Source organism: Molossus molossus, unplaced genomic scaffold (assembly GCF_014108415.1).
Source record: "Molossus molossus isolate mMolMol1 unplaced genomic scaffold, mMolMol1.p scaffold_m16_p_6, whole genome shotgun sequence".
NCBI lineage: Eukaryota > Metazoa > Chordata > Mammalia > Chiroptera > Molossidae > Molossus > Molossus molossus.
Window position 1 is genome coordinate 2611969 of NW_023425399.1, and position 142362 is coordinate 2754330.

The 142362-nt window shown below is 55.6% G+C and overlaps 1 protein-coding gene across 1 annotated transcript; it reads right to left on the reverse strand.

Annotated features, from left to right (window-relative positions):
• Positions 1 to 18489: 18489 nt before the first annotated feature.
• ZNF831 (zinc finger protein 831) lies at positions 18490 to 98117 on the reverse strand. Its single transcript, XM_036244649.1, has 7 exons — positions 97693 to 98117; positions 73910 to 77251; positions 73628 to 73754; positions 71315 to 71439; positions 59833 to 59984; positions 21145 to 21305; positions 18490 to 20828 (listed from the first exon to the last, which is right to left on the reverse strand). The coding sequence occupies exons 2-7, from the start codon at positions 77213 to 77215 to the stop codon at positions 20806 to 20808; spliced, it is 3894 nt and encodes a 1297-aa protein (XP_036100542.1). The 5' UTR covers positions 77216 to 77251; positions 97693 to 98117; the 3' UTR covers positions 18490 to 20805.
• Positions 98118 to 142362: the final 44245 nt, after the last annotated feature.

Below are 142362 nucleotides of genomic sequence, written 5' to 3' on the forward strand. Positions count from 1 at the left end.
ACAGAGATACCCGGGTTCGGTTCCCGCTAAGGGCATGTACCTCAGTTGCACTTTGTCCCCGGACCCGGTTGGGGTCATGTGGGTGGCAACCACTGGATGTGTCTCTCTCACGTTAATGTTTCTCTCTCTCTCTTCCTCCCTCTCTCCTCCTGCTCTGTCTGAAGATAAACGCAAAAATGTCCTTGGGTGAGGATAAAAAAAATAAAATAAAAAAAACCTTGCTAAGAAATGTGACCCTCAAAAAGGAGAAACATCTGTAACAAAAATGAATTAATTAATTAAATATAAAAAAAAAATGTGACCCTCTAAGGTAGGCCTAGTTTGATGGGTGAGGACAGTTGAAAATTGTGGTCTCCGAACCCGATTCTCATTCTAGCAACTTCTCAGACCCCGCTCTGCTGTGTCAGCGCCGACACCCCCAGGGCTCCCGAGAGCCAGCTCCCGGGAGATCGCAAAGGGACGTTTCCCTGCTTGGAAGAGTGAGCGACGCAAAGGCTCCGTCGGGGGAGAGGGGTGAGTCTGCGAGGTGTGGGTGCTGGGGGCTCGCCGTCACTGAACCCTCCGAGCCCTCCTGGCGCCCGGCACCGGAGGACTGATTGAGATGGATGTGCGAGACCTCCTCGTACCCCTGGACGTCTCGGATGTCTGAGGAGGGTGAAAAATGGTTCCAATTCGGTGGGGCCTGGGTGGCAGGAAACCATCCGCGTGACCTCTCACACCGTCAGCCCAGCAGACTCTCTGCCTCCCCAGAAGTCAAAGGCCCACAGCTGCTTCCAATCAGGGAAGGCCCCCCCCCCCCCCCCCCCCGCCGCTGCCGGCTCCTCCAACGGCTCCCGCACTCCGGGCAGGGGACACAACACGCACCGGCGGAGGTCCGGGACCCCTGTCCCCTTGCTCCTCTCCGCACGAAGCCTGTGGCTTTTCTGAGTCCTCGGCGGCCCCAGCGTCACCCACGGGGGTTCCCCAAAGGGACCCTTTCTCCCCGTGCTTTGGGCTGGCCCTGAACACCCCGTAACGTTCAGGTTATGAACTTCCAGGGCTGCACAAATCCGCGGTGTGGATTCTGCCTTCCCAGCGCCCATGCTCCCTCCCTCCCATAGCGACTGGGCGTGCTTCGTCCTCGAGGGTGGCTAGTCCCCAAGGTCCCTCGTCCAGGCTTGCTCGAATCCCATTCCCAGCAAATGATGGGCTCAGAGAAAGGGGACAGGAGCCAAGCGAATGTGACTTGAATCCTGTCACTAGCAAAGGAGCGTCCGGAGTCCTCTTGGACAAAAGAAAAGCCCCCTGGGATGTGCCTGGATGCTGGCGTGGCTTCCGGTCAGCACCTGCTGGGCAGGTCTCGCAAGATGCTCTGCCTCTTTTCCTCTCCAAAGGGCCCCTGTGGGCCAATTAATTATACGACCGCCCTTACCTATGACACCACCTTCGCACCAGGAGGTCACCATCGGCTCTTCCTACAGATTCTTCTCGCTCTTTCGGCCCAGGCTCCACCCCTAGGTATGGTTCTTCTTGCTTATTCTTACAGAAACGCAGGCGCCCTATAAACACGGTGACACGATTCCTTTCAGGATGGGGCCGCCCGTCCCCGCCATGCGTGTCAATCCGCTTCCTCTTTCTGACGCCGCAGAACAGTCATTGGCATCACGGTGTCCCTGCCACCGGCTGTTGGCAGGCACCCAGGCTGACCCCGCTCGGTCACAGGCTGCCTTACGCAGCGTGTTCACCCCATAGAAATGTCTTGCTGTCCACGTAAACACGTGTCTGTAGGACAAAGGTCTGGAGGAGGACAGGTGACTTGAAAGGGACAGTGTGCAATGTGCACGCCATTAATAGACCGCAGGGGCTCCCCACGGCTCACCTTGACCTTGGCCCCTGTGGCCGCCGCCTCCACGGGACTGGGGAGCAGGGACGTTCCTACCCCACTTTACAGAAGGGACGATGGCATCTCAGGAAAAGGAAGGGGTTTGCCCAAATCGTACGTTACAACGATACACAAAACAGGCAGGGCTTGGCTGCTGTCCTGCTGGCCCCTGCGGTCACCCTGGTCCCTGGCTCCCCGCGGCCGGTCACAGCCCCCTGCCTCCGGGACTGGGTGCCGTTTCCATGATAACCGATTCGAATTCAGGGCACTCGGTGTGGGGTCGGATGTGACGGCCTCTTCAGCTGGTTCGAATTATTATGAAATCGGGATTATGCTGATATTTTTCATGCCACACCCTGGAGGACAGTGATTATTTTTCCTTCCGTTCATTTGTTTTCTTTTTCTGTCGGCTTCAGCTCCTCAATCCTCCCGGTAGAACCTTCCGGATCGCCCCAGATTGCACCGGATGAAGGGCTTTTCTGCGGCCTAAGCCGGTCGGGGCGCGGGTGGGCCAGGCGCCTCCCAGGCAGAGGGGCGCTTCCAAGGTCTCCGCCCTTGAGGCTGTTCTGTTCCTAAACGTTCCCTTCCGCAGGGAAAACGCTTCCTCCACAGCCCGTGTCGGAACCTGCGTGGACTGCGTGGACTGCTTCACGGGCAGAAGGTGCGTGTGGCCAAAGGAAAGAGGTGTGCCTCCCTGATGCGCACACGCGTGAAAGACGCTCACACTCCCCCTCTCGCTCCCCCCCTGCAGCCTCCTCCAAAGACGTCCTAGGACGTGGGGCTGCTGAGCGGCAGGCCAGGTGACGAGGCTCCCGGGAGAGTGTGAGCTGGGCGCTATCCTGGGACACGCAGGCCCAGCTCAGGGCGGGGGTGGGGGGCTCCTGAGAGCCCAGTGAGGGGGCGAAGAGAGGACGGCCATCCCCCAACAAACCTTGTCAAGAGGGAGGTGCCAATGTAGTTAGCAAAGGCTTCAAGGATTTAACACACGGAAGAGGCTTACTTGGTGACCGTCACCCCACCCCAGGGTCAAGACTTGGCCCTTGAGGTGTCAGCAAGCTGGGACGTCCAGGAGAGTCCCCTATATGAACACACGAGACGTCCATGGTGCCAACAGCGGAGCCGAGGCGACCCGGACAGGGAGCAGCTGTCAGCAGATGGGGCCCCCACACCAAGCACCGTGTGCGAGTTAGAGGTGGCCTCATGGAACGGGTAGATTGTCACAACATAGCACTTAATAAAAAAATTAAGAACTAGGACCGGACATATAAGACCATCCATGTACATCGAATCACATGCCCACAACTTATCTCTGGGATGGGAGTCAGAGTAATGGTCACCTTGGGGGTGGGGGTGGAGTAACGGACTGAGGAGGGCATGAGAGTCTTCTGGGCACTGAAGGTCTCCTGTATCTTGATCCGGGTGGTGGCCATGAATATAGACGTATGTGAGGTCTACTGAGCAACATGCTTGAGATGTGTATGTAAATATGTATATGGTATATATCAACAACACAGATTTTTCAAAAATACAAACAAGATGATTAATACATTAGTACGGTGGTCAGTGGGGCTGGGGGAGAGGGAGTGGAGGAGGGTGGTACAAGAAGATGGATGGATGATGGAGATGGATGGATGATGGAGATGGATGGATGATGGAGATGGATGGATGATGGATAGATAATGCATGATGGATGGATGGATGGATGGATGGATGGATGGATGGATGGTGGAGAGATAGGTAAATGGATGGGTGATGGATGATGGATGATAATGGATGATGGATGGATGAATGGATAAATGGATGAATGGATGATGGAGAGATGGATAGATAATGGATGATGGATGGATAGATAAATGGAGGATGGATGGATGATGGATGGGTGGATGGATGAATATATGATTGATGGATGGGTGGATGGATGAATATACATGGATGGATGGATGGATAATGGATAGATGATGGATGGATGATAGAGAGGATGGATGGATAGATGGATGGATGGATGGACGGACACATGGATAGATAAAGAGAAAGATCAAGGGATAGATAGGTGGATGGATGGGAAAATTGAGAGATAAAGCTAACTGGTAAGAAGGAATATTACTGTTCTTGGCTCACCATGCTAGACACAGTCTAAGTTGCAGGCATCAGGAGCCGACTTCAGCTAGCTTAAGCATTGAGGGAATTAATCAGAAGGACATTGGTTCTCTCTCAGAACTGGCAACGATGTTGGGGAATTGGGCTCAGAGTGTGTGACTATCAAAATTGTCAAATGTAGGGTGACCAAACTTTCTGGTTTGCCCAGGACTGAGCAGGATCCTGGGACACTTGGTTTCCAGTGCTAAACCTGGGAAAGTCCCTGGTGAGCCAGGACAAACTGGTCACCCCGGCAATGGCTCCATCTAGTTAGGGTGGGAGAAGGGAGCCCACCGAGGCTCAGACTGGACCATCCCCCAAAGCCAAGCCTATACCTCTTGATTCTCGAAGGCCAGTTCTGAATCAGCTAGAGTTCGGAAATGCAATAAAATATGTTCTATATTGATGACTTTTCCCCCTAGGTACTTCTGATTAAATATAAAGAGCTTATCCATGATTTGGGGCATAGTGGTATTAGATAAAGTTGCGGGTTCGATTCCGGTCAAAGGCACGTACCTCGGTTGCAGTTCGGGCCCCAGCCCTGGTCAGGGTTGTGCGGGAGGCAAGCAGTCAAGGTGTCTCTCTCACATCGATGTTTCTCTCTCTCTCTCTCTCCCCCTCCCTCCCACTCTGTCTGAAAATAAATGGAAAAATATCCTCAGGTGAGGATCTAAAAAATAAATAAATAATAAATTGCAAAGCATTATGCAAATGTGAATAAGATATTATTGTCATCCTGGTTTGTGACGGTCCCTGGGGATACTGACCATTCCCCACGCAACAGAGATCGATGCTTTTCCCGTGCCGACTGATCATTTACTTACGCTGCTCAAACAGAAATCCCGGGCCGGTGTCCCACGAATGACCTGATTTCTCCGTGGATTCCTTTCTAAATCTCTTCCTTTCTGTTGAATGTACGGGGGTGACGCTGGCCAACAAAATGACGCAGGTCTAGGTGCGTAGTTCCATGTCCCGCGTGGAGTCCAAGGTGGCTGGTTTTTCTCTTTTTTTCCCCTCTCTCTTTTTTTTTTTTTTTATCCTCACTCGAGGACATTTTTCCATTTTTTTGTTCAGGTAGAGTGGGAGGGAGAGAGAGGAACAGAGAGAGAGAGAGAGAGAGAAACATCAATGCGAGAGAGACACATCGAGTGGCTCCCACCCCCACGACCGACCAGGGCCGGGGACAAACTGCAACCGACGTACGTGCCCTTAGTGGGAACCGAACCCGGGTCTCTCCGGACCGCAGGCCAACGCTCTAACCGCTGAGCCAAACCGTCCAGGGCTCCCCTCTCTTTTTTCTTTTAAATTAGCGAATGGGACCAGGCGACTTGCAAAGTCTTTGGAGAATTTTTGGCCAAAAGAGAGTAAATGGTCCATGAATTAAAAATAAAAAAATAAAAAAGGCCTGGCCAGTGTGGCCCAGTGGTTGAGTGTCGACCCCTGCACCAAGAGGTCGCCGGTTCGAGTTCCAGTCAGGGCACATGCCCAGGTTGTGGGCCAGATCCCCAGTGGGGGGCATGCAGGAGGCGGCCAATCGCTGTTTTCTCTTATCGATATTTCTCTCTCTCCCTATCCCTTCCTCTCTCTCTAAATTCAATAAAGGACAAACATTTTTAATAGTGTGAGAACTTCCTCTCTGCTCTTGGAAGAGCCCAGAGGCTCCTCAGCTGCAGGTCCTCGAATCAACTACGCACCTTGTTGGTCACAGTGAGGCACGCCCACTGACGTGACGTTCTCTCCCAGCCCCTCTCAGGTCCTGTTTGGTTGTGCAGAGTAAGGCCTCTGACGGCCAGGGGAGCTCCCCAGCTCTCCAGCCCATCGGACAGACAGACAGACAGACAGACAGACACTTCTTTCTCTGTGAGCAACTTCTAGTCCCTGGAGATGACCCAGAATGATCTGGGTGTGTAAAGAATGTTCAGACTCTTAACGGCTCGTTTCCAAATCCTCCAACCTGACTCCAGTGGGTTCTCCCACGCCACGCCTCCTGCACCCGTGTCTCTGCGCACTGAGATGAACCGGCCCTGGGAGGATGGGGCAGAGGGTGCCGCGGCCCTGCATGCTGTCCCAGCTGCTCACGTTTGCCGAAAGCGTGCTGGGGGGCGCCGCCCTGCTTTCCAGAAGGACAGGGTGATGTGGGGGCAGACAGCTGGGTTTACCTGCCAGGTGTTCTCTGTGTGGCCTCGGGCAAGTTCCTGAACCCTGCTGTGCCTCGTTCTCCCAATCTGTAAAACGGGAAGGAAAATAGTAGAAATAGTGCTTACCCTGGAGGGCTGTAGCGGAGACCGAATGACCTACCACAGTGGTGTGAGCTGGGATCAGTCCCCCAGATCCTTACAAGGGGGTTGACACCATTTCCACAATGACACGAAGATGCTGCTGGCCTTGACTCAGCTTCTCTTAGGAGCACACAGGGCGGTTCCCAGAGGTGCGAATCGAAATGCAAGCCCGGCCGGTGTGGCTCAGTGGTTGAGCGTCGACCCTGCATCAAGACGTCGCCGGTTCGATTCCCAGTCAGGGCGCATGCCCAGGTTGTGGGTCTGATCCCCAGTGGGGGGCGTGCAGGAGGCGGCCAGTCAGTGTTCTCTCTTGTCAATATTTCCATCTCCCTCTCTCTCTCCCTTCCTCTCTCTCTCAAATCAATGAAGTAAAAAATATTTTAAAAAACGGAATGCAAAGCCCTTCTTTTCATTAAATTCTTGGTTTGAAAAATACTGCTGTTTTTAATGAAAGTATATGCCATATGGGTTTATTATCACTGTTTTTAAATAAATTAATAAATAACGTGGAGTGTTTTCAGTGTTTGTTTATGATACGATAACTATTGGTCATTGTTTTGTAACAGGGATTCTGTAAGAAGAGCTCTTTGGGGCTCTCGATTATTTATTTATTTTTTTATCCGAGAACATTTTTCCATTTTTTGATCAGATAAAGTGAGAGGGAGAGAGAGAGAAAAACATCGACGTGAAAGGGACACATCGAGTGGCTGCCACCCACACGACCAACCAGGGCCGGGGACAAACCGCAACTGAGGTACGTGCCCTTAGCGGGAACTGAACCCAGGTCTCTCTGGACCGCAGGCCGACGCTCCAACCGCTGAGCCAAACCGGCCAGGGCTCTCGATCATTTTTAAGGGTAACAAGGAGTCTCAGACCAGAGACGCTGACCAGTGGACGTGCAGCACACTCATCTACACCCGGCAGGTGGTCTGCCTGTCCCCGTCGCACCGGAGAAACTGAGGCATGGGGAAGACTCGGCGGAGCCGGAGCCATTCAGAGCAGTCGCAGACTTGACCCCGGTGTGTCTGTTCCGCAGCCTGTGCTCTGAGCCAGACACGGACCTCCTCTCCTCCACCCTCCGCCCACACCTGTGTAGGGGGCGCCAGGGGCAGGCTGCTGCCGGATGGGTGAGCGCGAGCACTGGGGCTCACAGCGCAATTCACCATCTTTCACCATCTCACTAGCAGCCTGGGGCTAAACCCGCTCCCCCACGGAGGGGGGCCGAGCCTCTCTGTCCGGCTGTGTGGGCCACCAGACTCCCATTAGCGACTCAATACGCACATCGGCAAGCCCCGGGCGGGGGGGTTGGGGGGTGCTCTTCTCCACGAGAGCAGAGGACTTTCTCAATAAAGCAGCGGTTCTCGACCTTCCTGATGCCACAACCCTGTAACTCAGCTCCTCGTGCCATACAGTTATTTTCGTGGCTACTTCATAACTGTAATTTTGCTACTGTTATGTCTCAGGCGACCCCTGTGACAGGGTCGTTCCACCCCCAAAGGGGTCGCGACTCACAGGTTGAGAACCGCTGCAATAAAGGAAACATCATCCCTTCTTATAAATCAGCCCCATCAAAACCATTGTCTTTCACTTGAAGGCCAAAGGAAAGGTCTGGAAGACAGACGGAGGACACTCTTCCAGCCTTGGACGCTGAGCCTTCAGAGTCACTCAGGAAAGCCTTCCCGGGTGCTCGCCCTCACCTCCCCTGCGGAGGCCCAGACCCTTGAGAGCCCCTGAAGGAGATGCCTGTTGGAGGGGTCTGGATGCTCGCGGGCGGGGCTGGCGCGGACGGGGTGGGGCTGGCGTGGGCGGGGCTGGCGTGGGCGGGGCTCCCGGGGCTGGCGCATCGTGGCCCCTACACACTGAGGCATCGCTTCCCCCGGGGCCGGCCCCCAGCTCTCTCGAACTGCACTGTTTTATAGGGCGACATAACCTCCTCCCAGGTGCGTCTGCACAGGGGTGGCCGCGCTCCATCCCCACGAATTCTCTCCGGGAACCAGGCAGTCACTGGAAATCGATCCGCATGTAATTGAGATTTACATTTCCTCCCGCCCTGCAGGCAGCCCGGCGACCACCACGGTGACCACCGCGGCGACGCATGGTCTCCAGCTTCCGCGCCCCAGCTCCTAGGTTCAGGGCAAAAGTCACCTCGATTTCCACCTTGCTGTCCCCTGCTGCTCCAAGGCTTATTGTTTTATCCAATCTGTCAGTCGCATCCAACGATCGAGTTCTAAAATCCAAGTCCGACCTGCCGGGGATTTCCTCCGTCCACCCTCCCACAGGCTCCTTCTCCCCGACGAAATAGTGACAACACGTGCAGAGCAAGGCTCTGATCCTTTGTCCTGGCCTCCCTGCCTGACCCCAGGGCCACGGGTGTCTCCAAGCAGAAGACTCCCACTTCCTCAGCTCTCCGCTCACGTTGGTGGCAGATGTCTCCCACGGAGGGGCCACAGCCTCACTCTCGTGGCTGCTTGTGAAATTTGAGCTGTCGCGGCTCGGGGGCTTGGCAATGATTTCCAGCCGCCTCCTTACCCCACCCCTGGGCAGCCTGGCGCTTTGGGTCGACCACTCGGGACAAGGCAGGGACCAGGACAGCGGGGACAACAAACCCACCTTGGTCATCAGGGGCTCCACGCCGCCTGCCTGTGAGCCAAGGGGTCGAAGGTGCCCAGCGTCCCTCATGTGCAACCACTGCCTTGGTCAGAGGCCAGTATGCGCCGTCCGGTCCCAGGCGCCCAGCCCTCGAGGGTCACCGTCTGACACTTGGAAGACAGCACCCACTGAAGTGTTTTCCCCCGACGTGGTCCTCGTCGCATTGGGCCATTTTTACGAGTACCAAATAAAAGACAACGTGTTCACACTGACCCCGGAATTGGCTCTCTAACTGGATGATCTGTATGGAGGGGAGAACTCGGCTACTAGTTGAAAAGTTAAGCGTCTAGACGTTCCATCTGTGCCAAATAAGGGCTGAGGTTGCGGAAGAACAGAAAGCCGCCGGGTTGGGGAGGGGTTCCGAGCTCGTCCTGCGCAGAACCTCACATCGGCTGGGCCACAAGCTAAAGAACCGGCTTGTCTTTCCAACGCTTCTGCACCGTCCTCTCCGAATGAAGGAGGGAAAGAAGGAGAGAGTCTGCCTCTGACTCTAACCGTCTGGCATTTTCTCAGGTCCCGAATCATTTCTTTTTTTTTTTTTTTTATCCTCACCCAAGGACATTTTTCCATTTTTTGTTCAGGTAGAGTGGGAGGGAGAGAGAGGAACAGAGAGAGAGAGAGAAACATCGATGTGAAGGGACACATCGAGTGGCTGCCACCCACACAACTGACCAGGGCCGGGGACAAACTGCAACCGAGGTACGTGCCCTTAGCAGGAACCGAACCCGGGTCTCCCAGGACCACAGGCCGACACTCTAACCGCTGAGCCAAACCGGCCAGGGCCCGAATCATTTCAAGTGTTTTCTTACAGAGCCGGAGGAGAACCTCTTCCTCACGAGCCCCGTGAGACAGGACATCGACGTCAGGCACGGGGAACCTTCCGGATGCTACAGTGACTTCTTTCTTCCACCGTTTCGTCCAGACCAATGCAAGACCTGGAAGGCCATTGGAGCCGTCTCCTCCTTCATCGAGAGTTATGGACCGCAGTTCTGAGATCGTGGGGCTGGCCCACACTCTAAGTGCATTTTATAGCTTAGAGGGGTCCACACGGGTGAGCGCTGGTGGAAATGGCAGTGGTCAGGTTGGGGCGAGGCTGAGACCCTGCAGGCGTCTGCGTGGGGTTTGCCCAGCTCTGCCAGGCTCCCCCTCCAGCCACGGGGACGGACGCTACTTTATCTTAGGCTCCGCCCACCCTCAGGAACCATGCAAACCTGGCAGGCGGTGTGTGCATTTACCTTTTAAGCCAGTTTCCAGTTTCCTGGTCCCAAGAGAACCATCTTCCTGGATCCCCAGGTGCAGTATGGATCTCTTGGTCCTGCTGTGTAGGACAGGAGCACAGTCTAACTCTGCCCACAGAACCCGCAGGATCTGGCCTTGCGGTGCCGAGGCACACACCCCGCGCAACCCCACCATACGGGGGCCACGCCCCTTGGCCTCTCATGTCCTCCAATCCAGGCTCCCGCCCCTGGGGACACCTGTTTCTCTCTGACCCTTCTGAAGTCAGACTCAAGATTCCCTGATTCTACTGGTTCCCCCAATGATTTTCCCTTTTCTGCCTCATAGGGTCCCTTGTCACCATTTATCAGATTGTAAGTAAACAATGGGTACTATCTGGCAGATGGCAGATGCTCGATAAATAATGGTTGGATGGAGGAAGGAGGAAAGAGGGAGGGAGGGAGGGAGGAAGGGAGGGAGGGGGGGCGGGGGGCCCCCAGTGGAGCCTGGGGGTAGTGCAGTCTGTGAAGCACCTCCTAGCTCCTGCAAGAGGAGGGCTGGGCCCCAGCTGCTGGGAGTGTTGTTGGCAGGCAGCCTTGACCATTGTCCCTGCGGGATGGGCCTCCGCTGCCCGGCTCCTCCTCCAAGGCAAGCCCCTTCTCCAGCACATCCCTTGGGTTGGCCCGTGCTGACATTGTCCTCACTAAGTCTCCACCTCTCCCTCTCCCTGTTCTTCTTCCACAGGTGTGGACCCCAAGGGCCGCCCCAACAAACCGCTCACACACTGCGCTGCATTCCAGAGCCAGCCTCCGGGGGACGCCAACCAGAAGCTCTCATCGACCCCCGTCCCCCAAAGCCCTCTCTCTGCAAACGGATGCTCCCCACGCCCAGGGTGAACCAGCCCCTATAACTCGGGTTCCCAGGAGGGAAAACTCAGGTTCTAAGTCGGAGCGTAACAGTTGGGGCCAAAACCTTAGAAGAAACGGTCTTTCTGGAACCTCTGCTGGAATGAGCAATGGGACATCTAGAAGTTTCTTGTGCGTGATTGAAAGTCGTTGTTGAAGCAGGAAAAGTCACAGAAGAAAGTACAGCCCGGGGCCTGGGGTTAGCTCCGTACCCAGGAAACGTTTGCCGAAACAATGGCAGCTGCTTCTTCTCCCCTTGCCCACTTTCTCTCCCCCTGAGAATTTAAACCAGGGAAGGATAATGAGACTGTGCTTAGCACGAAGGGACAGCTACGTGCGATGTATTTTTCCATGACTTCCTTTGTGCAGGAGGTTTTTAAATTAATTGATTCTCTGTCTGCATCAGGTTGTCTTATAATTGAAGATGTGAAGTGTTTGTCTTCCAGAGCCTTTCTGGTGATGTCTCTCTGGCTGTTCACATCTCCTTTGTCTGCGCTTGTGATCCCTGCAAATTGCCCGCGGAACGGAAAGTCGAGCGCGTCAATTATGAGACCACATGGACCCCGCTCACAGCTGTTGGAGTCTAAATGTCTTAGGAGACAAGTTTCCTCTTTGCAAGACAAACACAACCCAACCTTGATGAACTAAGACATTCGGGGGCTGGGATAGTCTGGATGATTTCGTTTTTGGGGTAATCTCCCCAGTTAACTGGAAATCCATTGCTTGTTTCGAGCCCCTGACGCAGAAAACCCTCACACAATGCATTGTTCCCCTTGGCACTCGTCATAAGAAAAGCGGAACATGATGACAAATTTCGGAGACAGAACGCGGCCGTGTCGTGGCAAGAATGTTGTCTCCTTGTGGACTGGATGCTTCTTCGTGGGGCTGTCCTGGGCACCGCACAATGTCGAGTGACATCTGGCCTCTGCCTACAAGAGCACCCTTCACCCGGGCTGTACAATCAAAACTGTCTTCATACATTGTCCAAGGCCCCCTGGGAGGTAACGCACCCCCCCCTCACCCCCCATTATGAGAACCACGGCCTGGAAGGGTGACCTCAACCTTTCCTGAGAAAAATAATTCAGGATTGAAAGCATCGAGGCATCCGATTGGATGGTCCTCTGGAGGAGATGGGTCTGAAGAAGCGCCCACCTGGCTTTCTTGGCCACTGTGGGACCCAAGAGGCCCTCATGTGGGGTGCCTGGGAATGAGCGTGTTAGTGCAGGAGGACTCAGGTCCCCGTGCTAGGGCGGGGCAAGCGCTGATGGGTGCTCATTACAGCTGCCAAGAGAGGAAGGAATGTGCACGCAGAACCGTAGTGAGACACCCCCGCACCGTCTGCTTCGTGGACAGGAGCTCAGGTCCCTGGCTGAAGCGGAGGAGAAGGATCTTAACGTGCGGGATGACGTCTCCTTCACTGGTTCCAGCAAAAGGCAGGTTTATTTTCACCCCCTGTTTGAATGAGGGGTCTCTCCCACGTGCCCTAAGCTTTCTTGGCTCTTGGTGCCCTCCGATATCATATTCTTTACACCTTTGTTTGCCCGGTTGCTTCATGACTCGACACTCCCTCCCCCCACGTAAAAGTGCCAGGAACCCTGGAGGTCTTTTTCCCTCCTGTGTCTCCACGGGCCTGCGACACCCTTCAGCACTCAGTAAACACCGGCGAACGGGCGGAACGGCGAGCAACGGAAAGTCGTCGCTAAATTCTGAAACCGGTGGACAGACCCTGCTCTCGATGTCTTGGCTCCTCTTGGGTGCTGAGGTGGACTCCATGAGGACAGGGACTGGCCACACTCATCGGAGACTCGTTCCTTCCTCTCCCTACTCCCAGCGGGCCACTTCCGTCCTTTAGTTAGCAAATGTGAGCTCACGCCCGCGGCGCCAGGCACCGGTCCAGGTGCCAAACCACCAAGGGGAGGACACTGCAGGCCCTGCCTCCAAGCAGACCCTTTTCGGGTCATATCTGTGGCTGTCTCATTGCCTGGATCACTGGCCCCACGCCACCCAGTTCTGTACTTTAACAAGAAGAGAACTTTTCGAGCAGGTCTTCCATGCCTGCCATGTGTGGGTGCATACGTGCATGTGTGGGGGGGGGGAGCGGTCCTTAGAGTAGACATGTTTCATGGGAACACCACTAAAGAGAAGAAATAAGCTTGCCTGTTAGGCCTTTCATTTACAATGGAGTCATGAGGCCTCATTTCTGCCGAGTTATACCCCATTTCACACAATGCACACGCAGAAGGCAACCAGATCGGATCTCCAACACACACAAGCCCCAATTCCCTGTAGGAACCCATTCACGTATGCACTGATGCAGGAAAACAGCCCACCTCCTTCTGGGCCGACATCACAGGGACTCCTGCCAGGACGCTCCGTGATCGGGGGTTGAATTTGCCGTGGCAGAAGCGGAGGGAGACAGAGCAGGTGTTTGTCACAGCTGGAGACAAAGGTCTCACACCACAGAGCAAGTCCCTCTGGGTTCACGGCTCAGAGACCAACAGGCTGTCACCAAGCGGCAGACGGCAGAGTGGCCCTTCGCGGTTGTTAGTAGTCAAATCCATTTGCTGCACATTCAGACGGGTGGAAGCTGGCCTTTCAGTAGACTTCACGGTACTGCTTGTGGCTGAACACGGATCCCTAAAGTTTCCTGTATGTCATTTTGTACGCACCAACCAGCCAACAAAACACCGGAACAGAAAAGTCGATGTTTATGCCACGAGACATTCTACGATTATTCCCTGAGCCTAAAACATGCAACAGTCCTTTGACTTGGAATGTTATTAACTCACCTGTGATGTTTGAATGAGGACATGTGTCTGATAACCCTAAAACCCTACTTCTAGTCACCAGTTCTACTGCTTCACAGAAAAAATGGGGAGAGAGAGGGCTGTGCTTAAGGAAGTTAAAGTAACTAGAGAAACTAACAAGGCGTATACCTTTTAATTTCACTCCAAGTCTCCCCAAGGGCGGGGATGTACTACAGGTAGTTCATAGGTGATGTTTGGCTGGAACCTGGATTTACAATTCTTAATAGTTTTATTTTATTTCAATGCACACCAGGAAATACACATGGGCACTAAATTAAGGCTGACATTTCACAGATATTATTTAGGGAAATACAGTGATACCTCGGTTCTCGAACATAATTCGTTCCAGGAGGACGGTCGAGAACCAAATTGTTCAAGAACCGAAGCAATGAAACCCAATAGGAAATAATGGAAACTGGATTAATTCGTTCCAAGCCCCAGAAAATGCCTATTTACTGGCCTAATTTGTATATAATATGTAGAAAAACATAAGTCTCAACAAGAAATGAAAGTGTACAGTATGTCTAAGGGTTAAATTCAGTGTAAAGCGTGACCCTCTCCACAAAGCGTGACTCTCTCTCTGCTCTCACACTGATGACGCCAGCAGGGCGCGCTGGGCCGAATGAACGCCATTCGGCTCAACTCGGCTCATCTCAGAAGTTCGAGTTCCAAATATTTGTTCGGATTCCAAGACAAAAGTTTCTCGAATCTCCTGGTCGAATACCGATTTGGTCGAAATCCGAGGCGTTCGAGAACCGAGGTATCACTGTAATAGCTTCTTTAAGACTGAGATGATTTAAATAAAAGTATTAAGCAAATAATAGACCCGCAGGTGGACATCGAATGGCAAAAAGACATTACACTGGTTCTGAAACGGCTGAAGTTTGGGAATAATGGATTAATTTATTCCCGTTAGAGTCTGATGAGGTAGCAAAAACATGATTAAGAGCCATGAATTTGTGTATTTGTTTCATGTTCCCATTTCTACTTTCTCTCCCCAACAGATTGGGTCTCCATGGACTTCAAGAGGCTTCAAGAGGTATAGACAGAGCAGAATATTGTGCTGGTATGTAAAACAAGTCTGCTTATCTTTACAAAGAGTACCTGAGTTCTCTTCGTTAGGAGATACTGTTTTGAATTAAGGATGCGTTTCTCTGTTAATGAATACTATTAAATAGCCAGAACTCTAAGGGGGAAAGTTCTGGAATATTGCACTGTAGATAGTGCCCTCATGTGGCTTCAGGGTTTAGCTACATTTCCAAGTTATGAACCCTCCAACATGGCAGACCGTGGCAAACGAGACATGTGGGAGAAGGACACAGTGAAGACGATGTGACCGATGGCTATCTCCGAGCCCTTGGTTCAGCGGGATGCGTCACCAGCATGGCAGGCAGCACACCAAGTGCTTGGGAAGGATCAGACGTCCACCCCGTACAGGATATCGCTCGTGGTGTGTTCGGTTGAAATGTTAACAAATCACACAGGACATTTTCCGTTTCCGTTTTATTTTTATCAAAACAAAATAATTTAGCCATATAAAGAAGGAAATAAGTTTCAACCTGCAAGAAGCCGATCGCTTCCCTGGTTATGAACAATCGATAGGTAGTAAGTGCCGAACAGTTACTGCACAGGGGAGGTTGAGTCCTCCTCTCGGGCTCCTCTCGGGCTCTGAGGGACAGAGACGGACTGTTTTCCCTGGCCCCTTCTGTCCCACGGTGAGCGTATGCGCAAAGGTTCCTGTACCTCTTCAGATCGAATGATACATGTTCCCACAAAAGTACAAAGCACAGGTAAAGAGAACGGTGCAGCCCTGGCCAGTTTGGCTCGGCGGTGACAGCGTTGGCCTGTGGACCAAAGAGCTGTGGGTTTGATTCCGATCAAGGGCACATACCTCGATTCGGTTCCCTGGCCCTGGATGTTAGTACAGGGCCTGTCATGTGGGAGGCAACCGATAGATGTGTCTCTCTCACATCAATGTTTCGCTCTCTCTCCCTCCCTCCCTCCCTATCTGAAAATTAATAGAAAAAAATCTCTTCGAGGGAGGATTTTTTTAAAAAATGGTGCAGGGAACAAACCTGGCACCCAGTATCCTCTGGGCCCTGACATCGTGCTGAGTGAGTTCTGAAAGATCGGGACGAGCATCGGTGCTCAAGCGTGGCACAGTGTAGTGTTTCCAAAGCCGGAGCACCTCCCTCACAAGAACTACGGGAATCACTGAAATGAGCAAAAACACACACGCCCTTTGCTGCAGTGGTGGGAGTGTGGCCCCAGCCAGACAGGCGTCTTCGCCTCCTCGAATTAAAGTAGGTCTGTGGAGGTGCATGGCCTCCCACACCAGTGACCGTGATGGTTTCCCTGACTATGAAAAGCTCCCACACCAGGACAATTTTGTGCAAAATGCAAATACCTGTGCTGGGGGTGGGGAATGAAGACTGTGGTCATTCCAAGGAACGAAAGGTCAAGGGGAGACCGTGATAGGAGGCGGCAGACCATTCAGCTTCATGCCAAGAGCCGGGTCGCCAGCGTCTCTGCAAGCCTACCCCTCCCGGCGGAGTATCCGAGGGGGCACTGGCTCACCTCGCCCTCACATACCCACCATGCTATGAGCAGGGTTTTGATTCAAATCCAGAGGCACCTGCCCCCGTCTTTGTGTGTACTCCTTGGCAAATGAACCATAGGTTCTGCCGGGTTGTGAGCGAAACGGATGTGGGCTTCATCCAGAATCTCAAAGGTTCCACCTAACAGGATGGATGAGTTGTACTCCATCATGCCTCCAGCTGTCCATCCGAAACCACGTGACTTTGAGAGTCCCTTAACAGGATAGGTTGCCAAGGGGGACATGGGACCTCTTTGCCACTTGCATCTCTAACGGGAGATCCGGACAAGCTTGGGTCCAATGGGAGCATTCAACCCGGTGGTGAGTCCTGAGCATCGTGGGTCATGGTACGACTTTGCCCCAAGAAAACCGCCAAGGATTCAGGGTGCCCCTTGTCATCTTTCACGCAGCACCCCTGGGTGTCTTCTGTGGACGACGTTGAAACACCAGTGGTTCAGACACTAAGTTACAATAAATTAATAGCATGGAGGCGGGGGGTGATCTTAAAGTCTGCTTGGCCCTGTTCTAAGATAGATTAGTTCTCCTTCAGCCAGCGCATGTCACTCACTTGCAGAGTATAAAACTGTAGCAGTGATCAGTCGCTAATTCTGAAATTTTATTTTTAGTAACACAAACTGGGTTATATAGGTCACGGAGGTTATCCTTAAAAAAAAAAAAAATACCTCTAGAAATGCATTCTACTTTAAGAAAACCCATTGGAAATTAAGATTTATAAAAATCAGAGACTGCTGCTTCATAAAAGTATTCTTCACGTCAAAAAAATAATAATAATCTTTAGGATGATTTTCAATAGCCAACTCCTCTAGGGTCATTCAAAATACGTTTTGGGGTTGGTTGGTTGGTTTGAAGACACTGGAAGAAAGCTTTGCACAAATTCCTGTTGCTATAGAGTTAGGTACCCTTTACTTTTCATCAGTCACCTGCTAAGTGACCAGCTGAGATCGGATGCTTTGTCAACCTGCTTGCCTTGTAAGAGAGACACAGGGAGTTGGAGGTGAACTTGACGTTCTGCTATATTTAATCTAGTTGGCATGTGGTCGCCAACAGTGGTGGGGACTAGCCACTGAGGACAATGACTTGCTACCTTAAGCGTGGTGGACCAGATGGCCACTCGGCAGCCACCCAGGAGCAAAGGATCTGGGGGATCACTTTCTCCCCCTGATCAGCGCCTCCCAAGACAAGGTGGCCGGTTCCGCCTACAGACGTGTTGTGTCCCACTCACTCAGTCGTGTTCTGCTTTTGCCTTTAACTTCTGAATTATGAACCAACACTGATAAACTGGGTGAGCGCACCCCCAAATCTGGAACCCTAGGGAAAAATAGGTAGCACCCTTCTGAGCTCGCATTCTTCGTGGAAACAGCTGGTGTAGAACCCCTGCCCCTGGAGACCACCCCAAGTCCACCAAGACCTCCCGTGGGAAGAAGAGGGTGACTCACGCATCCCTCCCGAGGACGGACCCGGACACACGTTCCGCTCGCCTCGCCCAACTTTCTCATTCTCCGTCGGAGAAACTGAGGCACAGAGAGAGGAGGTGCCTTCACCAGGATCTTCCAGTGGCTCAGGGCAGTGTCCAGCCTTGACTCTTCCCCTCTTCGCCCTAAGACCGCTTTCCCAGGCGGCCTCTCCCCCGGGTAGCACAGGCCACGGCAGAGAATTGCTGCGTCACTTTTGTTTGGTTCAGAAAGCACAGGAAGTAAGTACCTGACGTCCTCTCCCCTCCCTTCTCACATTGGCCTCGGCCGGCCGGAAGCCACGTGGGGGTCAGGAGCTCCCAGGAGGTGACCGCAAGCACTGCTGGGTGGACAGGGGAAGCGGCCCCGCATTCAGGTGTTCCATCAGGCCCCCGATAGCCCGGCCGGTGGGGCTCAGTGGCTGAGCGTCGACCCTGCACCAAGAGGTCTCCGGTTCAATTCCCGGTCAGGGCACATGCCCAGGTTGTGGGCCCGATCCCCAGTGGGGGGCGTGCAGGAGGCGGCCAGTTGATGTTCTTTCTCATTGATGTTTCTATCTCTCTCTCCTCTCTAAAATCAATAAATAAAAATTATTTTTTTAAAAAGAACCCCATCCCTGGAAAACCCACATGAAGTTCCTTGAAACGGGCCCATCCTCAGTACCGGGAGTGTCGAAGCGCGTGCCCCGGGAGAGAGGTGCCGTCGCTGCCTTGGACGTGCAAGATGACACGGGGACATCGTTACAACAAATTGAAGCCAAAAGAGCTGAGCTATAAATTTCGGGTTGTACAAAACCATACCAAAAACAAGTATAAAACGTTATCGAAATGCAGCACTGTATGTCCGTAAGTCCTTCCTCCCCCACGTACGGAGAAGGGCAGGAAGGCGGGCGTCCGGGGCTGAGCACTGAGTTGGGGGACGTATCCCAGCTATTTTGTTCTGCGCCGGGTGCACTGGCTTGGAATACGCCGGATTTTCTTTTTCCCTGTGCTGTTCTGACTGGCACAATACAGAGGCTGATTCAATTTGACAGCAAAGTAACACCAAGCCCCCCAAATAAAATTACTGAGATGTACAACAGCGTCAAAACCCCAATTAGTTTTGTATCCTTGAAGCTCTGGGAGGGAACCGAAAGACCCCCATCACGACGAGCAGGCATCGGTTGAAGCTGCAGAGATTACTAAGATGTAACCCTCTAATTGAAATTGCTCAGAGCACACCATGACAGAGAGAACGGAGGGAAATAAGTGAATTTCCCCCCTCCCAATAATGACTCATTCCAGAGTGTTCTGTTAACTTTCCGCGTGACGTTCCTTCGCCAGGGTTGGGGAGAACAAGTTTCAGAGGTCTCGGCAGCAGGAGCGCCAGCCACAAGACGCGCGTGTGTCAGGGAATCACACGCACGCGTCGGCGGTGTGGGCGACACCGACTGATCAGCAGCGTCTCACCGGATCACGCGCACTTGGAAGGATATTTACAGCTTCGGCGAAGGAGGAGGGTCCTTCTGACCAAACTTCAGCTTTTGAATGACTCTGAAGTGCGTCTCCAGAATAAACAGGAGTAACGTGGTGCCCCGTTCATGCCCCGTCCCCCAGTTAACCTGCGGGTGCTCAGCCTCAGTTTACCGACGAGGATGTTGGCTGCCTGGACTCTATGGGGTGCACTTGTCGATAACACGTGGCTGTCGTGGTTGATGCCACGTTAGGGGGAGCAGAGGATGCCCTGGGAGGCAGCCACCGCCGCTGTGTCGCGCATTCTTAGATTTTGCTGCACACCCCCCTTTGCCCCGCCTGGCACCCCATGAACACCAGCGGGGTGGGCCCAGGGGAGCTGGGGAAGGCTGAGGCTGAGCCCCGGGTTTGGATTTGTGGGGGATGTCTTGGAAAAAACCCGAACGGCTTTCCCAACCCTTCGGTGCTTCGTGGCCAGAGCTGGGGGGTCCTGCCGGCCTGGCAGTGTCTCCCGGGGGGGCCTCGCCAGTCTGAGCGGAGACGGCCCCTGGCGCCGGGCGTCAGATCTCTATCACCAGCCGGTCTTCGTCGTCACTGCTGGTGTCGCTGAACTCCACTCGGGTTTGCTTCCTCATTCCTTCCAAACTCCTCCTCTTCGTGGCTTTCGCCGGGGCTTCTGGGACTTCCATGGGCTGCCCCAGCTCAGAGGGGACCGCACCTCGGGGGTATAGCTCAGGGGTAGAGCCTTTGGCTGCAGAGGGGACCGCGCCGTCCTTCAGAGCCACTGATCCAGATTCTTGACATTCCTCACGGTCCTTTCCCAGGGGAGGGCAGGGGACAGGGACTTGCCCACACCCCTGTGGCCCCCCGGGAGGGAAAGGTGACTTGGGCATCCCTTCCTCTTGGGGAGAACTAGCTGGACCTGGTCCCGAAGCTGGTATTTCAAGATGAGCTTTTCTAGGTGACCTCAGTGGGACCGAACCTGGGGGTCTTTGCCCAAGGGAAGGTTTCCCTGGCGACGGTGACGGTGACGTGCCTTGGGCTATGGCTACAGCTTTTCTGTCCAGGGAGCTCTGGGTCTGAGGCCCCCCTGCAACTCTGCCGTGGTCTTGGGGCTCTGCGCCCGGAGTTCCCAGGGCTGTGGGACCTCCTCCCGCCCCCAGGGAAGGACCCACGGCAGACACGGACATAGCGACGTCATGGCCAGGAGACCGTCCTTTGGATTCCGAGGATGACGGTTCTCGAGCATTCGAGAGAGCACATGGTTTGGGATCTACTTGCCCCTGGAAGGGCAGCCGCTGAGTCTCGGGCAGCCCCACGCCGAGACCTTTGCCACACGACAGAGGGCTGTTGCTGGCCTCTTGTATGCAGTGGTCGGCGGGCAGAGACCATCCTGGCCCGACCACGGTGCTCTGAGGATGACCGTCGCCATGCTCACCGGCCGACGGAAGGAGACCCTGTAACAAAGCGCAAAGGAGAGTAATGGGGCGGGAGATGAATCGGAAGACCCTCATGGTCAGAAACACGTCCTCCCGAAAACAAGGTCCCGAGTCTTAAAGGTTCTCTACCGAGGGTGAACATCCACAGCACGTCTCCGTGGGTCCCCGTCAGTAACTAATCGGGGCGAGTCAGGGTCCCTGTCGACACAGTCGGCAGACAGGACTGCCATGCGTGTTACCCAGCCAGTCCCGAGCACACCAAACAGCAGCAGGGGAGGGGGGGCCGTAAATCTGGACAACGGAGAGGCGGAGACCACCCCGTCCCAGTCCCCACCTTCAGGGGCCACGCACGCCTTTCCCTGACCGTCCTGGGACTTGCGCCGGGACAGCTGCCCTCTGCCATTGGTCTTCGGTCCTCCTCCTCCTCCTCCTCGCCAGTCCCACAGCCGCGAGAAGCCGGGGTGGCACGCGGCGGCTCTCCTTGCAGACGTAGCCCTAAAAGCGGGGAAGCACATGTATACGCACCTGACGCCATAAAGTCAGCAAACAGTCACGTCCTAGCAGTTTACCTGCATCTGTGGGACCAGCCCTGAGCTCATGAGCCCTCCTCCCACACGGCGCCGATGGGAAGTCAGCTGACCTTGGACCCATCCCCAAGGTCAAACCTGCTAAGAGGAGGCAAGAAGGGGCAAAACCACTCCCGGAGGCAGAAAGATCCCTCAATTACACCTGTTTTTAAAAAGCTTCCTTGTGCCCTGGCCAGTTTGGCTCCGCGGTTAGAGCATCGGCCCGCGGACCACTGAGTTGCAGGTTCGATTCTGGTCAAGGGCACGCACCTCGGTTGCGGTTCGTCCCTGGCCCCGGTTGGGGTCGTGCGGAGAAGAAGGCAGGCTCGCCCCGCTGTGTCGGGACGTGCTCTCCATGCCCGAGCCTTGCTCGCCAACACGGTTTTCCCTGGCGCTAGTCCTGACTTGGGTTTTTTCTTTTGCTGAGTTTTTTTTTCCAATGGACTTATTACTAAAATTACCCTCCAATCTCTTTCCCAGTGGCCTAAGGTCTCCTTTTCCTAGAAAGAGCTCTCATGAAACGTGAAACTTTCTTTTTTTTTTTTCCTAAAGTTTTTCAAAAAAAAAATTTTTATTGAATGTATCGGGGTGACATTAGTTAATGAAATTAGGTACGTTGCAAGTGTACAATTCTATGATACGTTATCTGTACACTGGATTGTGTGTTCATTACCCACAGTCAAGGCCCCTTCCATCACCATGTGTCCCCACTTTACCCTCTTCCCCTGTGCCCCTCCCTTGGGTCATTGCCGCACAGGCCCCCCTGTGCCCCTCCCTTGGGTCATTGCCGCACAGGCGCCCCTGCGCCCCTCCCTCAGGTCATTGCCGCACAGGCCCCCCCTCTCCCGGCTCAATAAACTGCGTCTGGTGTCCCCCAGCCTCTTGTACCCACTCCAGGACCGAGTCCTGGCATCCTGCTGGGGGGCAGGAAGGGGCCCCACTGTGAGGAGCAGGGGTGGGTGGAGGTGTGGGCTCTCTCGTGCTCCGCCCCACCTGGCACCAGGAGTGCTGGTGTTTTGAGGTCCCCACTGTTACAGCAGGACCAGGCCCTCTTCGGCCACGTCGGTGGCTCTCGGCCCCTGGGGTGCGGTCCCCACAACTGTGGCCTCAGTTTCCCTGTCAGGGTTCCTGGGGGCCGGCACCTCACAAACACATTTCTGACGAAATCCTCTGACGAACTCCTCAGAGGAGAGTGGAGGTAAACGAAGGTGTTTCGTCCTCCATCGTGAACCAAAAGGACAGACCTGTTTGTTTGTTTGTTTGTTTGTTTCTTTCTTTTGTTTTGTTCATCTTCACCCGGGGAGGTTTTTCCATTGATTTTTAGAGAGAGGAGAGGGAGGGAGGGAGCGAGAGCAACGTCGATGTGAGAGAGACACATTGATGGGTTGCCTCTTGCACGACCCCAACCAGGTCCCAGCATCGAACCTGCAACCCGGGCACCTGGCCTTGACCGGGAGGGCATCCAACCTGCAACCCCGAGGTCCGTGGGCCATTGCCCCAACAGCGGAACTGGCATGGCCAGACCTACTTCTTCCATCTCAGGGAGCTTCCCAAACCAGCTCTGAGAACCCCCAGAAAAGTGCGGGGTCCGGGAACAATGCCTGTCCCTCCCCCCGTCTCCCAGGCACCTGTGTGTCGGGATGTCCAATGACAGAGCCAGGCCTTCGGCATCCGCCCACCGGCTCACACCCCCCGGTCCCTTCCGTGACCCCGACAGGACGCTTAGCCCTGAGCATGGAGACCCCCAGAGGTGCCCTCAGGAGCGCCTGTCCAGCGGCAGAGGACAGACCGAGCACCGGCAGACAGCTCGGGTTGGACGGGGGTCACGGAGGAAACAAACCTCAGACAGTAACGAAGAAGAAGAGGCTACGATGGAGACTGTGACAACAAACGGGAAGAGAGCACTACAGAGGGTCATGATCACAGTGCCACAGCAGAGCAACACCGCATCACAGAGAGGGGTGAGGGGGGTGACCGTTCCCTCGACAGAGAAGGCCTCTCCGAGAAGGTGACGCCTGAAGGGGACCCGAGGTCTGGAGGTTGAGGAGAACCCCACACAAAGCCATCCCAGACAAGGGAGGAGCAGGTGCCAGGGCCCTGGGGCGGGAGGAGCTTGGGGACTAGGGACCTCATGAGAAGCCATCATGGAAGGAGGGTGCTGAGCGGGGCAGGGCCCGAGGAAGGTGGGGAGCCCCGGGCTCAGACCTCACAGGGTGTGGGCAGGCGCTGGGGAAGGGTTTAGGTCTTGGTCAGTGGGAAGAAACTGCGTTTTCAGTGGGGTCCCACGCCTTCCGAAGACGCAGGCTGCTGCTATTCGGAGACCAGGTTTCCGGAAAGAGGGGTAGAGGCGGGGAAACCAGTCCCAAGGTTCCCGGGGTGGTCTGGGCCAGACGACATGGCCTGGCTGGGGCGGCGGAAGTCGAGTGAGTGAAAGCGGACGGGTCGAGGGCATTTCCACCGCCACCCTTGAAACATCACCAGAAGCTGGTGATGGTGATAAACGTGTCCACAGCCCCACGGTTTGCCAGACGCCTCTTCGCCTTCTAAGTGGATTGAGCTGAGCCCCCAGGGTGACAACACAACCAGACAATTCATTCAATTCCGCCGGGTAAAACCGATTAGGGTGGAGGAGAAAATCAGATCGGCCCGATGTCTCCTCGACAGGTTGTTTGGGTTCCTCAGCCCCACGGAAAGGTCACGCGCCCGTCGGGCCGATAGCTGCTGACTCACCGGGGGAAGCGGGGGAGCAGACTCGCCCACCCCAGCTGCCCCCAGCCTGCCGCCCCCGAGAACAGTGAGTTATCTGTGACGGTTGCGGGAGACAGTGCCCACACAACGTCCCTGCGGCGTGGTAAACAAATCTGGGTGATTGGAGAACGATGCCCACTTGCTTTTCGGAGAATGGCCCTTCCCGAGAAGCCGGTCTCGCCCCGGCCACACGTTCAGGCACCTGGGTTTGTGCAGCGCATAGGACCCTTCCCGCCTCTCAGAAGTCCCGGGTTCCTGCACCACGCCCCACCTTCAGGGTCCCAGTGTGCACGCCACGCGATCCCTCCCCGCCCCCCACCCAGCTCAGCGGCTGCCCTCCCTGATCAAAGCTGCGTTTTCAATAGTTTTGCTCAGGAATCATTGCCCAACCGCGTCTGGAGAGGAAGAGACTGCTCAACGCACAGTACCATGTTTCATCTGGAAAAGGCTTCGGCGGTTCTCACCCTGTGGGTCGCGACCCCTTGAGGGTCGAACGACCCTTTCACAGGGGTCGCCTAAGACGTAACAGTGGCAAAATTACAGTTACGAAGTAGCAACGAAAATAACTTGATGGTTGGGGGTCAGCACAACACGAGGAGCTGGATGAAAGGGTCGCGGCATCAGGAAGGTTGAGAACCGCTGGCCTAGAAGAAACTGACACAACTAGAAAGGGAACGGTCAAGAGACACCACTGAGGAGCTTCCGCCGTGGCTTAGACAAACCCGCTGCCCGCTGTCTAATTCTCGGGCCTGATTAACATGCTAATAGACAACATGACTCTAATATCATTCTCTGAAAATGTAAGTAATTCGATACATTCCTTTCAGTTACCCCAATACACCGAGAACCCCGTTGATCTGCAGGCCAGAGACCGAGTTACAAGGATAAACACGTGTCCACGCGATCGGCCCCGAAACACGTGGCACGTCTAATCTAAACAAGGACGCGGGCGTCATCTCCTATCAGCTGACGGGAGAGTAAATTGTTTAGAAGCATCCCTGACATGTAATTTGCAATTATTCAAGGAGAGGTGAGCAGAACTCCGCAAACCATGACTGTGTGGGCAGTGACTGGCTCGTGTATTCAAACGTTTGTCAAGCCCGTCTTTGTTCTGAACCCGTATTTTTTGGAGCCCGTATAACGGCACGTAAATACTTCTTGAGACCATGCTTGCTGAGGGCTCAGCACAGCCGATGCTCTGGGCTGAGACCTGTGCTGAGCGTGGCCACATGTTCGGGGCAAACAACACAGACACGCATGGAAGTTACAGTCCGATGGGGGAGAGGTTCAGTCCTCAAATCACTGCGCAAAAATGCCCGGCCGGTGTGGCTCAGTGGTTGACATCGACCCTGCACCAAGAGGTCGCCGGTGCAATTCCCGGTCAGGGCACATGCCCAGGTTGTGGGCCCATCCCCAGTGGGGGGCATGCAGGAGGGGGCCAGTCGATGTTCTCTCTCATCGATGCTTCTATCTCTCTCTCCTTCTCCCTTCCTCTCTCTCTAAAATCAATTTTAAAAAAAAACAACTAATTATTATTATTTAAAAAATAATAATAATTGCGCAAACATGTCACCGAGCAAATGTAGTAAATAAAAGGCAACGGGCACCCTGAGATGGTGACACTGGGCCGACCCCACCTGCGCCGACGGACGCATGTCCAACCACGCACACCGTGAACGCATCCCGACGGTGCCCCTGCTCGCTGGTTTTCTCTCTGACAGGCCGAATCATTCATCCGTGTCGTTATCCAAGCAGCATCTCTTCCGGTGTCTGCATGCCGGACATCCCACTGGCCGTCCGAAAGGGAATTCGTTGTTTCGACCGTCCCACCACCATTTGCGTTTCCAGAGCTTCTGCAGAAGAAAACGTTTGCCGGCAAAGGACGGAGGGAAGAGGCGTCATCCCTGTCCGGCGGGGGCTGGGGGTCACCGATTCCAATCAGGAGGTGATGGTCGGTGGGTGGCCTCCGGCATCAGTTCCACAGGCGGAGGGGGACTCGAGAGGGGACCCGAAAAATACGTCTACCGAGGACAGCTTCAGGTGGTTCTCCACGGTCCTAAGACTCTGCCTCCCAGTGATCGGACACACCTTTTATTCAGAAACCAGTCTTCCTCGTGGTTTTCGTCTCCTCTCTATTTTTTTGTTTGTTTTCTTGTTTATTTTTGTTTATTTATTTATTTTGTTATAGATGTTTCTCCTTTTTCCCCCATTGACAACCTCCTCCTCCTCCCTCCCTGCCCTGTCCCCAGCTTTGTTGTTCATGTCCACTGTTCATGCATATAAGTTCTGTGGCTTATCTCTCCCCTCCACCCCCTCTTCTGGGGGTTGTCAGTCTGTACCCCACTTCCATGTTTCTGGTTCTACCCTATTCCTCAGACTGTTATGTTCATTATAGTCCGTATATAAGGGAGATCATGTGGTATTTGTCTTTTTCTGCTTGGCTTGTTTCACTTACGATAATACTTTCCAGGTCCCTCCATGTCGTCTCAAAGGATAAGAGATCTTTCTTTCTTACAGCTGCGTAGTACTCCATTGTGTATATGTACCACAGCTTTTTTATCCACTCTTCTACTGATGGGCACTTGGGATGTTTCCAGATGTTAGCTATTGTAAATAGTGCTGCTATGAACATGGGGGTACCTATATTCTTTCTGTGGTGTTTCAGGCTTCTTAGGGTATATTCCTAGAAGTGGGGTCACTGCGTCAAACGGCAGCTCCATTTTTCACACTTGAGGTAGCACCATAGTTTCCCACAGTGGCTGCCCCAGTCTGTGTTCCTTCCTACCTCTTGGGTGGAAGGCGGCCAGGACAGCGCCCTCCCCACAGGGGCGCTCCCCGGCGCCACGCGGAGGGCAAAGCGGTGTCTGCCATGTTTCTGTAAGAGAAAGCTGTCACCGCGTTCAGAGGCACCGGCGTGACTTTCAAATACAGAGCAGAAGCGGGATGATGGATCCCGGGCGAGAAAAGGACGGGATCGAAGAGAGGGCACCGGAGGCCAGACCGAAGCAGCCGGTCCACGTGGGCGTCATCATCTGGACGGTGGTTCGACGACACCCGCCCGTGCAGGCCTCTTCCCTGGGACCTCACTGATCCACTTGCTCCGGTGTCTCATCTCCCTCGAGGTTTACACCCGAAAGGGAAGGAGAAATGACTCTGTTCCGGCGATTCCGGAGCTCTGAGACTCAGCGGACCGCTTCAGGGGAAGAATTAGCATTTCTCTGTTCATTCTAGTGAGACCGGATGGGGGAGTCATTAACCCCCGTGGGGCAGAGAGAAGCCCCTCCCGGCCCCCAGCTCTCGGGAGCCTTCCCGTGAGAAAGGGGCCGAGCTCAGGTGGCCGGCCCGGCGAGAGCGGAGAGGACTGAAGGACGCGGTGGACAGAGGTGGCAGCCACACACTGCGGGGTCCCCAGCCGCTGCAGGCAGCGCTCAGCAAGGCCCTTGTCCCTGTGTGACTCGGGAGGCCCTCGCTCGAGGACCCGCCATCACCGCCGTGTCCACCGTGCTGCTCCCGAGAGGAAAGTGTCCCTCACCTTCTCCTCTCTGATATTCCCTCCAAACCCGGTGAGCGGGGCTGATTTGGAACATTTCAGCAACTCGAACGCTTGGGCGCGTGCAGACTTCAACACGGTTCCTTCCCAAAGTGGAGCAGAGGCCTCTGGAACTAAGACAGCCTCGCAGAGGGCTCGGGAACACGCGTGGGCCAGTGAACCTCCAAATCCAGCCGGGAAGAGCGGTTTCGTGGGTGCGCCGATGCCAGTGGTCTCAGCCAAGGTGATGCCGGCAGACTGTTGGGGCATCCTGACTGGTGGGGAGGGATGCATCTTGGGGGGGGGGGGAACAGCAGGGACACTGCTCAGACCCTAAGTGCACAGGACCCGGGGCGGAGGTCAGAAGGGCTGTGGTTCAGAAACGCAGGTGACACCCAGAGCCCCAGCTCAGAGCTTTGAGGAGGAACGGCGCCAGGGCGGGGCTGCCAGGATCACAGGGCCAAGCTCAAGGCCCCCGCACTGGCCCCCGCGCCCCCCAACTGAGACTGTGACGGGCCCGGGCGCCAGGACCGTTGGCTTTTCTCCAGGAACTCGAACCTGCACTCCACCGAGGCCGAGAGTCACATGCACGGTTTATTTCAACAAGCGCGGTGTTGCTCGGAGGGCTCGGAGGGAAGACCAGAGAGAAACAACGACATGGGCTCCGAGACCCAGACGAGGGTGACGAGGCGGAGCCCGGCGCGGGCCCCGCGCTATCGGGAAGGACGCACCGCGGGGCAGGCTGCCACCGCCTCACCTCTTTGTCACCCAAGTCCAGTTCCTCAGGAAGAGAAAAGTTGACTCACAGAAGAAGGAGGAAAATGCAGTTTTCTATCTCTAACCAAATCTAAAGTATTTCTGTACCATCCTCGTGTTCCTTTTTTTTTTTTTCCCTGAAATTTCGCCTCTTCCGAGTAATCATGTCCCATCTCTTTTCTCAGAAACCACTTTCCCCGTGGCTCACATCATCCCTCTTCCTAATGAAAGGCAATCCGTTCGAGAACACTTCACTTACCATTTTCTCAAAAAAAAAAGAAAAAAAGATAAAATCGTATTGAGTGGGAAAGGATGCTTAAAACCTTTCGGTAAGTTGAAACCCTAATCACACTCTGACAATAAGAACGCCCTGGAAGAAAGACAGACAAATTGAGGGGAAGCAGAGAAGCTACAGAATGGGGGGGGGGGGGCGGAGGGGGTGCAGCCGCCGCCACAGAAATGGCTCTTGTTATTGGAATTATTTGGGGCCCCAATCGAATCGAGACAACCTGCCTTATGGAGCATTACTCTCCGTTCTCAACTCGAAATGGAAATTACAGACAAAAGAAGCTCAACCTCTGGAATATAATGGATGTGTTTAAGCAATTGCCTCGTCATGTCTTGGGACGTACATCCCCGAGAAGGAGGTGTTATCGCAGTAATTCTGTAAGCAATCTTATTTCACTAAGGACTCATTTCTCTAAGAACCTCTCCCCATCCATCCTGACAGTAAAGACACTCGGACGGAGCCATCCCCGCGGGCAGAGGCGCGGAGGGCACTGGAGGCTGGGGGTGACCCTGGAGTTCAGGCTGCCGCTGGGTGTCCCCGCGGGAAAACATCTCAGGTGGTTTGTCACAGAGAAGAGGGTGGGAGAAGTACCAGGGGACCCTCCGCAGCCCACCCGTCTCGACTCGCTCACGACAGACTCATAGTTTCCCGGCGAAAAAGAGAGGAAAAAACCTCTATCTACTTCATGTCGGGGGACGGCATCGGCCGCCTCGCCTGGGGCTGAGCGGTCCTGCCTCTGCAGCTCAGCCCGGCAGACCCTTTTGTCTCAGAAACACCTGTCCCGGAAGCTCTGTTGAATCCGCCGGTTCTTCGGGGACAGGCAGATGCTTTGATGATGCTGTCCCCGGGGGAATGTCTCCCTACGCCACGCTGGGGGGCGGGGGGCCAGAACCCAGGCGCCGCGTGTCAGCCGCTGAGAAGTGGAGTGGGACACGGACTTCAAAAGGAGAGACGCGCCGGTAAATGATCGGTGGGACGGGGAAGGAAGAGCGAGGCCTCCCTCGCCCTGGATCCAAATCCGGGCTTAGTGTTCATGATGAAAAGCTCGCTTCTCCCTCGCGGAGGGTGTGTACACGCAGCTGAAGAGAGGGGAATTAGGACATCATTACATGATGATTAGCATTGTGGTAAACGCCACGGGGGCAATGAGCTATGAATCATACCCCAGGTAATCGGGCTCTAGAGGTGGCTGTGACCAGCCTGAGGAATGTCACCTCACACACCAGCCAAGGAGATGACTAAGAAGCCCCAGCCCGGTTCTGCCGAGGACAGGTAGTTGAACGGCCCGTCCGAGGGGCAGGAAAACGCACTGGTCCAGGTCTACCTGCATAGCAGGGTAGTTCCCTCTCCTGGTGTAGTTTTCTGAGCGCTCGTCTCTTCTGAGCCATCAGATGTTTTTATATCAGAAACGCTTTTTCTTCCTGGTACCTCGTTTCTTCGCCATTTCTTCAATGAAAGGCGATCCACCCGAGGTTCCCCCTGTCGGAGGTTCCGACCCGCCCCCCACCCCGAAAAATACTCGGTGGAAAGCCATGTTTAAAAGTCCGTCCTTCAGCCCTAGCCAGTTTGGCTCAGCGGTTAGAGCGTCGGCCTGCGGTCCGCAGAGACCCGGGTTCGGTTCCCGCTAAGGGCACGTACTTCGGTTGCAGTTTGTCCCCGGCCCTGGTTGGTCGTGCCGGTGGCAGCCACTCGATGTGTCCCTTCACGTCGATGTTTCTCTCTCTCTATCTCTTCCTCTCTCTCCCTCCCACTCTATCTGTACAAAAAATGGAAAAATGTCCTCGGGTGAGGATAAAAATAAATAAATAAATAAAATAAAAGTCCGTCCTTCAGTTAAAAGTTTGTGCCGAGACCACGTCCCTAAAACATAGAGATGGAAGAGACGACGCCATTTAAAATCTGTGATGTCAGGACAGACATCAAGAGTATCTGTTTTCCATGCTTCTCACTGTTCAACGCGTCTGGAAAAGACTGTTTGTTTCTGGAAATATAGTGGAGGGCTTGGGACAGCTCTTGTTTCCTCCAGATTTGCATTCTCGCCCTGGCCGGTTTGGCTCAGAGGTTAGAGCGTCGGCCCGCAGACCAGAGTCCCGGGTTTGGTTCCCGCTAAGGGCGTGAACCTCAGTTGCGGTTTGTCCCCGGCCCTGGTTGGGGTCGTGTGGGTGGCAGCCAGTCCATGTGTCTCTCTCACATCGATGTTTCTCTCTCTCTCTCTTTCTCCCTGTCTCGCTCCTGTTCTATCTGAAGATAAATGCAAAAATGTCCTCGGGTGAAGATAAAAAGAAAAAAAGATTTGCATTCTTAAAAAGACGACCTTGATCCATTTCGATGATACTAGCTGGAAAGAAAGATCTTCCCTTTCCTCCTTCTTTAATCCTCATAAAGGGGAGTAAACTCATTTCAGACTGGAGACAGACACAAGAAAGAAAGCCGTCGTGTCAGCTGATCAGTCTCGGTTTCCCTCCGCCTTAGGAAAGGACACATCTGAGGCCAGGTCCTGCATCAAGGACGAATAAAACCTAATTTGACGAGAGAAAGAGGACGAGGGAACATTTGTCTGGTTTCATAACACCTTTCTTCTATCTCATGTGGTACTTGGGTGTTTTTTCTTACCTCAGAACACCTGCTGTTCCATTCTCTTGGCTGTTTTCTCATTTTTTATTTTTTGAGGCGCGCTGAATGCCTCTCCCACTCAGCTCTCTCCTCTAAGCAGCGTTATCGGAAGAACCTGTTCACGCTGTTATACCGGATTCACCAGCATCCCGTCAAACTACTCAGGAGCCGAGGTTCTGGTACAGACAAGGCCAAGAACAAAGGCCCCTCCACGTTCTCGTTAGAGGCTTCTCATGCCCGAATTTACTCCAGAATGTATGCTTCCTGGCTCGTGTCATAAACGGGGTTTTTCTTAATAACGAAAGAGACTCAACCAGGTGGAACATGCTGTAATCGGAAGACTTTCGACTCGGCTTCACGTCGCCCTGAAGATTTCCATCTCGAAGAAAAAGAACCCCTCAGTGCCTGCCACCCCGCAGCAGTTCAAGTCGTGGGGTGTTTTTTGTTTTGTGTTAGTTAGTTGTTAGTTAGTTAGTTGCTTGTTAGTTGTTAGTTTGTTAGTTGTTTGTTAGTTGTTAGTTTGTTGTTAGTTTGTTAGTTGTTAGTTAGTTGTTAGTTCGTTGTTAGTTTGTTAGTTGTTAGTTAGTTAGTTAGTTGCTAGTTAGTTAGTTAGTTAGTTGCTCGTTAGTTAGTTAGTTATTTTTGAGCAAAAGCCTCTCTGTGGTTTCTATGGATCCTGAGAGAAACTGAAGGAGCACGGCCATGACCACAGGAGGGGACAGAGGCTGTGCCCCGGCACCACGAAGCTTAGCTGCGCCCCGCGAGCTGAGGGGCGGGGCCAAGGGCAAAGGAATAATGGGAAGAGACGCACCAGCTTCTTCCAGAATTCCATGAGGACACGCTTTAGAAATTCTACCTTTCAAAGTCCTGCCTTCGGTGGCAGGACCCTCTGAGCGTCAGGGCCGCCTTAGCTTTGGCTTCCTCTCCGTTTAATCGGATTGGTCGTTGCCCCGGAAATCACGGGTAAGCCTACCGAACTGGTGACGAAACCTTACTTCTAAAAGTAAAGAAATGGACACATTGACGTCACTGAGAAAGTCCATGCTCGGAGGCATCTTCCCTGAAGGTTTCAGGTTGGCCACCCCGAGAAGGAGTCTGTTCGTCTGTTTTGGGGTCCCAGAGGTAGATAGACAAGGACATGCGGGGCCGGACAGAGGTGGGAAGGTGCCCCTTAGGGCTTCTCTGGAAAAATAATGTAATCGACGTCATGCACCCAGAAATCCCCCCGGGGAGGGGAGAGCGGACTGGGAGGTGGCTCCGCGGGGCGTCCCTTCCATGTTCTTGATGAAAGACGACAGCCAGGTCTACCTGCTCCCGTCTCGGGAAAGTTCTCCTGATAGAAGTCACGGGGCGGGTTTCTAGCGCGTGCAGGGACAAGTGAGGACTACGCCGAGGACAAACAAGGAAGTCCAAGAAAGAGAGGACAGAGACAGAAGAACTGAGCCTGAGCCCTGGTCCCTGAACACGTGTTCAGAAAATCTCCTTGGCTTCTGTTTAACATGCGTCATTACCAAATTCAAATCAGAAAAAAAAGTACGCAGCTCAAATGATCATGGAGTAAACTCACATCATGGTTCTAAAATAAAGTCGTTTGGCCGGACCGGTGTGGCTCAGTGGTTGAGCGTCGACCCTGCACCAAGAGGTCGCCGGTTCAATTCCCAGCCAGGGCACATGCCCAGGTTGTGGGCCTGATCCCCAGTGGGGGGCGTGCAGGAGGCGGCCAGTCGATGTTCTCTCTCATCCATGTTTTTGTATCTCTCTCCCTCTTCCTCCCTCTCTCTCTAAAAATCAATAAAGAAAATAATGATGATGATGATGAAGTCATTTGTACGTCTCTGTGAATGCCGACAGAAGGGAGCGAGAGGGCTGCGTGAACGGCCATCAGAGGGAGGCCTGGGCGCCGGTGAGTGGGCTCTGGGAGGGTCCCCACTTGCAGCCCCCGGAACGCCGAGGAAAACTCAGCGTGCAGAAAGCAGGAGCAGAGTGAGAAGCGGACCTGGAGCCCGAAGGATGTCCGTGGACGACACAGAACCACGGGGCCTGCCAGGGGGGCAAGTAATAGAGATGACGACGCCCCGAGGGCTTTCTCTCTCGGCAAGGAGTTTTCAACTTCTCTATGCAAAAGCAACCTTCAAAACGTCAGTTCTGAGGGTTATCAGTCTATGTCACGTCCAGTATTTCCCCCCGACAGAGCCGTCGTTCCCGCCGAATATCCCCGGTCCTGAGTTCACTGTGAGCGACTACCAAGCCTTCTGCATCCTCATGACCCTCGGGTGTCCACGCCAGCCCGATGCACACGGGAGAGGACAAGGAGACGGGACGAGCACGAGGCTCCGGGGTAGGAAGGTGCCCGGGGTACGTGGTCCCACCTATATCCAGCCGCCAGTGTGTTTCCTGAGCTCGGACGGTGCGGTGCTGAGAGGGCTTTACTGATGAAGAAACGGTCCCAGAGGACCTCTGCACCCCATCTCTCCTCTGCTCGGGGTTTCGGGTTTCAGATGAGAGGCCTCAGGCCTTGAGAAGCAAACATCTCATTGGAGCCAATCGGCCCAAAGAGAAAAGCGGGGGAGGGGCAAATGGACTGATCCCAGGGGAACTGAGGTTCAGGCACTCAGGTGGCCAGAACCAGCCTCCCACCCTCCTAGGAGGTAACCAGTGGAGAGTTTGACTGGTGAACACCCCAGAACCAACCCAGCCGACGAAGAGCCCCAGGCAGACTGGGCAGGTTGAGCAGGAATCTCAAACGGGTCAGGATTCGGAGGTGAAGTCGGATCTGAGAGGCAGTTCAGGGTACATTCCAAACACATGGGGACCCCAGAGAGGTCGATGCTGGAAGTGGGGGCCTGAGGGCCCTGGGGGGGTTGCCAGATTAAATGTGGACGCCCCGTTAAATGTGAATTTCAGTCCAACAGTGAACCATTTTCCACGCAAGTGTGTCTTCTGCAGTACTTGGGACATGCTTATGCTGAAAAAACATATTCACTGTTGATCTGAAATTCGAGTTTAACGGGGTGCTCTGCATTTTCATTTGCTGACTCCGACCAGCCTGCCTTGGCCTGTAGGGAGCGGGGAGCAGGCTGGGGACCGGCCATGCTCACCAAAGTCAGGCTGAAGACCTGGGCCGGGCAGCTCTCTCCTCCCTGGCTCCAGGCTCTGTCCCGTTAGTCCAGGGACAGCTGCGGGGTCTGCACTGCTCTGAGACGAGCAGTTATTATGAACAAAGGTATCTGCCGAGGAGGGCACCTCAATCACCCTGAGTGTGGAGATGGCCCCAACAGCCCTCGATGGAGAAATAACTTGGGGGGCTCCCCAAAACCCCAGGAGCCCAGTACCCAGGCAAAAGCTAAGAGGGGAGAAAGAAGCAGCAGTCAGAGCCCTCGTACCATGAGCACCACTGAGAAACACAACCTTCAGAAAGTCGAGTTTGAAAGCGTGTTAGTCTCCATGATCTCAGAACATTTCTCTCCCCACCGTGGACCAAGGGCATTCATTTTCTCCTCCGAATGGTCCCCTGGTCCACACCCTCCGGGAAGGGTGATCAGGGAGAGCTCATCGTTCTAAAGGGCTTTCTGGGGGGACCCTGTGCTGCCCTGCAACAGATACAGGGAGGGCGGCTGCAAGGAGCGGAGACGGCCGGGCGCAGACGGCCACGGCGCGGGTATCAGACAGCCACGGTGCGGGTATCAGACGGCCACGGCGCGGGTATCAGACGGCCACGGCGCGGGTATCAGACGGCCACGGCGCGGGTATCAGACGGCCACGGCGCGGGTATCAGACAGCCACGGCGCGGGTGTCACGTCCCGAGCGAGGAGCGGAGACAGCCGGGCACAGACGGCCACGGCACGGGTATCACGCAGGAAGCGCTGGGCCAGGTGCCACACGCCAGTAATTGCAGGGGGGGACATTTTCTAGATGAGAGTTTTTTTTGCTTATTCTCCTCTTTCAAGAAATTTAAAGCAGGGGGGGAGGAGAGAAGGAGAATAAACTCTTTTTTTCTTCCCTTTTTAAGCCAAGAGGGGAAAAGAAGAAGGCAGATTTGGGCTTTAATCAGTAAACTTGTCTGCGGCGTGTACCACAGAAGACAAGTGTCCATCAGAGTGATCTCTTTGACCTGGGGGCAAAGGGCTCATAAAAAATGACCCCCAATCCTGAAGGGATGGCTCCACCAACCAGGAGGATGACCTGTGTCCCTTCCCGTCTCTGCACCTGGAGGACAGAGCGGGTGTGTGGCCCCCGTGGCCAGCTGGCCGGGCCGGGACAGACGGACGCCCTCACTGTGCTGCCGGACTCACGGCACACAGGCAGAAAGAGGTCCGAGCAGGCATGGAAACGTCTTGCTCTGGAGGGGTCGACAGGCCAGAGGGAGGACGGGTTCACCAGGACTTCCAGTGGCCCAGGAGGCCACCGTTCCCAGCCGGACAGTGAGACCGACAGACCGCAGGCTGAAGAGACAGTAGCTTCTGACCTTCCGGTCAGTGCAAGAGTTTTAGCCCCACTATGCAAAAACAACTTTTCAAGATGCTATTTTTTAAAATGACTAGGTTTTCATCTCAGAAATATTTCTCCTCTGCATATGGGGACCGAAGCGCGACCTGCCCCGTGCCCGGCTGCAAAGGAACCGGAGGCAGTGTGCTCCTCACCCTGACGGTCCTCCGAGGGCGAGGCCTGCTGCCTGCCGGCCACTCGGGGAGAGGCGGTGGGAGGCGAGGAAACGGAAAGGAGCGAATCATAAAATGCAGAATAGGTTTCAGCGGAGGATGGACCCTCCGGTCCTTTATCTTCTATGGGCAGCATCTCTCCTCTGATTACAGGTTCTGGGTTTGCTTCCTCAGTGCGGGTTCTCAGGCCGTTCATATCAAATACTTTCCAGGAAAATAAAAGTAATTTACTTTTCCAATAATGTTTTGGTTCGGGTAAACACGGCGGTGAACTTGGTGTCGTGGAGCAGCCCTGGGTTATCTTTGATCCAGAAACACTAATTGCACCATGCATCATGGGAGAGGGCGGTCCGCGAGCGCAGGGGCCCGGAGAGCAGGGAAATGAAGGCAGGCGCTGGAGGCAGAGGGCAGAGGGCAGCGGACTTCCTGGGGGGGGGGGGGCCCTTCACAGTGGAGACCTTGACACACACCACCCTAGCCGGTGGTCAAGGTCAGCATCCGAAGCGCTGGACCTTCGATGTGATGTGATGAGACGGACACTTCACCTTTAGGATCTTGCTCCCAAACCCATCACCCCCATCGAATTGTGAGAAAGACGTCAGACAAAGCCCAGAGAGGAACACCCTACAAAATACCGGAGCAGGACGCCTTTAAACCGTCAACGTCACCAAAAACGAGGAAGATCTGAGAGACAGTCACAGCCCAGAGGAGCCTCAGGAGACATGATGAGCAAACGTCATGTGGTGTCACGGGTGGGATCCTGGACCAGGAAGAAGGTACTAGAAGGAAGCTAGGGAACCTTATCGCACTGTGGTGTTGAGATAATACACTGTATCCACAGTTCACGTGTCACTAAGTATAATGAATGCACTATTGGGAGATAGTAACAGGGAACCCTCTGTTACGACGTTTTTGTAAATCTGAAACTGTTTTAAAACAAAAGGTTTCTTTAATGGAATACTATGCAGCTGTAAAAAAGAAAGCTGTCTCACCCTTTGTGACAGCATGGATGGACCTGGAGAGTATTATGCTGAGTGAAATAAGCCCGTCAGAGAAAAACCAATATCAGATAATCTCACTTATAGGTGGAATCTAATGAACGTAATCAACTGACGAACAAAATAGGTCTAGAGGCGTGAATATATGGCACAGACTTACGTATCCCGGGATGGGGCGGGGCGAGACGGGAAGAGATTCACCAAAAATGTATATGAATATATGCATAACCAGTGGACACAGACAACAGTTCAGAGAAGGCCTAGGGTGGGACAGGGGCTGGGAGGAAGGGGGTTAAAGTTGGGGGGTCATAGGACATCTGTAATACTGTCAATAAGAAAAGAAGAGATGCCCGGCAGGTGTGGCTCAGTGGTTGAGCGTCAACCCTGCACCAAGAGGTCACTGGTTCGATTCCCGGTCAGGGCACATGCCCAGGTTGTGGGCCAGATCCCAGTGGGGGGCGTGCAGGAGGCGGCCAGTCGATGTTCTCTCTCATCGATGTTTCTCTCTCTCTCTCTCTCTCTCTCTGATTTCCTAAACATCAATAAAAGAAAACAATTTTTTTTAAAGAAGAGAAGCAACGTGCCAGGTGGTCTCTGAGGGGCCGTGCCCACCTGTTTCTCCTGGGCAGAGCTCTGTGGTGAAGGAGGTAGTCTTTCACTTTCCTTGCTGAGTGTCTCAAGACCTACACGACATCTCAAACCTGCTGAAGCCCACACGGTGGCCTCACTGCCTGTCGGGGCTGCGCATCTCCTTGGAGACATGACCTCGAGCCCTCTCCTGTGCTCGGTGGGCTGGGGAGCGGCAGGCAACGTGTTTTGTGCCTCGGATTGTAAAGAAAACCATCAAGGCTCACCTCCACGCAGGGGCCTCGTGACCTGTGGCAGAACCCCTCCCTGGGCCTCAGTGTCCCCATCTGTGCAATGGGAGAAGTCCGTGCCTCCGGCGGCCGTGTTGACAGAATAACGGGAGTTGACCCCACAAGCAGCACACTCGGATCTGAGCCCAGCGCTCTCGGAGTGCGGGGCCATTATGTCCGCAAGTGCCTTTGTCATCATGACATGCTCTTGTCCTCGTCACCTATGTGTGGTTTGTAGCCGGTCTCCCCTCAGCTAGAACAGCTGCACCATTGGGGCGGGGCGGGGGGCTGCTGTCTTGATCACCACCATTTCCCAGCACCCCCAAACACTAAGAAGCACGTAACAGGTGCTCCAGAAAGACCTGCTGCGTGAACTTCCTGAGTGAAATTAGTCTGACTCCTGACCACCCAGGGCTTGTCCACTCCGTTCCCCAAAATCATAAATAGGGTGCCCACCCCGAGATGCCCGCTGACGCAGCTGCAGCCCCCGGTTCGTCAGGGGCTGACTGCGTGTCCAGCAGGCCGGGCCCCAGGGTGCAGGCGGACCCCAGGAGCGTTCACGGCCGGACAGGCTGTTCGGAAGATCTCCCTCTCGGTTCATTCACAGCCGTGCCCCCCCGCCCCCACGGGGGAGATCAATAACGAGTTCACTCTGCTCCGCTCTTCTCGCTGATTATAATCATATCTAAAAACCCTGATCGTTTCTTTTAAACTCCATTTAATGTCAATTTGCATTCATCAAGGGTTTGTTTTTTCTTTAAAGGGGTAGTTCACGTCAAACGCCAAACATGAATTTCGAGAGGAACAGGCCCCATGGCTGAAGCGGAGGAGGGAAGAAATGGAGGGTGTCGGTACCTTCCAGCCGTCCCCGCAGGGCCTGAGCAGAGGGCAGCGGGCCATCTCCGCTCCTGTCAGCCTGTTCCAGACGCTGGTCTGCTCTCGGTCACACGTGATAGTGACTTTCTGTTACGGGGTGTGTAGGTGTATTCCTGGGCGACCAGTGGGGGTGCTGGGAAGGAACAGCGCGATGCCCATCTGTCAGTCATGACGGCCTTGTGCCTTGTTCCTTGTGAATGAGCGAGGTCCCTACTCCTGTACTGCGTGGCTCCCGTGTCACTGGGGAGCCCTCCTCGTGGCCATGACGACAGGACGGGCGAGAGCGGATGCAGACACCACCAGGTACCCCATCTTTTTATTTTTCTGTTTCTTTGTTGATTTTTAGACAGAGAAGAAGGGAGAGGGAGAGAGAGATCGAAGTATCAATGAGAGAGAACATCGACTGGCCGCCTCCTGCACGCCCCCCACTGGGGATCAAGCCCACAGCCTGGGCATGTGCCCTGACCGGGAATCGAACCGGCAACCTGTTGGTGCAGGGTCGATGCTCAACCACTGAGCCACACCAGCCAGGCAGGTGCCCCACCTTTAATGGTGTGGACAAAGGGGGAAACCCCATGCTCGTTTCACAATGGGGGGCAGAGAGCACGCCCAAGAGGTTTGTTCAATACGGAAGCAATTGGAAGTGGAGGAACTTCTAGAGAAATTCACACCCCCAATCCGGAAACATCGGCACATGTGTTTCGCACCCAGATTCTCCAAGTGGTAACAACTTGGCTTTCTGCATGTCAACGAACAAAACTAGTTTTTTCCTAACTCGAATTTCAAAGTTCTAGCTATAATTTTTTGTTGTCGTTGACTTGACTTTTTACTGTGACGGGGCGTTCAAGAAGGAATGAGATTGTAGCCCTCGCCAGGTAGCTCAGTTGGTAGAGCATCATCCCCACACGCCAAGGTGGCAGGTTCAGTCCCGGTCAGGGCCACACAAGAAGCAACCAGTAAATGTATCGATAAGTGGAACAACAAATCAGTGTCTCCCCCCACCCTCTCTAATCAATACATAAACATGTAAAAAGAAAAAAAGATTTTAGTACCACTTCAAGAGACTCATGGTCCGGGCACAGAGGGGCATCTTAGCCTGTGAATAGTACCTGGAAAATGGCATTACTGGTATGACTACGAACAGAAATTTTTTTTTTTTTTATTGATTTTAGAGAGAGAGGATGGGAGAGGGAGAGGGAGACAGAAACATCGATGAGAGAGAACATCAACTGGCCGCCTCCTGCATGCCCCTCACTGGGTATCGGGCCCACAACCTGGGCATGTGCCCTGACCAGGAATCAAACTGGCAACCTCTTGGTGCAGGGTCGACGCTCAACCACTGAGCTGCACTGGCTGGGCCAGAAATTTTTCTTCTGAAGGGAAAAAAATAGTGACAGTTCACCCTGTCTCTCTCTCCAGCCCATCCCCTCATTCTGATGTGTTTTCTTAGTGATCAGAACCAACTTTCCAGCCGGGGCATCACCGCACTGCTAAGAGCTGTATTTCCAGGTTTTCTGCAGCCAGGGTGCAGTCATGTGCCCGCCCCTGAACCTGGGCAGGCCCTGTGACTCTCCTGGGCCAATAGGATGCAGCAGAAGCGGCTGCGTGCTGGTTCCCAACCTAGGTCTCAAGAGTTCTGTGTGCCCTTCTCTCTCTTTGAACCCACGGGAGGCTGGGGGACATCTGCTTTATCACCCCATTCCCTGCTGGCTGCCAACCAACTTCCATGCATGTGAGTGAGGCCACCATACACCAGCCAGACCCCCCAATCTGCCAGCTGACCCCACAGACACAGCAGCAAACTGGCGAGACCAGCCAAACCTGGTTCACATCAGCAGAATCCCCAGCTGATCCAGAGACTGACGGGCAATGAGAAATACTCACTGTTGTAAACCACTGAGTTTGGGGCTGTTTTGTTACGCAGCAGTAGCTGACTTACAGCCCAGGTAAACATATGTTTGATACAAGTTAGCTAATACAATATAGCAGAGATACTTAGGGGCTCCCTTGATATAATACATAGGGATGTGCAAATACATATCTATGATGATTCATATGTAATTTTTGATTAAAGCTTTGTGGATTATTTGTTCAGAAATCAGAGGTAACATGGTGTACTTTGGGGCTCCCCATTATAACCAGTGAGGGCTGGAATGAGAAGCATACCATGTAACAACCGGGGTCTGGGGTCGACGTCTGCACTCAGAGCATCTGCGCATGTACAGCATCGCTCTGCCTTCTACACGTCTATGAAATGAGCATCCTTGTCGCTCTGGTATTTCTGTCAACAGTTTCAAGGAGATGACAGAGGACTCGGAACAGTGACTAGTCCGTGGTAAGCACCCCACTGATGTTGGCTAAGAGCATTCCTTACGAGACAATCTATTACATTCCATATTCTTACGAGATAATCTATTACACACAAATGATCACATCTTCCTTTTGGAATCCAGCAAGACCAGCTGGTCCCACCTCAGCTCCTCGTCTGATCACCCAGAAAAGAAGTTAGGCTAAGAACTGTGTGTGCCCAAGGAAAAAGAAAGGTTTTACCCTCAAAATTCATCCTTCAGAAAAGAAGCAGTTGCCTTATAACAAAACCCTTACCAACTCTCTCTCTTCGTCGGGAGCTCCCCCAATTACTTCATTCCGGATCACAAAACGCTGTTTAGAAAGACTCATTAGCCTGGACCGCCAATCAATGCCGGTTTGGGTCACTCTCGCTATTGCCTGACAAAATTGATTTTAAAAAGATGATGGGAAGGCGACCTTTGAAACAAATTTAGTCATTCTTCCTGGGCACTGGGGGCACAGTTATAAGCACCGAACATTGTAAACAAGTCTCTTGAAGTCTGCTTTTAAAAGCCAACTAGGACACGTTGATTTGGTGGAGGTGGCGAGCATCACCTAGCCGAGGAGTGAAAGCGACTGTCCTGACATTCTCTAAATGGGTTCTCGTGGCTGTGGGGAGAGCTCTATGATGGCATTGTGCTCGGCTTCTGAAAGTCCTAACTCTCAGCGAGCAGGGATGAAAGTGAAGAGGCCGGGCTCTGAAAGCCCTATTAGATGACTCAACGAGAGTCTCTGGCGGTGACAAAGACCCGTGTCAAAGACGCACGCACCGCTCACCTAGAATGGCTTCATGAAATGTGAGCAGAAACCAGCATCGCCCCGCTGGTATCTTACGTCACGTGTGATAGAAAGTGGCGGACGCCCCTCGGCGAAGAAACTGAGTCGTATACATCGCGAGGTGCCTCTGCCCGTCCCCCCGTGCGCTGTGTTTCAGCGCGGCCCCGAAGCCCCTTCCGTCTTTCCGTTGAGAAAACGGGGGCAGTCTTACATGGGGGTACATGGGATAAGCAGCTGCATTTCGTGGTTTACAGATCACCGCCGTCTTGGGGTTTTGTGTAAGTGATGTCGTGAAGGGGTGCTCTTGGAAGCAGCTTAAAGGGAGCGAGAGAAGGGAAGAATCAGACAAGAGTGCTTCACAGAGAGCCCGCGGGGGCTCTGGAGGAGAAACTGCATCGCAGAGTGTGCCCCGTCCGCCGGTCAGGGGCTGCGGTCCACCCCCGTGTCTGGGTGACAAGAGTGCTTCACAGAGAGCCCGCGGGGGCTCTGGAGGAGAAATTGCATCGCAGAGTGTGCCCCGTCCGCCGGTCAGGGGCTGCGGTCCACCCCCGTGTCTGGGTGACAAGAGTGCTTCACAGAGAGCCCGCGGGGGCTCTGGAGGAGAAACTGCATCGCAGAGTGTGCCCCGTCCGCCGGTCGGGGGCTGCGGTCCACCCCCGTGTCTGGGTGACAAGAGTGCTTCACAGAGAGCCCGCGGGGGCTCTGGAGGAGAAACTGCATCGCAGAGTGTGCCCCGTCCGCCGGTCGGGGGCTGCGGTCCACCCCCGTGTCTGGGTGCATGTTGGGAGCAAAGTGGATCCCTTCAGCGGAGGGCACCCTTTGAGAGAGGGGGACCGATGTGAGACATCAGCAGCTGTCACCCGTGACAGCCTGGACGCGGGCATGGGTGGGTCCCAGGCCTGAGGGGCGGGTGGGGGTCTGGGGAGGCACCAGTAGCATCCAGTGCAGCCGCTGACCAGCGAGCCCTGCAGGTAGGACGCACCTGGCTGCCTGGGCCACCTCTGTGAGCTCTATGCCTGCGGCCCTGTGACCTGGTCTTCCTTTGGGGCACATCCCTGCTCAGTATGGCTGGCATGTCATCCCCTCCTCTCATCTCCAGGAGGGGACAGGTTCTGCATGTCGGGTTGAACAGAAGGTTCAAGGCTGGGCATGTGACTCAAACCTCACTCAATTAGAGTCCATGCTGAGACTTCAATTAGAACCCTTTCTTCCTTCCACAATCCCAAAGTGGGTGGGAGGTAAGCGGGGGGCCGCTGGGACCACCACCCACCTGGGGATTCGGCCACCCAGAGGACAGCCATCTCCGACAGGAAGAAAGGTAAACAAAGGCCTGGTGACATCATCTGAATCCGCAGATCCAGCCTCGGCTTCTCATTACACGAGCAAACAAATTCCCTATTGTGCTTAAACCTTTTTGAGATGGATTTTGGTCCCTCACTACCAAGAACTGTGACTCATACCAAAACGTCCTCCTGCCTCTCAGAGACATTACTCATTTTCCTTGCACCCCAGAGAATAAGAGGGGTGGGCGCCATGGATACCTGCTGACCCCACCACCCTCCTCACCATATCAGGGTGGGATTAAGGGCTTATTTGACGCCACCTCAGGGGTGGAGGCGACAGACTTAACATTCAAACCTCGATTGTCTGCTCCACGGCCCTGGAAAATCGCTTCGTGTGTTTGCGTCTACGACACAATCATGACTTCGATGAAAGCAGCCTAGATGCGTTTCCAAAAGACATTGATTAATCTAGCTTCCATTCTCTTAAGCAAAATCCTAGAGAAATCATCATTTTCCTCCTTATCTAACTACACAGATGACTGCTTCGTGACTCCTCCAATTTATTGAGTGGCAAAACCGGAAGCGAAGAAGAAATATGCCCTGTGTCCTCAGAAGCACTTGAGAGTCTCGGGCCCTCAGGACCGAAGCAAGTCCTGCTAAGCCAGCTGTGGAAAACCCAAGGACAGATGGGGAAAGTAAACACAGAGCCAAACAAAATAAAAAAGAACCTTTTCCTCTTCGGGGAGTCATCCAGGGCAAACCAGGTTAAGTGGGTTTTCTCGGCCTGAATGAGAAATTACTCAAAACTCATTAAAATCGCACCCCATTTCTTAATTTAAAAAAAATAATAATATTTATGCCTTGACTCTATAATGAAATGCTAGTGCAATGAACCCAAATTAATTGAAATCAAACACGACAGGACACAACACAGAATTTAAAGGGCAAAGCAGACAGGGATGAATAAGTCAAAAGCGGAGGTTCCCCCCCTCTGCTGGGCAGAATTCCTCTCTACGGAGGGAAGGGGGGGAGCAACGTCCTGCAGGCCCAGAAGCAGTTCTAAAAGGAAAATAATTGCTTTCATATTAAAACATACAAACCCGATTTCTTTTGAACCACTAATGTGTGGATCTGTGAAAATCAATAACATATTGTGTGTGATCCACACGAATGAAGATAAATGACACCGCACTTCTCCCGGGCTCGGCCGCCTTCACTGTAATGCTTTTTGGAATCACTGTAGCATGTAATTTCTGTTCTTGTTTTCTCTGCTGAACTCGGAGAAGCTTGAAAGGTTTGAGGAGACAGTGGGAACTCGGTGAAATGTGCTTGATTTACCCTTCAGGAAACAATGTTGCAATGCACAGTAGATGCTCAGTAAGTAGCTGTGCAGGCCCAAGGCCGTCACCTGGACAAGCCCCCCTCCCAAGCCCCCCTCCCATGACTGGGCCCCGTGCCAAGAGCTGTCAGATTTATCCAGGCACCGGGGCAAGAAGATGGGTCTCATCTGACCATGTCTGGGGTCCAGACCAGTGTGTGTGTCAGTGTGTGTGTGTGTGTGTGTGCGCGCGCGCGCTTGAATATGCATTTATTGCTAGCATGTAAAAATGGAGAGGTTTTACTTAATGGAAAATTCTGGGTCTCTGGCTTCTCTGTCGAGGTGAATAACAATGAGCTGTGAGGCTCACTGTTCAATAGGCTGCTAAGCCCTGTTGCAGATTTTATATAAAATGATACAAACGATAACTCACAGCCCTACAGAATAGTTACTGTTATCACCACCCTCGGGTCACAGAGGGGCAAGTGGGGAATGGAGGCGCTCGGACTTGACCTGGTCGCTGTGCCCCGGGCAGGCTGTCGGAGCCTCGCCCCTCCGCATCTCCAGTCTGCACCTGCCTTTTAATATTTCTACGCGTGCTTTTTCCAAAGCCTGGCCAGGTCTGGAAGAGAACCGGTGTGTCTCCAAGTTGGGGAGGGGGATGGAAACAGCTCACATCCTAGGCCGGTTCACAAGTCCGGTTTCCTGGGCAAAGGCTGGGAGCCACCTGGGCACGGCCACCCGGGCCTCTGCCTCAGGTGCTTGGGGACAGGGAGCCCAAAAGGCCGTTCAGCCCCCTTCGGTCCATTCTTTCTTTTACCCCGTCTCCTTTCTTCTTGTCTCCTTCCCTCCTGTTCACGACTGGGCTTCTGCCCTCCCTCTTAGTAATCATTTCTATCCTTGCACATCTGGGGGGCATTTCTGTGAGGTCAATGAAACTGCAGGAAAAGCCAGGGTCGCCTGTGTGCTGAGACAATGGAGTCGCTTCATCAGCGGGGGTCCGGCCTATTTGAGAAAGTCCCAGGACTAGGGTCACAACCCGGCTCTGCCTCCTCTAGCTGCAGCCCAGAACTCCCGGGGACACAGAATAAATCCGGGCCCAGGGTCCCCGGTACTCAGAGCGGGTCCCCCGAGTGCACAGGTGCCCGTCCCTGCGGCGAAGCGAGGTGCAGTCGGTGCGCCCACACACCTGGGCGGCCGCAGGACCCCCAGCAGCACCCCGAGAGCGCGGGGCGGGCGGCGGCACGGCTGCTCGCAGACGGCCGCTAGGGGGCGCCCTTGAAGTGTGGAAGCCGATTTCTCTGCAAAATACAAACTGCTTCGTTTCTCCCGGTAATCAATTCACAAGGCTTGTTTTTTAACCCCCACCAGAGGTTAAAATAGTTTCAGAAAAAAGTTTTGGTAAATTCATGGCTAACTTTTGAGGTTATGTGAGGCTGTTGTCAAAAAAATAAAAAGAGAAGAAGAAAGGCAAAGAAAAAAACAACCTTTCTCTGGGCTGCAGAGTCACGGAGCCGGTGAGGGCGGGTGGGAGGGGGGTTCTGGGCTTTGTGTTCCTTCCAGAAGGGTCCATGCAGAGATGTGCTGCGGGGACCCCTCGGCGGGGGCGGGGGGCTGTGGGCTCGGCTCAGCCCGGCCCCCCCGCAGGCTGCCTGCAGTCTGAGGATTTTTCCATCCCTCTCCCTGCAGCCGGGCGCCCCCAGGCCAGGGGTTCTGCACCCCCCACAGGTAACTGGGGAGACAGCACAGGTCTAGTCCCTGAGAAGGGGTTAAAAATCACAAGAACTTGGTCGGATTGATCAGCAAAGGAGACAGGGAAACAAGAACAGTTAAGGGAGGGGGCGTCACGCATTAACTATGATTCAGAGACTCAAATGGCTGAATTCATTTTTCAATCTGCCTTTAGCTAGGGGGGAAAAATAAGGAAATTATAGAAAATTGAGAAACAAACATCTCCGAGAGTGCTTTGCACCCGGGGTGCTTAATGAACACTTAATAATTTCAAATGTTAGTACTTAGAAAAATGGCTTTTGTCCATTCCCGGAACACCAGGTGCCTCATTGCAGAGACGGAAAGCTGAAAATAATCATTAATGTCTATGTGGGGGGAGAGACACAAAACTGACTTTCTTCATGTCTCAGGAAGTTAGGGAAAAAGCAGCCAGAATTGTGGGAGTTCTAGCAAAGGAAAAGCTTTGGAATTCAACGTGCCCTGCCCCCCTCCGTGTCTGAACTGGGACAAGACTCCGTGTCGGGGGGGGGGCGGGGGGCGACATCCCCGTCCGAACCCCGTGGGGCCATATTGAAATCGAGATGGGGAGAAACATCGGGAGAGAACTTCCAAAGCAGTCCCAGGAAGCAGTGCCGGCGGGAGCAGATTCTCCACGGTCCCTGCCCACCCGAAGGGGGTGAAGGCCAAGGTGGACGCACTGATGGAGAGGTCGGCAGCGTGGACGCGAAGCTGCCTTTGCCAAGGGGGCCAGAGATGCGATGGGGCTGGACTGTGGCGGACCCTTCAGATCCTTCGTCTCTCTCCCCTCCCCTGGGGAGGGAAAGCAACATGCCATCCATGTGGCAGAAGTTCAAGCACCCCCAAACACCGCCCCCCCAGATACCGACAAGCTCCCCTTCTGAAATTCACTGTTCATGACTCATTCCTTTGGCTTGCAGATGTCTTCCCAGACCCGGGGTGCACATGTAGCTAACAGTCCCCAGCTGTCAGCCATGCTACCACCTCCCTAAACTTCATGTCTGAGAGAACTCTCCCAGTCCCAGGACCACGTTCCTACACCGGCTTCCCAGGGGATTCGAGGCCGGGTAAAGTAGCCGGTGTAGGTAAGCGCCTCTGAAACCTGCGGACTTAGAAACGGCGCCCCGCTCACAGGGGAGGATCGAGGAGAGAAGGGATGGTGCTGCCCAAGGGAAGTAGCAAGAGGAGAAGTCGGGGCTCAAAGGAGTTCTTCTGAACCCCAAAGCAAACTTTCTCCCCTGCGCCGCTCTTGACCTAACGGAGGCTGAAAAGGGCGGGGGGGGGGGGGGCACTTGGCTTTGCAGTCTGTTGTAAGAGGCGGCTGGGAAGGGAAGGTTTCTGGCATTACAAGGTTTCTGCAAAAATAAATGCAATGAAAACAGAACCGTGTTCTCAAATTCTAGCTCGACGTTGAAACTTAACCTCGCTCTGTTTAAAAGGGAGATTAGTCAACAGCTTGTCCCGCAGTCGTTGAAGACGTATTAGCATCAAAACAAGACTCTCCATGATGCAGGCAAGAGGCTTAACGGGGACCTGAGAAGGGAGAAGGGACCTGCTTTCTCATCAGGACCGAGGAGATCTTCGTGTTCCCTACCGGTCACGGAAAGTTAGTGCTTCTCGGGGCCGACCATGCTGACGCCATCCTGCCTCACCTCGCTGCTAACACCTCAGTTAGAATTAACCCTCGAGACGCCCCTGTCTCGAAAACCGGAAAGGCCTGGCCCCTCCCGAAACCAGGGGCCCGGTGGAGGTGGCAGGAGAGAGCCGGGGAGAGGGGCCCTGGACCGTGCGTCATTCTGTGCCCATCTGGAGACCTGCTGACCAAGCCCGAGGCTCCAGCAGGCTCCTGGCTCCCGCACCGCACGTAGAAAGTTCTAGGACAGGACTCGGGCTTCCTGTGGGCTGCGCTGCGGAGGGGTGCTCCCAGCCCCAAGATGAGGGGGGGTGCTGACAGCCCCTCGAAAGCCTCCATCTCAGTCTGGGATTGAAGGTATCCCCTTCTCTCTCTCTCTCGTCTTGAACGTTGACCATAAACACACATTTCTCTTTCAAATACCCATCCTTCAACTTCTCCTTAAATACGATCCTGCCTCCCACCTCCCCCTCGGTCTGCGCAGAAGTCAGAACTCGGGACGTGTCGCTCTTTTTCTACGGGAACGTGTCAGTGGTTGTCGAGGGAAGCGCTCAGCATTTTGGATAAATCAGTGAATAGTGGTTCAGCACTGTGCGTCTCCGTTTCCAACAGTTTAGTGAGTATGATAAAAATTCTGTATGATCCAAGGAGGGGAGAGGAGGATGAAGGAGGACAGTCTCCGGGCCTGTGCAGGGGGCCGGACAGAGGGGCCTTGGGGACGGTGTCGGAAGGGCAGGCCCCCCTCAGCGTGTCCCTGCTGTGCCAGCCCACCCTCCCTCTCCAGCCGGCCTTGTCAGGAAGCTTAATCATATCAGCGAGCTCACCGCGTTGCATTTGTAATGACTTGTTTACCAGCCTGTGCCGGCTCCCTCTGCCAGACTGGGCTCTCCCTAAGGACAAGGGCCGTGTCATGTTCTTATCTGCCTCTCGCTTCCTGCTCCCACACACTGCCTGGTGCAGGGCGCCCCGGTAACGCGCGCGGACCGCGGGCGGCGGGACTGCTCTGCTGCTCAGAGGTGTCTCGTTCACGCCTTCCCCGAGCTCCTCCAGACGAGGCCTCGTCCCGCCCTCCGCTTCTCCCCTCTCCAGGGCGCGAGGGCTCGCGGCTCACAGACGAGTGCATGTCATTAAGCCATGAGTCAGAGATGCTTGGGACATCTGTTTACCTGCGTTGCCCCCTCTTCCTTTAGGAAACCATCACTTCCTTACAGGCTGTGGCAGAGGTGGCCCGGCCTCCCTCCGTGTGAGGTGCAGGGCCTAGACCTGGCCACTCAAATCCCCGGCCATGGGTCCAGGACAGACGCACGGCCCCACCTGGCCAGTGAGATTCCGTCCGGGGACTTGGGTTATGAAAAGGGGTGAAGCCAACACAAGTGTGGGCAGATGGGCAGATACCAGGGCAGCCAGGGATGATGACCCCCAAGAAAGAGGAGCTTAGAGATGGAGAAACTGAGGCCCGGTAACATCGCGGCCACCTCTGGGCCCAGCCGAGCCTGAAGCCCTTGTCTCTGTCACGTGAGATAGTGATTTTTGTTTTGTTTTTTTTGGTCCAGGCCAATTACAATCGCGTGTCTTGTCCTCAGAGCCCGCAGGGTCCTTCCCAGGGCAGGCGTGCCGCTGAGATCTGTCCGGTAGCAACAGCCCAGTGCGATGGCCAGGGTGTCCGTCCGGGAGTGGAAGCTGACAGCCGGGGACGCGCTCCGTGTCCGCGTCAGCCCTGTGCGCTCCCCGTCATCCCGGAGTCTGGCTGACAATCGTACCTCTGGCTTCCCGGCCTCCACGGGAGCCTCACGTGTTATTGTCTGGCTCCCGGGCTCCCGGGCGGCCTGAGCTTCTGGGAGTTAGCCGAGTAACACTTTGGGCTCGGAAGCCTGCAAGTCAATTAATCTCGTCTGCAAGTCGCTAAGCGGGCCTAATGAATCGGCCGGCACAGAGGAAGCCCTGAGCCGCTGTCTTTGCAGTGACGGGCTCTCTGGGAGCCGGCAGACATCGTGCCTCGGCTGAGGAACAAATCTATTAATATTTGGAGAGAACATCAAATGTACCCAGTGGACTTCAAGTTTGGGCAAGAGAAACACTTCTCTGTGATTAAAATTAAAAAAAAAAATGTAAAGCCTTATCATCCGGCACTTTTTATCTCGGCTGGTCTGTCTGGGCAGTGGACCCCCAGTGGGATGCAGGGTCGGGTGGAGAGAGCCTCTCGTCCAAGGGCACTAAAAGAACCACTTTTTACCCATCTTCAGGATTTTTTTTAAGTGTAATAAGACCCAGGAAAGAATACTCTAATATGCTACCGATGAGAATGTACGTTGGGAGGCATTGCAGAAATACCCGTTTTAAAATGTGCAACCTGAGACTCAAAGACCCAGGTTCCTCACCTCAGGTCTCCCCTAGAGACACACTCTGCCTGGGCTGTGGGGTGCGGACAGTGGTCCGAGGACCAGGACGCAGCAGTGACATCCTGGAGGTGACCAGCTCCCCGTGCTGGGAGAGCAGCTGCAGACACCAGAGGATCCCCACCCGGAGACTGTCCCTGTTAAAGGCTGACGTAGGTCTGTGTGTATTGACGGAGAAACTATGAAATGAGGTTGAGTAAAAAAAGGTAAAGTGCACAGTGAAATGTGCAGCGTGGTACCGCTCATGTTACACACACACTCACACACACACACTCACATATGCACACATGCAACACTCACACATATGCACACAGTCACACATATGCACACACTCACACACGTGCATGCACGCTGACACACTCGCACACATGCTCACACTTACAACACGCTCGCACATATGCACACGCGCACATGCAGCACTCACACATATGCACATGTACATGCAACACATATGTACACACTCAAACAGGCACACATGCAACACTTGCATGCATGCACATATGTACATGCAACACATGTACATGCACACCCTCACATGCATGCACACGCAAACAAAAGCACACACGCAGAAATAATGTTCTAGCAGATGCATTTCAAACTTTAAACTGTCGTTTGATCTGCCGAGGGCACTGGGGATGAAGAGTTTTATTTAAGATGGGTACTGAGAAGGGGGTAGTGGTCAAAGAAACATTAACCTTATCTGTCTATTTTAATGTGTTAAAAGAAGTATCGCTCATGGTTACACGTGTATGAATTAGCGCTTTGTCCCTTTCCCAAGCCCCTCTCAAACACGGAGGTGCCTTCCCAGCTGTCTCCCAGCATCCACAGAATCCACTCCATCCACCCCAGGCCTTGCTCACTGCATCTGCAGTGGCCTTTCTCAGCCTACACGAATGGTTCCCCTGCCCTGCTCCCCTGCACTCAGACCCTTCAACGGGTCCCCATGGTCCTCAGGCGAAGATGAGCCCACGTCGGCACCATGGTCTGCAAAGCCCCGCAGATGTCCGGTCCCTTGCCACCCCTCCACCCAGACAGCACGGCCATGGTGGGCTCAGGCTCTCGCCAACAGCTCAGAAGCTTAGAAATGCAGTTTCCAGTGGCCTGGTCCCCATTCCCCCCGCCGCAGGGAGGCGGAGAAGGGGAGGTCTTGGGGAATCTTTGCAGAATATCACTTTGTGGCCCCTGCATCCGACTCTGCTGGGTGTAGAGTTTAGATCTGCAAAGGTCAAGGTGTTCCCGAAGGGCATAAAATACTGGATTGCACAACACAGGTCGCAGGGGTCCCGCAGACAGAGCTGTGGGCCCAGGGGGGTTCTCAGCCCCAAGCGGGGAGATCTGCAAGCTGAGGGGTCCGTGGCACTGAATGACACAGTGAGCAACCCATCTTCTGAAAGGAGAAAGTCTCGCCTGGGCACCCCTGTGTCCCTCACCCTCCCGACACTTCCAATGTCCTGGGGCAGAGGGAGTGTGCCGAGGGCCAGTACCTTCTGCCCACAGCAGATTCTAGCGAGATTCATTTACCGAAAAACACTGTTCCCGTGTTTTTATTTTGTAACGTTCTCTTAATGGCGCGTGATATTGGCTTTCTGTCTTCCCTGGCAATAAACCGTTTCTCTTTAACATAGATGTATGTACGGTTTTTGTAAAAAAATAAAACAAGCCCTGGCCGGTTTGGCTCAGCGGTTGGAGCGTCGGCCTGCGGTCCAGAGAGACCCGGGTTCGGTTCCCGCTAAGGGCATGTACTTCGGTTGCAGTTTGTCCCCGGCCCTGGTTGGTCGTGCGGGTGGCAGCACTCGATGTGTCCCTTTCACGTCGATGTTTCTCTCTCTCTCTCTTCCTCTCTCTCCCTCCCGCTCTATCTGAGCAAAAAATGGAAAAATGTCCTCGGGTGAGGATAAAAATAAATAAATAAAACAAATGCAGTAAAATGGACACAGTCACACTTCCCGTAAGCGAGGCTAAAGGATAACACAAGCAAGCGGTGGCGTTGGTGACGGCAGAGGCGGCCTCGTGGGTGGTGGCGCGGGAGTGACTTGAACTCGGGGTCACAGCGGTGGACCAGCAGACGTCCCCGCGGCCCTGGGCAGCTGGCTTCTCGGACAAGGAGACTCACTCACCGCACGTCTGTCCGAGGGACGCGCAGGGCACAGACCTCCTGAGCGGAAGCTGCCTTCTGAGTCAGGAACTGAAAGTTTTCTGGGACCTCACGGGGAGACGCAGCCCCGACCTCACCGGGGTCCTGCTCCGAGCCCCGCAGGCTGCAGGGAACGGCAGAGCGTCACCTCGGCGTCATGCTCATCCTTCAATAAACATCTCCCTCAATCAACAGGACTTCGGATGTGCCATGGGGCACAGGGCCGCCCTCTCCTCTCCAGGGTTCCAATTTCCGCCTGTGTTCCGGCGGCGCGTCCCAGCCTGCCCGGCCAGCGCCGGATAATTAACCTCCCCCGCACCAACGGTCCCCATTCAGCCCGCAGGCGCGCCCTGCGGAGACGGAACGTTTTCACGCATCCCGGCACCGAGTGGCCAGGACGGGTCTCGGTTCATGGACCGGGTCCTTTCAACACAAAGTATTTCAATAATAAAAAATTAAATAAAGGCGGATGTGTCATCGGCTAGAGAGGAAGAGATGTGCCTATAAACACAAAAACAGAACAAATCTAATTAGGAGGTCCTTCTTTGCAGCCCAGGGTCAATAACTGAGATATTAGGAGACCGGTAATAGGGCTGGATGCTGACAGGGTTTCAGCTCCCACTCGAAACGCAAGCGAAACTCGATGATCTTGTGTCCATCCCTCCTGCGCCCCGCGCTAGACAGAAAAGGATTCATTTCGGTGCAGTGACCTCATCAGGAGAAGTTCATCAGGAATTGTGTAACCACAACAAAAGGAAATCAAGAGAGGCTTTTGCTCTGGTGTGTGGATGTATCACCCACTTTGTACAGATGTGTGGGTTTTTCAATTGCTTCTTCTAATGAAAAAATAACACTTGAACAAGAACACATGTGCGTGTGCGCGCGCACACACACGCACACACACGCGTGTGCACACGCCCCCACAAGACTTCTCTTCTTAGGTGGGACCCTAACTTGGGAAGCAAACATAGCAGGGACCATTTTCATGGCCAGACGCGGTGAACTTCCCGTTCAGCGAGAAAACGTGGTCTTTGGCTGACCCGGACCAGCTGGCTCAAGTCGGCCTGGAGTAACCGCCAAGCGGAGACCTGCCCCCCCATTCCTACGTGGGCACCAGAAAGCCAGGTGTTCAGGTGAGATGAGAAACCACCCCCGCGGAGTCCTATCACACATTTCACCTAAACCCTGGCTTTGGAAACACACTGTCCCCAACACTACCCAGAAGACAGCTCCAATGTCTTACTTAATCCCCACCACAACCGACCGGCCCATTACCAGTACCACGACGGTTTTAGAGGTGTCTCGCTCAGAGCGAATGCTGCGCACCGAGCAGCAATGTGAGGACGCTTGGTCATTTCCACGCCCCTCCTCCGTGGGAGGCTGAGCTATTTCTCTTCGAAGCGGTTCCAGGGATGGTCTTCCTCCTTCCTTCAAACACATCGTGCGTGCGGATTTCTGCTGAGCCGTAGACACCAGCTCCGCGCTTGGGATTGCATGTGGAATGTTTGAAGGTCACTGTGACTGCAGGTGGTTTTGACCACCCAAGAGCTGGCCTTTGATCCCGTCAAATGCACATCTTCGGGCTGAAGCCACAGTCTTTATCTGTCTTCACAGAGTTTTCATCTGTAAGCCCAAGGGGGTATTTGATAGCTGATCTTTAAGGTTGGAGGTGGCAATGCCACAGAATTCCATTTATCAAGGGGTGGGGGGCGCTGAAAGTTTCTTCTACGAAGAGAGAGGAAGCTCTTTTACGCTGGCCTCCCCACCCCGGTGCCCACTGGGCTCCTCTGTACCAGCGCATCTCCAGAACATCACCACACCTGCCCGCTGCCCACCCCATCTTCATTCTCGGGGAAGAATTGGGCGCGGGTTTCGCCATCCCTTCAACTGCGGCTGAGCTCTGAGGAAGCTCATGGGAAGAGGCTGACTTCTGCTTATTCAGTTGTTCATTCAAAAATAAACACAAAAAACAGAAACGCTTACTGGGGACCTGCTACGGTGCCAGGACCTAGTGCAAAGGTGGAGGTACCCGGTCAACTGGGTAAACAGGTTCCCTTACGAATCAAAATCTTTGCCACTGGGGAGAGGCCACCAAAAGTGAATTCATTCACAACAGGGACCAAAGTGTTACAGTCAGTGCTGAAGAATTAAGGACTTTGAGAATCTATCTTGAGAAAACAAAAAAAAAGAAATCAAAAGCAATTCTCATCCGTTTTCTCTAGTTCATTCATCACCTGGTCTGATTCTGCCAATGAGCACCAATCAGCCCGGTGGGCACGTCCACCAGGTTCATGAAATGCTGTGTCTTCAGCATGATGTGTGGTCTCCTGGAGATCACTGTACTTTATATTGTGAGATTACCCTGAAGGGCAGGGATGGATGCTCACAGGAGAAGGAGAGAGAGAGAGACAGAGAGAGAAAGAGGCCAAATTTATCAGCAACTGATTAGGGGAGGTCCTTATCCCATAATGATCACTGTGCCTGAGCCAACCTCTGGGGTGTCCCATACGCTCATAGCAGCACTATTTACAATCGCTAAGATCTGGAAACAGACGAGTGGATAAAAAGCTGTGGTACATGTACACAATGGAGTACTATGCAGCTGTAAGAAAGAAAGATCTCTTAATCCTTTGAGACGACATGGAGGGACCTGGAGAGTATTATCCTAAGTGAAACAAGCCAAGCAGAGAAAGACAAGTATCAGATGATCTCACTTATTTGTGGAATATAATGAACAAAACAAGCCGATGAACAAAATAGACCCAGGGACATAAAAGTAGGGTACAGACTGACAAACCTCAGAAGAGGGGGTCTAGGGGGGCAGGGAAGAAGTAAACCACAGAACTTATATGCATGTAGGCATAACCATGGACATAGACAACAATGCTGGGGACGGGCTAGGGGGGATCAGGAGGAGGGTGTCAGTGAGGGAAAGAGGAGAAACATCTGCAACAAAAATAAATTAATAAAAAAACTAAAAATTAAAAAAAAAAATTTGGATTATAAGGTTTTGCCTCAGGTCGATGTTCGCTCTCCTTGGCACATTCCGTGTTTGGTATCTAAGAACTTCTCTTACCAATGAAGCAGCTGAGCTCAGCCCTGGCCCCGAAGCGTGGGGTGAGGGGCATCAGCCCTCATGCCCATCCACACCCCATTTCTCCTGGGGTGTCTGTTAAGTCAACTCTATTTGACGACTGAAAAGAAACTTCCTGTTCCCCCCTACCCCTCGCTGGAAACTTGGATGGGATGGGCGACTGAATTTAGATTTTTAACAGAAGTTCTCAGGAGAATCTCAGAGACTACTCCAATCACGATACAATGTTATCAGTTAGGTCTTAGTCCTTCATCGCTCCTCTGGCCTTCTTGCTGGTGCCTCCTCTGCCACGCCCTCTGCCACGCCCTGTGCCACGCCCTGTGCCACGCCCTCTGCTAGCTCGGATGGTCAGTTCGGAGCTATCAGAATAGTTTAAAAGAGAGGGAAATTAAGCATCCTTTCAAAAAATATTTTTCAATAGCATCCTCTCTCTCCTCTCTCAGCCTCATAAATTATTGACGGGAAGATTCTCCAAAAATAAAGAGGACTAAGAATCAGTTATAACATCTTATTTCAGCCCCTGGACATAAGTATTCCTGATCACTTATTCTTTAAATGTTTTACTGATTCTAGCTGGACTAGAAGGACCAGGGCCAAAGGTTTTCCCTATTTTTTTTATTGGAAAATCCTCCCCACCCCAAAGATCAATGTCAATGTCTTTGTTGGCTTTCATTATGTTCCCCCATGTTACAGCCTCTCAGGTCACCCCAACAGATCACCCTATCATTGTCCTGCCACAGAAAACAGGTCCAACCCCCCAAAAATAAAATACACACTTGTATACACACTCATGCATGCGCGCGCGCGCACGCATACACACGCACGGTGAGGTCAGCTCCCACACTCAGAAGCCAGCTCTGATCTCTCCACCCAGGACCCACCAGGTCAAAGGAGACGGGATGGTTGTTTGTAAGCGGTGGGCCAAGAAGCCCACCTTTCTGTTCCTTCGAAGTCCGAACACTCAACACTCCGAGACTCCCTCCTCCGCTGTGAAATACGAGCGTTGGCCAGCGTTGGCGATCAATCCCCGAACCCCTTTGATTTCCAGGCGGTATTGAGCTGCATGTACTCTCTCACCCCCCCAAGCGATGGCGTCCATCACGACCTGTCCACCCGGCTGGCTGGTGCCTGACACTTCAGTACGGAGCAGGGGTGATTAACATTCCCCGAGCCAGCCCCGGGCACATCCCCCAGCCGCACACCTGCCCTGTGGACGGACATCTCTGTTCTCCCCGGTCGGCCGAGGAAGCCCTTTGAACATGGGCACCAGTGACCTAACCCTCTGCTCGAATGATCAACATGAAAGTGGAGACATTTGTCACACTCCTGCTGGCACTGTGACACTGTTACCGACACCGGGGTGGGGGGGCGCAGTCCCAGGAAGCATGGGGGCTACGGATGGCCCTTCCTCTCCTAGCTCCACACTCAGACTCTGTCTCTGAATCTCGTTTTCCTGTCTGGGTCCAGTTTTAACCACCACTCAGTGGCCCCTGTTGCACGTGGGATTGGGGTACGAGAGCCGACGCGGGGATGAGAAGCGTGCAGAATGGAGTTTCTCCCCGCGTGGGGCAGCCTCAGATCTCACCGCAGCCACGTGGGGGGGCCGGGCCACTCGAGGTCGAGGAGAGCTTTGAAGGGGAAGGACGGTGAGATGACACCCCGAGGCTTCCCCACTGGCCGCTCTGGGTCCCCATAAGCACACAGGGCACGCAGGGAAGAGGCACCCACTTTCCCTGGAGGATGTGTGGAAGGGCGCCCCCTGTGGGGCAAGGCAGAGGAGCGGTGTCCTCACTTTGGGGTGGCACAGCCCCAGGCCCAAAGCTCAAGGCCAGGCAAGCCGGGTACAGCTGGACTTCAGCCCGTGGACACTCCCCAGAGCCATCCGGGAGGCTCTGCCCGCCCGGTGCCGCCTGCCACGGGGCCTTCTCCCGGAAGGAAGCCCATGTGCCCCATAGCCCAACACGCAGTGTCAGGATGGGGCCGCCGGCCTGCAGCCACCTGGACAGCGCCCCCCAGGGTGGAGCTCGGGCTGCGGCTGGTGGCTCAGCGGCTCCCTTTTCTCATCACCTCTTGCCTGAGGTTCAGGTACAACTTCCCCAGCAATGCTGCGCGTGAAAGAGCACAGACCACGTGCACTGTTCTCCACGCGCTGTCCACGCGCACACGGCCCTTCCCGCCGAGAAACACGCTCGGGCGTCACTTCCGTCAGTTCGCAGACGGGGAAAGTTGTAAAAGGGTTGCAGGGGTGGAGTCGTGGGCCCCCAAAAAGAGGTGTCCGAGATAATGGGCACGACCCATGGAACCTGTGACTGGGACCTTGGTAAAGGGCCTTGGCCGTGGCATTAAACAAAGGACCTCCAGGTAAGACGATCCCGGACTTAGGGTGGCTGAATCCGGTGACAAGTGTCCTTACAAAGACAGAGGGAGGTTCGACCCCCAGAAGCACAGGGGAGAGGCCGTGTGGAGACAGGAGTGGGGACCAGAGGGATGCGGCCACAAGCCAAGGAAGCCTGGAGCCACCAGGAGCTGGGGGAGGCAGGGAGGCTCCTCCCCGAGCGTCTTGGGAGGGCACGCGCGGCCCCCGAGCCCCAGGACCCCGAGAGAATGGCCTCTCATTGTTTTAAGCCACTCAGCTCGGGCCATCTCTCCAGCCGCCCTGGGCAGAGGGCACAGTGGGACCCAAGGAAGACCCGGTCCTCCGCGACCGGGAACACAGCAAACCGCGGGAGTTCAGTCCGCCCCCCCCCCGACTCCCCGTTCCCCCAGCCTTCGCTCACCACTCCCCAGCCAGGAAGCCTCTGCTCTAGCCTCCCTGCACCCGGACTTCCAGAAGCCCCCTTTCTCCCAAGAAGACCCTCCCGGGGCTCCTCCCTTAACACTGAACTCGTCCTGTGATGAACAACAGAGACCTCGTCGCCACATGTCCCCCACCCGTTTGGCCTACGACAGTCGGCACCCGCGTAAGCTCGTTGTGCTCAGTGGACAGCAACAGCCAACCCCGTCTGCTCTAGTCTGCAAAGCACGCGCCACACACGCTCGCTGGACCCTGCCACTGGCCGCGGGGTAGGCGGGACCGACGTCCACAGCCTAGCCATACAGACAGACGGACGGACCGAGGAGGAAGCTGACCGAGGAGACTCCACCCAGCCCGGGTATGGAGCACACGCTGTCCCCGTCCCGCTCGGGGGCAGAGCCAGACCCCGTGAGGATGCCCGGAGGAACGCAGCCCTGACCGGTGGGGCAACCGGCAGGCTCTGCGGGGTCGGTCGGGGCATCACCCAAACGCACCCAGGGAGCAGTCCGTTGGCTGCGTCTCTCTGAGAAGGAGGCGAGGAATGGGGCTCGGGAGGAAAGACCTAGACCATGAAGGAAGGGCAGGGCTGGGTTCCCTGATGGCATGTCTGCCTCCCCCACCCCCGCACCCCAGCCTCTCCCGCACAATCCGGACCTGCCGATTCCACAGACACAACGCGTTTCCTTCCGTAACCGGCCGCCCAACAGAGCAAACACCGTCCTTGACTTCAGTTCTCACTGAGAGATGAACCTTTGTCCTTGCCCACTGGAGAGGGCTTTAGGGGGTGGGGGTGGGGGTTGGAGGGGGGCAGGAAAGCACCCTCTGCATGGAGGGGGCACTGGAGCTACACAAAGGGGGGGGGGAGGTGTCCCCAGGGCGCACAACCTCAGCCACCAGATAGAGCCCAGGGTCGGCCCTGCAGCCACACAGGGATGGTAGATGGGACCCCGCAGCCTTTCACAGATGGTCTCCCCGTTCCCCAGCCAGCACCCTGCAAGCTGGCGGAGACCCGGCTCCTTACTGCTGGGGGGGGGGGGGGGATGGAGGTCCAGAGACGTTACGCATTTTGTGCCCAGTGAACACAGCTCACAACAGCCCGGGTTCCAGGAAGGGGTCTCCACCCGCTCGCCCGGTTTCCCAGCTTGAGGAGCGGGCCTCTCCCGGCCTCTCCCGCTTCCCGCGTGAGCATCGTCCCCCGAGCTCGTGGCACAGAACAGCTACTCACACGCCCACTTCACAGGCTCGGGCCGTCCACCGACCTGCTCTAGCCTCGCGGCGGGCCCGTGGGAAGGACCGAGTGGCTTTCTTCAAGGTGAGGGGAGAGCGGCGCACCCCGAGTTCTAGTCTGCAGGGGACCTGTGCCCAGTGCACGTGGCCAGTGCTCGAGGACATCTGTCTTCTCGTACTGGACCCTCAATCAGTATTCCCACCCAGCACCCTGCCCACGAAGTTAGGGTCACACCTACTGTCCCACCGATGGACATCTGTGTGACATCCTCGGCACCCCTGCGGGACTTTGGGCGCCTGAGGGCTAGGGTGGCTGTCTGCTGCTCACCCTGCACCCCCAGCAGTGGTGCCTCTTGGTGCCTCCACGGAGAGCGTTACCTGCCATGTCTGAGGAAGCCTGCCCGAGGGTCCTGCGTGGGTCCAGCCCCTCGAGCGGGGGAGGGCGGCGGTCTTTTCTCAGCACCCGGAGTGGCCTGCGTCGCCTGCTCCCTCGGAGCTGCAGACGACCTTGCTGGAAGCTCCCTCTGCACCTGTGGACAGAGACGCACAGTGACCAGTCTGGGCAGCGAGTGTCCGGAGCTCCCTCATACAGTGTCCCACGGCGGTGACGCTCAGACGGAAGCTCACGTCCCTGGGGCCTGGGAGCAGCCAGAGGCTTGGTCCCTGACTGGTGTGCCCGCTCTCAGGGACTCCTCGTCCCGCCTCTCCTCACTTTTCCTCCGTGACATGGGGACGTAACAGACCTAATCCGTGAGCTGTCGTGGGGACTAAACGAGACAGTGTTTACGAAGCGCGTCCCGTGCTGCGCAGCATGTGCTGTAACCACACGCGGGGCCGCATGGCGTTGACATGCTACACGGGCCATCTGACCGAGTGTCTGCGGTGGCGGAGGCGCTCTGACCCGCACAGACCCACCAGAGTGGCCACTCCCCACCACACTGTCCAGCGTCTGGGGTGTAGTTAGTGTGTCTGAGAAACTGAGTCTTACAGTTTATTTCATTTCAGTGAAGTTATAGAGCCACACGTGGCTCACGCGGGTCTAAAGGGTGTCCTTCGGAAGAGTGGGCCCACACACCTTCCGCGTCACCTGGGCTAACCTCCAGAGCCAAGCTCCGCCGTCCCGGTGTGAGGGCACCGCAGGGAAACAGAAGTCTCGAGCTTCTACCTATAGTTCTTTTCTTTGCTTTTTTGTTTGTTTTTGTTTGTTAATTCTTACCAGAGGATATTTTTCCATTGATTTTTCAGATGGAGTGGAAGGGACAGAAGGAGGGAGAGAGAGAGAGGGAGAGAGAGAGAAGCATCGATGTGAGAGCGACACCTGGATTGGTTGCTTCCCACAGGACCCCGGGGCCAGGGATCAGACCTACAACCCAGGTGCATGTCTTTGACCAGGAATCAAACTCAGGACCCTTTGGGTCGTGGGTCGGCGCTCTAACTGCTGAGCCAAACCGGCCAGGGCATATGCACAGTTATTTTCATCTAGACATTCTTGTCTATCGTGGCCTTTGTAATGTACGTGATTCCCTGGCGGAGAAAACATGTAGCACGTGTAAATGAACGTCTGTGCACGTGTTAGGGTGCAGGCTCAGCCCTTGTTACTGATGGGAAGGAGCAAGTCGACGCAGACCGGCGAGCCAGTGCAGTGCCCCCAGGCTGCAGGTGGAAGAACTGGGGTGCAGAGCAGCGCCAGGTGCCCTGAGACTCGCGGCAGGGGGCCAGTTGGGAGCTAGACTCTTGATCCAGGGGTTTGTGCAGGTCACCATCGGTGGTCAGCTCATGAACAGAACCTTCGCCCCACGTCCAGCTGCCTGGTCGAGCCACCAGAACCCTATTCCCACGACACTCTTCAGAGCCACGCGGACAGCAGGAAGGGAGGCGACCCACTGGGCCATGTTGCCTCCTCATTCGTCGGAGCATCCGTCCCCATCCACCCGCCGGTCCCCATCGCTGGGGAGCGGGCAGAACTTCAGGTCAGCTCTGCAGAGCGAATGCGGCGCCTCTCGGGGCCGATTTTGACGGCAGCAAGAGTAGAAAAGAGACCTCTGTTCATCTTCTCTGGCACCTGGGTTTTGGAGCCGGTCCACTCACAGGGCAGGTGGCCTCCCTGCCTTGGGCAGACGCTGTAGTCCCTGGGGCCTTGCTCTGTGAAGCGGTGGGTTCCTGCCTGTCAAGGCCCGTTTCCTGCTGGGCGTGGCCCAGGGGGTTCAAAGGGCAGAGAAGGAAGGAGGGCGTGGGGGTCAAGGGGAGAACGGTCTTCCCAGTGGTCAGGTCACCTCCGCCCCCAAGTCCTCGGGTGGCTGCGAGGAATCGAAGGCGCTAAGGGCTGCCCAGCTTGAGCCGCAGGGAGGTTTTCTGTCGCAAAAGGCAGCAGTGAGACACTTCACCCTGAAAACCCTCAGCCTGCCGGAGAGGCCGGCCCCTGAATTCACATCTCATTGGCTGGAGTCTGGGCCCTTTGCCCTCAGGGGGAGCCCAAGAGGGTCTTCGGCGTGGACGTCGACGCAAAATTTTGCTTGGGCACAGGCAGGGCCTGTGCCGTCCTCTCCTGGGTTCTCCCGGAACATTCTGGAACATTCTGGAGCGTGTTCCTGCAGCCCCTCCTGGAGCAGTGTCCCCCTGGGAATGAGCAGCCAGGGAGAGGTGGGGGCTTGGCGCCATCACCAGCCACGTGGGCCTCTTACGGTTGAACAGGTGCCGAGGCCTCTGCCTTCGCCAGGCTGCAGGAGTGCGGGTTACACCGGCCCACGCTCCGGCCCCCGGGGCGTTGCCCCTGCGGGTGGAGCAGTCTTGGCCGGGGAGGCCTGGGGGAATTCACCCCCCGCCCCGGGAAAAGCCCGGAGCCATCGGCTGACTGTCCCAGGCCTTGACAGCCAACTCCCTTCGCTTCTGAGCAGGACAATCGCTATGGAGCATGTCCCAGTCCAGGGCTCCCCCAGGTCAGGCAGAGCCGGACACCCAACAGCGTATCTTCACGTGGTCCCTCCCTGGCCCAGGTCGGCTGTCCTCACTCACCGGCCTCCTGAGAGCCCTCCCGCCATCAGTCCCTCGTACAAGGGTCCCCATCTCGGGCTCTGCTTCCAGTGACATCCTGTTCTGCCTCCTTCCCTCTGACTCCCCCCGCCCCACGCCCCGAGACAGCCATGGGGGTGCGGGACAGGCCCCTTCCCAGCACACCGCCGCCTATATACGCACCGCGCACGCGCGGCTTTGCACCGCGGAGACTCTCTCTCGCTTCGTTTGTGCTCAAGGCTGTGTTTAGAAGTCCGATCTGGATTTCTGGGTTTCTGTCTGCCTTGCTACTTTCAACGGGCCTGTATCGTGGTTTACGTTAAAAAACAAAAACAAAAGCCATGACCCGCCATGTACGGTCCAGGTTTTAAATGCAGCCCCCACGCTCGGCCTCGGCCGCCTGGGTCTCTCCGTGGGCCTCCCGTGAAGAGCTGCAGCGGGGGCGCCGACGCGAGACCAGCGTGTCCTTTGGGTTCCCAGACCTCATGGGAACACAGTCCGGAGAAAGCCTGTCGCCCAGGCCAGCTCCAGCGGGGACACTGACAGCGGGCTGGCCACGGGCCGGAGCTCAGGGACCCCAGTGCTGAGCGGAGTCCAGTGGGAAGCTCCCCAAAGCAGGGCAGGTGGTTGTCATGTGCCCTGATGCAGGCGGAAAGCCCTGACCACCTCCCCCTCAGCCCCTGCCCCCCCGGAGGGTCTCCTAGGTCCGCAGCCCCCCGCGCACATCCTCATCCCGGGGAAGAACGTGTTCACAGGGTCCCTGTCACTCTCCTTGGACGCCACGGAGAGCGACAAGCAAAGAGAAGTCCAGTGGGCATGTGGCGGGCCCTCGAGGTCCCCCGAGCGGAACCTGGGGCCACGCTGAGCACTCCTGGTGGCCTCAGGTCTCCGGGCTGGTGCCTCCACCTTCCTGCAGAAACCATGCTCTGTGACCAAGAGTGCGGCCTCATCAGACGGGTCAAGTGTGTCCAGCCACGTGCTCGGACGCAGGCCTCCTGAGAGACCGCGCTCGGGGAGGAAAAGCCGTGGGCCAAGAGAACGGGCACCGTGCCCGCGTCCCTCTCCTCCCTCCGTGGCGAAGGCGTGGCTCGGGGCGCAGGGGGGCCCTTCCCCCGACGGGCTCCATCACTGGGGGCTCGCGGGTCCTTTGCAGCGCGGCCGAGAACAAGCCTCAGTGTCTCGCGCTCCGTGCGGCGGGCTCCACGGTCACGATGAATCCAGTCCCCCGGTCCAGCGCTCGCCCGGGCGGCCCGGTCCCCGCACGACCCTGCCGCGTTCTCCCAGCTCCACTCTGAGGATGGAGCCTCCCTCCTTCCACCCGTGGACGTTCCTTCGGAACAGCCATTTCCACGGCGGTGGGGCGTTTGGGGTTGACAACAAAGAGAGGGTGACAGAACAGAGGCCCCGAAAAATTTCCCAGAGTAAGCGGGGAGATGAAATAGAGCAAGTGAGCAGAAGGGGATTATCTAGGATGTGCCGGCTCTTCGTGTACAGGCCCAGACAATGAACATAATAAATATTGCGGACTCCACAGGCCACGTGCAGGGTCTCACGCATATTCCTCATGCACACGTGAGAATGAAGATGCGTATATACACATAGCCTTTGAAAGGGCGGAGGCCGTGCCTGGCTCTCAGGGGGATACAGAAACGGGAAGAGCCAGATTTGACCCGTGCATCGTCTTTGCGTGAACAAAACTACATTGTTCCTTCCATCACACGGAGAGAACGTAAGGGGATGTATTTTTGTATTTTATGATTGAGAGAAAGGAAAGATGTCATAGACAAGGCCGAAAGCAATCGTTCTGAAGGAAAAGGTAGCCTCTTGCCTACATCGAAATGGCCCCTTCCTGACGACAGGAGGATCATGAACAAGGTTCGGAAACCAGACCCGGTTCCGACGGCAGTTCCCTGATCGGCTCCTGCCGCAGCCAGCCTCGCCCTGAGCACAACCCAAAGCGCAGCGAGAAACATAGACACGTTTAACATACCGAAAGATGTTGGTGTTCTGATTAGAAGGTAAGAGACACTTCAAAGTAAAAGCCCCAGTGAAAACGGAAACCGGAAAAGGTAAACGCCTTCTCTTTCTGAGGGTGTGAGGTGAGTGTGGTCTTTCGTGTTCGTGGTCTGCGGGGTGCAGGGCCCAGGACCCCAGCCCAGACTCCGTCGCAGGCGAGAGCCCTGTGGAAGAGTCTACCTCCACTCCTGCACCAAGCTGAGACCGCAGAGGGGCAAACCCTCAACACGAGGGTGCATCAGAGATGACACACCCTACCCGTCACCTGCCCTGGAACATGCACACGCCAACCTTCTCACGGGCTGGAGGGGGCACAAGTCTCTTCTGCCGATCGCATAACAATGGACAGTCTTCCCCTGGGTCTGCAGTTTGAATTCACACTACACGGGGACACGAAACCGAAAACCGAGAATTTTATTTAAAGTAAGTGACCAGAGGGTGCCCTCAGGTCCCTAGCAGAAGCGAAATATATCGTCACTGAAGAAACCCACCTCCAACCCAAGTCTCCAAGTTCCAAAAATCTCAGATCACCGTCAAAACTCTGAGAGCAAACGGGAAAGCAGTTCCCGTTGATGAGAGCCAGCCACAAAACTCAGCCGGCCAGGCCACGCCTCCAGGGCTCCCGTGCACACTGAGTGTGCTTGAGCAGACGGAAAATATGAGTAAACATGGAAAAGAACGGCCACACTCGGTGTTGGCGAGGCCGGGGAGAAGCTGGTGCCCTCTCCACAGCTGGTAGGAATGAAAAACGATACAACCACGTTGGAAAATAGTTTGCAACTTCTAAACAAACAAACAAACAAATCAATTATCCGTCTACCAGAAGATCCATCCATTCTACGCTTAGGTATGCACCCAAGAAAATCGGAAGTATATATCCATAGAAAGACACGTAGAGAAATATCTACGGTCGTTTTTCTTTGTAACAGCCCCAAACTGGAATAAACCAAAGGTCCACTGACAAGTGAATATGTAACCAAATTGTGATGTATCCCTCCCCCCACTTAGCAAGAAAAAGAATGAACTATTCATATATACGACAATGTGATGAACCTCAAAACAGTCATGCTGAGTGAGGACAAAAAGCCAGTCCCCACCCCCAAAGCGCATACTGTATGGCTCTATTTCTAGAAGATTCTAGAAGAAGTGAACTAAACTATAGTGAGAGAGAGCATACGAGCAGTTACCCGGAGGTGGGAGGTGCCAACTGGGCAGGGATAGAATCACAAAAGGACACATGGGCTCTTGGAGGACACACTTACTATCCTGATGGCGGTGTTGGTTTTACAGGTGTGCACAGTGTCAAAACTTACTAAACCGTATAATATTAAACTGCAATAACATAAAACTTTAAATATGCATGACAATGAAAGTCAATGTACCTCCACAGAGCATTCAAAAAACAGTAAGTCAGTGGATTAAGAAAATTAGTAACATTTTAATGATAGATCTGAACAAAGTATCGGGATGATAGGCCAGAGGGACAAAGTTACTGAAAATAGAGGCCGAGAGGCATGGAAGACCAAGAACATCGATGATATCTCAGCGTTCCAGAAAGAGAGGGCAGAAGCGACGTCGGAGAAAGGAGGCTTGAGAATTTTCTAAGTAGACATCAATCCATAAATCATAAAAGCCCAATGGATTCCCACTGGAAGAAATAAAAGTAACAATACCTCTCTACATCAAAGTAAAAGTAACACATACCTCTCTACATCAAAGTAAAAGTAACACATACCTCTCTACATCAAAGTAAAAGTAACACTACCTCTCTACATCAAAGTAAAAGTAACACTACCTCTCTACATCAAAGTAAAAGTAACACTACCTCTCTACATCAAAGTAAAAGTAACACCACCTCTCTACATCAAAGTAAAAGTAACACATACCTCTCTACATCAAAGTAAAAGTAACACTACCTCTCTACATCAAAGTAAAAGTAACACATACCTCTCTACATCAAAGTAAAAGTAACACTACCTCTCTACATCAAAGTAAAAGTAACACTACCTCTCTACATCAAAGTAAAAGTAACACTACCTCTCTACATCAAAGTAAAAGTAACACATACCTCTCTACATCAAAGTAAAAGTAACACATACCTCTCTACATCAAAGTAAAAGTAACACTACCTCTCTACATCAAAGTAAAAGTAACACTACCTCTCTACATCAAAGTAAAAGTAACACTACCTCTCTACATCAAAGTAAAAGTAACACTACCTCTCTACATCAAAGTAAAAGTAACACATACCTCTCTACATCAAAGTAAAAGTAACACTACCTCTCTACATCAAAGTAAAAGTAACACTACCTCTCTACATCAAAGTAAAAGTAACACTACCTCTCTACATCAAAGTAAAAGTAACACATACCTTTCTACATCAAAGTAAAAGTAACACATACCTCTCTACATCAAAGTAAAAGTAACACTACCTCTCTACATCAAAGTAAAAGTAACACATACCTTTCTACATCAAAGTAAAAGTAACACTACCTCTCTACATCAAAGTAAAAGTAACACTACCTCTCTACATCAAGTAAAAGTAACACTACCTCTCTACATCAAGTAAACGTAACACTACTCTCTACATCAAAGTAAAAGTAACACACAACCTCTCTACATCAAAGTAAAAGTAACACTACCTCTCTACATCAAAGTAAAAGTAACACATACCTCTCTACATCAAAGTAAAAGTAACACATACCTCTCTACATCAAAGTAAAAGTAACACTACCTCTCTACATCAAAGTAAAAGTAACACTACCTCTCTACATCAAAGTAAAAGTAACACATACCTCTCTACATCAAAGTAAAAGTAACATACCTCTCTACATCAAAGTAAAAGTAAACACATACCCTCTCTACATCAAAGTAAAAGTAACACTACCTCTCTACTCAAAGTAAAAGTACACATACCTCTCTACATCAAAGTAAAAGTAACACCTACCTCTCTACACAAAGTAAAAGTAACACATACCTCTCTACATCAAAGTAAAGTAACACATACCTCTCTACATCAAAGTAAAAGTAACACATACCTCTCTACATCAAAGTAAAAGTAACACTACCTCTCTACATCAAAGTAAAAGTAACACTACCTCTCTACATCAAAGTAAAAGTAACACTACCTCTCTACATCAAAGTAAAAGTAACACTACCTCTCTACATCAAAGTAAAAGTAACACATACCTCTCTACATCAAAGTAAGTGTGGAACACCAAAGGTTAAAAGGAGGTCTGAGAAGCAGCCAGAGATAAAAGACCTTCAGAGGACAGATAAGACTAACAGCTGACTTTCCCACCACAAGTAGAGAAGCCCAAAGACAACGCGATGACAGCTTCACATGCTGGAGAAGAGGCCAACCTAGGACTGGATACCCAGCAGAAATATTTCCCCCCAACAAGGATACTTTGGAAATAACTGTATTTTCAGACTGGTTTTAAAAAATGAGATTTTTCTTTTCTAAAGGAAATTCTCAAGAATATGTTTAGACAGAAGCAAGCAATCCCAGAAGGAAGGTCTGCTACATATAAAAGAATGAAGATGCAAGGTATCTGCAGTGAGGTGGTGAAATATCAATGAAAGGGCTCAGACAGACACACATCTGACTTGGAAAAAACATTTGCAATGTATATAACAGGCAAAGGAGGCAGGCAAATCTAGCATCGGCATAGAATCCTACAAAGTCTGTATGGGCAAAGCATTTAAAAATCTTCTAATAATCACCCTGTTGGTGTGGCTCACTGATTGAGCATCACCCATGCACCAAGAGGTCACTGGTTTGATTCCCAGCCAGGGCACATGCCCAGGTTGCAAGCTCGATCCCCGGTGGGGGGCGTGCAGAAGGCAGCCAATCGGTGTTGACATTTCTCTCTCATTGATGTTTCTCTCTCTCCCCCTCTTCTTTCCTCTGTCTCTAAAATCAATTAAAAATATATGTAAAAATAAACAAATACATCTTCTAATAATAACCATTCGTGAGATACGAGCAAGCGCCACCTCTCGCTCCTGCAGAGGAAATGTAGAACCACACGGCCGCTGTGCGGAGGGACTGTGTTATAACTTGCAAGGTTGAAAATGTGGTTATCTTATCATCCAGCAAGTCCACTTTTAGGTATACTTCTTAGAACACCTATTTCACTGTGCTTAAGGAAGTGTGTGTATGCATGCTCCTTGCAAATTAAGCCAAAAAATGTTAATAAAGGAAGTGTCTACAAATACGGGAACAGAAATTACAATGTATTATATTCATGGGATGGAACACTCTGTAACCATGAAAGTAATGGATCTGATCTGTATGTAACAACAAGGCCAGAAACACGATATTGAGTCTAACAGCCAGTCTGAAGAACAATAAATTAGTATGATATTTGCATACCTATTTTAAAGATGGAAATCAACATTATTATATATTATTAGTGGATACCTCAATTGGCGAAGTAGGAAAACATGGATTGAAACAATTAGTGCCAAATACAGAAAACCACGATTATCTTTTTTGTTTTATTTATTTTAGTTTGCATAACATATAATATATAAAGTAACAGTTTATGTATTTTATTTCTTAAAGGCTCAGAAGCAAATAAGACAACATGTTAATATTTGTTCATTCTGGATCATTACTCAGGAGTCTTGTTATATATTTCTTGAGCTTTCCTGTATTTTGTTTTTAAACAAGTGAAAAAGAGAACAGATACTCTGATGCACGAACCTCACTATTCTCTGTGAGCTAAGGCCTGGGGGGGATGCGTTTTCTGTAGGATGTTAAGACGACTGAAGCTAAATGGGAAGTGAATGAAAAGTAGGCTCTTTCATGAGAGGACACACAGGTTGGCAGATGATAAACACAGATGTGAGTGGGTAGATGCATCTATAAGCTGAGATATATATGCTACATACAATCATGTGTGTGCAGGTGGATGGATGGATGGATGGATGGATGGCGGATGGATGGATGGATGGATGGTGGATGGATAGATAGTGGATGGATGGATGGATGGATGGTGAATAGATGGATAGATGGATGGATTGTGGATGGATGGATGGATGGATGGAGGATAGATGAATGGGTGGTGGATGGATGGATGGATGAATGGTGGATAGATAGATGGATGGACGGATGGAGGGGGGATGGATGGATGGATGGTGGATAGATGGATGGATAGATGGATGGATGGATGGATAGATGGAGGGGGGATGGATGGATGGATGGATGGATGATGGATGGATGGATGGATGGCAGATGGATGGATGGATGGATGGATGGATGGATGGATGGCTGTTGATGGACACATGGATGGATAGATGGATGGTGAGTGGGTGGTGGATGATGGATGGGTGGGGTGGCAGGCAGAAGAATGGCATCCAGCCCCTAATCCCCAAAACTGTGACTGTGTTACCTTCCATGGCAAAAAGGACTTTGCAGTGTATTTGTGGGTACAGTAAGATGATGAGATTATTGGGGTGAGCCAATGTACCACCTCGTCTTTAAAAAGGAAAAAAGATTGGGTCAGAGATGACAGAACACGATTTGGAGCAGAACAAAGCATCACTCCCCCAGGATGCTCCAGGTCAGCAAACAGCCTCACCAGGGATGTTAGAAATGCCGACTCTCGGGCCCCACGACACACCCGCTGAATTCCACTCAGCATCACAAGAAAACTCCCGGAGACGGGTGCACATGCAGGCAGGGGACCTCTGGGGCAAACGGGCGCTGGACTAAGACATGTTGGCTCAAACCCAGGTCCCTGGGGAGGTCACCGGACCTCTGTGTGCCTCGGTTTCCTCCTGAGAAGGTGGAGAGCCAGGCAAGGTGCCAGGCACAGAGCAGCCTCCGCAGTGCTCGCCGGGACGCCCGGTCCTGATGGACGATTAGAACAGGGCAGGGGCCTCCGGAGAGGGTGTCCCCTCCAGCCACAGAGGGCGGAGCAGCTGTGGGGACAGCTGCCTGAAGCATATCTAGTCTTCGGACAAACACTGACGGCAGGGGCGGGGAGGCTGAGTATTCGGGAGGAGGGGCTGCTGGGGGCCGGGATGCAGCGGGAAGGCCGGAGGGTCTCAGGGAGCTGGGATCAAAGTCCTCTTAGAGAATGGAGAGGACCAGTGATGCAACACGCACTCACCCCATGCGGGAGAGGAGCGGGTTGCAGGGAAGGGGACAAAAAACAAAAACCGTTCACAGGGGGTCTAGAGACGGCAGAGGCTGGATAAAGAGTTTGCTTTATAACTTGTACGCCGCGGGCAGCCCGAAGGGTTATGAGCAAAGGAGCAAGACAATCAAAGAAGGATATTAAAACCCCCACCCTGTTGGTATGTTATGTGCATGCGCACATGGCGGAGAAAAGTCTGGAAGGGCGCACACCTAAATGTCAGCGCTGATGGTCTCTGGCGGAGAGATTACCGGGATGTTTTATTGTCTTCTCTCTGCTCATCTGCACCTTCTAATTTTTCTGCAAAGGACACGCATCGCTTGCATAATTAAAAAAGCAATAAAAGCTGTAAATAATTAACACGCTCTCTCTTCAGGACTTAAACTGGATGGATGTGTTTCCGACTCAGTTGTTTCGAATGGTTGCCGGATCCCCGGCCTTCGAAGGGCACCCGCAAAAACCACACGGCCTGTGGGGCTGAGCGGGTGGACGCACGGGGGACACGCTGAGTGAGTCCCCGGACCGGGAAACTCCAGGCCCTGGTTCTTAAACAGCGGCTTTCCCTCCAGGGCACGGGGACGCCTTCTGACCCTGGCTGAGGTTTTCCTGGGGGTTTCGTGAAACCGCGGTCTGTGGCTCCCAGCCAGGCGGGCGGCGGAAAGGCAGCAGCTGCCAGACACACCTACCTTCTCCGTGTGTTCTGCCTGCTGGTCCCTCGGAACGGCTTTCTCCGCCAGGGCGGTCCTCTCCTGCATCCTGGCTCGGACCCCGGGTCCCGGGACGTCATCCCTGGGGCTGTTGGGTAGGAGAGCTGAAAACACCAGGCATGTTGGCATCATTTGCTCAAAGCCCTCATGGTGGGAGCAACAGAGAAGGGCTCCCTCTCTGCAGACAGGATGCCTGTCTGGGGAAATCGAGGCTCGGAAATGCTGCATCGCCACATGGTCTAAGCATTCCTGGGAGGAACCTTCTGGAACCCTGCCTGGGCTGGATCCACAGAGGAAGGCGCAGATGTTCGGTGTTAACTGGAGGCCTAGGGGACAGCATGGCCTCCATCCCCAACTGCCCCTCCCCAGGGATCCCCACACTCAATACCTCCTTGCCTTTCAGAGGAGGGGGCGGAGCCAGGCCTTCGGTGCCCCTCCCGGGCCCCTCGCCTGCTATATTAACCCACCAGTCTCCAGCTGAAGAGGCTGCACCCGCCTGGGGGAACAGCCACCGGGCTCTGCACCCAGCCCCCGTCAGCACCCCTAGGTGAAATCCAGAGATACCCCACCCGACAGGGGGCTAGAATCACCAGGTGAGGACCCTCGGAGCACCCGGGGAGGACTAGGAAGGATCGTCGGAGCACCCGGGGAGGACTAGGGGGGACCCTCAGAGCACCCGGGGAGGACTAGGGGGGACCCTCGGAGCACCCGGGGAGGACTAGGGGGGACCCTCGGAGCACCCGGGGAGGACTGGGGGGGAACCCTCAGAGCACCCGGGGAGGACTAGGGGGGACCCTCAAAGCACCCGGGGAGGACTAGGGGGGACCCTCGGAGCACTCGGGGAGGACTAGGGGGGACCCTCAAAGCACCCGGGGAGGACTAGGGGGGACCCTCAGAGCACCCAGGGAGGACTAGGGGGGACCCTTGGAGCACCCGGAGAGGACTAGGGGGGACCCTCAGAGCACCCGGGGAGGACTAGGGGGGACCCTCGGAGCACCCGGAGAGGACTAGGGGGGACCCTCGGAGCACCTGGGGAGGACTAGGGGGGACCCTCGGAGCACCCGGGGAGGACTAGGGGGGACCCTCGGAGCACCTGGGGAGGACTAGGGGGGACCCTCAGAGCACCCGGGAGGACTAGGGGGGGACCCTCGGAGCACCCGGGGAGGACTAGGGGGGACCCTCAAAGCACCTGGGGAGGACTAGGGGGGACCCTCGGAGCACCCGGGGAGGACTAGGGGGGACCCTCAAAGCACCCGGGGAGGACTAGGGGGGACCCTCGGAGCACCCGGAGAGGACTAGGGGGGACCCTCGGAGCACCTGGGGAGGACTAGGGGGGACCCTCGGAGCACCCGGGGAGGACTAGGGGGGACCCTCGGAGCACCTGGGGAGGACTAGGGGGGACCCTCAGAGCACCCGGGAGGACTAGGGGGGGACCCTCGGAGCACCCGGGGAGGACTAGGGGGGACCCTCAAAGCACCTGGGGAGGACTAGGGGGGACCCTCGGAGCACCCGGGGAGGACTAGGGGGGACCCTCGGAGCACTCAGGGAGGACTAGGGGGGACCCTCAAAGCACCTGGGGAGGACTAGGGGGGACCCTTGGAGCACCTGGGAGGACTAGGGGGGACCCTCGGAGCACCTGGGAGGACTAGGAGGGACCCTCGGAGCACCCGGGGAGGACTAGGGGGGACCCTCGGAGCACCCGGGGAGGACTAGGGGGGACCCTCGGAGCACCCGGGGAGGACTAGGGGGGACCCTCGGAGCACTCTCGGGAACCTGGGAAAAAGCTGAATCTGATCATCGTAGGAATTATTTCTCCAGAATCCCTGGCACAATAACTCTTTCCTTTCAAGAGGCATTTTGTGTTGTTTGTGGGGGTTTGTTTTGGTTCCGGCCTTTCTGTGTTGGGCCAGGAGTCTGTCTCTCAGCACGAGTCTCTGCTTTGTGATCTGAGATGACTCCTGGGCCGCCTTGCGTGTCACTCTCTGCCTCTGCCACCAGGAAGCTCAGCTAAACTCCCGTGTCTAGTTAGGAAAAGTATCTCACCCAGTCTCGGGTGCACTAATTCTTCCTGTGACGTTTATTTGTTCACGGTTATTTTGTTTGTTGGACGTCGGGGCCGGTATTTTCTCCGGCCCCGGCTGGGGCGGCCCAGCGGCCCTGGGAACGGGCGGGTCGGCGTTCTAGGGGACAGCAGTGCCGCAGGGTTTGCTCCCGCCTCCGCCCATCACCGCACGTCCGGCCCGCCCGCGAAGCGAGCCCCTCAGCCCGGGCCCCGGGGCAAGGCTGCGTTACCTTCCACGGCCGTGCGTCCCCTCCTTCCGCCGGGCGGGTCCCAGTGCACTGTCCAGACGCGGCCTTGCTCACCCGCCAGGCGCCAGCACCCTCCAGGGCGCTGTCCCCGGGGCGGGGCAGGGGGACACTGCGGCCCAAGCAGCACCAGGTGAGCCGGGGCTCGGCCTTCAGCACGGGGAAGGGGCCCTGTGGCCCGAAGCCCCCAGGACTCTCGGAGTGGGCGCAGGAGCCCCGCGCGGGCCAGCCCAGGGCTGGGAGGGAGCCGCAGGGACTGTGCCCTGCCTGGGGCCCTGGGGGAGCGTCTTCGGGGGCATTCCCAGGAGGCCCTGCCACGTCCCTGTTGAGTGTCCAGGGATTCAGGCCACCCCCAGAGGGCCGGGCCCTGGTCCACGTGTTGTCCGCACAGAGGTGTCCAGTGTCACGGGTCCCACTCCTCTGGGAGTCACAAGTCCGGGTGAGCAGGACAGAGGCTGTGTCCCAGGGGGCCCCAGCACTGGAGCCCAGACACTCCCGGGCTGCTGGGGTGCCGGTGCCCAAGTCTCCTTTCTCGTCGCCGAGTACCCCCTTGCTCCTGACCCAGGGCCTGGACCAGCTGGGGTCCTCCCTGAAGTCGGCTCCACCTGAGGCCAGGCCTGCGGCGGGGCGGGGAGGCAGGAGGGTCCCCAGCGCTGACCCCACAGAGGAGGCCGGGTCCTCGGGCTGCCTGCTCCCACAGAGAGGGTCCTGGCTGGGCCCCGGCCCCTGGGCGCCAGGCGGTGGCGGGGCCTCTCCCTGAGGTAACCTGAGGAGGTACTTGGGGGGAAAGGCAGGGTCTGTCAGGGCCGGAGAAGCACCAGGAGCCACGGAGGGACCCCCGGGGGCCCTGGCTGCAGGACCAGGCACCGGCTCCTCTGTCCTGGGCCCCGCCAGCCTCAGGGCCCCGGGGGAAGCAGAGGCCTCCCAGGGCCTGGCCCGGCCCTGCTCTGTGCGGCCAGCACTCCCGGGCAGCACCCCCGGCCCGCCCCCGTTGTCACTGTCCTTGGCCCAGGATGGCGGGGAGGCAGCCTGTGCAGGGCCCCCTGGGGTCTGGCCTCCCGCACCCAGCAGCCCGGACTCTGGGCAGCACAGCGTCTTCCTCTCCCAGGGCAGCGTGTCCTCTCCAGGCTCGGGCTCCCCAGAGCCGCTGCTGGGCTCTCTCGGGACGGTCAGGGCCCGCTGACAGGGCTCCTTCGTGTCCCCAATGTCCCAGGCGCCTGCTTCCAGCCTGGGAGCCTCCAGGTCCCCCTCTTTGGGGGGACCAGGTGCGGGGGGCAGCTGACACCCCAACTCCAGCCTCCCATTTGGAGGAAGCACAGGGCTCTTGTGGCCCAAAGGCGGGGGTTCTCTGCCGCGGAGGGTGGGGGGTGAGGTGGGCCTGCTCACCCGGGGCTGGTCACTGCCTCCTGCTCCAGCCACCGTGTCCCTCTGTCCAGGGGACTCGGTCACCAAGAAGTCTTCTGTGGCGGGGGGACTTCCCCAAGGCCCTGGCTTGGTCCCCACAGAAGCATCCCCACAGACAGGGGTCTTCCTGTCCTGGGACGGGGACCGGGACGGGGCCGCACCCTCGGCCCCCGAACCCTCTTCCGGCAGAGGGAGGTGCAGGGGGGTCTCGCAGCCCACTCTCCCCGCCCTGGCCTTCCTGCCTCCCTGGGGGCTGGTGCGCACCTTCCCGTAGGCCTTCTGGAACGTCTCGTTCCCATACATCTGCCACTTCTCCTGGGAGAACACCCTCGGCCTCCGCTGGCTGGGGGTCTGCCTGGCCGCCCGGCCCTTGCTGGCCGCCCCTTCCCCGGCCACCGCCCTCTTTCCGCGCAGGTCCTCTGCAGGGGCCGAGGCGTCTTCAGTGGGGGGACACAGCAGGTCCTCCACCGCCACCTGCCTGACCAGGGCCCGGGGGTGACCGCTGGGGCTGTCCACCAGCCGGGCAGGAGCGGGCCTGGGGCTCAGAGGTTTCTGCCTCCCGGGCCCAATGTCCCGGGGGCCCAGCGGCTCCTGCCATGTCCTGGTGCCCTCCACAAAGGGCAGCGAGTTGCTCCTGGTGACGGGGACGCACTCCACGGTGGTGGAGAGCTGAGTGGGGACGGAGTGGAAGAAGAGGGGCCGGGCCTCGCCCAGGGCGGTGCAGGCGGAGCGGGCAGGGCAGAGGGCCCCCTGCCTCCTCCGGCGGCCCGGGCCCAGCGCCCGGATCTCGAAGTGGAAGGAATCCTTGTAGGTGTAGGGCACCGGCAGGTCCACGCTGCCCTGCTTGGACAGGACCGTCTTGCGGGGCCGCACGTGGTCCAGCCGGGGGTCGTCCACCACGGCCTGGTTGTGTGAGATGAGCCGGGCGATGCGTTCCTCCAGCCGCCGCTTCTCCAGCTCCAGGCCGGGCCCCTGCCCTCCCAGCTCGGCCTTGGCGCCCCCGGGCCCCGGGGCGCCCTCCCCCTCGGACTCGGCGCTGTGCTCCGACAGGCTGTGCAGGGGGCTGCAGGCGGCCAGCGGCTGCTCGGAGCTGTCGGAGCGGGACAGGTAGCCCGAGTCCGTGCTCTCGCACTTCCTCAGCCGGCCCTCCGCGGCCTTGGTGTCCCAGGGCTTCTCCGAGGGCGTCACCTGCTGCTGCTGCAGGGAGCACGCCCTGCCGGCCGGGGACTTCTGCTCCGACAGCTTATGCCTGGGCTGTGAGCCGGCGGCGGGGGGTCCGGCGGCAGCCATGTGGGGCGAGTCCAAAGGGGCCTCTCTGTCAGCCAGTGTGGACCCTGGACAGCAAGCAGCGTCCAGCTTCGGATCCAGGTTCTTGGCAACTGGACACAGATGCACGGGGGGCACCGCGCAGTGCCCGGCGCCCTGGACGCCTGGAGAGAGGGGCCTCTCTGACGGAGCCCCGCCGCCCCCACCCAGGCTGCAGCTGTCCCCCTTGCCAGTCGTCCTGGAGGCCTGTCCAGCCTGGTCCGCCAAGAGGCTGGGCCCGGCGTCCTCGGACTCGGAGGACAGCCGAGAGTTGTTGAGGTGCGTCTGCGTGCGTCTGTGCTTGTACAGGTTGCTCTGGGTCTTAAAGGCGATGCCGCAGGTGGCACACGGGAAGGGCCTCTCTCCCGTGTGGGACCGAATGTGCTTCTCCAACACGCTGGGCTTCAGGCAGTCCCGGCCACAGTGAGGGCACAGGTGCTTGCCGACATTGCGCGCCTTCCCCAGGCCGCCCAGCGCGGGCCCCGGGGCCGGCGACAGGACAGGCAGAGCGCCCACGATGTTCACGGTGAGCGTGGGGGTCGCTGGCTTCCTGATCTGGGTAGGCCCAGGTCCCTCCGGCGGCAGCAGGGGGCTGAGAATGAAGGGCACGCTGCCCCCGTCCAGGCTGCCCGTCACCAGGGGGGCACGCGGCTGGAGGCCCCCGGGAGGCACTGTGTGGTACAGTGGGATGGGCAGCGCCTTCAGGAACACCGTGGGGGCCAGGCCCTGCTCCCGCGGCAGGATGACGGGGCCCAGGGTCAGGTGTGGGGAGGCCTGCCCACCTGGGGCCCCTGGGGGTCCTGGAGCCGGAGCCGGCTGGTCCCTGGCAGGTGAGGCGGGGCAGGTACGTTCCGGCACCTCCATCCTACATGGTAGGGGTGACCCAGGACGCTGGGTGACCTGCAGGCAAAACAAGACTTCACCACGGGCACCTCTTTCCATCATATGGCACACTCTCCCCACCTCCCCCCAGGCGTTCTGCACACCCCCCCCCCCAGAGCCTGACAGCAACCCCCCAAGAAGAGGATTCTTATCCTCATGTCAGGAAAGGGGAAACTGAGGTTCAGAGAGTGGAGGTGACATGTCATGCAGCCAACTCATGGCAAAGGTAGTGGCAACTCGTCTAAAGTGTGGCTCTCAGCTCAGACCGGCTCATGAAAGCTGATGGTTGAATTTTCAGGAATTGCACAAGCCAGTTGTTACACACGACCATAGTTAAAAGTTAAATGATATGATCTTACAATTAAATAACTTGTATGAAAAGGTACTACAGCCCTGGCCGGTTTGGCTCAGTGGTTGGAGCGTCGGCCTGCGGTACAGAGAGACCCAGGTTCGGTTCCCGCTAAGGGCACGTACCTCGGTTGCAGTTTGTCCCCGGCCCTGGTTGGTCGTGCGGGTGGCAGCCACTTGATGTGTCCCTTCACGTCGATGTTTCTCTCTCTCTCTCTTCCTCTCACTCTATCTGAACAAAAAATGGAAAAATGTCCTCGGATGAGGATAAAAAAAGGTACTACAACTGGATATCGCATGCGGAAGAATGACGTTAAACCCCTTCCTCACACCCTATACAGAAAGGAACTCAAAACTTACCAAAGACCTAAATGTAAGAGCTGAAACAACAGAACGTTTACAAGAAAACAGAGCAGTAAATATGCATGACTTTGGGCTTTGCAATGAATTCTTAGATGTGACACCGAAAGAATAAACAATTCAAAAAAGTAAAAGGTAAATTGATGAGACTTTAATCAAAATCAAAAACGTTTGTGCATCAAAGAAAATGAAAAGGCAATCCACAGAATGGGTGAAAAACTATAAAATATTTGCAAATTGTGTATCTGACATATCCAGAATATATAAAGAACTCTTATAACTCAATAACAAAGAGACAAACAACTCAATTTAAAACTGAGCACAGAGCCCGGCCCGTGTGGCTCAGTGGATTGAGCGCCGTCCCATGGACTGAGAGGTTTGATTCCCGGTCAGAGCACACGCCCAGGTTGCGGGTTCAATCCCCAGTAGGGGGCGTGCAGGAGGCAGCCGATCGATGTTTCTCTCTCACATCGATGTTTCTATCTCTCTCTCCCTAAAAAAAATCAATGAAAACATATATTTTTTAAAAATGAGCAAAGGACTTGACTAGACATTTCTCCCGAGGAGATACTCAGTGGCCAAAAGCACATGGAACCATGTTCAATATCGTCAGTCATTGGAAAAATGTGAGTCGGAACCATGCTGAGGTGTCACACCGACTAGTGTGACTGCGGTAATAACAACAGTAGACCGAAAACCGATGCTGGTGAGGTTGGGAAGACCGAGACCTTTACCCATGGCCAGCAGGAAGGTGCAACAGTGTGGCCACGTGGAAAAGGACTCGCCTCCCAAAAAGTTAAACACAGAATGACTGCATGGCCCGGCCATTCCACGCTTGGGGATGTCGCCTAAAGAACGGAACACAGATGTCCAAATGAAAACGTGTGTACGAAGGCTTACACCGGCATAGCTCAAAACAGCTCAGAGCTGAGAACAGCCCAAATGTCCATCAACTGATAAATAAACAAAACACAGTACGTCCGTATAGTGGGATGTTATCCAGCCGTAAGAAGGGAATACACCTTAAGAACACGCTACAACGTGGACGAGCCTTGAACACGGTGAGCTGATGAAAGAAACCATGTGAAAAGTCACACGTGCATAATTCCGTTTATATGAAAAACCCGGGAGAGGCAACTAGATAGACACACACAAAAGGTTATGGTGGTGGCCAGGGGTGAAGAGAGAATGAGGAATGACCGCCTTTGTAAGCACGGGGCTTCCTTTGGGGTGGTAAGATGTTCGGGAGCTAGACAGAGGGGTGGCAACACATTGGGAACGTACCAGATGCCGCCGAATTATCCCCTTTAAATAGTTAAAACGGAGAGTTTAATGTGGATTTTACTCAGTAAGAAGGCACTAGCTACTCAAAGCTCATCAGGTGCTAATTATTTTACTACATCTTACCATTCTCGGTGCCCTGGGGGTTATTTACACAGATTACATCAGTAGGATGGGAACACCCCAATGGGGTGGCACCTCTTCCCCACTTTGGGTCCTGTGGTGTCGCGTTCACAGCCTGGAACCGGCCAGGGTGGGAGTATTTACACCACAGCCGTTGGCAGACACCACAGGGGCTTCTTTCTCTTTTACCCTGAAACCACATCTCCCATTCTCTGTTCCTCACAAAGCCATCTAGCATTATGGATCTCACACTAGCATGTCACCTGCCTCAAAAAAAAAAAAAAATCGAGACCGTACACTTTGTACAGGGAAGATTCAAAGACACGTCCGTGGAGGTCAGGAGGCGCGGCCTGAACTCCTCGGTGCTGACACTGTGGGAGACCACGTCCGGCTTCCAGGAGCTGCGTCCTTCCTGCTGGCCGAGGGATTCGCCACGCCCCCCGGCACCCAGCAGACCTGAGCCCCTGACCCTGCTGTCCCGGCTCGCTGGGAATGCCCCAGAACCAGTTCCTCTGAGCACAGGTGACCGGGCGAGCTCCCGGAGGGCTGGGGGACACCATGTGGGGACAGTGTGCCATACAGTGCTGGGCACGGAGCGAGGGCTCGACGCACTTGAGTTCTCAATGATCCCCTGTAATATTCTGAACTATTCACGAGCAAGTCTTCTCCCACCGGATCACGCCGCCTCCCCCTTCGCGTCCCCCAGAAGTCAGTGCCGCGGGCTCCCTTCCTGCCTCTGGGAAGGAATGCCGCCCCACGTCGGGTTCCCGCGAAAAGGATGTCATTACAAGGACCTTATTTGGGAGGTGACCCCGGACACGGTCGCGGGGGAGTGGGAAAGAGGGTGACGGCACTGTGAAGTAAGCCCCACTGTGATCAGGCCGGGCGACACCAAGAGACTGTACAGAACACACACCTGTCACCCCGCCCGGGGGCGAGGGAGCGGGCGGGTCCAGCTGGCCAAGTGGACACACGGAGCCAGACCTGGTGGCCCAGAGGGTGGCGCACAGCCACGCCTCCTGCGGCAGGCTCCAGGGGTAAGAGGCGGGAGCTCCGTGGCCGGGCTGCTGCTGAGCCGCCGTGGCCACCAGAACTCGCTGGGCACCGAGCCCAAACCCGCAGGAGGAGGTAGAGGCCAGCAGCTCCCCAGTCCTCAGGGGAGGTGGGAGGGGAGACATTCAGAAGGGAAGGGAGGGGACCCTCCAACTTTGGCTTCGGTGGGGAGTTGAGTACAGAGGTGACCTGGACCCCATTCCCGGGGGCAACCAGGGAAGGCCCCAGGCCCAAGAGCAGCAACAGCCCCCAACACGTGGCAGCTGGGAAGGACAGACGGGTTCCAGGGCCTGTAGTCAGGCAGCCCCAGCATGACGTCCACGCACCCAAGGGGGCCCGGGGTGCCCAGGAGAACGGGGCAGACGGGGCGGTGAGCTCCAGGGGTGTCCCAGGGCAGGGCCTGCTGGGGGGGTCGAGGACTGAGCCCCATGTGCCCTGAAATAAGCCCAGGCTTGAGCGGAAAGAGAAAAGGAGCCCAGAGCTGGCCGCCTCCGGGGGGGAGCACCAGGCCTCGAAAATAGAAATCTCAGGAAGGGCGCCGCATCGCCGCACACCTGCCACCGTGACGACTTGTTCTCTCCGCAGCCTGTGCTGCGATCACAGCGAAGCGACGCCTTCGAGTCGGTGCCGGTCCCTGCTGGCAGGGTAACAGCCACCTGACACCTTCCTCCGGAGACAGAACTTGCACAGGAAAACCTCCAGGGGCCGCGCCACGCTCTGTCCCTCGAGGAGGTGTGGTTCGCGGCGTCCACACGGCGCTAACGGGGAGACTGAGGCGCGGTGGGAAGGCTCTGGGAAGACCCGCTGGTCCGCCAGGCTCATGGGCAGGTGCACAAGGCACATAGCGGGACGGTCCCCTCGCCTCCTCCATTCCACGGCCCCGGACCCCAAAGCCAGTGATATTCTTTGGCAGGAGTGTGCGGCTTCTTACGAAGAAGCGGCAGAAACTCCAGGGACAGAAGTACTTCCAAAGCCCCCATTTCCAAAAACAAATCCAGGGGCCCTGGGCAAAGAAAGAAATCCATGTTTAAAATTCACGCGTGGGGTCCTGAAGGAGGTGGCCCTGGAGGAAGGTTCTAAAGGTATTAAACAGAATTTTTAAGACAGAACTTGGGTGCCACGTTCACGTTCAGTGACACGTTTTCCAAGCCTCAGGCCGTCCTGCACCCCATCTCCCACTGCGCCTTGAGTGGGGACCCCACGGACTGTTACTTCCTGGCCGACCCCGAGCAGCTGAGCTCTGTTGTGCGGAAATACTGTCACTTCGGAAGGGACTCTGTGCACGACACCGAGAGTGTGCTCAGTGTCACTCAAGTGCACACTTAAATGTGGTTAAAATATATACTTTATGTCATGTGTATTTTACAACGTTTAAAAAATAAGGGAAAAAAAGGAAGGAAGGAAACATTTCATTACCCAACGCGCCAAAACCTCCCATTCATAAAACCCCGCACACAGACGAGCAGGGCCGCCTCCGTCAGTGCTAAAGCCCAGAGGCCCTTCCGGGGGGGAGGGGTAAAGACACCCGGCCTATTTGGAGGGCGGGATCGTACTCAGCGCTAAGTAGAAAGGAGCTGTCAATCACACCCAGACACGGAGGGAACCCAGGTGCACGTGTCTGAGTGGGAGAAGCCAATCTGAAAGGGCCACACACACCATCCGGGTCCCTGACATTCTGGAACGACAGCGCCATGGGGACAGGAGGGGTTCAGTAGTTGCTAAGAGTCAGAGGGAGGGGGTGACCGGGTGGGGCACCGAGGGCGAGCAGGGCAGTGAAGTGACTCCGCAGGATGCTCTAAGGACGGACACCTGTCATTATACATCTGTCCGAGCCCAGGGGACGTCCAACCCCGAGAGCGGACCCTGCTGTCTCTGCAGACCTCAGTCAGGAAGAGTGGTATCAGCTCAGCAACAGCAGCCCAAGTGCTCGGGTGCAGCATGTGGATGAGGAAACTGCGGGGAGGGCTCAGGTGGTGTCTGGGAACTCCACCTCCCCTCGTTGCTCTGGGAACCGAAAACTGCTCTCAGAAATTAAGTCTACTAATTATTATTATTATTATTATTATTATTTTTAATCCTCACCCGAGGATATTTTTCCATTTTTTGTACAGATAGAGTGGGAGGGAGAGAGAGAGAGAAACATCAATGTGAAGGGACACATCGAGTGGCTGCCACCCGCACGACCAACCAGGGCCGGGGACAAACTGCAACCAAGGTACGTGCCCTTAGCGGGAACCGAACCCGGGTCTCTCCGGACCGCAGGCCGACGCTCTAACCGCTGAGCCAAACTGGCCAGGGCCTAATTATTTTTATTTATATTTATCCTCACCCAAGGACAGGTAGAGCGGGAGGGAGAGAGGGGGGAAGAGAGAGAGAGAAACATCGATGTGAGAGGGACACATCGAGTGACTGCCTCCCACACGACCCCAATCGGGGCCGGGGACAAACTGCAACTGAGGTACATGCCCTTAGTGGGAACCGAACCTGGGACTCTCTGGTCCAGGGGCCGACGTTCTAACCGCTGAGCCAAACCGGCCAGGGCTATTTTCATTTTTTTATATTTTTTCTTTATTGTTTTTAGAAAGAAAGGGAGAGAGAGGGAGAGAGAGATAGAAACATGGATGAGAGAGCATCGATTGGCCACCCCCTGCATGCCCCCACTGGGGATCGGGCCCACAGCCTGGGCATGTGCCCTGAAGGGGAATCAAACCAGCAACCTCCTGGTGCAGGGTCAACGCTCAACTACTGAGCCACAACAGCTGGACAAGTCTATTCATTTTTTTAAAAAATTTTTTTGAATCAAAACAGTTTTAAAAGGATATTTGAAAAGATGTTTATCCTCACTGGCCAAGACATGCAAAGTGTCCACCACAATGCCATATTCTATCAGAGTGAAAAAACAAAAAACAAAAAAACCCACCCAACAACCCGCAAACAAATACTTGTAATACCTGGAGAAAAAAGGGGTTAGACAATATCATTACCAAAAAAGAGAAGATTATTATTTTTTCTAAGAACCATTAAAGTAAATACATAACTATCATCTTTGTAACATGTATTGCGGCCGCCTCATGTGCTCTTGTACGCCCGACGGGGATGGCCCCATATTTTGGGGAATGCACCTCTAATTTAAGATCTTGACCTCAGACACCTTTAGGTTAGACCCTCCAGATAGATCCAACCTTCCCCTCCTCCTGAGCCCCGGGGTTGCAGCCATGGGCTCCCCAGTCTCTGGTGTCCAGTCCAGGCCGATCCGAGCGAGAAGAGAAGACGGTCAGCCAGGCCTGGCTCCCCTACAAAACCACACTTTGCCCAGGTGGCATCACCAGGTCTCAGTTATAGCTCGTGCCTGGCCTCTGGGGGAACACTGCCAGCCTTCACCCCCCCCATAACCCCCCAATTGCCTACTCACGATGCACCTGGGCTCTCCCGGACCCAAAGTGAAATTACTACTTCAATTATGCACGTGGGTGAATTTCCCCAGACAGCGAGAGCAACCCTGGGCAGAGCGGTTGGGAAGGGAGATTAGGGTGGGGCCGCCTGGTTCGATGGAGCGTCACCTCCCTGAAAGCTGGGTCCCTTCCCCAAGCTGCCCCAGGACCTGACAGGGCCAGACACACAGCGGTTCTCGCCACGACTTTACCCGAATTAATTCCGCTGGGTGGCCAAGTACATTAGCTTAGCCAGACAGAGACCACTGAGCCAGGAGAGTTTTCCACAAAACACGGGGTGCCGGAGGCTCACACAGGGGTGCCTCCCTTCAACTGCCTAATTTTCATCAGCACATTACCTGGTTCCCCCGTCAAGGGTCAACGGGGTTCAGATGTTTGCGGGGAACGCCCGATGTCGGGTGGCGTGGGCAGGACAGGCAGCCTACTGTCTCTAACCAGCCGTCCTCCAGACCTGGGGGCGCCTCCGTGGGCCAGGGAAGAGCCCGGGTTCAAGTCTAGTTCTGCTGCTTACTCCCCGGGGTGGCTCCCGCAAGTCCCTCGGACTTCAAGGAGGGGAAACACGGGGGCTTCACAGATTCCGTGTCGCAGCTCAGCCTCCGCGCGGAGCGGGGGCGATCGGCCGGAGCAGGTGAGGCGCCTCGCTCTCTCCCTTTCCGAGTCGACGCTGTACCGCGGGCCGGCGTCCCTCCGCCTCAGCAGAGACGAGGACCAGCACGCACCTCCCGCCAGCCGCTGGCCTTCGCGTCTTCCCCGGGCCCAGGTCAGCTGACCCACAGGACGCCCGGTCAGGAAGGTGCTGCTGGGCCCCGGCGAGGGGAACAGGCACGGACAGATGGAGAAACCCGCCCGATGCCCGGCAGCTGGGACGTGCAGTCCTTCCAGAAGAAGGCAGACAGACAGACACGGTCGGGCTCAGCCCCCCGCCTGCGAACCAGGGTTTCTGGTTGGACCAGGATCTTGAGAGCAGATACTGATGTTGAGGGAGAGGTTTTTCAGAATCACCTTCTCTGTCTGTTTTCTCGTTTTGACTCCAAGGCAGGTGGCCCTGATCCAATGGCTGGTGTCCTCGTAAGAAGAGGGGGACTCAGAGGTGAGCACGGAGGCAGAGATGGGGGTCACACAGCCACGAGCCGAGGAACAGCTGGGCCGCCGGAAGCTGGGAGCGGCAGGAAGGATCCCCCCACGGCCTCCAGGGGAGCGTGGCCTGGCCGCAGCTGATCTGGGACTTCTGGCTCCAGACTTATGTCCACGAATCTCCAGTCCGAGGAGATGCCCTTCACATGGACCGCCGCTTCTGTCTTTATCCGAGACGCGCGCAGAGGTCCACACCGTGGGGTGGCCCAGACTAAGGCTCAAGAGCCCTGCGTGTTCTGCTCCGCCTATACCACGAGGACACCCCTTTGTTGGCCCCCTGGAGGACGAGAGACCCGCAGAGCCAAGGCAGGCCCACCAGGGAGGCCCTGCAGCTCGTCCAGGTCCCAGCGACCCGGCTGCCGCCCCCAGACACACAGGGCAGTCCAGCCGAGATCAGAAAAACCGCTCCTCTGAGCCCAGCCCGAAAGAGCGCCCCGTGGACTCATAAACTAAATCAACGGCTGTCCTTTGAATCCACTGGTGTGGGGTTGCGTGTTGGAAAGCCAGAGCTAACTGAACAAACAGCGCGACTTCAGCATGGTGTCCGACTAAACGACGTTAGGGTCATTCCGGCCAGTGGGGATCTTTTTAAAAAATATGCTTTTATTGACTTTTTTAGAAAGAGAGGAAGCACCCTGGCCAGTTTGGCTCAGCGGTTAGAGCGTCGGCCTGTGGTCCGGAGAGACCCGGTTCGGTTCCCGCTAAGGGCACGTACCTCAGTTGCAATTTGTCCCCGGCCCTGGTTGGTCGTGCGGGTGGCAGCCACTCGATGTGTCCCTTCACGTCGATGTTTCTCTCTCTCTCTCCCTCCCACTCTATCTGTACAAAAAATGGAAAAATATCCTCGGGTGAGGATAAAAAAAAAAAAAAGAAAGAAAGAGAGGAAGGGAGAGAGAGAGAGAAACATCAATGAGAGAGAACATCCACTGGTCGCCTCCTGCATGCCCCCTACTGGGGATCGGGCCCACAACCTGGGCATGTGCCCTGACCGGGAATCGAACCAGCGACATCTTGGTGCAGGGTTGATGCTCAGCCACTGAGCCACACCGGCCGGGCTCGGTGATTCTTTCTGGGAAAAATCCTCATTTCCCTCGGCCTCCGTTTCTTCAACGGCACAGTGGGGGTGGGAGAAGGTCTGGGTACAAAAAGACCTGAGGCTGTAGATGGAGAGGCAGCGTTCTTAGTTCAATGGCGAGGGAGAGGCCCGTCCGCACCACTGCCAGGACAGTGACTGTCCTCCCGGGCGGATGAGGAGGCACCGCACACGTTGTCGGCTGGAAGACCAGGCCAGCAGAGGTGAGAATGGGCATCCGGGGCCACCCCCTCTCTCCAGGGCACACGGCTTTGACGGTGACCTTGGCTCACCGCGATGCATCCCAAGAGCAGCCCTTCCCTCTGCGGGCCTGGCCACGCGGGAGGTTTGCCGTGACCCCTTCCAGCTCAGAACACGGACACACTGTGGCACATAACATGGCCATGCGGTCACCCGGCAGGCTCTCAACAGATTTGTTTGTTTGCGATGTGAGATCGCACAATTCAGAATATTGTGTTGGTGGTGGTTATTGTTTTCTCTAATTACGTTAATTAGCCAGGAAAATAGCAAACAGATGCAGGGCCGAATCCACAGCCGGGGAGGACAGAGGGTCCCAAGCACCGGTGGGGCTCAGGAGGCTGCAAGAGTTGACCCCACACGCTCACCGCGCACCCTGGAAACACAGCCCGTGGCCGGCACCCTGCCACGCACGGTGCACGCCAACATCACGCACACGCCTTAGAGGGCGCCTGCGGGCTCTACCCCGAAACGACGTGGGTGCCGTTTTGTTTTATGGGTTTGTTTGTTTTTTTTTAATTTCCTAAATGCATTTCTCAATTCCCATGACACATGTGAAACAGGGCCTGCAGAGACGACCTTAGCTGCAGAGACTTATGGAGAGATCACGCCCCGCCCGCTCCCATGCCCCATCCCGCCCACTGTCCCGTGTGTCATCGGGGAGCGGCTGGTGTATGACTCCCACCCTCTCCAGCGCAGAGCTGTAAGGACTGTGCTGACAGACTTCGCCGTGTAACTATCAACAGGATCCAGACACAGAGGATGTCTCCGAACTGCCCACGCACCCGGCCTCTCTGGGCCAGCCCCTCCTCCCCGAGCCCCCGGCCACCACAGATCTACTCTGTCCGGATCGCTTCTCCTTTTCCAGGCGTCATGTACAGGGCGTGGTCACCTCCGCTGCTCTTGCTCAGCGTCACGCCTCTGCGATCCATCAGTCACGTGTGTCTCAGCAGGTCACGCCTTCTGCTTGCTGAGCGTGTTCCGGCGCGTGGGTGTGCCAGTGTGCGCGCCCACTTCCCTCTCTGCTGCGCGGTGTCTGAGGAGGCCCGGGCGGGAGTCAGGACAGTCACCACCCTGACAGCAGGGCAGCCTTCCCGTGCCCGTGGTATCACTGGGAGCCGCGTGGGCGAGGTCACCCTAAGAATCCCCAGCACTCCCGGCTCCCAGGGAACCAGAATTGCCATCCTCACCCAGCAGAATGAGGGGATTCCGGGGGGGCCACAGAGACTCAGAGGGCCACCTGGCCTTCTACCCACCCCCTCAGGCCGGGCAGCAGCCGAGAAAGCAGACAGCTTCACAGTCCAGACTTTCATCAAAGCCCACACACACCAAGCGCTGGGGAGAGCTCAAACAGAACGAAAGAGAGACAGTCCACAGGCGCCACCTCCAAGATGCTGGAGATGCTGGAATGATCTGACCGCGGTTTCCGTGCGACGGTCACAAGGCAGGTGTCAGTGGACAGTCTTCAAACAAACAAGCTCAGAAGTCTCAGCGAAGATGGAGAAGACTTTAAAAAGCAACCAAATGGGCTCTGGCCAGTTTGGCTCAGCGGTTAGAGCGTTGGCCTGCGGTCCGGAGAGACCCGGGTTCGGTTCCCGCTAAGGGCACGTACTTCGGTTGCAGTTTGTCCCCGGCCCTGGTTGGTCGTGCGGGTGGCAGCCACTCGATGTGTCCCTTCACGTCGATGTTTCTCTCTCTCTCTCCCTTCCCCTCTCTCCCTCCCACTCTATCTGTACAAAAAAAATAAATAAATAAAAAATAAAATAAAATAAAAAGCAACCAAATGGAAATTTTAGAACTAAAATTTATTACAACCAAAATTTTGAAAACTCAGTGATGATTCAACAGCAGAATGGAGTGGGTGTATATGGGGGGGGGCACGGGGAGAATCTTAGAAATTTCCCAGCCTGAATGACTGAAAGGCAGTAGGTTAAAAAAATAATCAGAGCCTCAGGGACCTGTGGGACTAACAAAAGGTATCACATCCATGCCATCGGAGTCTGGGGAGGGGTGGGGAGGGGAGGACCAGGTCAAAGAAAGAATGACTGAAAACTGCAATTTGGCAAAAGACATAAACCTATGGATTTGGGAAGCTCATGAACCCCAAACAGGATAAACTCAAAGAAATCCTCACCCAAACATCAGAGTCAAATTTCTGAACTATAAAGACCAAAAAAAAAAAAAAATTCTTGAAAGCAACGAAAAAGAAATGACATCTTTCCTGTAGAAGAAAACAAATTCTAATGACAGTAGATTTCTCCTCAGAAACGCAGAGGCTGCCCTGGCCAGTTTGGCTCAGCGGTTAGAGCGTCGGCCTGCAGACCAGAGAGACCCGGGTTCGGTTCCCGCTAAGGGCAGGTACCTTGGTTGCAGTTCGTCCCCAACCGGGGCCGTGTGGGTGGCAGCCACTCGATGTGTCTCTGTCACATCGATGTTTCTCTCTCTCTCTTCCTCCCTCTATCCCTTCCGCTCCATCTGAAGGTAAATGCAAACATGTCCTCGGGTGAGGATAAAAAAAGAAAACAGAAACTCAGAGGCCAGAGGAAAGTGGCAAAACATTTTTCAAGGGGTGAAAGAAAAGAACCATCAACCCAAAGTTCTGTACCCAGCAAAAAGATTCTCCTTGAACGAGGGAGAGAGACAGGCATTCTCAGATGACAGCAAACAAAGAGACTGTCACCGGCCGACCTAGCCAAGAGGAACAGCCAGAGGACGTTCTCCAACCAGAGAGAAACGAAGGCATGATTTCCCTTTAAATTCTCGAAGTGACATTTTGTGGTTGAGACAAAAATGATGCTGTCTGAAATGGTTCTAAACACATCTGGAAGAAACATTTCAGATCATTATACGTGGAGGGGGGGCGGGGGAGGTGAAGTTTCTACATTTTACTCCTAGCGGTAAACGGTGACTGTGAAGACAGTGGGCTGTGCAACCGAGCCCGCCGGAACCACAGGCCACAGAGGTGATCTCTCTGCAACCTCACAGCCTCGGGTGGGAGACGCGGGGTCTGCAGCCTTCCTGACAGCGAAACCAGGGCCCCGTGCAGCCCCAGCACAAGCCACCTGTGGCCGGGGTCTGCACAGAGCGGCCCCCCCGGTGCGAGCCCCACTTCCTTCCGCACGGCCCGTGCGCTCTGGGGGCCTCTGCCCCCGCCGGTGCCCAGACGTCTCCTGTGCCTCATCACCTGCTTCCTGCCCGCACTCCAGAGGGTCGCAGGTTGTTTGCTCAGCAGTTCCAGAGTCCAGTCTGGTTAACGCGGCCAACTTCCCTGCCGCTTGACAGCCAGCCCCCAGCCTCTCCAGGGGGTCTGCGCCCGTCCACGTGGGCACCCTCCCTCGATCCGCGGGTGCCATACGGAGTTTCCTGATGTCTTGCGGTCACTCTTTCATTACAGCTAATCGGCATAACCTCACGTGTGGTTACGTCTGGGTCCCGATAGACAGAGACTGCTGCGGATGGGTACTGAGAGAAGTCCCAGGAGACAGATCCCCAGCGATGGGATCTGGGTTCGATGGGCCACGCCCTCGAACTGCAGGGAGATGCTGAGCTCCTTGCCAGTGCAGCGGCACCCCGATTCATCCAGCTCACCCCTGTGCCTGCCTGTGATGAGGCGCCAACAGGAGCACATGGGAGCTCGGGGCACCCGCTCCTGCCGCCGGCACAGTGACAGTGACTATAAGGGCTGTGCTGGCGGATGAACTGTCGGGAGTGCCCGGGAGCTGGCAGAGAGGATGCCACCCGCTCAGGCCCATGTCCTCCTCCTCGTCACGCTCTGAGAAGCAGGCAGCCCTGAACCGACCTCTCGCTCCTCAGAGCCACGGGCTGGCCCTGCGGAAAATCAAACACGAAACTTAAAGGTGCCCGTGGCCGGGTCCAGATGGCCATTGAAATCAGTCTCACCGACTGAAAAGCCTGTGACACCCTCACTTGGGTTAGGTGCTTTGAGAGGGGTCGTTCATTCCTCTCAGAACCCACCCCCCTCCGCCCTCCCCATTTCCAAAAGACCCATAAACCAGAGTCAATCTCAGCCTGAGCCGGCGGACAGGTGCACACGATGACCCGGGAGGAAATGCTTACCCAGCGAAGAAGCTGGTTAAGGCGATCAGCAGCATCCTGGGGAACACATGTGCGTGGGAGGTGCTGCACCAAGAAGGGCAGAAGATAACAGCAGCGATGGGGCCAAACCCATTGACAGGATCTGCCGGGGATCTCGGCTGAGTGTGAGCTGTGGAGTCAGGAGTCAGCTTGCTTGGCGGGCTGGCTGGACCCCGGACGGGGCTCCCCTCCAGTGAGTGAGGCTGAGATGCCGGGTTGCTCCGGCGTGATGTGGACGAGGGAGTCTTAGGTGAACAGGAAGGCTGGACCGGAAGTGTCAGGTGCGGTCTCACACCCACCCAGCCCCCCACTCCAATCCTCAAGCAGCCCAGGGCATCAGGCGACACCTTAGGAGGGTGCTCGGTCCCCAAACACCTCCGTGGCTGCCCGCTCTTCAGGCCCAATAGGACGGTCGGGGTGCCACCCTGGGTGGGCTCCCTGGTGTCGGCGGGAGGACAGCACCCCAAGCAGCAGAGGCGAGGGCAGCCTCGGGCACCGAAGGAAGGGTGGGCAGTGGGGACTCGGCGCTCGTTGGGTCCAGAGCACTGAGCAGGAGCTGATGGGTCACGGAGTCCCTCGGTGACAGGTGGGAGCCAGCACTCTGACTAGTCGCCAAACACGCCGTCACAGCCTCTGCTGGTGTCAGACTTATGTCCGTTCAGGGGCCCTTGATGGAAGGGAAGCCAGGGTCCCCTTGAAAAAGGACCCCGGACTGTTAGGACAAATCTTCCTCCTGGCCTCCCGGAAGGGACCTGTGGCCACATGCTCGGTCGTAGGCATGAACATCAGCCTCGTGACCCCTTGCAGCAGGGAGGCGAGGGCTTCGCGTGGAATTCCTATGTAGGCGTGGGAATGGGTTCATTCCCCCAGACGAATCCTTCTGGGCGTCCCTCTCCTTCATGGTTCAACATTGTAAACGAGAGTCACCGCAGGTTAATTTTACAGGTTGGTCTGAAGGAAGCAGAAGAGGCTGCGGGGAAGCTGCAGGAGGGAGGGGCTTCCAGCGGGGGGGGGGGGGCGGGGGGGGGGTGCAGGCAGGCCGCTGCTGCAGGGACCAGCCCTGCCAACACCCAGACCCAGCCCTGCCAACGCCAGACCCAGCCCTCTGCCCCCTGCCGCCTCTGCGGCCCTAACCCGGCTGCAGCCCCTGCGAGAATCCAAAGCTCCTGCTCAGCCTACACACGGCCTCCTGTGCCCCGAGGGTCCACACGGACGTGCCGCTCCTTTCGCCACCCCTCGCGCCTGCTCACAGCCCACCGTGGCTGGGTGTCCACAGAGAGCCCCTCCTCCTCCCCACGGGGGTCCAGACTCCCAACGCACACCCACGTCTGCTGGGGTGACCGCAGCTTCCTGCCCGCACGCCACAGGCTGCCCACGGTTCGCTCCCGTCTGCCTGGCTCAGCCAACCCCTCGGCCAGCTTCCCCAGGGGGGTCTGAACCCCTGCGCCCTCCTCTCGATCCTGGGTGCCCCACCGAGTGCCCTGGTGTCTTTCTCACTCTGCATAGAGTTAATAACGCTCGTGGTCAACTTCTGTCGAATGTGCTCTGCGGCCCCTGCTTCCTGGCTGGACCCAGACCGCTGCACCCGGACAGGTCCGATCTCGGGCCGTCGCCCAGACTCAGCAGATTGAAAGAACGGGGACCACCCAGCATGTGTTCTCTGCCACAGTGAGATCACCCTGGAAGTCAACAACAGGAAGATGTCCCAGCGCCGGGGCGCCCAGCTGCTGCTGCTGAATAACCCGCGGCCGGAGGGGCATCCGGAGGGCGCACACCTGAGCGCCTGGACCCGAACGCACAGCGGCTCAGAGGCGAGCGACTCCGCTGACGCGGCGCCTCGGTGGGGCGAGGGTCTGCAGCAGGCGAGAGAGTTCAGATGAATCGCCTAAGCTCCCAACCCAGTCTCGTCCGAGGGAAGCCGAACACACCCAGGGCGAGCAGAAGGAAGGAAATACTGAAGGAAAGAAATCGATGGAATGGGAACAGAAAATAACGAAGTCCATTTGAAAAGCTTGTTCTTTAATAAGACCGATAAAAATGGATCTTCCGAAACTGCGAAGACGGAGAAAGGGAGGCGAGAAAAGATTCCATGTGCTCGTGGCGGGTTGTCGCCGCAGACCCTGCGGCCTCGGGAGGACAGGGGCCGGTGAAAAACCCGCCACCCCCCTTGAATAGCTCAGAGTCAAGGGACCGACTCCTCAAAGAGCACAACCACCACAATTCTCCAAGTGTGAGACAGGTCATTTGAATAACACACGACTATTTTTTTTTTATCCTCACCCGAGGACATTTTTTCATGTATCTTCAGATAGAGTGGGAGGGAGAGAGGGAGGAAGAGAGAGAGAGAAACATCGATGTGAGAGCGACACATCGAGTGGCTGCCACCCGCACGACCCAACCAGGGCCGGGGACAAACTGCAACCGAGGTTCGTGCCCTTAGCGGGAACCGAACCCGGGTCTCTCTGGACCACGGGCCGACACTCCGACCACTGAGCCAAACCGGTCAGGGCTGAATAACACATAACTATTAAGCAGACTGAATGTGTAATTTTAAAACTCCTGAAAAAGTCTCTGGGTCCAGATGGTTTATGGAGAATTCTGCCTGATGTTTACAGAATTAAAACCGATTTTTCACAACCTCTTCCAGGGAACACGAAAGGCGGGAAAACTTCCCAATTAGTTGGATGAAGCTAAGTATGACCCTGACCACAAAAGCAGACAAAGACAGTGCAAAAAAACAACTACGTAGCAATATTCCTCATGAATACAGACACAAAACCCTTCATAAAATACTAGCAATACATTCTGCAACGTTGCAAGAATGAGACACCTTCAGCAAGGGACCCAGGGATGCACCAATGTGACCCACTGTACGAACAGAGGAAATAAGAAACGTCCCAGTGTTACTCAGTTGACCTATTTGTGATCAAAGCTCAGAAGAGAGAGATGGAGGGAAATTTTCTCAACGCAATAAAGAGTCTCTCCAGAACACCCACGGCCAACATGGCACCGAAAGTCCCAGCCAGTGCGATCGGGCAAGAGGAGACATGCAAGACCCACGCGTCAGAAAGGAAAAAGCAAAACTGCCCGTTTGCAGATGGCGTGACCGTCTGCTTAGAAAATCCCAGGAAACCGACAACAAAACGTCCTACAACGAATAAGGAAGCTCAGCAAAGTCACCGTAGACACAGTTCTCCATCCACTAGCGGTGAGCACCCGGAAACCAGTTAAACATTCAATGTCATTTACAATCGCTCAGAAAAAGAAAACTTAGATGAAAGTCGAAGAAAACGTGCACGGACCTCTATGCTGAAAACTACAGAACACGGATGAAAGGACTCAGAGAAAAGCTAAATAAATGAAGATACATATGGCCCTGGCTGCTGTGGTTCAGTTGGTTGGAGCATCGTCCCGCACACCAAAAGCCATAGGTTCGACCCCCGGTCAGGGCACATACCAGGGTTGCGGGTTTGGTCCCCAGGTGGGGTGTGTACAGGAGGCAATGAATCGACGTTTCTCTCTCTCTCTCAAATCAGTGAACATATCCTCGAGGGAGGATTTAAAAATAAATAAAAAAATAAAGATACATGTTTTGTTCGTGGATTGGAAGACTGAACATAGTAAAGGTGTCAAGTCTCCCCAAATTGATATACTTTTAATTCTTTTCCTATTGAAATCCCAGTAGGGTTACCCTAAAATTTATATGGGAAAATAAAGGAAGGAGAACGGCTCCATTGTGGGAGAGGGTGATAAATTTAGGGAAAATCTGTGTACCCCATTGGGAAGCTTACTACATGGCTGCAGTAATCAAGACGGTGTCATACTGGCAGAGAAACAGACACATCATTAAAACATAATTTAAAAATATAAAAACAGGCCCCCACGAATGTGCCCAACTGATTTTTAACAAAGGTTCAGACACAATGTAGTGAGGAGAGTATGGCAAATGGTATTGGAACAACTGGCCTCCATGGACAAAACAAAGCAGGTCTCAACCTAAACCTCACCCCTTACTTACAAACATTAACTCCAAATGTAAAGTAAGCTTGAATGCAAAAGTATACAGCTCTGGGAAAACGCACAGGAGAACATCTTCAGGACCTAGGACACAGGAAAGAGTTCTTAGACGAAACCCCGAGAACACAGGCCATCCGGGAAAACGGATGAAGTGCACCTCATCAACATTAAAAATATTTGCTCTAGGAAAGTCCTGGCTTTTGAGAAGATGGACACATCAGTGACAGACCAGGGGAAAAAAATGCAAACCTCATATCTAGAATTTTTTATATAAAGAACTACGAAAACGTAACATTCAAAAAATTCAACAATGATAGGATAGAAAATGATCCAAAGACACGGAGAGACATGTCACCAAATAAGACATGCAGGCGTGGGAACAGTCCACGTCATCAACCACCAGAGAAATGCAAACTGAGCCACGGTGAGCTAGGCCTGCACACCTCTCAGAAGTGAAACCTGTGACAATACCAAGTGCAGGTGAGGTGTGCAAATGCCAGGGACTTGCAGGTGAGGTGTGCAAATGCAGGGACTTGCAGGTGAGGTGTGTAAATGCAGGGACTTGCAGGTGAGGTGTGTAAATGCCAGGGACTTGCAGGTGAGGTGTGTAAATGCAGGGACTTGCAGGTGAGGTGTGTAAATGCAGGGACTTGCAGGTGAGGTGTGCAAATGCCAGGGACTTGCAGGTGAGGTGTGTAAATGCAGGAACTTGCAGGTGAGGTGTGCAAATGCCAGGGACTTGCAGGTGAGGTGTGCAAATGCAGGGACTTGCAGGTGAGGTGTGCAAATGCAGGGACTTGCAGGTGAGGTGTGTAAATGCCAGGGACTTGCAGGTGAGGTGTGCAAATGCCAGGGACTTGCAGGTGAGGTGTGTAAATTCAGGGACTTGCAGGTGAGGTGTGCAAATGCAGGGACTTGCAGGTGAGGTGTGCAAATGCAGGGACTTGCAGGTGAGGTGTGCAAATGCAGGGACTTGCAGGTGAGGGTGTGCAAATGCAGGGACTTGCAGGTGAGGGTGTGCAAATGCAGGGACTTGCAGGTGAGGGTGTGAAGTGTTACAGTCATTCTGGAGAAAAGCGGGCCAGTTTCTTTTTTTAAAATTACACATGCAACTAGCACTCCGGCGGGAATTGCACTCCTGGGCATTCATCCCATTGAATGGAAAACTTCCGTCCACACAGCAGCCCAGACACAAATGTTCAGAGCAGCTTTATTTTGTAACAGCCAAACCCTGGAGCCCGCCCAGATGTCCCTGGGCAGAGGAACGTTTCAACTACGGTGGTACGTCCATATCGTAGAATATTACTCAGCTATAAACAGGAAGGAACTCTTAACACCTGGAACCATTTGGGTGACTCTCCCAAGAGCTGGGCTGAGTGGAAAGAGCCAGTCCCCAAAGCCACGCACTGTGTGTTCCACCCATGCAACGTTCTCTTAAAAACGTGTATCTCCTCTTCAATTATGGCTTGCTTTCAGTGTTATTTTGTGTTGGTTTCAGGTGTGCAGCATAGTGGTTAGACAGCCATATACTTTGCAAAGTGACCCCTCCCCCCGATATTCCCAGTACCCACCGGGCAATGTACACAGTCATCACAATATCATTGACAATGTTCCCTGGGCTGCACTTTACATCCCCGTGATTTTACATCACGTTCTTGAAATGCAAAGTGATGGGACCGGAGAACAGGTGAGTGGTCACCAGGGGTTAAGAGGGGGAGAGCAGGAGGGACGTGAGTGAGGCCACGAGGGGTCCTGGGTTGGTGGAACCGGTTTTGGTCTGGACTGTGCCAACCTCGATCCCCTGGCTGTGATTTGTACAGTGTTGCGATTGGGGAAAAGTGGGTCAAAGGTACTCGAGATCTCTCCGGATTATTTCTTACAACGCCATGCCAAACCACAACGATCTCAAAACAAGCCTGTTTCATGAAAATAATCCATAGCCAAGAAAGAACTGGAGCAGCAGGAACAAGCTCCCCCACACTTCAGTCGCTGTCTCTCGATGTCAACTGTCGTTGACCTAACGCCATTGTCCCTAGCCCTGAGCCCCACAAGGCTACCCTTGGAGAAACCCTGACTCAATGTATATTATTTCCTTGACTTTGTTTTCTTTGTATCGACTCGCTTCTCCCTAGGTACCTCTATTCAAAGGACAATGCTACATCACTACCATACCACTCACATGGCTACGGCTATACAGTGATCATAACAAAACTACCACTAGACCTATGCAGACCTGCAAGGACCTCTCAGAACAAAACAGACTCCTACGGATGCCCTCACGGGCTCTGCACAAAGTCCTGAACTTGACCATTCCAGGCTAGCCCCGCCATCAGTTAGATCCTTGAGGGGGTGACCCTGCTCCTCGATGGCCAACCCCACCCCGACTTCCCAGTCAAAGGGCAACCTTCACCCTTGTCTTTCTCCAAATCTTCCCATGGGCCCCATGATTCCTGCAGACCCTCGGCGCTTGCTCTAATATTAATATCAGCCTTGTGATCCTAAATGATTGATCTTTCCTGGGGCAATAGAATTGGGGTGGTTAAGAGGCACATTATTTTAAACTGGCCCTGACATGTATACTGCTTTCCCAGTCAGCTGATGTTATCAGTGCTCTAAGTTGCCTGCTGTGCCCGTGGCACTGGGGGCAGACAGCGTCTCCGGGTTCATTCGTGCAGAAAGATTTGCTACGGGAACGGAGACCCATGGCACCTCCCAGAGCGTGGGCTCGGGGCTTATCTGACAGACCCTCCAGCTCTTAGCTATTTTGGATACTGGGAAATGAAATACGTGTACAAACACATGGTCCAGAGTCCATGGTCCGCCGTAAATCTCCCTGAAACCTGCTCCCCTTGGAACTGCTATAAATAATATCTCTATCGAAGATCTTGCTATTTAGAGGCTACCGTACGCTTTGTTTCTCAAGCTCTTGGGTTAATGTAACCAAGTTTTGAATCCATCACACCTTGGGTCTGGTCCAGTCCATCATCGCAGAAGGAAACACTACATCCAGGGCAGTGAGCATCCTCACAGCACAACACGGCGGCGGACCTGGCTCCCGACGCTGTTAGGGTCGCAGTAGATGTTCTGACAGAGCAACGGGGAGCTTAAGCATGCAACAAAGTTGCTAAACTGGCCAGATCCACTTTCATGTAGCATTTCCTTTATAACCACCAGCCGGAAGAGACCTGGATCCTTGGACACAGAGTAACAATAGCTTGTTGTTCACTGACACTCTGTATGCAGACGGGGCACAGCCCGTCACCTACCTTCACGAAGAGCAACGGGTTCCCAGGCAGGGATGTCAGAGTCAAACACAGACGGCTTGGCCTGAAACTGAGGAGACACCCATGGCTTCCGGAAAGACAGGGGGCTGGCCACCCAGAGAGAGGGCTCAGGAGCCCTCCCGCCTGCGGACGGGGTTCTCGCCTCTCTGCTGAGAGGTGGCTGCGGCGTCTCCGCAGGTCCCCACGCTGCGGCCTGCGGCTCAGACAGAGAGCCGGTCCTGCGTCTTAGAAAGGGAAAAAGCAAGAGGATGGCCTCCCATCGCTCGGCCTTTGAGTCACCGCCATGTCTCGCTGAGAAAAAGCACCATTTGGAGCAATCTGGGGGAGACTCAAGCCGAGATGAAACTTGAACCGGCTCAGAAATAGGAAGTAAATTCCTGTCTATACATTTCTTAATGTCACAGCCGCAGCCCATTGAAAACAGGAAGAGGCAGACGCAGAGAAGGAAACAGCAGAGCCACAGCTCACGACGTCAGTGACTATTGGTTCAACCACCCAGAGAGACAGCTGCCTGGGATGGAGGTGCCCCCCACTACATGACACACGAGGGGGCCCGTGCCGGTTGGGGAGAACGCGAGCCTCTGGGGTCACCTTCCTGGTGCAGGGCTGGAAGAAGCATCACAGAGCCTCCGATGGGGGCCTGGAGCTCCCCGAGGGCACACGGTGGCTGGGGGCCTGCGATGCTGTCTTCACTCAAAACGGTGATATTTGATTCCATATGAAATTGTGTGCATTCGTTTTTATTTTGAAGCTATTGCACCAACATATTATCTTGATGACTGAGTTCTGAGTGCCCCTCCATTCTGCTCCCACGATGAGTTCCTCTCTCCCTCCTGAGTCCCTGCTCTGCTCTCTGACTTCAGAAGAGCAAACACGGGGGTGATGGAGAGTGAAAATTATTCCAAACGGTGGAGGCCGAGAGGCAAACCGAAGCTCTAAACCGCAACAGGAGTTCATGGCAGGAAGCGCATTTGGGGCGACACGGCCGAGAGATGCTGGCCGTGCAGACTGGCCCTGCGTTAACCCCTTCAGGCCGATTTCCCGGGGCTCTGAAATGGGCCGTTTTTGTTTCTGTTTTTTCCACCAAGGAGAGAGAGGCTTCTTCACTCTAGTTTGCCACCAATAATACCCCGCTGGTCATAAACCTAAGCCTCGGGTTAGCTAGGTTGGGTTTTGGGGAGATTTCATCTGGCCTGGTGAGCTAGGCTTCGAACCAAACTATGCAGACGCCTGTGGCGTCCACACCTGGTACCTCCACGTCAGGGAGCAGGCACCTCATTAGGGTGCAAGAGGCCACAGGGGCCATGCACCAGAGAACGGGGACTACCCTCCCCCTCCCCGGGACCCCCAGACTCCAGCAACCGAGGAGTGATGCCTGCTAAGCACTGACACCAGCATCCGTTTTGATTTACTGGTACTTGTGCCCCTCCTGCTATTAAGTATTGTAAGAGCCTCCCCCTGGCCACGAGACATATGAACACAGCATTGTGGGAGCCCATAGGAAGAGGATTTGGGGAGCCTTCCTAGAGGAAATAACGGATGAGCCGGGCATTGCAGGATGCATAAGAGTTTGACAGGCAGGAACAGCAGCAAGAGGTAGGCTAGCCCTGGCCGGTGGCAAGTTGGTTGGAGAATTGTCCCAGATACCAAAAGGCTGCGGGTTCCATTCCCAGCTGCAGGTTTGGTCCCCAGGTGGGGCACATACAGGAGGCAAATGACCGATGTTTCTCTCCCCCCCTTCCTCTCTCTCTAAAATCAATTTTGGAAGGAAGGGAGGGAGGGAGGAAGGAAGGAAGAGAGGGAGGCCTGGAAATGCAGTGAGGACGGAGACCTGTGAGCGTCCATGGCCCTGAGGAGGGGAAGGGACTGGAAATGGGGGTGACTGCAGGCCAACAACCCCCCCTGACTCTCATGCCGAAGAGATGGACCTTCCCCGGCGCAGGGGAGCCCGATATCAGGAGCAGGGGCTGTGGGACGGGGCACAGGGGAGCAAGGCTGCCTCAGGGGCTGGGCCCAGGGCCACCCGGGCACAACCACGGATGTCCTCGGAACAATCCGTCTCTTCATCCTGAAAAAGACCTGGGACTTGCCTTTTTCCTCCCAAGATGAAGTCTGAATGCCCTTCCTTCAGACAAATTAATGAAAAAATTTCCTGTACAATAACTTTTTTTTTTTAATCCTCACCCTAGGATATTTTTCTATTTAACATCAGATAGAGCGGGAGGGAAAGAGAGAGAGGGAGAGAGAGAAACATCGACCTGAGAGAGACACATCGACCGGCTGCCTCCCACACAACCTTGACCCTGACTGGGGAAGAACCACAACCAAGGCACGTGCCCTTGACGGGAATCGAACCCATGACTCATTGGTCTGCGGGCCGACGCTCTCGCTGAGCCACACTGGTCAGGGCCTGTCCAAGAACTTCTAAAAACACCTTCGGAGTTGATTGGAAATAAATACCTTGACCGATGTGTGCACACATCTCCATGTGCCGGGACGGCATCCGGGGTCCAAAGGCACGAGGTGCTGCCACCCTCGGAAACGCTCCGTGAAGGAAGCCAGACCCAGCGGCCCCCTGTGACGCCTGCGGGAAGCGCCCCAAAGCAGCAAACCTGTGGACAGGAAGTAGACACGTGGCTGCCCGGGCCTGGGGGCGGGGTGCTGGCGGGTATGGAGTGTATTTGGGGGAGCAGAGAATGCTCTGGAATTCCATAATGGCGACGACCGCACAACCTGGTGACTACACTACGATCCGCCAAAGGCGCAGTTGAAGAGGAGGGAGGTTACAGTGTGTGTTACAGCTCAGCATGATACGTTTCCAAAAGCTCCCTTCCCACTTTTGCCCAGTACCCTGATGTAACTCAACTCTCCAGAGCGGCGGCAGAAAGCCAGTGAGCTAAGCATGTGGCCACAGTCACCAAAGGGAAAGGCATTTCCAAAGAACGGCGGACTTGCTTCCCCGGGCCGTTGATTCCCAAGGACACAAACCAAAGAGCTCCGATCGCTCCCTTGCTGACAGCCGGGCCCCTCTGGCGAAGCTGCAGGCCCTGACGGCTGTTCTCTCCAACGAAGCGGTCTGGGGGGGCCGTGGCAAAGCCCAGGCCGGGCGGGGTCTGGGGGGGCCGTGGCAAAGCCCAGGCCGGGCGGGGTCTGGGGGCCGTGGCAAAGCCCAGGCCGGGCGGGGTCTGGGGGGCCGTGGCAAAGCCCAGGCCGGGCGGGGGCGGCCGCAGCCGGGGCGTCCGGGTGAGGCCAGGAGAAGAGAGGAGCGGGGCCCAGGGGCGACGCCGCACCCCCGCCACCCCCGCAACACACGTTCCCGCGGGGAAGCCGTGCTCAAAGGAGCACCATGACCCCTGCCTTTGGGGTTCAGCCCCCGGAGCCCCCCAGCCCCCAGATGTTCAGCCACTCAGCAGAGGCCACAGGGAGTAGCCGGGGCTGGGTGTGCGGAGGAGCGGAGCAGGGAGCCCGGGGCCCGGGACCTGGCCCGGCCTCACCAGCAGGCAGGGCATCAGAAGCGCCTCCGATGAGTCAAATCGATAGTGACTGCCAGACAAGTCTCTCCAGACGGTCCCCACATCCTGCCGCCTGCCTTTCTCCCCTCCCCCACCCCCAGGGACCCTCTTCAAAGGCTGAATGGGGCCTAGCAGGCGTCACCGTCCCAAAAGCATGTCTCGAGCAAACCAACGACAGCGGGGCAGCTGTGTGCGGGTTTGCTCACTCGGACGCTTGCACGCGCGGTGGGACACGGTGGGTGAAGGGTCAAGACCACGCCGGAGCCATCCAGACGGCCTGCCTGCGTCCCTCGGACACTCTCGGGCATGGACGGCCACAGCATGTCATGTGCTGCGTGACCCCCGTTCTCGGGTTACCTGTCCCTGCACGGTGCCGGGCATGGATTCAGCCCTAGGTCGGCGACTGCTGAGTGGCACACCCATCAACTCCTCTCTCCCTGAGCAAACCTAGGGACCTGCCTGTCAGGCGAGCCTCAGGGGCCCCCAATCCCGGCCGCACACCCCGCGCAGGGGCTTCTCGAGGGCGGGCGGCGGGCGGGGCCCCCTTGCCTGGGGAACACACGCACTTGCATTTTATAAGCCTGTCCCCTCTTCGGGTCCGGTTCCCGCCTCCACACTGTCCTCGTTGTCAACGGGGGTGCAATCCCAGCCCCCAAAAGGAACCCTCCCGGCTGTGTGACATCGAGCATGGCTGTTACTGTAGTTTCGTGCAGACAGACAGACAGCACCTCGCCGGAAGCGTAATCTGCACGAGAACCCCGTGCCGTGGTCAAGTCCTCAAGGCCACTTAAACAATGTTTTTATTTAAGTTCTGATGTCTCCGGCCAGGTTTGGATTATCCATGGTAATGGGGGTCAAGGAGCAGCTGAATAATTGGGATGGAAACTTCGTTTCCACGGGGAGTCTCCCTCACCTTCCTCCTTCCTTCCGCTGAGGACAGAGGCGCTGTGCTGTGGAGGGGCCCTGTGCTGAAAGTCCCCGTCCGGGCCTGGCCAGCACTGTGTCACCAGCTTTCTGGGGCTGGTGAACACGCCCTTCCCTTCGGGGGCTGGGAGGAGGAGGGCTGGACGGACACAGCAGGCCTCGCTCCCCACCGAGAGCCGCGCATCCTCACTGATATTCATAACAGATTTCTTCAGATTGGCTCCTTCTTATCACTTAACTTGCCCCCAGCTGTATGCATAGTTGCTGTGGTCATCATGTACTTTTGTAATCGCCATTGAAATAACTCCCTGCGGATTAACGATTTTAAAAGATACATCAAAAGATACCACCGGCCCCTGGCTTGGATCCTAGAGCAGAAAGGCAAGGGTCACGGGGACACGGCTGGAATCCAGATACAGTCTGGAGTCGGCACAGTGGGGCACGGGCGTCGCTTCCCGGCCATGGCGAGCGTCCTGCACGCGTGCTCGCGGGGGCTGTGGGGCTCCCTGTGCTCACTCTGCGACTGTCCTGCCCACCTGAGAGGTTCCAAAAGGAAACGTTTATTAAACAGAAAAAAGAGTCCCACCTAAAGTTAAAGAAGTAGAAAGGATTTTAAAGAGAGAGAAGGAGGAGAAGAGAGAGGAGGAGGAGGAGGAGGAGGAGGAGAAGCCGGGGCTAGTCCTGTGGGCTCTCCTGACCAGGGGCAGGCTGGGCTCGGGGTGTCTCTGGCCAGAGCGCCGAGAAAAGAGGAGGAAAGACGCCCGTTGTCCTTGCCGTAACCAGCGCGAGCGAGCGGGCGGAGGGCAGAAATGCGCCAGGATGACGTCCCTCTAACTTATAAGAGTTTTTTTCCCAAACTAACTCTGTCCCTTCCCCCTATGCAGCGAAGGCTGTTTGGGAAAATAAATGCCCCCCCACACCCCTTTCTGGAACAGTCCCCATCAGGCTGACGGAGCGGCCCCGGCAAGCTGGCTCCCGGCCGTGACCAAGATGCATGGAAGCCTCGTGGGCTCATTACCCACAGGCCCTCCCGCGGCACTGCCTCCGAAGTCCGTGGCCCAGACCACTGCCCTGGCCACGCTCACCCAGGGTCCCACGGCGAGGGGGAGGCAGGGGGCTCCGTCTCCCTACCAGCCCTGTCCCTACCGAGGAAGACGCGCTGCTTCTCCTGAGCACGGCTCCCAGACCGCCCACCGGACGGTGGCCACGGCACCGGTTGGGCCTCTGAGACGGCTTGGCTGGTCACTCACGTTGTTGCAGATTTGTTGCTTTGGGTCAGAAAGAAGGCCTTACATTTCAGCGATAACAAGAAAAACGGGTTTCCCCCTCCGCCTCCAGAAGTTTCTTATGTAGAGAGGGGTTTGTTTTTGTTTTGTTTTGTTTTGTTTTGTTTTTGGTCTGTTTCTTTGTTTTTGTTTTTCTAAAGGGAAGATTTCACCAGTCCGGATGGTGTGCAAACAGCCAGGGCTCCACCACCACCACTTGGGAGCCGGGCTAAGAAGCATCTTTGGGATGTAGTTACAAAAACGGTGTTTCAGACATTTCGATAAACCGATTAAAACACAGATTTGTCTGTTAGTCTCTGCCAGCTGCTCCCCAGGCCAAGAATCCTTGTGTCCTTGGGAAACCGCATGGCGCTGATTCCTGCACCGTCCCTGGCACTGCCCAGAGACCCGTCCTCTTCCCCTTGGTGGCCTCCGGTCTCACATTCCGGCTGTTTCCCACCCTCCCATACTCTGCTGTGTTCTTACGCTAGTGCCCCAAATCTGTTTCGGACAGAGCTCAAATTGTAAGTCACCCTGCCCTGGCCGGTTTGGCTCAGCGGTTAGAGCGTCGGCCTGCGGTCCAGAGAGACCCGGGTTCGGTTCCCGCTAAGGGCACGTACCTCGGTTGCAGTTTGTCCCCGGCCCTGGTTGGTCGTGCGGGTGGCAGCCACTCGATGTGTCCCTTTCACATCGATGTTTCTCTCTCTCTCTCTCCCTCCTGCTCTATCTGAACAAAGAATGAAAAAGTGTCCTCGGGTGAGGATAAAAAAAAAAAAAAATTGTAAGCCACCCAATTTCCCGCCGAAGGCAGAGTTCAGAGCCCGCGTGGCGCCCGGAGGGACGAGGCCAGCTGCCCGGAGCGCCCACCAGACTGCGCTCCCCAGCTCCAAGCAGGTCCCCGGGAAGGACCTGCTGGACGAGGTCTCTTAGCTCCGTTGGGAGAGTGGAAGTCGCCCGTGGCTTTTTCAAAGGCAGAGTTCACCCCAGCAAGAAGCCACAGGGTGGACATGTCCTCTCTGAGGCCACGCTGACCAAAGCGTCCTTGGGTCCTCGTCCCTCTGCCGCTCGGCATGGTGGGGAAACCCTACCTCTGACGTGCCCTTAGGGTGTGTTGGTGGGCCCTTGGGACGGTCACACATGTCCGTCCTGCCTCCCCATCAGGCTTGGCAGCCGGCAGATCCAGGCTGCCTTGGCCCGCAGCCAGGGCAAGGACGCACCACCTGTGGCCTCGGAGCGCCCTCGGGGGTGGAGCGCGGCTCCGCTGCCAAGCCCGCTGCCCGGGAAGGCCGGCCAGGAAGGCGCGCCCGGCCCGGCGCAGAGGCCCGATCAGAACCCGGGCCCTGACCTCCTCGGCAGCCAGGCAGCGGGTCTGGAGCACGCTTCCGATCCCGTTGACTCTTTCCTGTTCTCCCTGGGCCCAGTGGCGCAGAGCTGGGCTGAGAGAGGAAGAGCTGGGAGAGTGTGGGCTCGGGGCCAAACACGTGTTCTCCAAAGGAAGGTGGTGGGAAGTCGGGGGCGGGGAGGCTCAGGAACAGGGTCTGGTGGGACATGGGGCCTATCGGGCCAGGGATGGTGGTGGCCACCAAGGGGGACTTTGATCCAATTGTACAGGCCACAGCTCGCTCAAGTCCACTCACCTGCTTTTACCTCTGCCCTTCCCAATCCCTTCTGCGACCATCTGCGCACCCCTCTCGAGGGACCCCACTGCTCTTGGGATTCAGTGATCACCTCTGCCTGAAAACTTCCCCGGGCACCGGCCTCTGCCCCCCTCTCCTTCCCAACCCCTCTCTTGTCTCTGCTCCCAGGGGCGCAGACACACCCGTGGCCTGAGGTTCTCACTGCCTCCCACTAACCTTCCTCCCTTAGCTCGGTCCTCAGTCCTCAGTCAGCTTCCCAGATGCCCGCTCCGTGTGCAGCTGCTCCCCCTGTCCTCACCACAACTATAATGAAATATCACCTGCTCAACCATGCAGACCCCAGAGGTCAGGGACCTTCCTACGTCGTCCCAGCTCCGAGCCCATTGCCGACAGGTGGGTGAGAGCATGACCCTCCCCCGCGCCGCCTGCTCTTGCTTACGCTGGCCCCGCGGCTGCAGTTCCCGCCCTGCCCGAGGACCACCTGCCCGCAGCCCTGCCTGACCCTCCAGACCCCGGCCTGACCCTCAGCGGCACGCTCTGTGGCACTTTGGGGATGTGTCTTGGGCGACCTCACATAGTCACAGACTTCGCTTGGTTTCCCGGATTCTAAGGCTCCGAGGTGAGGGCCACCCCGTCCAGGCTGCAGCACCGAGGTGGTGCCCGGCTCGCGGCAATGACTGGTAGCCGCCCGCGCTGGTTGGCACTAGGCCAGCGAGACCGCCCGCCACGATGCGAGGGAGCCGGCACGACGTGCCATTCAAAGCCCGTACAGGTGAGGCCACGCCCCTGGCCGCTCAGCCAGCAATCAGCAAGGACACGGCTTGGACCCATTACCTGGCCCCACGCCAGCATGCAGAGCCACTAAACCAAGCTCCCCGCTTCAGCGGTTGAGAGAAGGTGGCCGGGGACACCCACTCCCCATGAGTGTCCCCTGGGCTCAGCTCTTCTCTTGGAGAACATCTCCCAACACACCAGGCTCAGTTGGCACCGACGTGAGCCCAACCCTAGCAACTCTGAGAGCACAAATCCCAAACCCCCTCAGTTCAAAGTGTTGCAAGTCTCCATCGAGAACGTTCCAAAAGGGTGCTCCCTCTTCAGAAAGCTCAGGCCAAGAGCCCGTTACACTCTCATTCACCGGGCAGTGAGTCACCTGGGCGGATCACAGAGCAAGAGAGTGCGCGGCACCTGGGGTCGAACCCGGGTTGGGTGTCTCACCCCTGTTGGCCAGTCACTTTACCTTTCAAAGCCTCAGGGGACTCATCTTTCACTCAGGGACAATCATACACTAGGTTCCCCTGAGAAGGAAGGGGAAGGACCGGGTGCTCCCCAGTCAGAGAGACCTCCAGGCCCTGGAAATGTCACGCAGCATCCTGGTTATGATGGTTCTCACCAACAGCCTCTGAGCCCAGGGCGCCCAGCCGAGGCCGCCCAGGGAAAGGGGTTCCTCTTCCTCTTGAGAGAGATGCTGGGGGAGCCCTGGAGAGGTTATCCCAGGAGACAGCAGCCATGTGGCTTGCTGGGGGCGCACAGATCAAGGTGACAAGTCACGCACACATCAACACGCTCCCCCAGCCTCACGCAGCCACCTACACACCAGCCCCCTCGCATCCTCATCCAGCCAAGAGCACGTGTGTTCACTTGCTGACATGCACACACACACACACACACACCAGCCCACATGCGCCTCGGGAACGTGCACCTCTCACGGGCCCAGCGTGTTCAGCCAGGTACTCCTGCCCCTGCCGGAAACCCAGGGCTGGAGGACCATGCTCCTGTGTCCCTCATCCAGGTAGGGTGGCCTGCAGGTGGCCAAGTCTATTTGCATATAATTTGCATGTGTTGATACAACCGTTCCCAAGCTAACCTGTTATTACCGCTCCTCCAAGCCTGCTTTCTCCAGCTCGCAAGCTGCTTGCCCACCCACTCGTCACGGAGGCAGGCCACAGCTTTCTGAGCGCCCCTGAGTCACACCAGCTCCTGGGCCTCAGTTTCCCCGGGGACGCCGAGGAGCAACACGCCTCCACTGGGCGGACTCCTCCCACACGGGTCCCGTTACCGGGTGCCCAGCACTGAGGACCTGTTGGGTTTGATTATCATCAAAGCTACGTGACCATTCACGCCAGAGGGCAGGAAGCAAGTCTGGAGGGAGAGCTGGCCCCACACGCCACACCATGTTTCATCGGAGGCCCTGGTGGGTCCCCTGAGCCACAGCTACTAATTGTAGCAAACGTATAAAACACAGGATGCCTGCTGAAGTTGGAGCTTCAGAGACAATGGATACTATGTTAACCTATGGGGTCTCCCGTGCAGCCAGGACGTGCCTGCAGGCAGAACGTCTTGCCGCGCACTTGGAACTCATTCTCCCCAGGCGTGCTGCGTGGACCGGACCACCTACCTGGGCCCCGCGGGCGCTTCACCGGCATCCTGTTTGCTCGCAGCCTTACCTAAGCCCAGGGGGGCACGGCCCCGTTTCCTCGCTCCTGCCGCCCGCCCGGTGTGGGGCAGGAAGGGAGGCCAGAGGGCACGTGCGAGATGCATTGAGTGCTGCTGGGGGAGCGAGGGAGAGAGGGAGGGAGAACATGTGTTTCCTAATTTAGTTAAAAATCTGAAATCTGTTCTTCTGGCTTCTGCGAGGGGCCTGGTGGTTACCACCGCGAACGTGAGGCCACACTTCCTGTGCTGAAGGGGACGTGTGTTTTCATCAACAGGGCCCGTTTCTAGGGCTCCCCTCAGGATGTGAGGCCCGTGGTGGGTCACGGAGGAGGGGGGCGGGCAGGGAGGGCCTTCGGGGGGGCTGCGGGGAGTGGGGGTCCTGAGCCTCCCCTCCTCTGCCCAGCTTCCCATCGCACACGTCCGCGGGGAACTGTGCAGAATATGCAAGGGGACAATGTGCCTGACTCCTCGCTTATGCAGAGGGGGGCTGAGCAGGGGAGGGACGGGGTCAGGGGACATGGCGTCACCCTCAAACGCAGAAGGCTCATCGTGCGACCTGCATGGAGACCGTGTGCTTGGGGCTCAGGGCTCACGGTCTGTCCCTCCCCACGGTGGCCTAAGCTGGGCCTTTTCCAGCGGAGACACAGGGACCTCAGAGAGAGTGAGCGCCCCAGGGGTACACCCCTTTGGCAGTACACGCAGACAGGCCCCTGGCCCAGGAGTAGCCATTTTCCTTCAAGCTTTTGTTCAGGGCCAAGTGCTGTTCCATATTAAGACCAATGACTGGAATGGGGACTGCGACAAAGGCTCTGTCCCTCTAAGATAAAATGCAAAAAATAAAATCCTTAAGCTCAGTTTCCTCCTCCTCCATGAAGGAGCGATGGGGCTGGCACCAACCTCACAGGGCCTCGCGAGGATTAAATTAAAAAAACCAGGTGTGCCCGGCCAATGTGGCTCAGTGGTTGAGCATCGACCCTGCACCAACAGTTCGCCGGTTCAATTCCCGGTCAGGGCACAGGCCCAGGTTGTGGGCCCGATCCCCAGTGGGGGGCACGCAGGAGGCGGCCCATCGATGTTCTCTCTCACTTATGATTCCATCTCTCTCTTTCTCTCTAAACCAGGGTTCTCAACCTTCCTAATGCTGACCCTTTAACACAGTTCATGTTGTGGTGACCCCCAACCATAAAGTTATTTTCGTTGCTGCTTCGTAACTGGAATTTTGCTACTGTTATGAATCACCATAGGGAATATGTATTTTCTGATGGTCTTAGGCGACCCCTGTGAAAGGGTCGTTCGACCCCCAAAGGGGTTGAGAACCACTGCTCTAAACACTAAAGAAAACAAAATTTTTTAAGGCAGGGGAGCCCGTCCCGGTGGGGCAGGCAGCAGTAAGGCCTCCTCTCCGCAGGACCTCGACTGCCGCTGAGACAGGCTCAGTGGTCGGAATTCTCCCTCTGTCCTGTGCAGAGTCAGGACTTCACGCGCATGAAGAAACCACCCAACAGCCAGCGGACTCTCGATCTGGGGCATGAGAGGAAGCTCTCGCTTGGCTTTCTAATGACATCCTCTGGTCGAGTCTCAAACAGGATAAAAACCGAAAGCCACCCCCTGCCCTGTCTGATGTGCTGAGATGGGCACCCACCCTGGACGTTCGTGTCCACAGACCCAGCTGGCCTGGAGGGGGCCAGAGATTCCCACTGGCAGCGGAGACACCATACACTGGCTCCCTCTCATGACCTCTTGCCAGGGCTGACACAGGTGCCCCAGCCCAGAGACCCTGGGGAAGGATGTGGTCAGCAGTACTCAAGGAACATGGTGTGGTCAGGAGGACAGGACTCACCGGCACACACGGCTGAGATGGGTGTGCTCAGGACCCCTGAGCCAGCTGTCTGGATGAAAGAATGGGATTGAGTGTCGTGATGTAGCACCTGGGGCAGTGCCCTGCTGACTCACACCTTCTGGGTGGTCCTGACCCCCCTTGAGAATGCCGGGAATTCAGTGATGCTTCTTGAGGACCTGCAAACTGACCTTGCCGATGGTCAGCAGAGGTCATCCATACACCGTGCATTTCTCTACTCGACAGAGAAGATGCCTACGTGCCCTGGGAACTCTCCCGGCCTCCTCAAGAGACCATCCATGCCCTTGCCTTGGGTGGACCGACCATAAATGACTATGAAGCAAATGAGGACCACGCATGGGACTTGACAAATGGCGTGGAACCAGGGGTCAGCGCCTCGGTCTGACTCTAGGATAGTAGGGGTATGTACTGGATAAGAGAGTATAAGGGTGTGTCTCCCTTTCTTACTGACCTATTCATTGTTGCCAGGGTACAAAAATGTCCCAACCCTTTGACGACCACTTGGCCTCTGTGTCCAATTCTTGCCTGTTGCTCAAGCTGACGGTTACCCTGTGCCCACCTTGGGAAGCAAGGTGCTCATGGCTCCTGCGTGTAAATTCTCTCTGGATCAACAGCCTGGGCTCCGACATATGAACAGGCTTCTGAGGGGTAATTAGCCTCGCACATAATTGCAGCCAACAGCCAATCAACCCCAGCCCCACACTCAGCTCCTGCTAACATATTATACTTTGTCTCAACTATGCTGGAAGATGTTCCCAGTCAAGAAATCTACTTTGGCCCAGCCGGTGTGGCTCAGTGGTTGAGCGTTGACCCTGCACCAAGAGGTGGGTTGCTGGTTTGATTCCCGGTCAGGGCACATGCCCAGGTTGTGGGCCTGATCCCCAGGGGGGGGCGTGCAGGAGGAGGCCAATTGTTCTCTCTCATCCATGTTTCTATCTCTCTCTCCTTCTCCTTTCCTCTCTCTCTCTAAAATCAATAAAGAAAAACAAATTTTGGGGGGGAAAAAAAAGGAAATCTACTTTGTCAGAGTCTTGGGGATTAGGGGGCCTCATGCTTCTTTGTGACAAAACAGTTGTCCCCAGTGCCATTTTTCTTATTCCAAACCATGCTCCAACGTGTCTCTCTCTCTCTCTCTCTCTGTCTCTCTGTCTCTCTGTCTCTCTCTTTCCAATTTCAGCCTTTCCTTTTTGAAAAACAAAGCACAACAATCACAACTCTCCTTTGGCTGGTGGCCAGACCCCCACGGGCTGGAGCCGGAGATGAACGGATACACCCGGAGGGCAAGGGCCAGAGAGCGGAACATTCTGCCCCACAGACCCGGAGGGCGCCCTCCATGAGGGTGGACACCCCCTCCTGGCTTGAAGGACATGCGAAGACCCTTCCGAACCTGCGGATGCTGTGTGCCTGTGACATTAATTAATGCCAGGAAAATGTAACAGCAGATCTTGGGAACTAAAAATAGACCTGTGCTGACTGACTCATCCCCTGACTGCACTGAACCCCGAGCTCCGTATCTGCCTCTCGTCTGTGCACGGGGCAGTGTGGCCTTTTCTTCTCAGCCTCCGTCCTCACCGCGGTCCCTTGATGTCTCTCCTCCTCCTCAACGGGTTCAAACCCTCCGGGAGAGACGCCCCCCTCGGCTACCCTCCGACCCACAAACATGCCTAGTAAGCAAGGAAACCGAGTCTTTTCCTGGCTCGCACGGTCGTGAGCGATGTCACTTGGACTTAATATTTTCCAGGCGAGTGTCCCTGCCGGTGGCACCGCAGAGGACGCTGTAGCTTTGTTTCCGATGACGGTCCCTTCTATTTTAAACTTTGTTGATTTCTACTGGGAAGGAAGCCTATTTCGTACAGATTAGCTGGACAGCTGGGTCTGATTGCTTCTGATTACTGGGCTTGGGGTCACTGGGGAAACAGGTTTCCCAAAGCCCCTTGGACGGAGAACCATTCCGTGTGGCCCCAGAGGGACGGGTTGGTGCTCACTCTCGGGGGAGGGGTCAGCAGCCTCAGGTGGACATCAGCAGGTCGAGCCAAGGCAGGAGCAGGCTGTGCTGACAGGTGGCAGGGTTCAGACGGCCCCTGGCTCGCAGCGCTGCGGGGACCTGGAGGGGCCGTGTCGGGGACTGTGCACGCCTGCAGGGAGCGTCCATGCTCGCCTCATACAATCACTCGGGAGCCATCAGACAAGGCTCAGTGATAAAGTCCCTGCCTCTGGCCTGGCCTCCCAGACCTCCAGGTGCACAAAGAAATCACAAAGACCTCTCTCACCTTTCGGTGGTCAGTCCACAGGCAGGTGGGGGCGGCCGCGCTCTCCGGGACCCGGTGGCTCCGATGAGGCAGGAGCTTCCTGCCTTCCGGTCCCAGCCTGCCTCTGCTGCTCTGTCTGCCTTCTCTAGAGAAACCGAGGGCTGGAGATGTTTTTGGAAAGTGTGTGTTGGAGGGCGGCGGCGGCGGGCGCCGGGCGTGTGGGCGCCGAGGGCCTGCAGCCTGCCCTGGCGGGGCTCCGGTCTGATGGCCGACGCCGGGCGCTGGCTCCCGGGGAGCTCAGTGCCACGGCAGCTCCGTGCGTGGGCGGCAGCTCCTCGGCTTCAAACCATCACAGTGAACATTTGCAAACAGATAAAAAAACAAAACCATCCGGTACGCGTGGAAACTTGTTTTCCTTTCTCTTTCTGCACGGTCTGCCCGCTCAACCGCCCCCCGGGGTCGGGAGGAGGGGGCGAGGGTGGACATGCCCCCGACCCCGGGCACCGCGTGGCCAGGTCAGACCGCGCAGCCTAGCCCCGCAGCTTTGAGGACGCCGACCCCGGAGACAGCTCTCTCTGCTGCAGGGTCTCCGAGTCCAGCCGCCACGCCCGTCACACCCCTCGAGGGTCTGGGCCCCACGCTGGCCTCCTCTCTCCCCTCCTAGCGTCAAAGCTTCCTTAGAGGTGCCCAGCGGCGGCCTGAGGAACACGTCCATGCCTGGGTGGCACTTCCCCAAGGAACATTCCGTGCACGGTGGCATGAGATACCCCGTGGAAAGAAAGGGCCCTATGGTCCTCTGGGAACTGTCACTTCCTGGTGGCCATGGGGCCGTCACAGAGCGCGTTAGCAGGTTGAGGCTCTGAGAAGTCCTATACAAAAGAACCCCGTTTAACTTCGTTTCAGCCAACATTTCCAAACTGTGTGAGACCTTAGGCAAAAGAACCCCTTCTCCTGAGCAACACCACCCCCAGTGACAAAGCACCACACACACACACACACACACACACTCATACACACCACCCCTGGGTGAGTTGACTCAAATCCCAAATCAACGTTTTCAGCCCGAGAGCAAGAGAAGGCGGCACAGAGGGGTCCCGGGAGCCAGACACCCCCAGCTCGGTAGCAACACTGATGTCCAAAAAGTTGTCAAAGAACGAGGTCTGGCCCAGCCCGTGTGGCTCAGGGGCTAAGTGTCGACCCTGCACCAAGAGGTCGCCGGTTCAATTCCCGGTCAGGGCACATGCCCAGGTTGTGGGCCCGATCCCCAGTGGGGGGCGTGCAGGAGGCGGCCAGTCAATGTTTTTCTCTCTCTCTCTCCTTCTCCTTTCCTCTCTCTCTAAAATCGATTTAATAAAAGAACTAGGTCTGTGGTCTGGCAGGACAGGGGACACGAGGGGTGCCATCACTGCAGCTTCTCCTACACCTCAGGGTGCCCCCTCGCTTCCACAGCCCAGGGGCAGCCTGTGGCCGGAACCAAGCCGAGCGCCCAGGGAGTCCATGGGGCAGCTGCCCAGATGGGCTTTAGGCCGCTCTGCCCACAGTCCTCCGTGGGACGCAGAGCTGAGATGAGACATCGGAGCCCACCCTCCAGGGTGTAAACTTGGGGGCAGGAGCATGAAGCAACACAAACAGTGAGAGACAAACGTGCTGAAGAGAGGCCTCCGTGTGGGCGGTGACGCGGCCGGAGGACAGGCCGGGAGGTCGGAGCAGAGGAAGAGATGCCACCCTCGGCTGAACTGGGCTGCTGTGGGCTGGCAGTACCCACAGCCCCGGCGCTCGGGCTCACGACCGCTGAGGCCACGGGCGAGCCCTTCGTGCCTCGGCCGCCTCATCTGAAAACCACCACAAGAGACTTTGTCCTCGACGGGACATTTGGCCGCGCCTGGGGACGTTTTTGGTCGTCAGAGCTAGAGGACAGTGCTAGTATTCAGTGGGTAGAGACCAGGGGTGTTGCCAAACTTCTTACGAGGCACAGGACAGTCCCCCAACAGAAAAGGGTCCAGCCCCAAGGTCAACGTCAGCAGAAGCTGAGACCCCGGTCTAGGTGGACCCTCCAGTCCCTCTAAATGGGGCTCAACGACTCAGGGCCTGTGAGGACAGTTAACTGGAAGCCGATGATGTCGTTGTTGCTAAGGAAGGGAATTCCATGTCCCGTAGACGACATTTCCCTTCTTGTTGGGGGACGAGATGGGAACAGGGGGAAAGTCAAGCTGAAGCTCTGTGCCTCAGACACGAAGAGAGGAAGCCCACCCGCCTGTCAACACTCCAGAGCCCCGGCTACAAACAATCACGTACGGGGAAGGAAGGGAGGGAGAGAAAGGGAAGGAGAGAGAGGCCTCCCTCCTCTCCCCAAGCCGGTGGAGACCTCGAGCCCTGTGAGCGCACGAGACGGGGAGAAAGGCTTCCCGCCGCGTGGGCGCCCTTCGACAGCTACGGCGGGTCATGCGCATCGTGCAGAACCCGTTAGAGACTCGGAGGGAAGCTCAGCTCACTCGACGACCTTCCTGCCCTCTGACGAAGGGGCCGGCTGGCCTGGGGCTCCTCGGAAAGGGGTCTTCGCCAGGCCCGCGGTCCGGTCCTCAGCACCCGCAAGGATCGCTGGGCGCCAACCAGAAGAAAGGGTGCGAGGAGAGTTCGGACTGGGGTCCGCTGACTGGCCGGGCCCGCTCTGGGTCCCCGCTCTGGCAGGGACCCCAAGGAGGACCAGGACACGGCTTTCTGCTGGTGGGCGAGCCCCAGGGGGTGTGAGCTTGGGGGAGGCGGTAAGGCCAGGCCTGCAGGGACTGCGGGGAGGGGAAGGCCCGTCCCAGGAGGGGCAAGGCGGGGGAGGCATGCAGAGAACAGCCCCTCAAAGCGGCTTCCCGAGCCACATTCCCGGCGTGGACACTGGCCTGGGCCCTCGAGCAGGTACGTCTGCTTCCTCCGGGGGCCAAACAGAGAGCAGGCCAGCCCGTCAGCCTCCGCCGTCCCCCCCAGGGACCAGGACGAGCCACGGGCACGTCTCCGAGAACCCCTGCAGAACCCCTTGCTTGTCTCTAGGAAGAGACCGGCGTCAGAAAACCAAGGACGCGGTCCCTGCTCCGAGGGGTGAAACACCAGGTCACGCAGTCACTCATTGGCTGGGAGCCTGAGCCTCCGCTGCGTCCGAGACATTATTCGCCAACGGGAAAACAATGTGTGAGCCAAGTGCTATCGAAAACCACCATGGAAACGGACTGTCACGAACCTCGGCTGCAGAGTGCTGCTTCTCAAAGCCTGAGCCAAGGCCACCTCTGCTCCCTGAAAGGCCATGAGGGGCCAGGCGGTAAGGGCCTGCTGGTGGGGGCCGAGGTGGCGGGAAGGAGAGAGCCTGCCAGTCGGTGACGGTGGCACACTATTGCTCAGCACGCGCCACCGTTGCTGTGAACTCCAAGCTTGAAACCCGGCCTTCACCACGGAGGAGCCCTTGAGGAAGGACCGTCCCGCCCACAGGCTTCAGGTCTCCCAGACAAAGAAGGCAGTTCAGGACCTAGAACAGCTCTCGAACGAGGGGCTGGTGGTCTAGTCCCCACCCTTCCCTGGGCACTGCCCAGCCATAGCCCCACCCCACATGGGGGACACTGTTTTCTGCAGGCCTCACCCCCTCGAGTCTCTGCTTCCTTGTAGCTTGTACCCTATTGTAACTGGTAATGCCTGACTTTCCCCCTGACTGTACCCAGGGTGAATCTGATTGATCCCCCTATAGGATCTTGCAATCAATCAGGGTTCACTAATCCTATAGATGATTTGTGTGGAGTCACCCAGCCACCACGGAGCCAGCCCTAGACAAGGGACAGAGTCGTATAAATCTCCCCAAAGGGCACAGCCAGCATTCCCTGGACAGCCCCCTCCCGATACTGGGGTGCATGGAGATGAGGGTCTGGGCCAATCCAGTGATTTATGAGATCATTTTGCACGATCTACAGATGAGTTTTTTTATGGTAATGGTTATATTTTTATTCTACGTGACTTAGGACAGATCGAATTCTAACTAACCGATCAAATCACATGTTCCTCTTTTAAATAGTTTATTGGCCGATTTAAATAAAATATTAATTTTATTCTAAGACTTCTATGGAAATCCAAACCCACTGGAGTAGCTAAGATAATTTTGAAAAAGGAGAATCAAGTCGAAGGACTCACACGATCTCGTTTTAAGACTGGCTGTGTAGTGACAGTAATCAAGACAATGTGGTTCTACTGGAGGAAGACATATAGCTCAACAGAACAGAATGAATCGCCCAGAAACAGGCCCACACAAAAATGCTTCAATGATTCTGACAAAGTGCAAAAGCAAATAATCTTTTCAACAAATGATGTTGGAACACTTGGGTGTGTTAGGGAGGGGAAAAGGCTATGCTAAACCTCACACTTTGGACCAAAAGTAACTCAAAATGCATTGTAGATTCTTTTTTTTTTCTTTTTAATCCTGACCCGAGGACATTTTTCCATTTTTCGTTCAGGTAGAGTGGGGAGGAGAGAGAAGAACAGAGAGAGAGAGAGAGAGAGAAACATTGACGTGAAAGGGACACATCGAGTGGCTGCCGCAGGCACAACCAACCTAGGTACATGCTCTTAGTAGGAACCGAACCCGGGTCTCTCTGGACTGCAGGCCGACGCTCTAACCGCTGAGCCAAACCGGCCAGGGCGATGCATTGTAGATTTAAATGTAAAAACTACAACAATTTTAGAAGAAAACATAGGAGGAGAGCTGGAGAACCTAAGGTGAAGATAGAGTTCTCAGACAAGATGCCAAAAATACAATTCATCAAAGGAAAAAAAAAATCAGTTAGACTTGATTAAAATGAAACCTTTGCTCTGCAAAAGACCCAGTGAAGAGGAGGGGAAACGAACTCTACCGAACACTGGGCGTCCCGTGCAAAACCCAAAACCAAACCATGAATATGGACACAGACCTTACCCTCCTCACAAAGATCAGCTTCAGCTCCGAAGGGGCCACAGACCTAAATGCAAAGCTGTAGAATTTCCAGAAGGTCACAGGAGGAAACCTGGGTGACCCGGGCACGGTGCCCGCTTAGCCTGACGTACTCTCGCGACACGACCCAGCCATCACGCGCCTTGGTCTTCACCCAAAGGAGTCGAGGGCAGATGCCCACACAGAACTTGCACGGGGCGGGTTAGCGCGGCTGGGTTCCCGAGAACTCGGAAGCCACCAGCACGTCCTCAGGAAGGGAATGACTCCATACATGGCGGTTCATCCGGACGACGAACCGGCGTCCGGCGTCCGCAAGAAACGAGCTGTCGAGCCATGAAAAGACACCAAGGACACAGATGCATGGGACCAGGTCAGAGAAGCCGTCGGGAAGGCTGCGGACCATACGGTTCCAACCACGCGACGTTCTGGAAAAGGCAGAACTATGGGTGGTGGGTGCCGAGAATTCGCGGGGAGGAGGGAGGGAGACGAGGCAGAGCATCGAGGGCTTCTAGGGCAGTGAGAATACTCTGCATGATACTGTCATAATTGATCCACGTCGTTAAACATTTTCTAAGTCCACACACTGTACACCACCGAGAGTGAACCCCAGTGTAAACTGCGGACTTTGGGACAACGATGGGTCAACGCAGGCTCAGAGGTGGTAGCAAATGCACGGCTCCGGTGGGGGGTTTTGATCATGGGACCAGCCTGTGCGTGGGGGAGGGGCAGAGGCTTCATGGGAACCCTGTGCTTTCTGCTCAATTTCGATGGGAGCCTAAAATTGCTCTAAAAAAAAATGTCTTTCCAAAAAAAAAAAAAAAAATTAGAAAAAATACCTGGCAAAAGACTCGTATCCAGAATATATAAAGAACACACACAAAACTCAACAGTGAAAAACACAATCCAGCGAGAACATGGGCACCAGACACGCGCGAACGCCCCATCCAGAGGAAAGCAGGTGGACCAGCCTGCGTGGAAGACACTCGGCATCGTGGGCGATGGGGACGCAAGCCACCGCGAGATATCACCGTGCCCGTCAGAATGCCTACAGCTAAAAATACCAGCAACACCACATACTGGCAGAGCCTGGAGAGCCTGGATCCCCCCCACACCCGGTGGGTGTGAACAAGAAGGGGGGCAGTCACTCCAAAACACAGTCTGGCGGTTTCTTATGACATTAAACATGCGGCCGGCCCATGTGGCTCAGTGGATTGAGCGTCGTCCCAGGGACTGAGAGGTCCCAGTTCGATTCCTGGTCCGGCCACATGCTCGGGTTGTGGGCTGGATCTGAAGTAGGGGGTGTGCAGGAGGCAGCCGACGGATGTTTCTCGCATCCATGTTTCTATCTCTCCCTCCCTTCCTCTCTCTCTAAAAAAATCAATAAAAACATATTTTTTAAAAACATGCTCTAGCCCTGGCCAGTTTGGCTCAGCGGTTAGAGCATCGGCCTGCGGTCCGGAGAGACCCGGGTTCGGTTCCCGCTAAGGGCACGTACTTCGGTTGCAGTTTGTCCCCAGCCCTGGTTGGTCGTGCGGGTGGCAGCCACTCGATGTGTCCCTTCACGTCGATGTTTCTCTCTCTCTCTCCCTTCCTCTCTCTCCCTCCCACTCTATCTGTACAAAAAAATGGAAAAATATCCTCGGGTGAGGATAAAAAAAAAAGAAAGAAATAAAGAAAACATGCTCTAGACAACCCAGCCATCGTCCTTTGGGGCATTTCTCCCAGATAACGAAAAGTTTATTTTCACACCCAACCCTGTGTGTGTGTGCATGCTTCTAGGTGCTTTTTTTTTTTTTTTTTTTTTGCAATAGCCAAAAACCTAAAACAACCCAAATGTCCTTCAACAGCTACGTGATTAAATAAACTGGTGCATCTATACCATGGAACACTATCAAGCAATAAAAAAATAATAACACTCAACAACTTGGATGACTCTTGAGAGCATTATGCTGAGCAGGAAAAAGAAAACATCATACATACTGTACGATCCCACTATGATGCTCTCAAGTGACAAGGTTCAAGAGGTGGAGGACGGGTCAGTGGTTGCCGGGCTCAGCGGTTGCCGGGGTCAGTGGTTGCCGGGGTCAACAGTTGCCGGGGTCAACGGTTGCCGGGTCAGTGGTTGCCAAGATTAGTGGTTGCCCCGGTTAGCGGTTGATGGGGTCAGCGGTTGATGGGGTTAGTGGTTGCCGGGGTCAGTGGTTGCCGGGGTCAGTGGTTACCGGGGTCAGCGGTTGCCGGGGTCAGCGGTTGCCCAGGTCAGCGGTTGCCGGGCTCAGCGGTTGCTGGGGTCAGCAGTTGCCGGGGTCAGCGGTTGCCAGGGTTAGCGGTTGCCGGGGTCAGTGGTTGCCCGGGTCAGCGGTTGCCAGGATTAGCGGTTGCCGGGGTCAGCGGTTGCCGGGGTCAGCGGTTGCTGGGGTCAGCGGTTGATGGGGTCAGCGACCGAGAGTGGGTGAGACCACTAGGGGCAGCACTAGGAGCTCCTTTATGGTGACAGACAGTTCTGTGTCTCAACAGTGATAGGTCATAAACTTGCCTAGACCTGTACAGACAGACAGAAATGAGTGAGCCCAAGAACTGGTGACACCTCAAGAAGGTCTGCAGCCGATGAACCGCAGCTTCTGGCTTTGGACTCTGTGGAACAGTGTCTAGGTTGAAGGTGTTACCGCTGAAACCAGGCAAAGGATCAGTGGGACCCCTCTGTGCTGTTGTTTTGTTGTTTTTGTTTTTATAGTAGGTAATTATTGAAAAATAAGTTTTCAAACGAGAGAACTATTAATTCAGTAGTAGTGCAAATGTCCGACCGGTGTGGCTCAGTGGTTGAGCGTCGAACCCAGGCACCAAGAGGTCGCTGGTTTGATTCCCGGTCAGGGCACATGCCCAGGCTGTGGGCCCCATCCCCAGTGGGGGGCATGCAGGGGGCGGCCAATCCATGTTCTTTCTCATCGATGTTTCTATCTCTCTTCCTCTCCCTTCCTCTTTCACTAAAATCAATAAAGGGGAAAAAAAAATTATTTTTTTTGGTGCATGCCCCTAGCGGGAACCGAACCTGGGACTCTCTGGCCCACAGGCCGATGCTCCAACTGCTGAGCCAAACCGGCCAGGGCACAGGAAAAAAATTTTTAAAAAATAGTGGTACAAGTGATTCATGAAAGCAAAGGAAGAAAAAAATGGTGAAGGTAAGAGCAGAGCTGCCCAAGGACCTAGAATGAATGTCACCCTGGTGCTGGGACCTCGCCCACCCGAAGCCAGAACCTGAAGGTGTCTGAGCCTCAGACACCCAGCAGGCCCCAGAGGCAGCACCCCATCTCTCCTCCCGTCCAGAGCGGGTCACATCTAAAATCACAGTGGCCTTCGGATCCGAATGAACCAACTTTGTAAACGGCCAGAGACCTTGTTTAAATCCCCCCGAAATCGAGTGGATGGACACAGCAGATGTCTTGGTGATGAGCGCGACGCAGACAGAAACACCACGTGTCACCAGCCCTGAGACGCAGTCTCGGGAAGCTGCCTTATTGTCCGTTCTGCCGTGAAAGAAAAACACGCCGCCAATTAATCCACGACACGGTGCCTCCTTATCGCTTCCAATTTTTAATTTCACATAGTGAACGAGTTCTTTGAGGCTTAATTAGACAGATTTTTATCGCACATCACTATTGTGCATACATATAAATGGAAGTACAGGTGAAATAAATTGGTTGTTATTCCTCAGACTCTTTTTATATAGAGTCCAGCTCTCCTGAATCACTTTCTGACTCAGACTCATCAACGTCTGGGTTTTTTCCACGCCGTCTCGTCCTCTGCTCCTTCATCCGTAGCACTAATAATGCGGCTTTTTTTTTTTTTAAGAATCCATAGAAGAATTAAAAGTCATGAGTGTTGGACTCTTAAGGAGAAGTTGAAATTATACACAGTTTTTCTGCTCTGGTCCCCATTCCAGCAGTGCCCCTAAACATGTATGATTGGCGCAAGTCCTCCGTTCCGTGTCTACGACCATGACACTCGTCGAGGTTAACAGGGCTCCGTGTCCACGCCGGTCTTCTTCCCCTGCGCCGACACGGGTCAGGTACACGTTCGTCACGTGTGAGCTGCGGAGGAAGTGAGGCCGGGATGCTGGTCGTCTGATGTTTACCCACACACGGGCCACTCGACTGCGGCACGACCTACAACACACTGTGGACCATAGGAGCCGTCCCGATGTTCAGAAAGGTTTATCTTAGGAAGAGTTACATTCCGTGAGCGGACAAATGAAACAGCCCGGTGGCCTCTGGCGCTGTGAAGACAACGAAGCAGGAAGGTATGGCCGAGAGGCGCAGGGTGGACAGACGGCACCCTTTGGAGGACAGGACGTTTGAGAAGAGTCTGAAAATGAGGAGGCACCAGCCAGAGGGAAGTCGGGGAAAGTGCATCGCAGGAGAAGTTGGATCACGTTGGGACGAAACAGCCCGCCAGTCTCTGCCGTCAAAAAGTCAGGTTTGTCTCTAAGCTCTGCTCTGTGTCCATGGGCAGAAGGCTGGAGTATGTGTGTCCCTTCGAGACCAGAAGATGAGGGAGGAGACCCCATTGAGACATTTTCCAGTTGCCATGGCAAAAGGGAAGGGCCAGGGAAACTCCACACTGGTTCTGAAAGCTCCTGCCTGGGGGGCATCCGTGCCCATGTGACCTCAGAGAGCACATCACAATGGCTGCCTGACATCACGGGGTCCGCCTGACATCATGGGCGCCACCTGACATCATGCTGGCCGCCTGACATCACGGGGTCCGCCTGACATCACAGGGTCCACCTGACCTCACGGAGTCCGCCTGACATCACGGGGTCCGCCTGACATCACGGGGTCCTCCTGACATCATGGGCGCCGCCTGACATCATGCTGGCCGCCTGACATCATGGGGTCCGCCTGATATCACGGGGTCCACCTGACATCGCGGAGTCCACCTGACATCATGGGTGCCGCCTGACATCACGAGGTCTGCCTGACATCACGAGGTCTGCCTGACATCACAAGGGCTGCCTGACATCACCTGACATCACGGGGTCTGCCTGACATCAGGAGGTCTACCTGACATCACCTGACATCACGGGGTCCGCCTGACATCATGGGCGCCGCATGACATCACGAGGTCTGCCTGACATCACAAGGGCTGCCTGACATCACCTGACATCACGGGGTCTGCCTGACATCAGGAGGTCTACCTGACATCACCTGACATCACGGGGTCCTCCTGACATCATGGGCGCCGCCTGACATCATGCTGGCCGCCTGACATCATGGGGTCCGCCTGATATCACGGGGTCCGCCTGACATCGCGGAGTCCACCTGACATCATGGGTGCCGCCTGACATCACGAGGTCTGCCTGACATCACGAGGTCTGCCTGACATCACAAGGGCTGCCTGACATCACCTGACATCACGGGGTCTGCCTGACATCAGGAGGTCTACCTGACATCACCTGACATCACGGGGTCCGCCTGACATCATGGGCGCCGCATGACATCACGAGGTCTGCCTGACATCACAAGGGCTGCCTGACATCACCTGACATCACGGGCTCCGCCTGACATCACCTGACATCACAGGCACCCCTGACATCAGGAGGTCTACCTGACATCACCTGACATCACGGGCTCCGCCTGACATCACCTGACATCACAGGCACTGCCTGACATCACGAGGGCTGCCTGACAGATGTCCCAGGGGGTGCAGAGCAGACTGTCATCCACCATGTACTTATGAGAGAAAACGAAAAGGCTTGGTGAACAGCAGTAATGGTGACCACACAGGCAGAGAGAAGGTCGGGGTGACTGAGAAGGGTGGAGCAGAGACAGGTGCCCAGAGAAGACAGCACCCTGGAAAGTGGCAAGACCCGTCCTGAAGCCCCGCCACCCTATAGACACCACGCCAGGTCCCCGCGCTGACCTAAGGGGCCTGCAGACAGAATTAAGCGACTAATTGTATAATGAGGTGGTGGAATTACACCTAATCTCTCTCTGCAAATGCTTTTGTTGAGCAAACACTTGCCAGAATGTGGTTTTCAATCATCTAATTAGCATTCCGAAAGTGCTCCAAAATCGGTGTTAATCACAGTTTTAAAATAATACATTTAATGTGTCCTTAAATACTGTGTCTCAGCATTAATCCTGCAGTTAAATATGTTGAGTAATTGATGCTCATTTAGCACCTGGCACTTGGGACGTTGGAAAGAATGCGTTTCGGGAAGAAGTCAGCCCACAGGTGATGTCCCACGGGCCCGAGCGAGTTTCTTCGGGACGGGTAGGGACGGGGGCCTGGCCCTTGGAAGGGCCATGGGCACGGAGACGGGGCTGGCATCACAACGAAGGGCTTGGGGCTTGACGCAGGGCAGGAGAGCTGTGCCCACGGGCACCTATGGGCACTGCCAGGAAGGTCTGGGCTGTTGTAAATGCTCTGTGGACACTGCTCCCACCTCCTGGAGACTCTGCCAGGATGTGGCCATGGTGGTGATGCTCTGAAAGCCAAAACGTTTGAAACAGCAGGTGCCTTCATGACCTCCAACCAACACAGAAATCCCTGCCCGGCCACGGCTCAACTTCTAGGGCGCTAACAAATACGCCAAGGGGATGGAGAGCTGCTAGGACCCGGCTTTGTGGGCCCGCAGTCTGAGCCACAAAGAGAACCTGAAAAGGCTGAGGTCAGTGTGAGGTCGCCCACCCCTTGGGACCCAGAGACGTCCAGTGACATTCATCCCAAGGTCACCAGGGAACAGAGACAAAGAGGGATGCACGGCCTCCCACAGAGAAGCAGCGTGGCACACGCAGGATTTTCATCCTGTGGACCACGCTTCATTGATCCAGCACAAAAGGCATCGCTGGGAGCGTACTAACCACGAATCAGAGGACGTGTCGCCACGCGGATACTGCTGTCTTGGGGTAAAAGTTTCCACTTTGATGATAGAGACCGAAAAGGAACAGCGGCTTAAGCAAGATGGGTGTTCACTGTGTGGCTGTGTAACAGCCCCGCACAGGCGGCCGGGGTGGGTGGCGGACCCACAGTCGAAGCCGTGGTGTCCTCTATCCGACTGGTCGGCCTCGCTCGCACAGGCCCTGCCCACGTGACCCCCGAAGGGTGCGCCGCCCCTTTCCGGATGGATGGAAGGCGGGAAGCGGGCACCTTCCCCGAGGGCCTGGCACGGGGATCACCGAGCTCGTCTGTCCCCGCAGCCCTGTGGCTGGCGTGCAGCCGGAGGACCAGGTCCAGCTGCGGCAGAACATGGAAGCTCTATGTTCACTCGGGTGCCCAAGTGTCCAACCGAAAACTGGGGGCGGGGGCTCCATTACGAAGAGACAGGAAGGCAGCGTGATGGAGGGGGACCCCTTGCAGGCCCTGACACGTGACCCTGCGGGAGTTTGGGTCCGGTGGGGAAGAACAGCTGAACCCCAACATTCCGTCTTCGAGTGGGCCAAACACCTGTCAGGATGGAAAGTCAGGGAGGGGGCAGTTTGGGGAACAAAATCAAAAGGGAGTGACAGTGTCTCCCGCAGAAGACAGGTACAGACTCAGCATGACTTAAGGGGGCAGACAACTGGGTGGTAGAGGCAGCCTGGGGACCTGGGGACCTGGGGACAGAGCCGGAATCCGGCCTCCCCACCTACTTCCCGGGGGGCAGAGGAAGGCAGAACTCTAAGGATTCCCCCCGTGGGATTCCTGACCCCCGCTTATTCAGTCGGACGAGAGTCGAGGTTCTCCTGCCAAGGGGCTTTGCCGATGGCAGTAAGACCACTCAGCTGCGGGCTTCACAGCTGGGGAGAGGATTCTGGATGAGCCAAAGAAGCCCCTAAAAAGCAGAAGAGGAAGTTGGGAGATAAAGCAGAACGGGAGGGAAGAGAGATTCAAAGCATGAGGAGTCAGCTGCCGGGGCTGGGGCTACGAGCCAGGGAATTCGGGGGCCTCCAGGAGCTGAGAGCGTCCCCCAGCCCGTGGCGAGTAAGAAAACGGGGACCGCGGTCGTACAACCACAAGGAACTGCATTCTGCCGACAGCCTGAACGAGCCCGAGAGCGGGACGTCCCAGAGCCTCCCGGCAGGAGCGCAGCCCTGCCGCGTCCTGGGTTTCGGGTGCAACGGCCACCAGAGCCAGCTGAACCCGGCAGAGGCCGAGACGCATTGGTGGTCACTTGTGGTCATTTGTGACAGCAGCCACAGGAAATGAACTCGGTGACCTTGGGCAAGTCCTTCTCTGTGGCTTGTTTTCCTCGGGGGTCAACCAGAAGGTGAGTAGCAGTGACTCCTTGGGGCTGGGGTGCAGGTGACAAACAACAGGAGCCCCTGTGATAATACAGACGCATCCTGTTCCCACCTGGGAGACGATGGGGCCTTCGAGACACAAGGGGGGACAGGCATGGTCTTCCTCACTCCTTGCCCTAGAGGCCGGGTGTTCTTATTAACCCCATTTGCAAAAGAGGAAACTGAGGCACAAAGAGATTAAACGATTTTCTCAGGGTTATACAGCTAATAAGAGGCCAAACTGAGATTCCATCCCAAGCCGTGTGGGTCGAGAGCTGGAGGGAGGGGACGCGGGGGCCCCATCTCTCCTGCATGGCACAGATGAGCAAAGAGAGGCTGGGACACCGCCCAGCAGCCCCCGTGGCCGAGCTCCGTGGGAACAGCGATGGCCACGTGTCTTTTGGGCACAGCCCACAGTGGGGCTGGTGGTTTTCGCTTGTCCTTCCCAGGTCTCGGGAAGTTCAGTGTCTGGCCGCTCAGTTTCCAAGAGCAGACTGCCCAAGGGGACCGGCCACACCTCCCATCTGTTTAAAGGCCCAGGGAGAGAAAAGCAGACAAACTTCTACCTCCATCAGCCCTCACCAGGCTCCTAGATGCCCGGCCCTATCCTTGGTGCTGGGCTACACGAGTGAGCCAGACGGGCACAGTCCCTGTGGCGAGAAGAGGAGGTAAATAACCAAAAGAGAAATCAGATCATCATGGGTCGAGGGGGCCCTTCAGGACCGGGTCCTGCTGCTTCGAGGTCTGCGTGGAGGGCTGGGGGCAGTGTCTGTTGGCTGCTGCCGCCGGTACCCTCTGTCCACTGCTGGCTAAGATTCTGGCTAACATCCCATCCATGTTAGAGGGTCTAGGGTGCCCCAACGCCACTGGGAAGCTGGTGCAGAGTTAACACCGAGTAATGTTTCAGTGTGTCCCCTCAACAGGATGCTCGTCTTCCCCACTGACCGCCAGTGACCCACTCTTCATGGCAATGCGAGTCCTACCCCTGACCCCGAGAGGAAGCGGAATGGACGTTGAGTCATGCCCAAACGCGAAGGAGGAAGAGGGCCATGAGGTCTCCATCCAGGCCGTCCCTTGCCACTAACATGCTTCCTGTCCCTGCGCCTCCATTGTCCAAGCTCCAGAACGAAAGAATGAGAGACGTTAACTCCTCGAGTCTCCTCCAACCGCCAGGCTCCGACGGGTGGTCCTTCCTCCCTCACCCGCCCAGTGCACGCCAGCCCTGCGTCCACACTGAACGGTGCCCCTGGCTCCCTTCTCCTGCTTGGCGGCCATCGAATCCAGCCACACCTGGGGTCACCTGCCCCACCATGGGCGGGGTGTCTGGTTCTGCACGGACGTGCCTCTGTGCAGAGCTGAGTGGGCAAAGCTGACTTTGGGTGAGAGCTTGACAGGTGAGGTGTGTTTTGCTCCGGGAAAAACGAGCCGAGCCGCAGCCCAGGGCAACCCACGCAGTCATGCGGGACGGAGGTGGATAGGCCCTAAGAAATCAGCCAAGATGCTTCCTGCTCCGTAGCAGCAAGAGGGGCGCCTGTCGGCCTGCGAACCTCAGCCCAGGGGGGTCGTCACCTGGCTCACGGCCTGGTGAAGCTGGCACCCCAACTGGCTCGCCTTCTTCCAGGCACGGGGTGCTGGAGAGAGTAAGAGACAGGGGATTTGCAGACAGCTGGAGTTAGTTCATCAGCTTTTAATCCGGTTCACGAAGACGATGAAAACAAAGAGCCACCGGCGAGCAGGTACCCACAGAATATATGCAAATGCTCAAGGAGCTTACCCGAGGTGCTGCTCCCCTAGATCACAAAGAGAAAGCAGGGGAACTTAGGTTACAACGAGGGACGATGCCGGACGCCGGGGGTGTGTGGTCGTCGGCGATCTCCTGCCCCACTGATTGGGCATTTAAAATGGCCAACTGTTTGGGGCCCGACTTGGCACTAACAGCCCCACGACAAATGGTCTGGCCATTGTGTCCGGACAACATAATCGGACAAATTCACACTGTGTGTGCGCACAGGGGGTTGCTGAAGCCAGAAAATGCCCCCTTTCCCCCAAGACCGCCTACAGAAGAGCCTTAGCCCGTTAAGTCGGGGACACCCACACCACAAAATGCAGGGTGGTCATTTAAAACGCCGGCGGAACGCCACGGCATTTGACATGGAAAGATGTCCCCATCACGTCACTGGGCAGCCAAATAGCAGGGCGCCGGGCCCATCTGCGGGAACCTGCCACACGGTGGACGTGTGTGCCGGGGGCAGCAGCTGCTGCAGAAGATACAGCCACAGTGTCACCCCGCCGTGGGGGGACCAGGAGGGCCTTCATCTGCATCCATATGCTCTCCGGTGTGGTTTGAATTCTTTGCGAACAATTGTGCATCATTTTACAATCAGAAGGAAGTACAGTGGAGACAGTTTCCATTCGGAGAAAAGCGGGTTCTAAGCCCAAAGCAGGCAGCCCTGGGGGGCCTCCCCGGACCAGAGCAGACTCCCCGGCAAGGCCGTCCTGCCCACGCTGGCACGTGCAGCTCCCGGCTCCCATTGCTGCGCCCGCAGACTGCTCACCCCCACTCCTGCCAGCAAGTTCCCCTCCCTGCCGAGATGCAGCCTCCCTGCTCTACCCCAGCGCCCCGCGGGGACCACGATGCCCAGGGGACACGTGTGAGGCCAGAAGTGAAGGACAAAGGGGCAAGCGTCACCCGGGGCATTTTTTGGGGTGCTGGCCAGAGTGGGCAAGCTTCTGGAGCCAGACAGACTGGCCGGCGGTGTGTCAATGAACAAGGGACTCTACCTTCCCTTCTGCCCAGGGACCTGCAGTGGCTCCTCTTGCAGGAAGCCCCTGAGCTGATGCAGGTGAGGAGAAGCATCAGGTGACTCTGGGCATCAAGGCCCAGGAAGGGGGAGGAGGGAGGCCTCTCCTGACTCAGACCAGGAAGCAGCCTGTGTTGTTTAGGCCGCCCGGTCCATGGTCATTTCTCACAGCCGCTGAAATGGATGAGAAACACATGGGGTGGAGTACTACACAGCCATGAAAAGGGACGGGCTGTGGATACCGCAATCTCACGGGCATTCCACTGGGTGAGAAAAGCTGTGTGTGTGTTCTGTGAGCTTCCATGTATAGAACATTCTCTAAACAACAGAGCTAGAGAGAACATCGTGGTTGCCAGGCATTAGGGATGGAGAGTGGGGGAGACCAGGAAAGGCCACACAGGGAGCTGGACACTTCCATATCTCCTCAGGGTTGGGGTCGCATGAATCCAGGAAGGAAGTTCTAGAAACAGAGGACAGAAGTGTGAACAGTCTCCGAGGAGAGCATGTGTGGGACCCCCGAGCCACTGCCAGAAGCCCCTGCTCCGTGGGGACAAGATGTGGGCCTCGAGACCACGCTCAGGATTTGGGATTTTACCCCAAGTGAGACGGAAGCCCTAGGAAGAGTCCACCGGAGAGCAGCATGATCAGACTTAGGTTTCACGGGTCCCATGGACCAGTCGGCAAAGGACAGGCTGCAGGACACAGGGCTCAGGCAGGGACAGCAGTGAGGTGTGGAGGGTCGGCCCCCAGGACTAGGAGACAGCGGTGAGATCCCAGCTGTAGCATCGACAGGACGCGCTGATGGACTCGGTGTCGGGTGTCGGGACAAAGAGGGTCCAGGACCATGCATGAGAGTTTTGCCTGGAGCAACAGGCCGCCAGGCGTGAACCTGGCCCACGTTCAGTCCACGTGGGAAGCAGCACCCTTCGCCGAGGGATCGAGTGGCGGTGAGGGGTTGTTGGGCAGTGCACGGGACAGTTGGGTCCGGCCGCCAAGGACAAGGAAGCAAGCAGAGCCACAGACTCAGAACCCCTCAGCCTACGGCGGGCACGAAGCCTTGGTTTCAACACCTCAGTCAGGAAAAGGTCAGGGGACCAGTCCCCAGGCACACTGACTCGCACCGGACGACGGGGAGGATCCGGCCAAGGAGACAGACAGAGCACCCAGGAGCTTGGCGGACACTGGAGAGCAGGACCTGGAGGACCGAACAGAGCAAACGTATCCAGAAAAACAGGGGTGACCATGTCGCATGCTAAGGAAGGAGCTGGGCCACCTCAGGCCTGCAGTGAGCACAAGAAAGGCCACATGGCCCTGGCCAGTTTGGCTCAGCGGTTAGAGCGTCCGCCTGAGGTCCAGAGAGACCCGGGTTCGGTTCCCGCTAAGGGCACGTACCTCGGTTGCAGTTTGTCCCCGGCCCTGGTTGGTCGTGCAGGTGGCAGCCACTCGATGTGTCCCTTCACATCGATGTTTCTCTCTCTCTCTCTTCCTCTCTCTCCCTCCCACTCTATCTGTACAAAAAGTGGAAAAATGTCCTCGGGTGAGGATAAAAAAAAAAAAAAGAAAGAAAGGCCACATGTACGGGTGCAGGGACAAATGGGGTACAGTCAGCTCAGAAGAGATTTCAGGTACAGGGGAGCAGCGACAGAGGGAGGCGGTAGAGGTGAATGCAGGGTCAAGATTGGCCCTTCTTTCTATTGTTTTTTTTAATCCTCACCCAAGGACATTTTTGCATTTATTCTCAGACTGAGCAGGAGGGAAAGAGGGAGGAAGAGAGAGAGAGAAACATCGATTAGCTGCCACCCACACGACCCCACCTGGGACCGGGGACAAACTGCAACCGAGGTATGTGCCCTTAGTAGGAACCGAACCCGGGTCTCTCTGGTTTATGGGCTGACACTCTAACCGCTGAGCCAGACCAGCCAGGGCTAGCCCATCTCTTTAAGATGACAGAAATAACGTGAAGTCACAAACAGCTTGCTGGGAGGGGGGCTGAGGTTGCAGGACGGAGAGGGGCCCACCCGAGGGGCCGCATGTACGCACCCCGGAAGGGCTGTGGAGGGGAGCCCAGGCCGCCGGAGAAACCGCTGGTCCGGCAGCCTGGGTGGCGAGGGGAAGGAACTCCTGAGAAGGGGGAGCTCTGCCCCCCAGGGCCGACGCGGAGGGGAGACTCCACACGAAGTTGCCGATGGATTGATTTCCCAGTACGTTCCTGCTGAGCTCGAGCGTGTAGAGGGGTCGGGGGGGTATCTGGACGCCCCCCCCCTCCCCCCCGTGGCGTCAGCCTAGGGAGCCAAAGCCCTCCAGCCCGGCTCTCTGGGTCGCGCTCCAGCCGGCCCTCCGCCCGGCCCCGATCTGATGACCACCGCGACACTGGCAAGACGGGGACCAATGAGAACCCACTGCACTGGCCACATTAGGTTAGAACCAACGCTGGACCCAAAGTCGAGTCCATGAGCCCTGCTCGGGAAAACTTGTCCACAACTCCGTGGTGAGACACCGGCGAGGCCTCCCTCCCCCTTCCCGGGCCTGATGGGCAGGTCGGACCCCGCAGACCCAACACCTGTGACTCTGTCTTGGGGGGAAATCGCGTCCATTGCTGCCAAAGCCAAAAACCCCCTCGACAGGCCTTGGGGCAGCTGCTCCAAGTCCGGCGTGTGCCGAGGGGGACTCCTTGCAGGCTGACGCTGCAGGCCAGGGGCAGAGTCTGAAATCTCCCCAGGCCCTGGTCCGGTTGGGGGCTGCCCCTGGGGGGACCAGGCATGCAGGACACACTGTTCTGCAGGGACAGCAGCCGCACCTCAAAGCCTGACCGATGACACTCGTTTGGCGCATGACTAGCGTTCCCCAGAGGGGCAGGCGGGACCACATCCGGGGAGGCAGCCCCTTCGAGCCTGGGTCACTCGCCCCTGGACAGCAGGTTCTGCCCTTGGGCCGACCGTCACGGATGGCCAGTGCCACCCCAGGCAGCACATCCGTCCCGACAGTGACCAGCCAAAGAAGAGAGACAACTCGGTCCGGAGCCTCTTTTTAAAAGCAGCCTTCAGCCCTGGCCAGTTTGGCTCAGCGGTTAGAGCGTCGGCCTGCGGTCCGGAGAGACCCAGGTTCGGTTCCCGCTAAGGGCATGTACTTCGGTTGCAGTTTGTCCCCGGCCCTGGCTGGTCGTGTGGGTGGCAGCCACTCAATGTGTCCCTTCACGTCGATGTTTCTCTCTCTCTCTCTCCCTTCCTCTCTCTCCCTCCCACTCTATCTGTACAAAAAATGGAAAAATATCCTCGGGTGAGGATAAAAAATTTAAAAAAAGAAAAGAAAAATAAAAGCAGCCTTCGCTGAGGGCCCTGCCTCATGGGCCGGCCGTGAGCCGTTCCCTCGCCCCAAAGCTAGCGCTGGGCACCCATCAGAAGGCAACCCATGTGTGGGGTGGGGGGGTCTCCCTGAACATGCCGGGAGGAGGGTGGGAACCCACACCACCCCGAGGCTCCGCCCGCAACTCCCACGCGGTAATGGCCACTACATTGCAGACCGAGCCTCACAAGGAGGCCACCGTTTCCGGGGGAGGAAGCTGAGGCTGGAGGGGGGTGACCAGGCCTCAGCCGGGTCTGTTGGTGGGACCTCCTCCTTGCTCGGGTGGGGCGCCCTGTGGGAGAAGGGACACTCCTGGACACGCTGTACCCAGCGCGGTGCTGTAGCCCCGCCCGAGGGTTAGTCTATCAAAACAGGATCAAGTGCTAATCAGGGCTGCGGGCCTGACTTACCACTGAACGTGGGCTGCTAATCCTGAGACAGATGGCCGTCCGGTCATGAAAGCAAAGCCTACAGGTGGCAGCTTCCCTCAGAGCCAGAGTCTGTGCCCAGCTGTGCCTCCAGCCCCACGGGGAGACCAGACAAGGCCGCCAACAGGGCAACGTTTGTCCTTGCAGCAGGGCCTGCGCGTTGGCCTGGGGGCCGCCTTCTAGAACAATGCAGCGGCCCTGCATGGCCTCCCCGTCAGCGCCCGAGGAAAAGAAGCAGCCATAGGAGAACCGTTTCTTTCCCCTGAGCTCTCGGAGGACCCCACCGACGTTGCCACCAACACAGTCGCGGGCCTCCGCCCGCCGGGCCTCCCCACTCGCCCCCTCTCGGGCACACCGGAGGTCCGGCTGCCGCCCTGGCGGAGAAGCTAGAAGCTGGAACGTCGGTGCCCTTTTAGCTGGTACCCCCTTGAGAGATGCTCGTGGGTCTTCCTCGTCTGGCTCGTGTTCTGTGAGCCTGGCAGGGCCGCTCGGGCAACACCCCGAGCTGCTCACCGAGGACCGGGCCGTGAGCTCCGCCCGCCCCCGGGGTGGACCGGCCTGGATCCCCTCCACACCACTGCCCCACCCTCACCCTCCTGACAATGTTCGTCCAGCTCAAGGCCCTGATTTGACTGCCCGCCCTCCCTTCCCCCAAACGACGCCCGCCAGGCCCTGCTCGGGCCCCGGCTCAGACCGAGCTCCCTGGACCTCCGCGGGACCCTCCTCCCCGTCATCGCCCCGGCCAGGAACAGAGACCCTGGCCCCCACCCTTACAAACGTTCTTGGCAGGGACAGGTGCTCGGGTGAGAGGGGTGCCCGTGCGTACCCGAGTGGTCTGCCCCCCACTTGCCTGTCACGCCTCAGATCTCCACGCTCAGCGGGCCTCTCCTCCCATGAACAGATGCCCAGACTCCCTTCCCCTCGCTGAGTTAAACCCCACATTTGGACCATCTGTGTGGAGGCGACTTCCTGCGGGGGCAGCCACGTGTGGGATAGCTGATGTGACCAGAGGGCACCAGGCCAGTCCCTCCTCGACAACGTGAAAAAAGGGGGGAATCGATCAAAAAGGAGGGGCGTCCAGCCGGTGTGGCTCAGGGGTTGAGCGTCGACCCTGCACCAAGAGGTCGCCGGTTTGATTCCCGGTCAGGGCACATGCCCAGGCTGTGGGCCCATCCCCGGTGGGGGGCGTGCAGGAGGCGGCCAGTCGATGTTCTCTCTCATCCATGTTTCTATCTCTCTCCCTCTCCCTTCCTCTCTCTCTAAAATCAGTAAAGGGAAAAAAAAGGGGGAGCTCTGTGACCCCTCCTGCCTGCCTGTCCCCGGCTGCCACAGAGAAAATTAAAGAAGTGACTACTTTGAAGATTGTGAGCTTCGACACCCATCTGTCAGATACAGAAAAGACAGTGGCTGCCTTTTTTATTTTTATTTATTTTATTTAAAAAAATTTTTTCCTTTATTGATTTTAGAGAGAGAAAGTGTGAGAGAGAGAGAGAAACACCAATGAGAGAGAACATCGATTGGCCGCCTCCTGCACGCCCCCCTCTGGGGATCAGGCCTACAACCTGGGCATGTGCCCTGACAAGGAATCGAACCGGTGACCTCTTGGTGCAGGCTCGACGCTCAACCTGAGCCACACCGGCTGGACAGTGGCTGCCTTTTTTAAAAGTCTCTCCCTGAGAAGTCCCTAGACCCCATGGGGCCTCCCCGGGTCACTTTGGTGACTGAGTGTCGAGGCAGGTTGACATGGTGACAGAAGAAAGAATAGCAAGCAATGTATCGCCAGCTCCCTGCAGGCTGGACACTGTGCTGGACGCTGGCTCACTGAGCAGTCGCCGGCCTTGGAGGCCGACCTGCCCCTGCCCATCTCAGAGGCGAGGCCGGCAGGGCCGCACAGCCCCACGCAGCCAGCGATGGTGCGTGTTCGTGTACTGACGCCCTGCAGGAGAAGGGCCAGGGCCCAGAGGCTACGCGACCCCTCCCCATTCGCAAGCTGTGGTTCTCGGAGTGAAACTTGGTGCAGAGCAAACTGCAAACCCTCCGCGGTGGCGCCGGGGGGCTGCACTCCAAGCTGCCCCCGCTGGGGGTGTCTCCCTGCTGCCACGGGCCTTGGAGGAGGAGGGCTTCCTGTTGATCACTTGATAGCCCCAATTCGATTTGGGCCGCGCCTGCTCCGAACAGGCAGGCGGATGACTCCAGGGGACAGGTTGTTATTGGGGGGAAGCTTTTTGAGGCTCATTTCCCCCCTCCTCCTGATGCTCCCCATTGTTCTGCAGGCTTCCGCCTCACCAGACTTGGGTTTTCAAACCTGTTGTCAAGGCAACACTCGATTTCTGTCTTCGCACGCCAGTGTCTCAATGGGGGTATCCATAGCAACAAGAACACCTTCCGTTTTCAAAGTCAGTGACCTCCCGAAGCTTCGTGGAACTCGGGGAGACAAATTATGTTCGGGGAACTTTCTGCCACCAAGGTACAACCCTAACAAGCCTAATGGTTGACGTCTGTGGCGGTTAGCTTTTCTGAGTAACACGTCTTCCCAGAACTCGATGGCCGCAAGCAGTTCTAATTGCTCTAAAGGTTACTGGCGAGTCCTTCAGGCCTGGGCCGGGCTGACTCACACCTGCCGCCAGGCGGGGGGCAACCCGGCTCATCCAGACTGAACCCTCGTGTGTTTGGGGGGGTCATCCGGCCATCACTGGGTCAGGATGGCCTCGACTAGGACGGTCGGGCTCTCTCCTTTAGGGCCCCCCATTTGTCACCAGGCTTTCTGAGGGAGGGAGAAAGAGAGACGGAGAGACAGAGAGACGACAGAGGGAGAGCGTGACCAGGAGCCCTAGGCTCGGAACTGGCTCCGAATCACTTCTACCACATCCCAGCGGCCCAAGCAAACCACAGTGCAGGCCAGATTGAAGGGGTAAAGAAATAGACCCCACCTTTGGATAACGGGACTGAAAAATCACATCACAACGAATGTGGGCTGGCGGAGGGGAGGGTTGGAGAATCGTGGCCCTTTGTGCAGACTAGCTACCCCCAGAGTCCTCCACGTGCCCTGCGGGGGAACTCAGGGGCAGTCACAGGCCAACCAAGTTTCAGCAGCCAAGACGTGGTCTCAGCACAGGACCGGAAGGCTCAGAACGGCCCCACCTCCCGGCGTCCCTCGCAAACACGGCCTCGTTTCTTCCTCCTCCTGAACGTTCAGATTTGAGCTCCGACTTCTCTGCACCCGGCCTGTCCCCTGCACCACACAGGCTGTGGACGCTGGGGTCTCCAGCGGAAGAGGAGGGACACGGGTGCTGGGCGGCCATGGCCAACCTCACCCAGCCACCACCAGCCACGATGCGGAAATGTACCCCAGTCAGCAGCTCGCTCTTTTCAGCAGGAGAAATGGGGTGATTTCCAATCCTCTGAACCTTCTCCTGCGGCGAGACGCTGGCGGATTTCAGAGCTCCGCCCAAACTATTGTCAAACACAAACTCTACAAATCTCAGCCGGCCTGCTCCCAGACCAGCCAAGCGGGGGGCGCTTTTCCCTTTGCGGCAGGAGTCTTCTTTCCCAAGGCAGGTGAAGAAGGCTGCACTCCAGAATGTCCCGGAACGCTCCGGAATGTTCTAGAACGCTCCGGAATGTTCTAGAACGCTCCAGAGTGGAGGGCCACGGCATGCATGGGGGTCACTGGCAGCCCAACACAGGTGAACAAGCACACCCTCTAATGAGTGCTGACCATATGCCCCCACTTAGCAAACATTAGCTCCCTGTCCCTGAAGATTTGGGGAGGGGTAAGTGATAGAAGCCCAACTCAGACTGGCTTATGTCCAAGAGAAATTGATCAACTCAGACAGTGAGGTCGGGCTCAGGCGGTTTCAGGGCCTCAGACGACATCAGCGGCCACATCTCTCTCTCTCTCTCTCTCTCTCTCTCTCTCTCTCTCTCTCTCTCTCTCCTCTCCTGAACAAGATCATTTCCAGTGCAGGTCCATCCAGACACCCCAGCGTCTACAACTGGGGCCTCGTAGTGCTTCAAGAGAGAACCGCCGAAGGAAATGGTGTGGGGAAGAAACCTGTCACGCATCAGGACTCCTCGGGCGACGCGGTATTTTTCCACCAGGAACATGCAGCTCGTCCTCTCTGCTCAGGAGCGCAGCAGGGGAGAACCGCCCAGACGGACCCCAGTGCCCTTCCCTCCTCCCCGCTGAGGCCAGGAGACAGTTAACCTATCTGCCGCCCCTGTCCCCACCTCCCACGCCCCTGTTCGCGCGTCAGGGAACCGCCTTCCTCTCCGCCGTCTGGCCTTCGCGCGGCAGAAGCTCCGTGTCGCAATCTCTCCTCCGGTCCTCGCTCCAGCTGCGCCCCGTCCTGCTCTAACCCCCCGTGATCCATCCACTTTAAAATCCCCGCTCTCCTCCCACCCTGGAAAGGTCAGGAGCCCTTGTCACCACCCAGTCAAGCCCCTGCTCCCCAGTCTGAAACCCCATATTTTCAAAGGTGGTTCTTTTCAACGGAAGCGAAAACACCTGCCCCGGGGTGAAGTCAGGACAGTCTGTGGGGGAGAAAGTCGAAGGCAGGGAGGGTTGATGAGACTTGCCGGGCACTTTCTCTTTATTATTTTTTAAGAGAACTTGCAAAACGCATCCAGGGGCAGTGACGATTAATTTGCGTTATCTCACTGGTGTGGAAAACAGTGGCTGGAACTTCACCCAGAATAACCCTGCACAGCTTTGCTCCTTGCCGGCGCGGCAATAAGACAAACCCTAGTCTGGTCTTTACTAATAACAGAGTTTTTGTTTTTCTTTTGTTTTGTTTTTTTTATGAAATGTGCTTCGGATCAGCAGCAAGTTCAATGTCTACAAAGTCAACAAAAAAGCAGTATGTCAGAATTGATGTATATCCTGGGCTTTTAATGCCTTCTGATAATTTTCTGATTCACGAACGTGCTGATTTTCAATGACATCGTTCCATTTGGGTCTAGATGTAAGATGAGGAAGTTGGGCTGATAGGAGACCGTCTGCGCCGTGGCCCCCTCGTGGGCCAGGAAACACGTTATTGGCTAATTCGGAACACAGTTGCTTTCAAGCCTCGCCGAAGCGTCTCAGCTGCACGGGCACTGTGTGTTCCTCTCTGTTCGTCTTGTGAGGCAGGACGCTTCGCGCTTTATCATGCCGCCGGGACACCTCCACACTTGCCCGTGGAATGGTCATTGCTGCACAGGGGACATTTATCTTCAAGTTCCCGCGCCGGCCACGGCCGCAAACCCAGCAGAGTCCCCAACATAGGCGGCCTGGCCAGGGCGGCTGAATGAATGAATTCACTCTAAAAGGCACCTTTCGTACCACAACAAGTGGCCCTCGCGCGGACGACCCTGGCGATGCTGAGTTCTCCGTGTGAGATGTCCCAGAGCCTCCCAGCAGGGCGGGCGCGAGGTCTCACGGGAGGAAGCCAGGCAGTGGCTTGAGTTGGAAGACAAACCCTTGGTCCTCTCACTGTGTCTGTCAACGTAGCAGTCTCTCTCTGTCAACACATTACGTTCGAGTAATTGTCCAAAAGCATCATTTCAGAGGCAGTGCTGGGACCAGGGCGAGGCAGTGGGGACCTCACAGCCGTTCTGCCCAGCGGCCACACCATAAACATTTTGTTTGGTGTGCGCTTCCTCCTCAGGTCACCCAATGTTCTCTAGGCGGAGTAGGGGTCCCCGAAACCCCACACTCGGCCATGGCAAGGCTTCCCTCCAATGTCCCTGCCTCCCTGGACGGAGAGCTGGCCCTCCATCACTGAGACCAGAGTCGTCGTCCCCCCAGACAGGACCGGAAGCCTCCGAGCAGTCCTGGAAGTCCGCTTGAGGACACGCTCGGTGCAATGTCGTCGGGGCATCAACCCAGAGGTTCGTGCCCCCTCGAGGTCCAATGTCCTCTGAGGACATGGAGCAAGAAAAGCAATCTCCTGGTGGCACCTGGTACTCAAACCTATATGTGGCCCGGAGCTCTGACTACTGAGGGGCACGTCTCAGCTGGCTCCAGGGTGGTCTGTCCTGGGTTGCAGAAGCTGCGGGATGAGCTCAGAGTGGTCCATGTCCCTGCAGGTGTCCCTCCTGACATTTCACCTTCTTTCTTACAGGGGCTGAGGGCCAGGATTGGGGGGCATTTGAGCATCTGTGCCAAGAGCAATGAGACCTCAGCTCCCTCCGAGTCAGCTCAGAAACACCAAGCCGTTCAGGAGGAGAGGTCATTGCTTTTCACCCAGGGGCTGAAAACACCAGGGCTTCCTTGGGGCACAAGGACACTCGTCCTTTGACAGACCCTCAGGAACATCTCAGGCGTTCAGTGAGGCAGCTTTGACACCCCACCCCGCAGCCGGCTGAACCTCAGAAAGATGCCCTCTCGCCTGACTTCCAAGAACCGCCTGCCTCCGGCAGGTACTCAAACCACTTGAGATTCTCCATCCCTCAAGTAAACGAACTGAAGACATCAGAGGCGCATTCTCTCTCTTCCCGACAACAAAGACTTGGGTTTCGATCGGTTGTCAAGGCAACGCTAGCAGTTCTCTCCCTGGCTTCTTAATGCCTAGATCTATGTTTCCATAGTTACAGGAAGTCTCCAGGTCTTCGTGGTAACACTGGCCCACCCAAACTTTCAGGGCTGGGTTTGGCCACCGCTCCACCAAGGCAAAGCTACCTGTTGTAGTTCTGTTCAAACCCAGCAATTAGTAGGTCGTTACTTTACATCTCTCTGGCCTCACTGGCCTTTCCCGGGGTCTTCATTACCTCGGGACTATCCCAGCAAATCGTTCGATACTGTGAATATCCCAGCAAATCGTTCGATACTGTTGCTCAGGGTAGAAAAGCAAAACTGCGTAGATGTGTGTGCACATGGGCATGGTGGGTGTGGGTGGTGCCTGACCTAACGAGCCTGCGGTATGTCACAGTGAGGGGTGTGGTCAGGTTAAGAAACTCAAGCTAGGGATCTGGGTTGGGACAATAGGGCTCAATTTTGAAGCTCTCCCTTGTCGTTCAAATACCAACATTCTTAACAATGGTTTGCTCCTCCCGTCAGCCTGTAGGGCAGCTGCAAACAACCACAGGCTGGTGGCTTGGACATCAGAGATTCATTCTTCACAGTTCTGGAGGACAGACGCCCAAAACCAAGCTGTCGGCTCCCCCGGAGGGATGGGGGGCAGGGTCTGTCCCAGGACGTCCTCCCAGCTTCTGGAGGTGGCCGGCCACCCTTGATGTCCCTGGCTTGTGGCCACCTCCCTCCAGTCTCTGCCTCCACTGTCTCATGGCCTCGGTCCTGTCTGCCTCGGCCTCCGTGTCTCTTCTCCTCCCCTTACGGGGACACCAGTCATATTGGCTTTAGGGCCTACCCCCTCCAGGGTGACCTCATCTGAACTCGTGATGTCTGCAATGACCCTATTTCCAAATAAGGTCACATTCCAAGGGTCAGGGAAGGACATGGAGTCTGGAGGGACACCATCCAACAAGCACAGGGACCAGGCTCCTGGTTAGAGAAGCAGCCGTCTCTCCGTGGGCTGCAGCCAAGCCCCTTCCTCCAGGACACGGGCTCTGGCCCCCAAACCGAGTCCGCCGTCCCTCCTCTGGGCCCTGAAAGCACACTGTCCTCCCCAGGATGACGGCCCCTGTCATTGTCCACCTGCTCGTCTGAGGCCCTCACGTGTCAGAGGGCGGGAGCTCCGTCCTCTGCTGACCCCTGGTCCTGGGGGTGGCCTCAGGGATGCTGCCTGTCTCCGACTTGAAGTCACAGAGAAGCCACACTCTGACACGGGAGAAAAGGTAGGAGAATATCTGTCCTTGCCCACCGGGAAGTCCAGAGGTGGGTGAGCCCTGGGCTCGGGAAGTCCGGTGGCTGTGCTCCTGCCCACGCACACGGTGGGCCTCAGGTGAGCGGCTCGGTGAGGCCTCGGGGCCAGACAAGCGTTTTCCAGAGTGGGCACTGCCCAGACTCCCCGCTGGGGAGAGATTCTTTCAAGGGAAGGCAGTCAAGGTAGGCTTCACAGAGGAGGGAAATCTCAGCCAGGTCTTAGACTCACAGAGTCAGGGAAGCTTTTTTCTGCCAAGAGCCATTTGGATATTTATAACATCATTGGCAGGCCATACAGAATTATCAACTTAAAACTTAGCCTGCTCGCCCTGGCCGGTTTGGCTCAGCGGTTAGAGCGTCGGCCACGGACCAGAGAGCCCCGGGTTCGGTTCCTGCTAAGGGCATGTACCTCGGTTGCAGTTTGTTCCCGGCCCCGGTTGGGGTTGTGTGGGTGGCAGCCAGTCCATGTGTCTCTCTCACATCGATGTTTCTCTCTCTCTCTTCCTCCGTCTCTCCCTTCCTCTCTATCTGAAGATAAATGCAAAGAAATGTCCTTGGGTGAGGATTAAAAAAACAAAAACAAAAAAAACTTAGCCTGCTCTATTTGGGCAGGCTCATTTGGTGAGGGTGTGATGTTCGCTGGTATTGATTTCGGGCAAACATCTCCCACTCCTGCACGCAAACTGTTTTGTGTACCAGGAACAAATCAAGGAAACGAAAAAATGAGCTGCAAAGCTTCTTAATTATAAAAAAAAAAAAAGTTATTTCTTTTATATTTTCACCTTTCATAATGGCAATGATCAAGCACGCACCGAAGTTGGGGAGACGATACAATCAACCCCCGTGTGCCCACCACCCAGATTCTGTGAGTCTCAGTGTCTGTGTCAGTCTGTTCATCTACTCCGCTCTTCCCCGGGCCGCTCTGAAGCAAATCCCGAATAGCCTATTCTTGTACCTGTCACCACCGCTGGCTTCCACGTCTATCCATCGAAGATACTTTTTACAGGCCCACAATGCTACATCACTCCCGAAAGTAAGTAAGAAGACTGGCGTACACAGTGAGGCGCATTTTCCCAAGTACCTCCAAGTTTCTTTTCACAGTTCACGCACTTGAACGAGGTCACAGACACAGTCCACATACTGCGTGTAACTGGTATGTCCCTTACAGTTTTTCAATCTAGAGATCTCACTGCCCCACCCCCACCCCCTGCCTTATCATTATTCTTTTTTCCTATGTATTTGTGGAAGAAACGGAACCATTTGTCCTACAGAAAGTCCCCCACCCTGGCTGTGACACTTGCTTCTTCGTGCCGTTACTTCACATGTTCCCTGCCCCCTCCTGTCCCTGAAGACGGGTCGTAAGCACAAGAGATTTCATTAGATGCAAGTTCACGGTGATTTGGCAAGGACACAGGTGGCACTGGGTCCTTGCCGCTGCGTCCTACCAGGAGGGGCGGGATGCTGGGACACCTCGCTTTCAGCCTGCTCACCCCTCCAGAGTCCCCGCTCCCCTTCCCCTACGGCCTTACGAGCTTTGAAGACCAGTGTCTAGATCACGTGGCACTGGAGAGAGCACAACGGTGACATTCTATTATTCCTTCGTCGTCATCCACTGAAATTCTTCTCCAGAGACCCGTCCCTCCTCAACCGTCGGTTACCATGAAATACAGTCGGGACAAGAAGCACAATACCAATGTTTGTTTATTTCCTTTGTTTATCGTTTTCCAGAACACGTTGGTGCCCAAGCAACCTTCACAAGTGGGTGAGTTGCTAGTTTTTCGGTATCACCGTGTCCTGATTAATGTGTTGCAATCAGGGGCAATCGTTATTTTCTGATGTCGCTGCCCACGCTGACCTGTCCTGGGCGAGGGGCAGCCCTGGTGTGAGTGCCGGATCCTTGGGACGGGGTCCTTTCGGGTCTGATTTCCTGCAGACGGCATCTCCGGGACCAGCTGTACATCCCCTGCCCCTGGCCTGGAGCTGGTCAGTGTTCTGGCGACCACTGGTTCTTCTTAGTGGAAAATGGCTTTGAGAGACTGCAGCCTGCATACTTGGAGGGCTTCATGCTACTGGTCAGTCATTATTTCCAGGACATTTCACGAGTGAGAAATATGTAAGTTTTTATTAAAAAAAAAAAAAAGGAAAAAATAACTTGAGTTCATACTGATATGGCCTATTAAAATTGTAAGATGATAGCCTTATTTCTTTAGGCTTTAGATGTGTGTCTCTTTACTCTTAAACTGAGCCCTGACCAGTTGCTCAGTGGTTAGAGCACTGGCCTGCAGACCGAAGGGTCGTGGGTTCGATCCCTGGTCAGGGGCACAAACCTGGGTTGCAGGTTCCATCCCTGACCCCAACAAAAGTCATGCAGGAGTCAACCAATCAATGTGTCTCTCTCACATTGATGTTTCTCTCTCTCTCTCTCCCTCCCTCTCTCTCTCTCTCTCTCTCTCCCCCTCCCTCCCGCCCTCCTTTCCACTCTCTCTCAAAATCAATAGAGATTCCAAAATGGCTTGGAGTGAACGGAGCTACACAGACCGTCTCCCAGGACCAAACTGGAATTACAACTACAACACAGACAAATCGACAGGAAAAAGCAACAGAAAAGCAGCTTGGAGGACCATATAACCAGGGACACTGACTCGATCCTGGTAGGATTGCGGAGGCCGAGAGGGGGCTGGGAGCCCACAGACAGCAGCGGCCTCAGCTGGGAGCAGCGCCCTCGGGTTACACTCCCAGGCGGCCCCACAGCGCAGCCGGGACAGAGGCTGAAACAGCCACAGCCACTCACCTTGGGCTCCGGCAGAGGGAGGGCGGACTGGACTGGAGCTGTGTGGGGACACTCGGGGTTTGGAGGGCGCTCAGAGCTTTTGCTGACGCAGGACAGTGGCCACATTGCTCTTCCCAGGGCCCTGGGAAGAGGCTGCAGCCCCTCCCTCGGAGATCCAACCCCACCCTGTGGGCCATTGAAGTGCTAATTGAGGCTCACTAACAACCAGCATCTGCCCCACCCTCGGGAAATCCCCTTATGCTGAGCACCTGAGAAAGTTTTTCTTTTTTTTTTTTAAATGAGATGTTTCTCCTTTTTTACCCCAATGACACCCTCCTCCTTATCCCCCACCCCTGCCCCGTCACCAGCTTTACTGTCCATGTCCATTGGTCATGCGTACATGCATATAAGTTC

Bases quoted from the DNA above. Each gene is read 5' to 3' on its own strand.
- ZNF831 (XM_036244649.1), bottom strand. From the start codon at position 77,215: ATGGAGGTGCCGGAACGTACCTGCCCCGCCTCACCTGCCAGGGACCAG. The intron at 71,440-73,627 runs GTAACGCAGCCT...TGGTGTTTTCAG, and splicing joins GGGACGCACGGCCGTGGAAG to CTCTCCTACCCAACAGCCCC. The intron at 20,829-21,144 runs GTGGGGACTGGG...GCTTTGTTACAG, and splicing joins GGCGTGCGTGGCCCCTGAAG to GGTCTCCTTCCGTCGGCCGG.